Source organism: Denticeps clupeoides, chromosome 1 (assembly GCF_900700375.1).
Source record: "Denticeps clupeoides chromosome 1, fDenClu1.1, whole genome shotgun sequence".
In the NCBI taxonomy this organism is placed as follows: Eukaryota; Metazoa; Chordata; class Actinopteri; order Clupeiformes; family Denticipitidae; genus Denticeps; species Denticeps clupeoides.
In genome coordinates, this window is record NC_041707.1 from 21,703,625 (window position 1) to 21,825,520 (window position 121,896).

Here is a 121,896-nt window from a genome sequence, read left to right on the forward strand (position 1 = left end):
GGCAAAACCAGGATGGCTTTTTCCTTTTTTTAAATTCCCTCTTTCCCTTCAGTCAATGATCTTATAAAGCGCGCCCGCTGACTGGAATATCAATGAGCCCACCCTTGGTGTAACGTCGGTCCGGCGTTAGCCAAGAGTTAGTCCATTCATTCATGGCAGCGTCCACCAATCGCTTCCTCCTCCTCCCAGCCCTCCAGTCCCTCCATTCATCTTTACCGCATTGCATTGTGGGTAAGCTATTACATCATTCTTGACTCATTTCACTGGTTCCATTTTTCTGCTCTGCTTATTCATTTGCATATGCCATGTGGTTGTAGTCCAAAGAAAAAACACAAAGACACTTTTTATGTAATCACACACACACACACACACACACTCATTTAAGTGTAACAGTGGTCACATGCAGCGAAATATCTGCGCTTGTTCTCATCAGTACATCGACCGTCTTCACTTCGATTGTAGCCCAAGGCAGTGAAAGCGAGTGGCTGCAGTGAAGCACTGTCTGCCCTTGCTGTGAAGATCTCCATAACTAGCCCCACTGTCAATCATCTCTGACAGTTGGTAGCAGCTCGTATCGGAGATCGTATAAATTCAACGCAATCCTCTGTTCACTCAAATGGACTATTACCCCGTTCCTTCCGCTCAGCAATTCCTGCCGACGCTGTCCAATCAGAAGAACACTCCAGTCAGCAAGATGCTTGTGTGTGTCTGTGTGTGTCTGTGTGTGTGTAGTGGAGGGGGATACACTGTATTAAGTGTTTGAAGAAAATGAGAGAGAGAGCGAAAAGGAGAGTGGGAAAGAATGCATAAATCACTCATTTCCTCACTCTGATGCCAGTGTGAGGGCAGCACTTCATTTAAAAACAATGCACCTCCAGTTGTGTTGTGTGAACGGTCAACTCGACAATATTCCACACAGTTAATGCTGAACAGGATGAGTAGAAACTTGTCAACCCGCTAATACCAGCACCGTATCAATCATCCAGCTGTCCAACAATGCTACAACCAGCAATTGTCCTGATGTCAGTATAGTTGTTTTTGCCTGCCTGTCTTATTTGCAGTTTTAGTCTAGACTGTCATTTTAGTCTTTATTAGTCTTAGTCACGTCCAGACTCATTTTAGTCTAGTCAAGTTTTAGTCGACATAAAGTCTGAGCGTTCTAGTCATATTTTACTCAGAATTATCCATGATTATTTGTTTAAGTCAGTGAAAAATTTTTTTTTTTTAGTCAAACCCATTTCATAATTATAACAAGATGATCTTTTTATTATATTTTTGTTATGTTATAGACCCATTCCAGACACGGAAGAAGCTCTGGTTTGTTCCATGTTTGATCACACATTCTTTTTCCGTTTCCACTTCATTGAAAAGAAAGCATGTCGAAAGATTGCGTTGTCATTTTCTCCCAACCATCTGCTAAACCATTGCAAGTACCTTGAAATCTAATTATTGGCCTGACTGCGTATTTGCGGAAGTGGCATCATCATCATCAAAACCACAATATAATAATGTGATTAAACAAGAAAAAATAACGTCTCATCAACAATATTTTAGTACAGCTTACATTTTGTAAACTATATTTAGACTCGTTTTTATTAACAGTAATAGTCAACATTATTATAAGATATATTTCGTTATAGTTTGTGACATGACCAGCATTTACATCTTGTCTCATCTTAATCATGTCAAATAGTTTTGTTGAAGATATTCGTAAATTTCATCATCAATAATGTGAAATAATTCTAAAATGTAACCTCACGTAACTATGAACTGAATGTAATCGGGACGAGGTGAGCTTTTTTTGACCAGGTGGGTTCCGGAGAGGGGGGGGGGGGGGGGGGGGGGTTTAGAGAAATCTCCATAGCCCTAGGTCCAGACAGAGAAAGCTCTGTCATGATCTGAAAGGAGTTAAGCGTCAGTCGAGCAGAGACAGGAAGGCATGTGGTTACAGAGCAGACCAGTACGTTAGGAGGGGGTCTGATTATGTGCGGCTTTGTGGGTGATGAGAAGGACTTTGAATCCGTTGTGGGTGCTGGAAGCCAGTGAAGCTTTTGCTGGGCAGTGGTGTGATGTGGTCTCGAGAGCAGGTAAGAAGTCATGCAGCAGATTTCTGTTTGTATTAGACTTTAGAAGATCATTAGTAGAAAATTCCTTTGCTAACGTTGAGCAGCCAGTTTGCCAGTGTTTGGGCGGTTAGACCAATACTGAAGGAGGTGTGTATGATTTATTTTATTTCCTGTATATTTATGTTATACAGGGAAAGCAATAGTACGTGTTACTTAGAGCATATCCTGCTTTTCCAACATTACTTGACATAATAAGTGTAGGACAAGGGCCAAATATAAGCTCCTCCTTGATCTGCTGCTAAATTTGTAAATGAGGTCACTTTAGTCCAAGCTCCTTTATCCTGTTTTTCTTGTACTGAGTGGCTTGTGAGATATATTAAAACATGACAAAAATATTTTAACAAAATGGGAGCAGTGCCTAGTAGACAAAATATTGTTCAAAGTGTAGCTATTTTTCTCAAATATTCATTTGGGAGTTTTTTGGAAAGTTTTGATTTTCAATAGTTTTTACAATTCTTACTCATCACAAGAGGTGCCAATAATTGTCACGGTATCAGTCTATCGGCACTGTCTAATATTTATTTAAGTGGCATGTACCCAACTTTAGATAAATTAGTCATGGCCAAAAGTTTTGAGAAATACACAAATACAGGTTTTCACAAAGTTTGCTGCTTTTTGTCAGTTGTTTCTGTGGTGGATTGAAGTATAATTACAAGCATTTTATGAGTTTCAAAGGCTTTTATTGACAATTACATCAAGTTTATGCAAAGAGTCAATATTTGCAATGTTGGCCCTTTTTTCAAGTCCTCTGCAATTCAATCATGCTGTCAATCAACTTCTGGGCTAAATCCCAACAACCCTTCATAATGGCAACCCATTCCTTCATAATCAGTGCTTGGAATTTGTCAGAATTTGTGGGTTTTTGTTTGTCCACCTGCCTCTTGAAGGTTGATCACAAGTTCTCAATTGGGTTAAGGTCCGAGGAGTTTCCTGGCCATGGACCCAACATCTCAATGTATTGTTCCCCAATCTGCATAGTTCTCACCTTGGCCTTACGGCACGGTAAAAAGTGTGGGCATTTTTTAACTGTATGGTGCATGTTCTCAATGTATTATGGGCTTATGTCTGTTTTCTTCACGGGTGCTGACGACACATCACCTATAATGACTACACATAGTAGTAGCCTAGTGGGTAACACACTCGCCTATGAACCAGAAGATCCCACTTACTACCATTGTGTAGTAACCCTGAGCTGCTCCAGGGGGGGACTGTGCCTGTAACTACTGATTGTAATTCGCTCTGGATATGGGCATCTGATAAATGCTGTAGGTTACCAGTTTCATTTATTCATTTGCTTATTGTTATCCACTCTTTGTATGATTTCAGTCATGTCCTATGTCTTATGAAATGGTAAATTGTGAACGTTATCTTGAAATTTAGAACTCTAGAGCTGACCTGATTATGACCGCCTGCTTTTGGGTCAAGGTCTTCATGTGGGTCAAGGTCAGGTTGATGGTTCAGGGATTGAGGAGCATTAGTGTAACAGCTTGTTGTGAATCTGTATCTTTAGTACATATGTATTTATTGATACCTATAATGGCCAGTTTTAGTTTGTGTTTTTCTACAGTATTTTTTTGTCTGAATTTTTGAGCACTTCCCGCACTGTAAATAAACGTGCACCTTTTTTCCTTCACTACACCTGGTGTTTTTTTTGTGGTGGAAGCGCACAGTGTAGACAGGACATGGACGTTCCTGCCTCACAGGTACCGTACTCCATCATGCTGGAGCACCAAGTTCTTCACCAAACTGTTCTTGGACAGTTGGGAGAAGTTGCTGTCAGAGAATGTTTTGGTTCCAGTCTTTATTCATGGCTGTGTTCCTAGGCAAAGTTGTGAGAGAGCCCACTCTCTTGGATGAGAAGCTTCCCAAAACATGAATGGTCTCAGGATGCTTTACTGTTGGCATGAGATAGGACTGATGGTAGCGCTCACCTTTTCTTCTCTGGACAATAATTTTTCCAGATGACTCAAACAATGGGGCTTCATCACAGAAAATGACTTCACCCCATTTATCTTCAGCAGTCTAATCCCTGCACGTTTTGCAGAATATGAGTCTGTCCTTGATGTTTTTCTTGGAGAGAAGTGACTTCTTTGCTGCCCTTCTTGACACTAGACCACCTATTGAAAGTTTTCACCACACTGTATGTGCAGATGCACTCACACCTGCTTGCTGCCATTCCTGAGCATGCTCTGCACTGATGGCACCCCGATTCCACAGCTGAATCGTCTTAAGGACACAGTCCTGGCAAGAGGGTCACTGAAATGATCTCAGCAGGTCCTTTTGTGGCACGGCTGAAATGCAGTGGAACTGTTTTTTGGTGGGGGATTAAGTTCATTGTCATGGCAAGAAGGGACATTGCAATTCATCTGATCACTCTTCATTACACTCGAAAGTATATGCAAATTGCCATAATAAAATCAGAAGCAGCAAACTTTGTGAAAAACAGTATTTTTGTCATTCTCAATACTTTTGACCACGATAAGCCATATCACTGTAATTTTATACTCCATCACTCACACACTTTCCATCACCACTTCCATCTAGTGATTCCATCCTTCACCAGTGCTCATTACCATAGTGGATGCCAGAGCCCACCCTGTGGTGCACACACACACACACACACACACACACACACACACACACACATACATCAATCACTCACACACTCACACGTGACATTGGATGATAGGAGGAAAATGGAGAACCTGGAGGAAACCAGCGCAACACAGGAAGAGCATGCAAAATCCACCCGCACCGTGTCCAACCTGATTCAAACTGACAGCCTGGAGGTGTGAGGGGACATCACTAACTGCCATGCCACCATGTGGTATTTTTTTTATAAACAGTGCACTATAAGTTACCAAATATCATGAAATTCAGTAGGCCTGGTACAGGCCCAGAATCTCAAGGGGTACCGGTGATTGGTAAACAGATGGGATATGCCAATTAATTGAGCCTCATTCTATGAAAAGGTCATTTGTTATCTCTGCAGACCTTACAGGAAGTCACTTTAAATGATGATTACTACTTTCATTAGCCACACTTTGCTACAAAACCTGACATTTTGATGGTGAGCCATGATTCATGCTGCTTCTTTTTATTTTCTGGATATCATGGGAATATGCACTCAATTTTCAAAGTATCCATGATGTGATGTGAATGTTATCTTTATCCTGGGGCAAGAACTGCAGCAGACCTCATGCTACCCACCCAGTGTGTATTTTCCTCTGCTGACATTCAAATCCATGCTTTTATTAGCTATAGATTAGATTACTGCAGTAGCCTCCTCTGTGGCCTTCCACAACATACTTTATTAGAATTAGGAAAAGCACTTCATAACGGTCACTAACATCACATTAGCCTGAAACATACCACACACTACAGGTTATATCTAGAAGTTAATTAAGACATGGGTCATTTTAAAAATGTTACATGCACTAGAATGCCCATTGGAATGCTTTAATTAAAGAACTGGCAATATTGGTGTTTAGCTTGCAGAGCCTGACCATGCAGAGATCATGTTTGTTGATGTCTAACGATGCCCACCATGGATATGGGATTTTATGAGGTTTACAAAGGAGGAAGAACAAATGAAAAATTTGAAACAGTTGGTTGGGGATTGTGTTCCTTATGGACATTTCAGTTGTGCAGCTTTAATAACAATATTCTTACAGTAATAATGTACCATATCAACATTAAACCAACATAAATAATTGGAAGACACAAGAACTAAAATAATTATTTGAATGGTAAGTATAATAGACAAGATTCGGACTTCTCTTGACAAATCACTGGTGCATTTCCTGTACATGGCATTAGACATACAGCAATGAGTGAGTCCCTGCCCTCCGTGTATTGGGCCACTCTTGTGGAATGTAATCTGGAGCACTGCTCATCAATTAATGCATATATTAAAAGATTATTACAACCCTAGTACGGGCATCCATAAGTGAGTCAATGCTCACTTTCTAAGTGATTAGGCAAGATTTTTATAATATAACCCCAACCCATGGAAAAGACAGATGTGTGATGTTTTCTCATCACATTATGAAAGAGACTACATTTATCTCTGTGACCTCTTTTGCAGCCTGGGAGGTGACATGAGCATTTTGTGTCTGTGTGTGTGTCTATGGGTCCAATTGTCTCCTATGTTATTTATAAATGTCCTCTGTACGACTCTTGGCCTTCTTCATGGATGCAACCTAAAAGAAACACCAATTTCTGGCCTCTGAACTCACAGTGCACTTCTTATCTGTCACGCTGGATTTGATACAGTTTTTGTTTATTTGCAGCATGTCATTGCTCCAGTACCACCATTCCAGACAGTCCAGCAATCATTAATGTTGGATAGTTTACACCCTAATAACACAACAACATTTCTTGAACAGCCCAAAATGGGGCTCTAACGTAACCCTAAATGACCATTTCTGAAAACTTTCTCAAAAACCGTACAGAGGAAAAAGTGGTCAATTCAGAGAGGGATCCTCTCTGATGATTTGGAATTAGACTAGATCAAGGTCATTTAGATCAGGGTCATTTGCCATCCCAGGGTGAGAACTCGTACTGGACACAAGCCCACCAATGACTAGAAAAGGTCTCCTCCCGAATTTGAACATGGGACCAATGGCACCTGAAAAATGAATCATACCCCTAGAGCAGTGCACAGAAGGAATTGGTCATGGAGAGCAAGTCCATGGGGTGGCCAAGAAATTCTACTGTTCCATTTCAGAGGCGGGACATACTGGGAAACAAGATTTATTAACACACAAGGAAAACGGCATGAGGCCCAAAAACAGTTGAAACAAAGGGGAGAACAAAAACTAACCTGCAGGCGTGTGCCGATTGCCCGGAACCGAAAACAGACATAAGGTAAGTAACAGGGTCCACATAAAAATGTTGCAGTCCTGAATGGCTGCTCAGAAATTCCTTATAACCACCCTGCTGTCATGAAGATTGGTGCCAGGTGCGTCTCCAGCTGCACCCAAATGTGACAGAGCAGCAACCACAGGGCTCCTGTCTTGCTGTGTCATCCCACCGGAGGACCCGGACTCTCTGGCTGGCTCCCAGATGTCATCCCGCATGGCGGCCTTGGTCCCTCCAACCTGCACACAAATTTCAGTGCCAAACCTTCTGGGTACTTGCGAGCCCTGTCTCCACACGTCCCCTCTGATGCATCTTGCGTCCTTCCCTGCCCTGAGCAGGGAGGTGGTGCCTTCTGGGCACCTGCAGCCCCTCTTGCTGCACATCACTGCTGGCAGTGTGACCAGCTCCCCTCCCTGCACTGCGCATGGAGGCGGTCCCGGACCCTCCTCCGACCGTTTACTGCACCCCAGGGTGGTGCCTTCTGGGCACGTGCAACCCCTCCTGCTGGACGTCCCTGGTGCCAGAGGCCCCAACCAGTACCGCATCCCCTCCCTAAAAAAAAAAAATTTTAATTGGGGGGGCACCCCCCTGTCTGGACAAAGGGGTATTTTGGGGTTCGTCCACCTTGCCCTGTACTGGCACTGTCGGGTCCTCACTGGGGTTCTGCTCTGCTGCTTGGTCGCCAACTGGTGAAGGCAATGAGGGGAGAATGGGGAAAAACAAACAGACACCAAACCCACCAAACAAAAGAGAGGGTCTTCTGGCTCCCTCTCTGGGCTCTCCGGGACCTCCTCAGAAGGTGCAGCCAGGAACATGGGAAGCGTGACCCTCTCGCCACCCACCAGTGCTGCGTCCTACACTGTGGGGTCTTCCTGCTCTTGATCCTGGCTGGTTCTGATATGGTGGTGGTGGGGCAGGGTTTGATCTGGCCGATCAATCTCCACCCTCAGTAGCTCAAGGAAGTCCTGGTAACCCATTCTGTCTGTCTCTCCTTGTTGCCACAAGGCTGCGCCCCACCCCACGCTGACCTAGTCAGACGCAAGAGTATAGTATTTATTCTGTCTGCATCTGTGAGCGAGGCAAGAGTAGCAAAGTACACACCACAGGATGTTAAGAAGGGTTGGCATATCCCTGCTGTTCCTGAGAAGGGTCCGGGCACCCTGGGCACTTCCCACAGGGGGCTGGGAGCTTTGGAGATGGTGGTGGGTGTGTGGCGAGGAGGGTGGTGTAAATTCTCTGCAGCTGGGTGCTGGTGATGAGCTGCTGTTCTGCTGGGGAACGTCGGGGTAGAGGGTAGGCGTGTCCACGACCAGAACTGGAGAGGCGGATTCCCCGCGAGGCAGTCCCGGCAGTGCAGTTGCTAGTTGGTGACTTCCTGTCACCATCTTCCACCAGCTAACTCCGCATTGCTGTCTTCCTCCTCACTGTACAGCTCTCTCGTCATCCTCACACCACCAGAAGTCACTTGGGTCCCAACAGACCTCTCGATGGTCACGGATGGGCGTGATGGGCGGAGCCATCCCAGCTCCGACCGCCCACCAAATCTAGTCGTCGTCCGTGTCATCCCACCGGAAGTCCTTGAGCCAGGGCACGATCAGCTCCCATGGGCCGAACTCCAGCCATTCTGGACATCAACAGAAATAGTCGTAGTTGTTCTTGCTACAATGTATAGATGGATAAGACTAGAGGAAATAATTTGGGGTGAAGAGATTAGTTCTTAATTACAAGCTAGTCGACCATGTTGTATTGGTTTGGACATCTGTTGAGACAGCGGTGATGTCGGTGATCTTCAGACTAAATCAGAGCTGATCACTGGCTAAGACTTTCATCAGCTGCACAAGTAGGTCTACACACCCGAGGGGGGTCCATCATAGAAAACTGGCATCTGCAGTTGGAGGGTTTCGGCTGCTGACAGCATTGGACATGCTTTAACCCAGATCAGCACTGAACAACAATGGCATGTCTTGTCACATTCAACTTTGCCGTGACAATGATGGCAAAGGGCTGCGCAGGGGAGATCAAAAATAGACAATGCTGTATTATGGGAACAGATGAAGCTGAGGCTGAGAGACAATGGTTTTGTGGATACATAAAAAAGTGAGGGGAGGGGGCACTTGACAAACTTTGACAGGAAATGTAGGACGAGACTGAGATGGAGAAAAGGGCAGATGTGGCCACTCTGTCAACTGCCATCATGTCTTTCAGAAGGAGCTGACACATTCATTTGGAACTGTGAACAATAAAGACTATGTTTTCTTTAGGCTGGTTGAAGTTCAGCACTCATTGAACTAAGTTATCAACCGGCTGATCCATAAAACCATAACTGTGAACCATGAATAATACCATTATTGATTGGACACTGTACCACTCCATAGAGGCTAATCTAAAGAATAATTCAAAATGGGCAGTGGGGGCCTAGCGGGTAAGGAATTGGCCCCATAATCATAAGGTTGCCGGTTAGAATCCCCGAACTGCCAAGATGCCACTGAGGTGCCACTGAGCAAAGTACTGTACCCACACACTGCTCCCCAGGCGTCTGTCATGGCTGCCCACTGTTTACCAAGGGTGATGGGTTAAAAGCAGAGGACACATTTTGTTGAGTCACTGTGCGCTTCCTTTTCTTTCAAAGGAAGTTGCCACACGGTGCTTCAGCGGGTATAACTGTGACCTTACTCCTGCACTGTTCATGGTGTTGACATGGAGTTTACTCCAGGTTCTTTAGCTTAAAAAAACAGCACCCATGACCCAGATGTGGATTAAAGGATTCCTGAAAGCAAGTGAGTTGCTTTAGATTTCACTACATCTTCAAAAAGGGATTGTAAGTAAGAATGAAGGACTGAAATGTAGGGTTGATTTAGCTTTGCATTACTATGCTGTGCTAATGAAAGAACTGAGCTGAGTAGACCATAATGTTTCATGCATAGATTTTGTGGGCGCACTGCAGGTAATATAGTAAAACATATCTTATCTGCACTCCATGTAGTTGCTAGTTGGTGAGACCAACGGACCAATGTCCAAAATAAAATGCACATGTTGGGCTCACCAGTGGTCCTGTTAAAGAAAGTCCATATGTCAATGCAGCAAAAAACTTCAGCCAATGTCGCAGAAAGTAATGTACATTGCTTCCTGTTGATATGGGATGATTCAAGAATGTAAAATGTACTGGGACAATGTGCGCAGCTTATCACACTTAGAAACCCTAAAATTAACACATCCATAAATGTGTTGACTGATCAGTAGTAGGTAGATGCTTGAGGAACACCTGGAAAATGTGTACTGTACACAGTTGACTGGAAAGTTTTCTCTTATGGCTGTATAACAATTTGTCTCTCTGAGATAATAAATTTAGCCTTAACCTTGAGACATATTTCACTGGAAAATTGTTCAGTCTTCTCCCTCTCCCCTTCTGAATTTGGTCCCTAATATGAACATTATTTACTCTCATTACTTCAGTCAAACATGCAGAAAATGTGAGGATATTAACAGTACTACATTGACGTTATAAAAAAGAATATTACAATGTATTTAAACATACACTACCTGATGTACCACTAGATAAAGGCTGAGTACCACAGTTTGAGAACCAAGCCTCATCCTGCATACTTCGTTTTATAGACATTTATAGATACAGATATGTTCATGTGTGATCATTGCAGCCTAGATATATGTTACAGAATCCGCAATAAATGTACAAAAACTGAAATATTGAGAGTGCCTAACAATTAGCGTTTTCGAAGAAAGCTCTTGTTCCGACTCTGAACTGTGGAACAGTGAGAAACAGCCTCGCCTCTGCTTAAGGGTGAAATAAACACCACCCATAAATTGTGCAAAAGCATCCCTCACAGGATGGTTTTATCTAGTTCCGTTTGGTGATCCGGAGGCATAGCTGATTTATTGGTCAAAAAAGGTCAACTGTTTGACCAACCCGTTCGCTAACTTTAACCTAGTCGTGATTTACTCAGTGGGAGTGCTGACGTGGCCCCGGTTTGCAGCGTGGCTCAAAAGATGCACCAGCCCACTCCTGCCTCTGCAGTGGATGCTGGGCGCCGAGCGCGTGGGCGGCGGTCACGTGAACCACAAGGGGCGCTGACGTGCCGTGCCAAGCGTGCAGAGAATGTGCCTGAAGCCGTATTTGGTTATTACTGCTTTTTTTAAATCTAAAAAGGTGCTTAGATCGAGCTTGCACCTATGGATGACAAAAGAGTTGTTTTCTCAGCTTGTTAACGATGAAATACATTTAGTGCAATACATTTATGTATTATATAATTATGGGCAAACGTGTGCACTGATGAATTTGTGGATTCACTCAGTCACCACCACAGACTGTCTGGTGCTACAGAGATTGCCTCAGTATTTCATGATCTACTGATCTGCTCGCTGGTTGTAATCAAAGCCCAATCCACGTGAAACATAGACATGTCCAGACAAGCTGAAAGCAAGCAAAAACAGAATAAGTGAACACTGATTAAAACTAGTGAAGCAATACGGGTTAGACTTACACTGCAGTGACCAGCAGTTCCGCTGGATGGCAGCAATGAGCTACAGTGCCTACAGTGTACTGAGCGCCTACAGTGTATTCAGCGTAAAAGCGGCGCTGTATGTAGAAGTAGGCCTATTATATCCTTTATGTAAGTCTATATTATTTGTTATATTCAATTCTATATATATATATATTCAAATCAGTTATATTCGATTCAATTACACAAGAATTATATTCTATGCCAAGCAACAACAGCCTAGATTTTGTTTAATGGCGATTACTATTAAGCTACAGTGAGATGCATTTATCTTACTTGCTGATTACAGTATATAAACGCCATTATGCAACGCGTATACATTGAACTGGTTCAGCTGGTCTCTCTGCGGGGGATGTGAAGTGGGTGTGAAACCTTTTGAGACAGACATACTTCCTCTGGTTATCCACTGTGCGTTGGAGAACTGGAAAGTGTGGGAGCAAAAAAAAAAAAAAAAAAACACGACGAGGCGGGAGGTAGTGGGTTTCTGAGATTCTGTGGTTTTTGATTTAATTCCCTTTTTCAGACAAACATACACAGATCCTTCAAATGATCGTGGCATCTCTCCTACACAATCTATGCTTTGTATAAATGGCCACAGGAATATGTTTGATAGTGGTGCGCTATTATGATATCAAGAACATACAAATTACACATTGAATGTTTGTACTGGCTGTTGTGAAGCCGGATTTATGAGATGTGTTGGTGAGAGCATGAACCCTGTGGTGGGATGTTGCCCCACCTTGGTCAAGTCCCTTCCCTGCCCCATTATCTCCCAGGATGGGCTCTGGCAGCCACAGAATAAGCAGAAATGGACAATGAGTGAGCAGAACATTAACCACCAAAATATTATTAATATGCAATCTAATGGTAATTGTAGGCTGTGCAGTGACAGGGGACAGAGTAGTGTTATATTATGGTGATAGAATTACTTTTAATACTTTTAACCTTTACTGTCATGCGTTTATCAGCTCAGATTTTAAGTGTGCCTCCTTTTTGTACTTTGTTTGTTTACCTCAGAACACGCACACAGTTACACATATTTTTAATATAATTTCTTCTGTAGTGGTTCTGTGTATTTACCAGGCTTAACCAGTGTAGTATGTACAAAACGAGCAGTTGATGTATGACGACCAATGAAGTTCCAAATATACTCATTCAGTGATCCGCCAGTGGTGCTTTGTGCCACACGTGTGAAACTAAAAATGTGAGACTATTTTTGTGCTATGCCTGTTTGTAACACTCGTGTGCCTGTCCTTAACCCATAAATCCGTACAGGTCCGTGAATTAAATCACTTAATGAATGAATAATAGCGGCATGTCCCCTATCAACCAGCAGGGGGTGCTGTAGCAACCTCTGGACTCCTGCTTGACACGTCCTTGGGATTTATCTAGATATTTACGTTCTAAAGTAGTCAAAATGATGTGGGCACTCTGAATTCAACGTGCTAACAAGTGAACTAGTTATTTTGTATTCCAAATTCTTCACATAACTTGTAAATGTTAATAACGTGTAGCCTAGGCCTAATTGTAAATTCTTCCTAAGCGGGAAAGCAACTTTATCGTTCTATCTAACGGTCTTTGAGCGGTGTGTTTTTGCAGTTTGAGTATGACCATGTACAGTCCATACCTCTCATATCAGTCCACGCTCAGAGGCGCGCGTCCGCGCGCGCGCGCGCCACCCCTCCCGTTCGATCCAGATCCGGTCCGATGCTATGCACGAGCGTGTCTGCGCGATCGCCGGAGACTCGACAGCGTCCAGTCGCGAGGCGGCGGAGACCGAACGGCGACCGGGGGGAGGACCGTGACCTGGAGCCGCAGCCGAGGTGAATAGCAGCCGTTCCGCGGGTCCCCAATTTCCCAATGGGCGAATGAACGCGTGAACGCGGCGGGCAGCCCCGCGTTAAGTTGTGGCCTGGATGCGAAAAGCGTGACTCGGCAACGGCGAGCAGGTGCTGAGTCACCAAAGCGGCGAGAAAAACGGCGCCGTTCTGTATTTCCTCAGTAACAGGTAGCAGCGGGCTGGAGGCGCCGGGGACGGTCGGTCCTGTCACACATGTACATGACATGTCCGCGTCCTGCGTGGTGGCCGCGATGTAAACAGCGACGGGCACGCGCTTTTTTATACCAGTGTAATAAAAAAAAAAAAAAACGATAAAAATGTTTCTGTAGACACGTGTAAAAGAGGAAGTAGCCGCCGCAGAGGAATTACCTTGAACCGGGGAGCACCGCTTTATCAACGCCTTCTCTTCTTTTTTTTTTTGTATTATTATTTTAGAATAGAGTGGGGTTTTTTTGTTCACCTCCGTCCCCTCCTACAACACGGGCAATGGCTTCCAAGTTGAACCCTAACGTCCTCTACGTCCGAGAGTCCCTGTCCTCTCACGAGTCTGACCGACTGGGCCACGCCGAGGCCGGGGACGAGTCGTCGGACAGCGACGGGGAGCAGGAGGGGACGTCGCACAAACTCATCAGGAAGGTGTCCACTTCCGGTCAGATCCGAGCAAAGGTGAGCTGGAGAGGGCCTCGCCTCCTCTTTTTCCTTCCAGGAACGGGTCCGATCGCCCCTTTCTCCAGTTTATCGCTGGACAAGTGCTGAGGAATGGTGCATTGTGGGATGTTCACCCATTTCATGGTCCTAATATTAATCAAAATTCAACAAGTGCTGCCAGCTTACAACAAGTTTACTGTAACCTATTACCAGATGGTTACTGATCCAAAACTAAAGCAGCAGCTCAGCCAGTTACATTTATACTTTGTGTTTTTACTATTTAGTGCACGATTCGCTGGTTAGTTTCACTGCTTATTTCTGGGGTGTATCCCTTTATATGGAACACAGTGGTGGACTGCGTTACAGAGATTGCGGCTCACGTAACCTGATTGGGGGTCACTGATCACATCCTGTCCCCAGTTGTCTCCCATTTCACAGCATGTTTTATTCTGCTGTAATGAATGACGTGTGTTGTGGTGTGGGAAGGGCCCATTGATTTAAAGCCTCTGATGAGAAATTAATTGATTTGTGCGATGGTGCCCATTAGTGTTTTTTTTCTGGAGTGTGCGTGCTTTTTCTTCTGTGTCCTGTTTTTCTCGGATGGGAGGTAAATCGCATCCAGAGTCCCAGTTTTTTTTTTCTGCAGACTGCTGCATGTTCTTCCACCCACACAGGATTTCTGTGCATTTCTCACCTGAGAGGAGTCAGCGTTCCTGAGGAGTTGTGTAACAAGCCAGCTACACTCGCTGGCCTTTTTATTAGAAATCCCCAGCTTGTAGGTACATCCATTGGCCCAGCTGCTGCCGAACTTTACAAACCCAGGACTGCTGGGTATTTTAGGAGGTGGACCGGCCTCTACCCAGGTGAGAAACTGACTTCTCGTGTGGAGAAACGGCCCGTGACTGTAGATGTTTGAGGACGTCTACGAGGTCAGCCTACACGCGAGCTACATTTTTCTTTTTTTTAAATGTTCAAGAACCCAATTTCACTGTGTGAACCTGACACATATTCCCTGCTTGCTGCAGCTATTTTCATCTCAGTGGCCTAAATTCACCCTTCCCTCGCCCCCCCTGCTTTGAATGTGTGGAGTGCGTGTTTAAGACTGTTAAAGTAAATATGGTATCTGACAAAGAAACGGTTAAAGCGACTCTGTTTTTTAAATGAACACAATTGAGCATCAGAACATTTTAATAATGAGGAGTGTCATCTGCGCTCCAGTCGACAGTTTTGTGTTTTATTGGTTTTGTCTCCTGCTGCGTCAGTAATTAATTGTGCTGGGTCGGAATTACCCTCAGCCATCAGTCATCATTACCCGCAGAAGGCTCTTCAGCCCTCAGCACCTCGGCTAGACCGGGACCCGGACCAGCCCAGCTGCTCCGGAGGGGATGTCACCGACAGCTGGAGACTCCGGGAGGCTGGCCAAGTGTTTTACCTCTGGTCATGTGACCCAGATTAACCTGATCAGTGGTGGCGGGATTTGGACCGATATGGGAGAATCCCTCCGCTCTGCCCGTCCTGGAGCTTGTCCTCGTTTTGAGACGGGTTTTTGCTCTGAAGGCTGTTGTGTGAGGTGTGTAATGGTTTATGATTATGCCAGTGAACAAACACAGGAGAGGTGCTAATCTTCTTCCTCCCTCTCCTCCTCCTCCTGTGGCTCATTAACGATTTCCTGTGTGCATTAGCATGCTATTTAAAGGCCTTCGCCAAATGTTTACAAAGTGTGATGTCAATTAAACTTGATTAAATTAATCAATATCCCGGCTTCATAGTAATGAACACACAACACAATACCTCACCAGCCAAGAACTGATGTTCTAGATGACTAGTACATTTTTAAGCAGGTTGTCTAGCGGAGACCAGCAAACTGTCAAACATTTCAGGTATTTATATCTTGGTGGAGATTGTTCCCCCACAAATGTATAAATGCAAAATCCAAATCACATCAGACCCTGTTGTTGTGTGTGTGTGTGTGTGTGTGAGAGAGATTAGCCCAATGCTTGTTTGTGTGTATGTGTGTTCGACCCAATGTATCGAGTAACAGGTTGCCACTCGGGGCTCATTTGTCAGTGTAGTGTGTCGGTGTTCTTTCTTTATTAATCGCCCTTTTCTCTCCCCTCTCCCATCTGATGGAGGTCAGGGTTATGCAATATCTCAGCATCTCAGACAACCTTGTTCTTTTCAGCTTCTTGTTTTTTTCTGTCATTCTTTCAGAAGCCAGACATAAGGCAAAGTTGCTATTCTTGCATTAATAAGCCGCTTACAAGAAAAAGAAATGAGGCTGACAGGTGACCTTAAGCAGTAGTGTGAGAGGTGTCTTCCCAGGCTACGAATGAGGAAAAACATGAATTTTAAAATAGGATTCGCCTTGTGAACATATCCATCTATGTAACGAAATGAGATGAAGGACAAGAACAAGCAAGGCAAGATCTTAAGGTCATTTCTCAATGCTTTTTTTCCCATGGGTGATGACACAAAGCAAAAAAAATAAAAATAATAATTCTCAGTGCTAAACTCAATTCTAAATGAATGAACCTACGGGCTAAATGAAAAAACGAAATGCGTTATCTAAAATAAATAAATGCCTCTCTAACCAGATAATTATGAAATTCATGTTATGAATTTTTTTGTTCTATAGAGTGTAATAATAATTTAGTTTGGCTTATTAATATCCAGTCATTTAAGATAAGTAGGCCTGAGTATAACACAATGCACCGTAGTTATGAAATATGTCGTTTTGTATATACTTCTAGGGTCAGACTGCATATGGGGTGAACGAGGCACAAACCCACAAATGTTGAAAGAGGGTGATTTAAAAGTTCTAAATAAACACGGCACGATGGGCAGAAACATACGGTCAAAGACCGACAGGGGAGTGATTAAATCCACAAATGTAACATACACCTGTTTATTACACCGACAGTGATAGGTGCCACCTGGTGAGAAGAACACCTGGTGGGCATCCTAGCATCACAATGAAAGTGAAAGTGTGATTGTCACGTGTGACACAGCAACCAGTGCACCCAGTGAAATGTGTCCTCTGCTTTTAACCCAACTCCTGAGGCAGCAGTGGGCAGCCATGAAAGGTGCTCGGGGAACCAGTGTGTGGGGGTGGTACCTTGCTTAAGGGGACCTCACCTTGTCGGTTCATGGTTTGAACCTGTAACCTTTTGATCTCGGGTCCACTTCCTTAGCTGCTAGGCAACCATTGCCCCAAAATATACTTGGAAATATTTTCCCATTAAAAACACAAAATGGTTGTCAAATTCAATTGTGATTAAGCAGTTAATTCATGAAAAATGAGGTGTGAAAAATTCAAAGCCATTAGCAGTTCAAAGCCATTAGCAAAAAGTCTCAGAAAGCAAGGTTCTTCTTTCCCAGAATTCAAATTCTTTCCCAGAAATTGGTTCTATCTGCTTGTAATGCCACGTGGGTGAAAGAGTGAGGCACACACACTCAACATTATGAAGGGTTCTAATCACCCAACGAGTGGCAGATGAGGGTGATTAGAACCCATTCACATCTGTGATTAGGTGCCAGAGGAAGTGTAATAGGCATTAGGTGTAAATCAGTCATGGTTTTTAGTGGGGTCATTTAAGCCACGTCTCCTTTTACATGCAAGAAAGCTTTCTTTAAAGCAGAAGGGTTTTTCAATATATAAGAGTCAATACAGTAAGAGAGTGAGAGAGGAAGAGAATAAACGAAAACACTTAAACTCTAGCATCCTTATACTTTTATATGTTTACAGATGTTTCCCTGTGCATCCTCTTCTAGAATGTTTTTTTAAGCAATGAAACTATAGGCACTTATCCAGCATGTTGGTGGGTTTTGATGGCCGGGGAGTAATTAGACAAAGAGGCAGACCACACTCCCGCTGTGTCTGTTGTTTGTTACACAGCTTGGCCAAACCTGCTTTCTATTGACTTTCTGTCCCCATGGAGCCTTAGAGTCTCCATAAGGGGAACTTGACACAGGGGTTTGCTGGGAAGGGTGTGTGTGTGCTCTCTCTCTCTATTTGCCCTTTCTATCTCTAGGCTGAACTTGAAAATCCAATTATACCAGCACCGTCCATCATTGCTTTGACAACGCATTAAGATGAGGGCAGGCAATGGACCACAGAAAAAGAGGAAGAGAGGAGGAATGCAGATAAATATATGAGTGTGTGTATTCTACTGGTTGTCAAAATGTGCCTCTGTAGGTCCAGTGGGGCACTTGTGTGTGTGTGTGTGTGTGTGTGTGTGTGTGTGTGTGTGCGCGTGTCTGTCACTCTGCCAGGCAAGGGAAGCATGCGTAGCTGTCAGACTTATTCTCAATCAGCCATGCCCCTGAGTGCGGGTATTAGTTGACATGCAGTTTCAGGACACCAGGCCTCTGCCATGCTTTGAATGGCAGCTTCCCTTTTCTTCGCTGGCACAAACGTACAGAGGACATGACCCAGTCTACCCTCCAGCAGTAACTTCCTGCTACTTTTTTGAGACATCGTAGTCATAAAGCATTTATAATTGATTACATTTGTCAGACAAGCGCTATCTTTAATCAGCCTGGGACTGACTTGGCTTTTGAGTGTGTGTATGCATGCGTATATTTATGAACCTTGAACAAGAATAAATTAACCCTTTAATATCTCTTGGGTACGGTCAAGGTCTTTGTTCCATACTGCTACTATATTAATAACATTTTGTTACTGAATAATAAAGAGAAGCTGTCTATGCTGATTATTCCTTTGGATTGAATGTGTTAACAGCAGTTAGTGAGTTTAGCAGGTTGACATGCTGCCCGGCCTTTTAGCGTCGCCTGTAGGGCTTAGAGTGTGAAATGGGCCTAATGAATGAACACAGAGCTGGGTGATTTAAACGAGCCAGGCGGCCCGGGCTACACACACATGCGGATGGGATATGTTCCCCAGGGAGGATAGAGAAATGTGTGCATTGGTAGATCTAGACAAATTGAGTGAGAAATTGTCTGTGTGTGTGTGTGTGTGTGTGTGTGTGCACGCATGGGAAAAAGAGCAAGAGATATGCAGCTATACAAAATAGGCATAACTTGGATGTGGAAGTGAGCATGGGGAAGATGAATAGGTCTGACTAGAGATCAGTCCAAATCCTGTGTCTGAGCTAATGGAGACAGATGGGCCCCATTTCATATATGACACAAGTCACAGTGGTGGGACACCACTTCCCAGCCACACACTTTCGTCCTGTCTCAAACTGAATGTCCCCCAGTCATATATTGCACTATCTTTATGATTACTCTCATGCCATGTCAGAATCGTGTGCACACAGAATGAAAGTAGAATGTTAATAATAGTTTCCACCCACCTACTACAGGCTACAGTAATTCTGTAAATTGGTGAGTGGCTTTCATCTTGTTTCTGTCTTTTATTTTTAGAAGAAGTGAAGCCAAACAGGAAGGAACTGATGGTTCACACTTCTTCTCTCTTTATCTCTCCAAATGTGTGTCTAAAAATACCTGCTGTGACACGTAATCATCTTGTTCTTCAAAGTGCTCTTCAAATTTATAATAATCAGGAAACCACACACTGTGTCCTGCCTGTCTTAAGATGGGTCCGGTGTGATGAAATATCCTTATTACTAAATGCGGTAATATTGAGATGCCATTGGGCAACAGAGGAAGTAGGGCATGTTTAAGGCTCTCTTGATGCCCTTTTTACCAATGGCTGATTCATGCAACTGAGGTGGCACCTGAGCTAGCACCCTGTCCTGAGTGAGGTCCCGCTTTGTTTCCTTCGCCCCTCTTCCTGGTATGAACTCTAGCATTCGTGACGCAGCTAAGGATAGGGAGTGAGTGAATGATTCATGCAAGTCTAGCTCAGAAAAGCTTCTCATGGTGAAAATGCTGATGCATGGATGAAGATGACCACAGCATAGGATCCCGCCCAGCTTCAGCTCACTTCCCTTTTCCTTATGGCTTGCGTAAATGCTGTGCATCTTTGTGTCTCAATTGTGCATTTTTCTATATTTATAATAGGGTGAGTGAAACACTCCTTTAGTATTAGTAAAATCATGAGTGTACTTTATGTGATTTATAATCTCCATTAAAACAAACAAATGCATTTTGAATTCTATGCAGACAGTTTTTTAAAATAGTTACGCGTTTCTATTCAGTAAGAAATGATCACGTACGTATAAATTCTATGTCTTCATGTGATAAATGATAATTGTATTGTTTCATTTTACAATCTGGCTGATTGGACTTGGTCCACCATCAGGCAGACCAGTAAACTGCACAGCAGTGTACACATTCTCACATTGATCAGGAAGGTATCGCACATCAGGCAGCCACAAACTACAAGGATTTCTATATTCTGTGGGCATGTGTACAAAGTCCTGTACGTACACAAGAATCTGACGTGGAGACTCAGTGGTCAGGATGTGACATGACTGATTGCTCAGGAAAATAGCGGAAGCAGAGGGAGAGAGGAATTAAAGGGAAAAAGGAGCAAGTCCTTGACACCTCTCTCTCTCTCCTACATCTGAGGCCACAAAGGACCTAACCTGCACACCTCCCGTGAGCTCCATGTGAAAAGAAGGAAAACCAGATAGACAGAGAGAAAATGCTGAATGGAAGGACCGGTGGGGGAAGGTGTGACACCTGGAAAGCTCCCTCCAACTGATGGATGCAATCACATGTCATTGTTCCAGTAGATTGTGGACTGCTGAGTTGCAAACAAGCCATAACAGAGCCCATTCAAGACATGGCTCTGCACATCAGCACGTCCATGGTGGGGGAGCCATAGCCATTTCATTCTGGAATGGATTCCCACTTGGTGTCCATTTACAGTCTAAGCATGGCATAGCAAATGATCATTTTTTTTAATGATTTGTACATTACTATTATTGTTCTGTACAATTGCAGAGTGAAAAAATTGAAAACCATGCAAAACTTTGCACATCAATACATTTGAGTCTCCAGTTGCTGCATAAAGCTTAGTCAAAACTTGGCATTTTGAAGCCCTGTGAACTGGTGACATCAACGTGGCACAATGTAGGACGGTGTGTTAGAATTATTTTATTCTAACTATGCTTCATCTATGCTTTGGGTTTGTGTGGCAGCCAGTGCCACAGAGAAAATTGTAATGGCAGTATAATAATTACCAGGAATTCCTGGACACCAATAGCATACCATCAGTAATAAAGTTGAACGAAGGGTCCTGTATAGGGTGAACAGATGCCCTGCTGCCCAATTAGTGCATATCAAGATGATGTGCCACATTTTTACTAGTCATTTGTCATTGTAATTTGTCATTAATAAAATTACACCCATAGCTGCCTGCACAATTGCAGTATAGCCACTCCAGTAGCTGGGAGGTTTGCAGCAAAGGCACCTATCAAGAGAGTGTGATGGCTGCCAATCAATCTGTGCACACTATTACTCTATTATTGTGTCACAGTAGTCACATTTAGTGCACATATATTTTTTTGGTTTGTAAGCATAAATATAAAACCTACCAGTGCATTGTGCATTTATAATATTGTTATTTTTATTTCAAATGACAAGGCAATTCACTTTCCACAAATCAATCTTTAACCCAGAAATTAACGTGTAATTTTTGAAGTTGTGTTTGAAATAGGTTATTTTACTAAAACATGAAGAAAAAAAAAATCTGGTCAACATCCTATCAAGTCTAATGTAAACTGAATTTGAACTGTTCAAACTGGATATGAATTGCTTAAGCTGAATTCCAATTAAACTGAAACAGCATTTTTATACTCCTAAAACTCCTAATGCAAATTCGCTTCTCCAAATTTAAATTAATTTCTCAAAATTCTATTTCAGTTTATTGCAACACACAATCCAGGTCCTTGATGAAACACAACGGATTGCAAATTCCCAGATTTCACTGAAATTAAATTGTGGGAACTAAAATAGAATTCGAAGAAGCATATTTGTGTTACATTTTTTATGGATAATAAAATGCAGCTTCAATTAATTGGAATTCATATTCAAATTAAAACATTCTGATTCAGTTTGAACAAATCAAATTCAGTGGCACAAATATGAGCCCATACTACTCATCCCACATTTAGTGGGTTTGCCTCTGGTTACCCTAGTCCTTCAAGAGAATGATATAAAGCACACTTCAAAATGGAATACCTCAAGGAGTTTATGCTGAAGGTTTTGCCCTGAACCTCACAGTTCCCCATCCTAAATATCACAACAAATCTGTAGATAAAGCTCAAAAATAAATCTAAATGTAGTAGAAGCATTGTTCAGACTAACAAGAAAAACTCATTTTGATCATGCAGCATTATATCAATTCTATAAAGGAATGAATTTTTTATTGAGTCAAAGTGTTTCAGTGCCTCAACACAGGCGCATGCGTAAGAGCTTTGTGCAGATCAGGCCACAAAATTCAGAACTGCTGACAACTATAGATCAGCGTGTTTGCAAAAGATGTGGTTTGAAGCTCTAGTTATTTTTTTCTTTTTAACCCTGTATAACAGGTTGTCCATTTATAGGGCCTAAAAGATATTTTTGGCAGTGGTTTCTGTCTGAAGCACTTGTTATTTCCTGTCTCTGTTTTTCAGTGTGACAGGCATTGCTACAAATTTAGTTGAAGCATTGTCCAACTTAAACATTAAAGAAAATGAAATTAAAAAGGTGAGCCAGATAAAGGCTGCGAGCAATGCAAATAATGACTTTCACATCATGGTGAGCTTTTGCCAGAGTACCTAGCAAGCGAGCCCACGGCTCTTCTGGCAACCTGCTATATTTTTTAAAGACGGACATCGGTGAAGCATGACTATGGTTGAGACATCTACGCAGGTCTGCTCAGTCAGACAGACTTCGCCTCATTAGCAGACAAAGAGTCGCTCTAGATGAGTGCACGCCGCTGGCTTTCAAGTCTCACACATGAATTGAGGCCATGGTGTCAGCAGAAAAGAAGAAAGTTGGAAAATGTTTCTTCAATCTCATTAGGGCGCGGCATTTTATTTCCCATCCTGCTGCCTGCTCTAATCAGGGATGGAGCTTGCTGGAACAAAGAATCGTATTTCAGTATTTAATCGCTGGCTGCTTTTCAGTTCTGAAGAGCCACCTGTTCCAGGACTCGCTGTTGCCCTTGGCCTTGCTACAGCTTATGTAAGCAATCTTTGAGAGGAGACTTGGAAAGGTGTTTCTAAAACCATTCGTACCTACTTATTCCTGGCTATGAATGTTTTTGTGTGTGTGTGTTTTCCAATAGCTGGAGGATTTATGTATTTATTTATTTTTGCTTCAGATTTAAGCCACAAAAGGACATCTTGAACTGTGGAATAAAAAGTTCTAAATTAAGAACAATTATTTCTAAGCTCATTCAGGAAGTTGCCATGATATATGTAATACATTCATTTCAAAGTGCTTGCGGGTGGAGGTTTTAAAATGAAATCATGCAAGAACATGTTTCCAAACCAGATATTGGGATTTGCAACTGTCACAAATGAATGTATTAAATCTGCGTGCCCATTAGAGCTGGGCGATATGGAAAAAAATTCTCATTTTACTTTCCCATGGCGAGGCGTAATTCACAAAAAAACAGAAACTCAACATCACATAGGTGTAGATCAGACACCCACAAGAGGGTGTACTTAAGTTTTAAAGGCGAAGGATCAGGAGTTGTGCTCCTGATCAGGAGTCCTTAAGTGCATGTGATTTAATGTGTGTGTGTGCATGCGTGTGTGTGTGTGTGTGTGTGTGTAAGTGGTGCAGCAGCCGGCCGCTGCTGGGCATCACATTTAGATTTTTCAATTAATTTTTATCACAATTTTTGAGGCCTAGGTTAACCTTAACTGATACTGAATAATGGCCCCGCAATTTTAGGGTTTTATTAAATAAAATAATTTAACGCTTGACTGTTTGCCCAGTTTGCGTCTTTTCAGTCTATGTTTTACCATTTTCTAGCAGAGTTATGGATACGGTGGCATCGTTGGTAGTGTGCTGAAAGGTGCGCTACAGCCAACTGTAAAACCTTCCACCGTGGCGTACATCCAAAGTGGAAAATTTCCACCCGGAAGACTTGACAGGGGAAGAGTGGTGAGGAGGAGTGTGGGTGGATGAAGGGTTGGGGGGGGTGGGTGGATTTTCTCCCAGACAGACAGGCGAGTGCAGGGAACAATGCAGGTGTCAAATGATGGCAAACACAAAACTGAGGTATACTGCATTACTGTGGGGGTAAAGACCCTCCTCCCCCCACTTCTATAAAAGGAGCAGTGCCTTTTTGTTTGGAGGCTGAGAACTGCGAGAAGCTTCTCTCCTTTTGTTCGCTGTAGGCATTGTGTTACAGCAGCAGAGAAATGATCCTTCTCAGCACAAGATTGTAGACACTATATTTGTATGTGTGTCTGTACTTTGTGAAAGAATTGATGTTGATTCAGTGTCAGTTGTCAGTCATGTAACTCCACCATCATTTTATATTTCAAATTGCAAGGAAGCTGTGATAGATTGCATACCCTACAGTTGGCATAATAGTCCCAAAAAAAATTTTAAGCCTAAAAAATAATTTAGTCTCAAAGTCGAAACATGAGAACTATGAAAAAACATACATATATGCATATTTGGGGCAGTGGGTGGCCTAGCGGTTAAGGAAGTGGCCCCGTAATCCGAAGGTTGCCGCTGAGCAAAGCACACATTTCTCCCAGGGAGCCTGTCATGGCTGCCCACTGCTCACCAAGGGTGATGGGTTAAATGTAGAGAAGCAATTTCCTTCGGGATTAATAAAATATAACTATATATATAACTATATACACACACACACTCACACACACAACTTAATACCTTCATATTTCAGTTAATAAAGTGCAATTGATAGAATTGGTAAATAAATCATTAGGATCAGGCTCCCAATGTTGAGCTGATGAGTGGACCCGGTCTGCGGAGCATCTCAGGTTCCTGAAGGCCAGGTCTACCCACAGGCTGCCAACCACCGGAGTATGTGACTGTGTCCCTTGCCCAAACAGCCCTTCGTGTGCCAGTTATGACCTTCTGTCACACAGCATGGATCAGATGCAGTTGAAAAGAATGCTGAAAGATGCCATTCCTGCAGGTCGTGATTTTTACATGCAGTGACAAGGTGAAGCAAGGACAAGCGGGAATTTACTTCACTGGAGAAGAAATGGTGAAGGGACTGAACATACATGAAGGGTCTTTTTATGGCTCCCCAGTCATATCATCACACCACAGATCATTGATTTAGTAGGTAGGAATATTTAGCTCTAGTAAGGATTACAGTACTGAGGCAAATGTTTCAGAGGACCAGAGGGGTGCGGCAATGGTTACATCATCTTTATTGAATTCTGAAATGGGCAAGTGAAAGAGTAATGGACAACTCACTGACGTTTCCACTATGGATTTTAAAGGATTTTAAATGACATGGGAAGTAGATCAATATTCTCATTTGGCAAAGTAAAAAACGTGTTGTCTGTTGAGCATATTCTTTCATTTAAATCATTCTTAGTTCATGCTAATATGGCACTGTGACATAAGGTGTTCAAACAATAGATGTACACTCAGAGGACACTATTTCAAACTTGCGCTAAGACGAAGTGGGGTTTATTCACTAGATTAGGGTCTAATGCATCTTCAAACTTAAATAATTTGTGCCCCTGTAAATGATCTAGGGTGAGACCTGTGATCCGTTGGGCTACTGCCGTCTCAAACTCGGTTTGTAAAACCATCATTAAAGCTCATAGAAATAATTACTGCAAAAAGCGCAGTTCAAGCTTGTTTTATCAACTTATGTATCTCCTGAGGGTGCCCTTTGACTTACACTATCAACCGAGCACATGCTTAGCATGTAGTACTGCACATAGCACCAGTTTGGCACCCAGGTTGGTCCCATATTGTGCCACACACCCCTTCAAGGCCTCCTGTCTCACCGGCACCCCCATAAGTAGTACTCTGACGGTATTGTTTGTCTTTGTGGAAGTCGCTGTAGCTGAACTTCAAGGCAGTTTACAGTAGCTGCAGCAGCCGGCTCAAAGATACAGAGGGGCGAGGATTACAACTTTGCCGCTATCGTGCTGCTTTTTTTAGACGACCGCAGCCGCTTTTTGCCTTTCGCTGCCTAAGGATGAGGGCACGGGAAGCCGTGCGGAGGGTGCCCTTTGGCGCGAGGTGATGGAGGGGTGTGCAAGTGAGGGCACCTCTAAAGCAGGGATGCGTGCAGGTGCAAAGGGGAACAGAGAACAGGGGTGGGCTCGACAGGAAACTCTGAGAGATAAAGAAGAAGAAAAAAAGCAAAAACAAGTGACTGCAGTGATAAGATTGTTCTGCTTTTGCCACGTTCTTTTCTTTTGTGTGTGAACACACGCAACAAAGCAGATAACCCACACCAAGCGACCACATCCGCGCCCCTCTGCACACACACATACACACACAAGGACAAAACAGGTCAAAAACATGCTCAGTTATTCACGGTTTTCCATTGCCTCAGCTTCTTATTAAAGCACAGTTGAGATTTTCTCCTGTATTATATTAAAGTTATTACAACACACATTTCTCATGATTCACATGGTTGTCTCCATGTTTTACATGCCCTCAGGTCTACACTTGAACTGTCCTAACATTTCATAATCATAATAAAATAATCATAATTAAACTTTATTGCCATGTTCTTTTCAATTCAGTATTTACAGAAATAAACAGAATCTGTAATAAAACATATGTACTTATGTACCACTGCCAAACCCAACATGCAGATGCATAGTCAGATATTTTGTTCAAGAATTCTGACTGATGATATAGTCAATATGACGTTCATGAACATCCCCTATGCACTACCTCTTATATAAATTCCAATAAAAAGTAGACAGCATAATGTAACACTCATGCAGATTAAATACAGTTGTAATTCAAACGTAAACAGACAAACTTCACAGAAATAGATATAAAATGCAAGAATGGCAATGTGCATATGTAGGGAGTGGCTGTGATATGTAAACAGTTCAGTGTGCAGGAGTGCAAAGTATTATTGTATTTTAGGCTGCAAATGCATTGCATTTGTCCAGTTCAGCTCACCCCCAAAAACCCACATTTTCTGGTTACAGATTCCATTTGGACACATTTGTGCTCTAAACCAAAGAAAGTAAATATCGGGCCATATTCGGGCCAAAGTCTTCTTTTGGTCTGAGAGGGTCCCACATCTTTTCCAACAGCTATGGGTTGATATAGTTTGTTTTGGTAATGATGTTGCATACTTTATTTGATGTTCTTTAAGGGAATTCCATCTTACCTGAGATTTTGGTCTCAGTGCTGGTCATATTTAAGATGAAATGTTGAACGTCTCAGCTCCAAACAACTGGTATTCTGTACCAATAATGATTTCAATAATGAAACCCAATTATACACACATGTCAAATATATTATTGCCAGTCATCCAATAGTAAATAATATTCATATAAGGAATAAAAGATGACTACTCAGATATAAATTGATCTAAAATATTTGTATCAATTTCCGTATTAACAGTATCAAGTATGGCTGTATGATTATGGCCAAAATGATTATCACGATTATTTTTATCAATATTTTAATCACGATTATGATTCACGACTATTCAATGTTTTAGGTGAAACACATTTTTATTGTACTTTCTATTTTAAACAACCATTAAGTGAACAAGGTTTTCAAATTTTTGGCAATATAAACCAGCCTGTCAACATTTTCTGACTTAAGAGATGTCTGAAGGCAGGTCACTATGAAAATACTTTTTTATATTTAATATGAAAGATGAACATCGATTTACCTGCTTATTTGGAATATTATCTATTAGCGTTGCCAACTTTTTCCATCCCAAATGAGGGACACATTCTTGCAGGTGATATTACATTTAAATGTAAATATCACGGACCGTCATCTTAATTTGACCGTTGCAGCCAAAATCGCATTCATGATTAAGAGTCGGGACATACTAGAAACAAGAAATCATACTACTACTAAACAGAAATCAAAATGGTGCGATGGCCGAAAACAGGGAAATAAGGGTAAACACAAATTAGCACAAAGGCGTGTGGTGATTGCCAGAACTCAAAAAACTTTAAACAGAATGATTGAAATGTCAAGTTCACGACAGAGTTCACAAAAATGCCGCCGCTCCAGAGGGGCGGAATCACAGGCTTTAAATAGCTGTAGCCTATCCTGACAGTGCCCCCCCTCCAAGGGCTACGTCCTCGGAGCCCCAGCAGTACCATCAGCGGAGGAGGCGGGGCGGGTGGTGTTTAACCACAGGGCTCCTGCACTGCTGTGTCCTCCCAAACTCTGGGGGAGCACCCCCCCCCGGCTGGACTTAGGGGTACCTTGGGGCTCGTCCACCTTGTCCTGGACCAGTGCAGTCAGGTCAGGAGCTTCCTCCCTGGGGTTTCTCGCTGCTGTTGGGTCGCCATCTGGTGGACATAAAGAGGGGAGGTGGGGGAGACATACGGACACAAGAGACACGACCACACACACAGACAGAGACAGACAGAAGAGAGGGTCATCTGGTTCCCTCTCTGGGCTCTCCAGGACCTCCTCAGGGGGCACAGCCAGGATCATGGGAGGCGCGACCCTCTCACCACCCACCAGTGCTGAGTCTTCTTGCACCGGATCCTGACTGGCGCTGGGTGTGGTGGTGGGGCAGGGTCAGATCACTAGCTCTGGCTCTGACTGATCGAACTCCGCCCTCAGTCTCTCCAGGAAGTCCCGAAAACCCATCCTCTCTGTCTCTCCCCGCTGCCAGAGGTCTGTGCCCCAGTCCCATGCTGAACCAGTCAGACGCGTGAGGATGGTGGTTATCTTGTCCGCGTCTGAAAGGGAGGGCAGAGCAGCAAAGTACACACCACAGGATGTTATAAAGGACTGGCATGTACCTGCTGCTCCGCTGAAGGGTCCTGGGGTATGTCCCACACAGGGCTGGAGATGGTGGTGGGTGTGTGACGTGGAGGGTGGTGGACGTCCTCTACAGCAGGTGGGGGCACTTGTGCTGTGCTCGCCCTCTTCCACCAGCTTACCCCCACGTCGCCGTCTTCCTCCTCGCTGTCCTCACACCACTGGAAGTAACGTGGGTCTCCATGGACCTCGCAACGATCCTGGACGGGCGTGAGGGGCGGAGCCATCCCGGCACCGACCGCCCACCAATCCACATCCTCCTCGCTTTCATCGTCCGTGTCCTCCCACTGGTAGTCCCAATGGTCGTTCATCCTGCTGACATCCCGGACCCAGGACGCGATCAGTACCCTGGACATTCCGGCTGGAGCCGGGCCATCTCTCCACTGGCGGAACGCCTCCATTGCCGCTTCCGGGTTTCACAGAATCTCCAGGGGTCGATGTCATCATGCGGCGCCATGCACCATGGCTCGATCCTCACCTCGCTGGGAAGATATCACTCTACCAGTACGTGGTAGTCGTATCCCGGTCCCGGATATCCCCGACCCTATCCATCCAGCGCTCCCTGCTGGCACCCACGCTCACTGCGCCTGGCTGCGTTCTTCTCCTGCGTCTTTTTCCTCTGACTTTTGTCTCTGTGCTTTTGACTGGAGCGGCATTCTGTCATGTCGGAGAGGTGACGGGAAGGAAGCGCAGAGTCGGGATATCCTAGAAACAAGGATTTATTACTAAACAGAAATCAAAAACCAAAAACAGGGATATAAGGGGAAAACACAAGCTAGCCCACAGGTGTGTGGCGATTGCCAGAACTCAAAACACTTTAAACAGAACGGTTACAAGTTCACAACAGAGTTCACAAAAATGCCGCTGCTCCAGAGGGGCGGAATCACAGGCTTTAATACATGGTGAGCAGGACAGGGGAGACATCAAGTAACAACGACCGGACAGTGAACAGACACGAACAGGGCAGCTTTATACAATCTTACCCTGGTGAGAACAATAAGGAAACTTAGCAGCACCAGGACAAATATGAAACTCACCCCGGATCCGGAGTGGCCCCTTCTGGACCGGATCCTGACAAAAAAACAGAAAACATTGCTTGCAGATCTTTTTTTCTGCCTGTTTTATGGAGCCTTATTGAATGGCACTATTGTTGATGTAATTGTAATCAGCATTTGAAATTGAGACATTATTGAGACATTATGCAGCCTCTTCAGCCTGAGATGTTTCTCACACAGGAAAACTGTTGTTGGATTTGTTGTCTGTTTTCTCATTTCTGTTCTAATGCTACTATATTTTTGTCGTGAAATGTGAATTGCATGCTTTTGATGTCCATTTGGGGGCCTCTGCATGTATATCTGGTGCTCGACTACTCTCTCTGTGTGAAAGAAGAATAATAATAGCATTAGAATTATCGGTCCCTCAAAACAACACACCATTCAGCTTCAGGTTCTAATAAACCCCACACCAACACCTGTGGAATTTTTAACAGTGGCTTGACACTTCTTGTTTTGAGGCCTTTTTCCACAATTTACAGTATTTTCATTCTAACTAGCCCCACCTTTGTTCTGACTGCCATTGGTGTTTTGTGGAAGGATATATGATACGACATGGCAGGCAGGAATGAAAATGACCAGGGGTACTCCACGATCTGCGCTGTACTCTACACACTTACCCACACACACACTCACTCACCCACTCACTCTTACACACACAAGTGTTACTGTACCCACATCCATAACTGCAGTTTGGACACTTAACATGCATGTGTGTGTGTGTGTGTGTGTGTGAGAGAGAGAGAGAGCGAGAGAGTGAGTGTTTGTCCATCCGCAGTGTGGTGGTTATGCAATGGCCCAAGCCTGAGGGGGCGGCCAGCATGTGTGATATGCACTGAAACCACACGGTGACCTGAACACTCTGAGGAAGAGCACACACTCTCCCTCCTGTCTTCATCTCTCATCCTCCATACTTGTTTCTTCCCATCCATCCAATTCTATTCCTTCCTCATCTCTCTCCCTCTCCTTTTCCTGCTCCCAGACCTTTCTATATTGTCTTTATGGTATTCCTCTGAAGTAATCAGAATCTCATTTTATTAACGCAGGTCTAGTGACATGGATCCCAGTTTAAGTCGCCTTACTTTTCGGCCAGTCGTTAGATTGTTAACCCCATACTATACAGTATAGAATTAAGTTTTAAAAAATGGTCGTGATTCCTGTACTGTAGATTCAAAGAGTTGCCGGTTGTATAACGTTGCAGATTTAGTGATGTTAACTTGGAAGGCCGAAAATGGATCTTCCCACTCCAGGGTCAGTGAATAACGTCAAGCAGCAACAAGTCACGTGGCCCTGTGCTTTGCAAATATAGTTTAATATGCAATATATGTGACATCTACTCTACATTGATGTCTAGTCCATACAAATATAGTAACAGAAGGCCAGATGGTGCCATGCACAGAATTACATTTGTATGTGTCAACAGACAGTTGTCTCTTCTTTACTCTTTCTCACACAGTTAAAAAGGAATATAAACAATTACCTCTGCCAAAAAACAGAGTGCTTAACAACTCCAGTGCATCATTAGCTAATTTACTCAATAACATTTAATACAGGGGGTTCATTGTTTTGAAATTGTGAAACTGCTGTTTTTCATGTCGTAAGAGGCAGATCAACATGCAAAGAAGATCTTGGAATATATTTGCAAGTCAAATTCCATTCAGGAACACCACAAACAATTGTAGGATTCTAAATGTCATATTAATAATTATTGATTTCTCTGTGCTACAACACTGCATGTCTACATATTTTTATTGATCATTTATCGGTTTATCAGTTCCAGGCCTTACACGTGGAAAAGTGCTATGGATCCTGAAACAATTAAAAAGAGGCAAATGAACAAGGATAGGAAATCTGGAAACACAGCACTGAGCGAAAAGAGTTAGGTTACAAAATAAACTGAGTAAAAATGGAGAGATTTTGAGTCACACATGGAGGGGGAAAATAGGAAGGGCTTGAGAGATGCAGAGCAGAGCATGGATGCAGAAGAGATGGATGGTGTGGGAGGAGTAGGAGTCGAGCAGAGAGCAGAAAGTACAGGGAGAGTTGGAGAGTTGGGCGCTCACCGCCTGATTTGCAATGCGGATGATGCAGAAAGAGAGAGACTCTGACACCTCCACATGGCAGATTTAGCCCCTCCCACGCAACAGCCATGGGCATTCAACCACTGACTTGAAGAGCATGTCCATTTCTGACACGTCCAAGCATTAGCAATGCACCTGTGGGAGCTACTCATCTTCATGCAAATCAACAGGCAAATGAGGTTCATACAGTGCTTATAAAAAGGATTCACCCCTCTTTGGCATTTTTCATGTGTTTTTGCCTCAAATCCTGGAAATAAAATGGTTTGTTTTAGAGCAAACCCTCCCGCCAAAAACGCAGTATTTTGTAAAGCCACCTTTTGCGGCTATTACAGCTGCATTTCACTTTGGATAAGTCTCTATGAGCTTGTCACAAAACTGTTCCAGCTCCTTCATGTTGGAAGGTTTTCACTTTTGAACAGCAAGTCTGATTACAGATCCTCAAGTAGATCGACGTCTGGACTTTGACTAGGTCTTTCCAACACATGCATATGTTTCCCCTGCTTATTGTCCTGTTGGTGAACCATCCACTTAGTCTCAAGTCACAGACAGACTAACCCAAGTCTTGCGCTAGAATATCCCTGTATTTAGTGCCATCCATCATTCCCTCGACTCGGATCAGTTTCCCAGTCCCTGCTGCTGAAAAATATCCCCAACAGCATGATGCTGTTCCACCAAGATGCTGGTGTTGATGGGATGTGTTGGGGTTTTTCAGTTTCACTCTCATCTGACCTGAGCACCTTCCTCCATACTTTTGGCGAGTAATCCACATACCTTGTGGCAACTCAAAATGTGCCAGGCTCCATGGAGTGTAGTGCTTGTAGTGCTCCATGGACAGATCCTCCAGTCTCTGCTATAGAACTCCTTCAGAATTTCTTTTGGTCGCTGTGCTGCCTCTCTGATTAATGCCCTCCTTGCCCGATTTCTGGCAGGTTTGTTGTGGTACCATGTTCTTTACATTTGAAAATTATGGATTTGATCGTGTTTCAGGGATCATCAAAGATTGGATCATTTTTCACTTGTACTTCTCAACAACTTTGTCCCTGACTTGAGGTCCTTCGGCTCAGTTTTCGCCTTTCACTTCACCAATTAGTCTATTTTGTGCAAATCCATCACATACAATAACATTTTAATTACACGTTGGAATGTAACAAAAGACAAAGTGGATTTAAAAAGGGGACGTTTACAGAGAACGGAAATGTGATGAAATGTAATGATATTTTTTATTGTACAGTGTAAGATAAACACATGGTATTTTTGTAAAACAGTAATAGTTTAACCATACTTTACTGGAGTGAAGGTGACATGTAATTTGTGATCATAAAAATGTATTTGAATTTTTTCAAGAACAGAATGGTGGAGATTTATGTATTATTTATTTATTTTGTATATTGGTGTTGTTGGTTATTGATCATGTCTTTCCAATAGCCAACGAAATGAAAGATTCATTGAGAGGTTTTGGATTGTCAAAATATCAGTACTCCAAGGATAACCAGGGACATTTTGGGTTGCTACAGCATCAATTATCATGACGAGCATAGAGTGAGCGGGATTGGAATGATCACTCCATCCATCATATTATGGAAAAAACACTGATGAGGGGAGGAAGGTGAAAATATAGATTTTTTTTTCATGCATTGGTGGGTTAATTACCTCTGCTGATCAATTCTGGAGCTGATCGGTTAACGGGTGCGACTAAGCACTGAGGCAGAGCTCAGGTCAGATTATCGGTTGGTGGGGTTATGGGGGGGGTTGTAGAGTCAGTGGCCATTATTGCAGATCTCAGAGACAAGTGTGTATGTGGAAGTACACACAAATTCTATCTGACAGGTTGAGCATAAAGACTCTGGTCACCATGTCCAGTGGCTGGACCCTGTTATCCTTTTCGAAACCACTCTCGATTTCCTTACCCCCGCTTGCTCAGTGGGTATTACCTCAGGGGTCAGGTGTGCGAGTCTCTCTCACTGTGGGAGGCTAAGTGGATTTTTAATCAGTGCCTGTAATCAGGGGAAGCGGTGCCTGCCAGGGCGCCTTGGGCTGAAATGGAGGGAAGCAGGAATGGACAGAGAAAGTTCTTTTTTTTTTTCCTAGTAAATCCCCAAAGGTGAGATCTTTGTAAGAGAGTGACAGAAAAAAAAGAGGAAGACTCACTCTTAAACTCTGTGGTCCCCAAACAGGGTCCATGTTTTATGTCCAGTGTTCATGTCTTAAATGTTCTCCTGGACTGTGATAGGGAGGCTTTAGGTGTTATACTGCAGACTGACAGTACTCTATTAAAGAGGGTTTAACTCAGTTGACTGTGAAGCACTAAATGTAGGCGCACAGTTTAGAAACTGTGACCTTTGATCTCTCATTGATGAATGAAAGACAGGCGGTTCAGTAAAACTGTGTGTTGCAACAGTGAATGTTGCAATTCTGCATGACTTCATTTTTGTACACAGAGAGGTGGTCGATGTGGGATATAGGACATAGGGGAGCTGTAGCAAGGGCGAAGGAGGGTGGGGCGAGTGAAGGGCCAGAAACAGTGTGAGAAATGATGGCTCGTCCGCTTCACCCTGGCATTTTCTCGATGCGTTAGCAGTCGTCGGAGAATCTGCGTTTAAATCAAGTGATATAGTTTGGTTCTGTTCAGATTTTGGGCTGCAGTGGATAAGGAATGCATCGGTTTTACTATTTGCATCACTTGCTTCACGCAGCAGCTTGAAATATTAAATAGGGTGTACCTGTGTACCTCTAGATTGGGAATCGATATTCTAGACTTCTGGAATTCTTTTTCTGTAAATGTTTTAATTTACTTGTAATAGTGTACTGAACCGCCTGTCTTTCATTCATCAATGAGAGATCAAAGGTCACAGTTTCTAAACTGTGCGCCTACATTTAGTGCTTCACAGTCAACTGAGTTAAACCCTCTTTAATAGAGTACTGTCAGTCTGCAGTATAACACCTAAAGCCTCCCTATCACAGTCCAGGAGAACATTTAAGACATGAACACTCATAAAACTGTCAGAGGTTTGCCTGTTTAATAGACTCTGTATGTGGGTAATTTCAAAAAGAAAGAAATGAGAGTTTACTTGGGGGTCACACAAATGAATAAATAAACCACCACACCGTGTGCTGATTTGTGCTTGTACCCAATCTCTGGCTCAGTGCCACTCCAACTCCTTTCAGCCGGAAAGTCCAGTGCCACAGCCCCGGCTCACACAAGTCTTATGCCTTGCCTTTGGTCAAAAGCCTTCGCCTCAGTCCCAGATCATTGGGTGACGTCACTGCTCAGGGGGGCCTCACTTAGGATGAGCCAAGAGGAGGACAATGGGGAGAACGACAAACATTCCACACACATGACTTCTGGATCAGGCTGGTTTAACTAGGGAGACGATCTGCCTAATTCATCCGAACCTGATGTTCATTACCCAGAGTGTTCATTACTCAGGTGGGCGATAACATGTTCCACGAAATGCAGACCGGGGTACTCCGGGGAGGTGCGCATATCATGGGGGGAGGGGGGTGACAAAAGTTCAAACCAACAACTGACATGTTGATTTTGGGGTAAGAATTACAATCCAACTGGCTTGAAGTGTAGTGAATTTGGCTGCTTGTTACTGTTGGGGTGTCATGTCTCTGTTTTTTTCAAATGTACATACTTGCATGTATTTTTATATCACTTAAAAAAAAACATTAAGGAAGAGCACTTTTTGAAACATTTTGGCCTCTCTTTTGAATCTTTTGCTGCCAGACATTCCCATTATTTGAATCGACACAAAGTAAATAAAGAATATCTCTTCAACTGCATTGTCTACTGGTATAATATTTTATTCTAGAGCATAACTCTCCTGAAATTACTCCAGCGTGTAGGAATCAGGATCGTATCAAGCACAAATCTGGCAAAGGTTACAGAAAAATTTATGGTGCTTTGAAGGTCCCAATGAGCACAGTGGCATCCATCCATAAGTGGAAGAATTTTTTTTGTAGGAAACCAGCCCAGTACCATTCCAACAGTGAAGCATGGTGGTGGCAGCATCATGCAGTGGGGATGTTTTTCAGCTGCAGGAACTGGGAGACATGTTGGAATAGAGGAAAAATGACTGCAGCAATGTACAGAGAAATCCTGGATGAAAACCTGCTCCAGAGCTCTCTTCAACTCAGACTGGGGCGACAGTTCAGCTTTCCTTTTTTTTTTTATAGTTATTTCATTCTGGAATAAGGCTGTATCATAACAAAATCTAATGTCTTTTCCCTTTTGGGGGGTCTCTCGGTGCTCGGCATGGGTGTGGTTTGTAGACTATAACATTTACATTTACATTTACGGCATTTGGCAGACGCCCTTATCCAGAGCAACTTACAACATGCTTAAGTTACCATCGATGAAGAGATCAATTCCGGTTCACTAGGACCCCAACTATGAAAACATCTATTTTATTCACTCTGTTGTAGATTCTGTACGCAAGTGCGACAACAAGAAAATTACAATTTAATCTAAATATTCTTTAAAGAGGAAGGTCTTGAGCTGTCGTTTGAAGGTGCTCAGTGACTGAGCTGTTCTGACCTCGAGGGGAAGTTCATTCCACCACCGAGGGGGCCAAGACAGAGAAGAGTCTAGATGAATGTTTTCCTTTTACCTTCAGAGATGGGGGGGACCAGGCGAGCAGTACTGGAGGCTCGGAGTAAACGAGGTGCAGTTCGAGGTGTAATAAGGGCTGTGAGGTAGGATGGTGCTACTCCATGTTTGGCTTTGTAGGCCAGCATCAGTATTTTGAACCTGATGCGTGCAGCTACTGGGAGCCAATGGAGGGAGTGTAGCAGAGGGGTGGTGTGGGAGAATTTGGAAAGGTTGAAGATTAGTCGTGCTGCTGCATTTTGTATGAGTTGTAGAGGTTGGATGGTACATAGTGGTAGACCAGCTAGAAGGGAGTTACAGTAGTCCAGTTTTGAGATTACTAAGGACTAAACCAGTAGTTGGGTGGCCTGGGTTGACAGATAAGGGCGGATTCGTCTGACATTGTAGAGAAGGAATCTACATGAGCAGGAAAGATTGCTGATGTGAGATGAGAAGGAGAGTTGGTTGTCTATTGTTACGCCCAGGTTGCGGGCTGTAGCAGAAGGAGAGAGCTGCGAGTTGTCTAGGTAAATAGCAAGATCCTGATGTGGTGAAGAATCTGCTGGAATATTAGTTCAGTTTTGGTGGGATTGAGTTGGAGGTGATGGGCTGCCACCCAAGACGAGATGTCGGATAGACATGCAGAGATTTTGGAAGCAGCATGTAGATCAGAGGGAGGAAAGGAGAAGAGGAGTTGTGTGTCGTTAGCATAGCAGTGGTAGGATAATCCATGTGAGGAAATTACCTCACCAAGTGATCTTGTGTAGAGGGAGAAAAGGAGAGGACCTAGCACCGAGCCTTGAGGGACACCAGTGGAGAGTCTACGTGAGGTAGAGGTGGATAAGATCGCTCATCAAGGTAGGAAGCAAACCACTGCCATGCTGAGCCCCGAATTCCAAGCCTCTTCAAGATTGACAAGAGAGTCTTGTGGTTAACGGTGTCAAATGCAGCAGAGAGGTCGAGGAGAATATGGGGCTATAAATAAGGGGCTACCTTTTCTTTTTAATTCACTGTCTGACATGGTCTATTTTTTGGGTGATTTTTGTCTATGTGCATGGCTTTGGAATTGTTTTGTTATGGTTTTTGTGTGCCTTTAATTGAGATTCTCCATGTTTAGACGAAATGCATTTATTATAAATTGGTGCATGTTTATGGGTGTTAATATTGTGTGGGCTGTTCTGCTCCCGAAGCAGGTGCCCTTAGCTTAGATGAGGTTAAGTTGATCTTTCTGTCGGCCTCTGTGCTCCTCATGTTGGGCACCAGAGACCCAGATAGGAACTGTCCTCATTTAAACAGGCTTTAACGGAGCCGTTCTGGTCACTTTGTGGTTGTGAGGCAACAGGAAGGAGGATAATTGTGCTTCCTCCTTTGATGAGGAGACGGGGGTATGGATTGTTTTGGGGGCCACCGAGGTGTCAGGGACATGAGAGAACACAGCCTCTGGAAGTAGATTTCTGCGGCAATGGATGGTTTTCCATGGAGATGTGGTGACTGACAGCTCTCCCAGGGTCACGGAGGCTGTTGTGACTCAGTATCAGTGAGGTGTGTTTAGTGTGTGGCTGTGTGTGTTCTTGTGTTTTGTGTAAAATAGCTTTAGCTTTGGTGACACTTTACTATGGTATAGGATGTTCAGCAGGGAGAGAGACTTCCTTTTGAGGATTTTGGTATGTATAGCTTGTGTGGGTGATTTGTGTGTATTCATTGGCAGTTTCGTTCTTATGTAGGTGAGTCAATGTATAGTCAGTCTTTATTTTCGAGTCAGAGTATTCAGAAGCATATCATCCCCCCTCCAAGCAAAATCACCGCACAGGGACACTGATGGACCCACAGTCTTACATTTTTGAAAGGCCAAGGTTAAATATTTCACTGCTCGACATTCTGGACATTCTGAAAAATTTTTTGAATATAAGAAATGTTATTGTCGTTGTGAAACACTGCATACAACACATGGTGCACTCATCAAAATCTGTCCTCTGCTTTTAACCATCACTCTTGGCAGCCATGACAGGCGCCCGGCGACCTTCTGATTACGCTTCCTTAACCGCTAGGCCACCACTGCCCGAATGGAAATCTTGGACACCATGTACACTATGACAGTATTCATACATTTACATTTACTGCATTTTCAGAGCGACTTACAATTGGCAGTTACAGGGACAGTCCACCCCTGGAGCAACTTAGGGTTAAGTGTCTTGCTCAGGGACACAATTGTAGTAAGTGGGAATTGAACCTGGGTCTTCTGGTTCATACCCACTAGGCTACTACAACCCTATTTATATATTAAACCTGGTCGTCTCTTTTAGTGATAATTATGCATTCACCTCATGTCTGTGCATGTGTGTGTGTGTGTGTGTGTGTGTGTGTGTGTGTGTGTGTGATTTGCACTTGAAAGGCCATCTCAGGTGGGGCAGGGGCACTGCAAGAGCACAGAGATGAACAGATAGGGAGTCTCTCCATCCCTCCCTCCTCCCCTCTCTTCCTCCACCTTCCACTTTACCCACTTTAAAGGGCCTCCTCCCCAGTCTAATCCTCAGGGCAATAAACTCAACCCCATGCTGGCAGAATAAGAGCGATATTTGCAGACTGACAGAGAATGTGAGGAATCGGCGCTTCTTAATTTTTCCATCTTCTCAGTTCAGGTGCCTGCAGGAGAGGAATCAAAACGCAATGTCCCAATGTCCCAATGTCCCTGTTTACTCTAGTTATTTCTCTGTGGCACTGGCACAGTGGTTCCACTGTGTTGACAGCATTGTTGCCGCTTGGTTGTATAAACACAAAATAAATTTCATTTTAAAATGAGTATGAAACTCATGCATGGATAGGGGCATTTCAGTGTAAATGTTGATGCTCAGTACACCAGTGGGGGAACCAGTGGTGTCACACCGTACATTGTCACTGGGCGATGAAGGAGCTGTCTGTGGTGCTGACTTCTGAACTTAAAGGTTTTTCTCTGGAGTTCTGAAAGGTCCATTTATTTAAAGTGTCTTTTAACTTTAAATGTTTCAATTGAATTCAATGCAAACATCACATGTGTCACTGTTTAATATGCTTATTAGCTATTGTAATAGATCCACTGGCTAATCCTTTATCTCTCACAGTCTCTCTCAGAATCTCTCACACACTCTCTCTCACATTTTCTCTGCCTTTGACTGAATCCCTGTCCCCTGCGTTGCCTAGCGTGGAGGAAAGGATTTAGGGGGCATCAAAAGAGGCTTTGCTTCATGCTCTAGAAGCAATCATCCAGCAGGTCTGTTTGAATTTTGACAAGGCTGACCATGAGCACCCAAGTAGCTGGAAAGCATATTGCTTTTGTTCTCACAATCATCTTGCCTGATACATGTGCAGCCAGTTAATGCCAACAACCTGACAGGCCAAGTCATTGACGGGTTCAGAAATGAGCTAAATGTCATATGCCACTTGAGCCTCTAATGTGTCTAATTTGTTGTCAGGTTTTTTTCTTCTTACCATTTCTGTCACCTCTAGCTTTTTCATTCTCTCTTCTCTTTTTCTTTCGCTTTAGTAATGTTAACTGTCCTTCCTGTTTGTTCTATGAATAGCTGCATATAGCCAGTTAAGGAGGATGTGGTGGGTCTAAGTAAGAGATGAGTCAAAGCAAGAGTAAAACAGCAGACAGTGTAACTGGTCAGGAAGAGCTTGGTGCTCCTTTTTAAAATACTACCCCACACCCGTTTAACGTTTCATAATGTGGTATGTGAGATTTACCATTTGTCTGCCATAGAGAAAGCTGTATGTGTTTAAATGGAATTAGATAAAAGGAGCTCCATACTCAATATAACTCGAGAGTGACTTTTTGGAGACAGCTTGCTGATGGCACTGCACATTGGCTTGTTCAGAAGAGCCAAATGCATTGTCAGGTTGTTCTCAATAAGAAGATTATCTGAGCAGGACCCATATGCTACCGAATTGCCTACTGCCAGAAACTCAGGGTGTTTACTTCCTATGCACTCATCAAGTAGCAAACACACTTGACGCCAAACCCACCTTCATAAGAAAAAATGTAAGCATGTAAAAAGGTTTTTATTTTGTATATTTGATATATAAGAAATACTGAAATCAATAGTACAATAGCTCAGTAGGCAAGGACAACTTTAGTTCTTTTAGTGTGTGCCTTGTTCATTAAAAAGTCAGGAGTCATTAAAATTGCATGCTTAATTAGCAGAAGGGATAGCATTTTATTAGACCACTGATGAGGATGCAGTCATGCTGGGTGGAGGGTGAGTTCAAAAAATGTCCGTCACGACAGTCCCCAAGCATTTGGTTACGTTGGGTAAGTTCCTCAGCAGTATAATTAGAAGTGGCCACAGGATACCTGGCCTGGCTTTGCACTGTCGTGTAGACGGTCGTGTAACAGCAGCACAAATGGTCAAAACAAAAAAATTGACAGTGTGAGTGCTGTTTTTAAAATCAACTGGCACTACATCATAAGATATGCCTGCTATGCAGTTCTTAATAAGTGACAGTCTTGTTTCTTCTCTAGTTCTGTCATTTCTATGCATGAATTTTGCTGATATGTGTGTGTGTGTGGTTCCCTGACAGTCACTCTAGCTGAAGGAATAGAGGAATCAGCGCATATCCTCTTGTGTCTATGTTTATTTATTTGCATGTGTGTACACACATCCTTTTTCTTGCGCCCCAGTGGCCAGCCAAAGAGCTGGTGTGTAAGTTCGCCTGTTGCTATGACAACTCTGCATGCCATCTGGTTGTCGTGGGCCTCCGCACACCATCAGCTGCTCCTTATCCATGTGTTAATGACTAAACTGAGTCTCTGCGTATCCATGTCTGCATACTTTTGCATGCATGCACTCATAATTGCAAGGTTTCCAAAATGGATGACCCAGACTTTTTTCTGGAAAAACTGTTCTGTTTACCTGGATGCTCACTTTGGGTTGAGAGCTGGACACCTGTAGGATGGCAGCTGGAGCATGACGCCAATTGAGTGCCAGTCAGACGAATGACTGCAGGCCATGGCATTGTCCTAGAAGTAGCCTGCTGTTGTTGTTGCCATCTAGTGGCATATTGTGGAAATGCAGCATCCTCTGGTCAGACATCACTAATATTTTGTCTTCTTTTTTTCTCAAAAAAGTGCGGTCTGCAGAGTGATCTTATGAGATGGAATATAAACATTAATAGTTGTTTAAAATATTGAGAAGTATAAAAACACATACTGGTCAAGGGGGAAACATGATGTTGCGTTGTGTCTCTTTTGAGGGTCATTTGGTGAGAAGTAGGGGGTGTGTCTAGTGTGGTGTGTGAATGTGTACAGACCTCTGAGTTTTATGACGCTCAAGTTCTCTTTTCTCTATTACCTGACTGAGCTGTGTGTGTGTATACAGTGATGCTCTGTACATTCCCTGTCTCTCCCTATATATTATTCCTCTCACTTCCTAACTTATTTAATCCATCACTGACTTCATTTATTCGCTCACACACAGATTAATCAAAGTGAATAATTTATTTAAAAAATGTATTAATTCAGTGATGTGTAATTGAATTCTGGCTTGGTCTGTGGATACATGTCTTAACGTTGGTAACTGTTGACAATGTGCACTGCTCTGTTGATCGGAGACTAATTAGTGGCTTTCTATTTATTTATTACATTTTTTATTGTTTAGTGATTGAACTGGGAACCAGACAAACACACAGTAGTCGCTTTTTTATCATTAGTGCCACTGCACTGCAGTGTGTCTTCTGCCAGTGGGTGTGTGATGAGTGGATTATGGTCTTTGTTCTTGGGGTGGAAGATCAGGCCTGACTGGTTTACCTGATTCTATTTTTACATCGGTCCTCCCACTTCCCTAGCACCCACACTTCCCTGAATACCCTTCTCACACACACTCAGGTCATTTTTCACCTCCTTACCATTGTAGGTGTGTTCAGAGGGTGGGGCAAATCATGCAGGTTAATCACCTTGAGAGGAAGTACACTCCCTCTCCTCCTCTCCCTTTCTCTCTCTTTGTTGCTTGGTGTGCATGAAGCCAGCATTTGGGCATGAAGAATCTACCTCAGTTATCAGTAGAGTGTGATTTTAGTGTGTGTGTGTGTGTGCGTGTGCATGTACGCATCGGTGTGTATCGTGGTTGAATCGCGGTGGTAGTGGCCACCTGTGCCATGCCCGGGCTTTGTCCGTCCTCCACGTGTTGCTTCCTCTCACCGCTGTTCAGCTGGGGTAATGGGGACGTCGGACCCCTCGGCTCTGAGGACTTCCTGGAGCGTTGCTCTGGCAACACAGCACACCTGGGGCCGGGCAATGGCAGCAATGCGGAGAGTGAAATCCACCACCAGGTCTGTCTATCTACTATGTGTTAATATGCTAATATGATGCTAAAGATTTGAGGACATGTGTTTGTGCTGGCACTGTTTCTTTTTAGCTTTAGGCTCTGAGTAGGAATTAGAATGTCTTGTCCTGTGGGATTTAGTTCTTTGATGTAATTAGTCCCTCGGTAATAATGAACCCACCTGGGGTCGGGGAGGGGTCCTGTTAGTCACGGAACTGGTGCCATTTCACTTTTTGTTTAATCTTGCTGTATAAAGTGAAATGAAGGAAACTTGGCAGGAGGTGAAGGAATTGCCCCATCTTGTATGGACTTGTCAGCTTTCAGAGAATTCTTAGTGGTGTGTGTCATTAGGGTTGATTGCAAGAATTCTTGCAAGACATTCTGTCTCTATTCAAACATATTTTTAACATTCCTACATTTTTAAGTGTGCCTTATTATACTATGGTATGAAGCAGGTCTGAAACATCATGACTGGATAGACAAAATCATTGACCAATGAGAAAGTACAATTGTGGCCTAAAGTTTTGAGAATGAGAAAGTTTTTATTATGGTAATTTGCATATACTCCACAATGTTATGAAGAGTGATCAGATGAATTGCAAAGTCCCTCTTTGCAATGAAAATGAACTTAATCCCCCAAAAACTTTTCCATTGCATTCACAAAAAGGACCTGCTGAGATCATTTCAGTGTTGACCAGCACAAGGCTGGAGATCATGCTGGTTGAGTTACAATAGCAGACTGGATGCTTCAAAAGGAGGGTGATGCTTGAAATCATTGTTCTTCCTCTGTTAACCATGGTTACCTGCAAGGAAACACGTGCAGTCATCATTGCGCTGCATAAAACAGCTTCACAGGCAAGGATATTGCCTGTGGTCGTCCGTCTCCTGAAGATGCTTCAGCTGCAGGATCGGGGTACCATCAGTGCAGAGCTTGCTCAGGAATGGCTGCCGGCAGGTTTGTGTGCATCTGCATGCACAGTGAGGCGAAGACTTTTGGTGGATGGCCTGGTGTCCAGAAGGGCAGCAAAGAAGCCACTTCTCTCCAAGGACAGACTGATATTCTGCAAAAAGTACAGGGATTAGACTGCTAAGATCATTTTCTCTCTAAAGCATCCTGAGACCATTCAAAACATCCTTCGACTGCAACTTCTCCCAAACACCCAAGACCAGTTAAGTGAAGAACAATGCCTTTTCCAGCATGATGGAGCACCGTGTCTTAAGACCAAAGTAGCTCGGGGAACAAAACATTGAATCTTTGAGTCCAGGGCCAAGAAACTCCCCGGACAAAAACCCACAAATTCTGACAAACTCCAAGCACTGATTATGAAGGAATGGGTTCCATTGGTCAGGATTTGACCGAATTGCAGAGATCTTGAGGGGAAAAGGGCCAACACTGCATTAACTTGATGTAATTGTCAATAAAAACCTTTGAAACTTATAAAATGCTTAAATACACCACAGAAACAACTGACAAAAAGACAACTTTTTGAAAGCCAGTATTTGTTTCATACTTTTGGCAAACAACTGTATGTTCTTCTCTACTGGGCGTGTCTGCTGCACTGGCTTTAAAAAGTGTTCTTTAAGGCCATATTCCTTGGTGAGGACTTAATCCTTGAGGACATATTCCTCAAAAAATCTTCAACGGACTGTGGTGGCTTTCCAATGACAGTCCAGCAACCTTCTGGCAATGCTTCCCTACAGGGACTTGGTGAGGGTCCCCTGGGTCGTAGGAACAGGTTTCATGTGTGAAGCCAGGAGGAGGTGAGGAAGATTGTGATACTATGGAAGCCGTCTGGCAAATGTTAATCGTGCAATGACACCTTGGTGCCTACGAACCATAAATCTCACTTTAAGAGCCAAGCGATAATTAAATCGCTAACACACACACACACACACTGTTCATCGCTCGTCCAGCTGGGCCTCAGAACACCCCAGTAGGCTAATTAATCTGTGTTCATATTTCAATTGACGCAAATCACATCTCACAAACCAGACCCCGGCCGTCTCGCCACACTCAGGGGTGGTGAAGGGAAACCGGAGCTCTCAGTTCTGAGGTCACACTAATGCAAATGGGCTGCGATCTGATACATTTAAGCTGTGAAATATCATCTGGTTGCCGCCGGTCTGTATAGTAAGCCCAAACACAGCATCAGGCTAATGAACAATGGCACAAAGCCAATTAACATGAATTACATCATTCTTGATTTGCTGAGAAAACTCATGTAAATTGCAACTACGTTTCCATAAAAGAAAAGAAAAATAAACTATAAAACAGTAGCATGTTTTGTGAAATTATAATGATCTTTTCATAAATCAATGAAACCTAAAGGGATGTGTGACAGTAGCTTACAGGTGAACAGCATTTATCTATGTGGTTTTATTTTCACTTTCGCTGTGACTGAACTGAACGGAACCCAGCCCAGCGCTGTAGTCTGTTCAGAGCGGCTCAGCTCAACCCTCACTGTGAGTCCAACTCACCTTCTCCCGTCCTGCAGTCCGCATCCGATTAATGCCGACATGTTGTGGAATTGGGATAAATGTCGTAGAGTGGGTCTGTAGACATATGAAGCACAGTGTGAAGGCCTTAGGCTGATATTATGAGCCCGTGTCTGGGGTGTTTCTGGATTTATCCAAATAAATCCCCTATAACTAAATTTTACTTATGCAGTAGATACATGGAATGGTTGTCTGTTTCTACCATCCATTTGTAGAGACACAAACTGTAGGGTTGTGAAGGGACTAGAATCAACTTTTTTTGGTTAATTATACTCCTTTATGAATATATGTCCAGGCTTCATATCTGTTTGTGAGATTTGTGAGTGTCAGGGGTCAGACAACATGGGCGAGTTCAATAAATGCATGCTGTGCTGTTTCTGGTGGTTTCCTCGGTTGGACGGAATTGTTTGAGTCGCACCGCTGAAGCCGCTCTGTTCACATGTGACAGGTCATCTGTGTGTTATCAGTTTGTGAACACACCACCGGTTTTTTGCTATCTGCAGATGATTCCATCGCGTTCGGTGGACTTTTGTCGTGTGGTCTATACAAGTTGTGTAAATCTCACTCTGTGTTTACCTCTCACTCATATTGGCATGGCTTCAAGCGAGAGAGCGATAGAGAGAAGGAGATTAGCAGACAGACAGCTGGGGACGCATCACCGTCTCCTTGGTTTCTGCTGATAACAGGTAATATCAGGGGTCTCCTTATGACTTCTGATATCAGGGGTTTCCACACTGTGGTGACTTTTTTTTTGTAAGAGAGGGTCGTGACCTTCATCAGGACCGTCCAGCACACGTTAACAGCATCGTCAGTTCATCTGCACTCTGCAGGCTGTGGGGTGGACATTGTAGAAGGAACTGTAGAAGGTGTAGAAGAAACATTGACTTGGCCTCCGACGTGGTGATGTACAATCGGTAGGCTGGGGCGGTTGGTGTCTGGCTGCCAGTTGTGATCGATAGAACCGTCAGTTTCCGTCTGTTCGCCTTCTGCCGTCTCCTCATCTGTCAACAGAGTGGCGGGGGGACTGTCTGGAGTGTTGTAGCCTGGGGATAAGACTCTCTCTCCCAGTCTAAAATCTGTGTGATATTGTGAGAGTCTAATGGACCCGGAGGTGCGTCAGTGTAACATCTGAACGCTCCCAGTACGTCTCGGACCCTTTCCATGTCTCTGTTGCATGTAGTTTATGCATTTACTGAAAAATGATGATGCTTAGTCTTGTAATTGAAATGGATAATGGAGGGTTGAAACACAACTGGGGATGGAGTTCAGTCCTTTGTTGGTTTTGCCTGAGCGGATGACAGGTTTTTTTTTCTGTTTTGGGATATTTTGAGTCTTTATGTGTATGTTTGTTTGAGCAAAAAATAGAGTCCTTTCATTTGTTTTGAAGTGAATTGCCACAACTTATGGTCAATGGTAGTGACCATGAGGTGTAGAAAAACACATCTTTCAGTGTAATTTAAGTGTATTGTTTGCTAATCATAATTTTGTCATAAGCACAAGAATGTGCGACAGACGTTTTTTAACATCACTGCTGTATATACTGGGCTGGTGTCGAGAGAAATAGTGTTTTTTTTTTATTCTACACGTCTCTCTCAGCCTCCGCAGAACACTGTGTGTGGGTGTGTGCACTGGGGGAAAGCTCTGGTGAGCAGAGGCAATTATAAAGTAATCAGTGACGTTGAAAAGCATTGTGGGATTAGTAGTTTATTGCTGATAAAGGGACGTTGCGCTGCCCTTCAGAAGAGGAGAAAGGGAGCAATGAGGGCGGAGGAGGAGGAGGAGAGAGGGGGAGGAAGGGAAGACACAGACGTCTGCATGCTGCACGTCATCACACATGGGCAGGGGCAGTGGCTCTGAGTCATCACCAGTTTGTCGTTGGGTCTGTGTAATTCCATGTGTGTGTATGATTACATGCCATTGTGTGTGTGCGTTTTTTTGTTATTATAATTTAATGTAATGTATATATGTTTTGTGTTTTATTGTAGTCAGGACGCATGCGTGCTTGTGTGTGTGAGGAACTCTGCATCTGTGTGTAGGGGGAGGTTATTTGTCAGGAATGACAAATGTGTCTGAACAAAGTGCCCAATCTGTTATGCTAATAAAAATGCTTCCTGCCCAATGTGATAGCAGAATATATTAGCAAGAGGATGTCCTTTACAACACACACACACACACATAGACACAAATGCTACAGTATGGTGTGGTGTTTGAATGACCATCTTGCTTTTTCTTGCTTTGCTGAACCACAACAGAAAAACAGTTCTCACCTCCAAACTGTGAAATCAACATCACACACACACACTCAAACACTGCTGCTGGGACAATGGTCTGTAGGGAACAAAGGTAACTGTGAACAGGTGTTATACTTTGAATGTCTTGCAGAACAGGCCTGTGGCCATCTATGCTGGTCAGATACAGACAGAGGGACTGAAGAATATAGGGGAAGACAGTGGGATTAGATTACAGTGGAGAGCTAACAAGGTTACACTGAAACACCCTTCCATCTTCTGCATTCTTCAGGGAGTCTTTTAGCATTTATTCAGTTTGTGTGTGCACTCGTGCTTGTATGGGAGGGCAGCGGACAGAATTTTTATTATGCATTTTGGACGTGTAGTGACTGTGTTCTGGATCAACTTGTCATTTATGACTAGGGCATGATCTTGCTATTCAACCTTATCGGAAAAAAAGACCTAAAACTACCAGAATGGAACTGGATCATCCCATAAAACTAATCCTACCCATAACATTTAGGGGTGGGTACGGAAACAGATTCATGGTTGCCGGTTCAAATCCCGAACTGCACCAAGGCGACAGGTTAAATGTAAAGATGTAAATCTTCAACACACTCACATAATCCCTTGTGTTCTTTTTTATGTCCGTAGAAAAGTGTAAAGGAGGGGATCTTGCTGAAACAGACCAGCTCCTTCCAGAGGTGGAAGAGAAGGTACTTCAAACTCAGAGGCAGAACCCTCTACTATGCCAAAGACTCAAAGGTAAAACTGAGACCCAACTCTTTGCTCACACTGAGCCAATCACAGTATATTCTGTGTTGGTCAACAATACGTCACTTACTAAAAGGAGCATAGATGCTCATAACCTTTTTGTGCCACAGTTTCTTTCAATTATGTTTCCCCATCCAAAATTGCGTCTGTTATGTTCATGTGGGACATGTATTCTAATTTTATATTAAAATTTAATAGAACATTATTAGAATGATAAATTATATTATCATTTATAGTGGGGCAGTGGTGGCCTAGCGGTTAAGGAAGCGGCCTCGTAATCAGAAGGTTGCCGGCTCGAATCCCGATCTGCCAAGGTGCCACTGAGGTGCCACTGAGCAAAGCACCGTCCCCACACACTGCTCATTGGTCACCTGTCATGGCTGCCCACTGCTCGCTAAGGGTGATGGGTTAAAAGCAGAGGACACATTTCGTTTTGTGCACATGTGCTGTGCTGCATTTATTCACAATGACAATCACTTCACTTTCACTTTCATATATACATTAATTAGCACATATCATCAGAAACTTCTAAGCCACATGCTAGGCATTGTTTGCAGTGATGATATGATGTTCTGAAGAACTGTAAGGTGTTTCCCTCTAGTGTTGGAAGCAGTGTTATGACAATCCTGCTGTCATCTATTCTTTCACCTCTCCACATCAATATTTGTTGCCTGTTAAATTCATTACACATGCTAAATTCATAACATAACACATTAATATTTATTGAGTGAACATTACATCTCCCCCCTCCTTGTTTTGAGTTGTACATAATTATCATCCCAGTCAGGAACAGTAGGCCCATCTAGGGGTATGGAGAATACTCACAGTACCTTTTAAATAATATTCAGAAACCTTTTAATTGTTTTTTTTTTAAGTCACTCATTTTTGATGAGGTGGACCTGTCAGACGCAAGCGTGGCAGAGACCAGCACCAAGAACATCAACAACAGCTTCACGGTAAAGACATCTGCAGATGGATAGAGAGATGGTAATTGGTGAAAATATCCATAAATGAATTAACAAACAAATAAGTATGGAGAAATCTGAATGTGTAATGAAAATTCAGCTGTCTTGTTCTCCTCTCGAAACAGTAGTGCACCTCTCCCACACGTTCCTCTCAACGATTAATGAGCCTCAACCTGACCAGTCATTAATAATGAGAAGCCTGAGGGAATTAAAAAAAGAACATCTGTTCTTCTTCGTTCGTCTCCGGCAGGTGATCACTCCGTTTCGTAAGCTGATGCTGTGCGCTGAGAACAGGAAGGAGATGGAGGACTGGATCAGCGCTCTCAAGTCGGTGCAGAAATGGGAGACGTACGAGGTCAGTTCATTTAACCCTTGACCCAGAGCAAACTTTTAAGAATGGATATACAGTCTAACAAATTTTCATTAATGGATTGTTTGTTCTCAGAAAATATGTTTCAAAAACTCTGTATCACTATATATATACAGAGAGAGAGAGAGAGAGAGAGAGAGAGAGAGAGCACTATTATGTTGCTATGTACCTGTACTCCAGATAAATGCCATAAATGTAATTAGATATTTAAACGTAATTAGATGTTTATTTAAACATGAACCCGTATAATATAAAACATTCACAAATTGAGAAACTATTCAGATGTTCAACAGACAAAAAGGTGCTTGATGTAAGGATTGCTGGGATTGATGTGAGTGTTGTCATCTCAGGCCAGTCAGTTTAACATGGAACACTTCTCCGGAATGCATAACTGGTACGCCTGCTCCCACGCCCGACCCACCTTCTGCAACGTCTGCCGCGAGGCGCTGCCTGGCGTCACCTCACATGGCCTCTCCTGCGAAGGTATCCCCAAAATTATTTGTTTTCCTTCCATAATATGGTTCCTTTCGGTGGTTTGTCTCAAGAGCCTTTCTCTTTCTGTTTTGGTGAATTTTAGTCTGCAAGTTTAAAGCCCATAAGCGGTGTGCTGTCAGGTCCACCAACAACTGCAAGTGGACTACCCTTGCATCCATTGGAAATGAAATCATTGAGGATGAGGATGGGGTGGGTAAAACAATGTTCTGGTGAGACTGTTTAGTGGGAGGTGGATGACCACACTGTGGATGACCAGGGTCATTGTCTTGTCGGTGCTCACAAGCTTTTCTAAGTTAGTATGTTAGATAATGATGAAGATGAAAATAACCAGCTCTGCACATAAAGGCTACATTTATAGCTTAATGCCTATTCCAGTTAATAAACTTTTAGGCCCTGTTTGTAACATATTTGTCATTGCAACAAGCCAGGAAATCATGAAGATATAATTTCATTTGAGAATTTATGTTCCTATAACCACTTTCTGTAGTTTTAAGACAGAACTGAGGTTCTAGAATCATTATTTGATAGTGAAGGTGCAACTGAATAGGTCTGTGTTGCTGTGTGTGCACGTTCTCTGTAGGTGTCTATGCCCCATCAGTGGCTGGAGGGGAATTTGCCAGTCAGTGCCAAATGCATGGTCTGTGATCGCAACTGTGGGAGCGTCCGACGGCTGCAGGACTGGCGCTGCCTCTGGTGCAAAGCCATCGTGAGTCAGACACCCAAACTGGCATGCGCACAGACAAACACAAAAATGGATGCACATGAATACACAAGTGCATGCATGCACACATAGAATCAGACATGCATACAGCGTGTGTTTCAGTTCTTCTGTTGGCAACATTTCTCTGTGGCATCCCAGGCAACGTACAAAATCAGTCAGGCGAAAACTGCCACAGCAACAATATCAGATGCGCTCTGGTGGATGCTTATCTGTGTTAATGTATTTGTGTGTGTTTCTGTTTGTGTGTGTGTGTCTATGGGAATATGCCAATTGTAGGTACACAACAGTTGTAAAGAACACATGGGAAAGATCTGCCCTCTGGGCCAGTGCAAAGTGTCGATTATCCCACCGACGGCCCTCAACAGCATTGACTCTGATGGTAAGTCTTGCTCACCATATACATGTGCAGGTCGCTCGGCTTTGTTTCCATAAATAACTTTAATTCAGATTTCTTATGAATGTTTGCGGAATTTTACATTTATGCCATTTATCCTGATCAACTTACAATCAGTAGTTACAAGGACAGTACCCCTGGAGCAACTCAGTGTCTTGCTCAGGGACACAATGGTAGTAAGTGGGGAAGTGGTTGGCCTGGCTGCTAACCCTGTAATCAGAAGGTGTTCATTTCGAATCCCCAACCACCAAGGTGCCTCTGAGGTGCCACTGAGTGTTTCATCCCTGCCCACTGCTCACTAAGGGTGATGTGTTAAATGCAGAGGACACATTTCATTGTGTGCTGTGCTGCAGTGACAATCACTTCACTTTCACGTTCTTTCACTTTAGCCTGTGACTCTGTTGTTGTCTTGTGGTTCATAGGCAAGTATCATTTATGATCACAGTGTAGGGGTTTGCTAATACTGACAGGCCTTTCTGTGCTGCCCTTTCGTTCATACCATCTTCACTCTAACTATTCCCTTCTGTAGGCTTCTGGAAAGCCACCAGCCCATCCTGTTCCAGCCCACTGCTGGTTTTGGTCAATTCAAAGAGTGGCGACAACCAGGGAGTGAAGTTCCTGCGCAAATTCAGGCAGCTCCTGAATCCAGCCCAGGTGTTTGACATCATGAACGGAGGACCACAGTTAGGGTGAGGACATTTCTCTAAGGAATTACAAGATTCAATGATGTGAAATGCTATGATCAGTTGATGACCACGTACTCTGTTTGGTTGCTGCAGTCTTAGGCTTTTCCAGAAGTTCGAAACCTTCCGGATACTGGTGTGCGGTGGTGATGGAAGTGTAGGATGGGTGCTGTCAGAACTGGACAAATTAGGACTCCATAAACAGGTGTGTAACTGTCACATAAATCCTGGGGCTTGGGGGAGAAACAGTAGGAATGTAGGCTGCCGGACGAGGACGCTTGGGGTGATGGAAGGCAGCAGGAGGAGAGGGAGAGTGAGAGCGCTCGCAAGTGTGTTAAATTTGAGATCATTTTGAGTTTGCTTGCCATATTGCCACAGTGCCACAGGGGTGTGGTGAGGTGACTGAACCTGTTCAGGCCACAGACTCCTTTGGGAAATTTCAGTGTGAAATTGATGTGACATGACCAATAAAAGTGAACATTTATGTTTCTGAACACTTCAAAGTTGTTCTTGATATATGTTGTGGTATCCAGGATGTATTAAAACCTATTGTCTCCAACCATATGGTCCCTTTAACAATGGGCTTGTTTTGCTGCTGATGAAAGACTGAGTTGTATGCTGATCACTGCTAATGATAGGACAATGATCTGTAAATGACTAAGCAGGACCACGCACTGCATCATTTTGTAAAAGTGTTTGCTCAAATTGCAGTGCCTGGATACTTATTAGCATACTGTGTCGCTGCCTTTTGTGTAGTTCACTACTGTTGTAAACATTTATTATGTACAGCGCACTGCTCAAATGCCCGTCACTGGCCCAGTGGGAGGTGGTTGCATATATTGTGCTTGTGCCCAATGCACTGAGAACGGAAAGATTTGTTTCACTGCTGTCAGGATGAATGCAACAATTTACCTGTCAAACACTGAATCTGTGGCATGCCATTAAAAAGGCGTTTTGGTAGTTTAACACACCCATGATTCACAGACATATGTTTTTTCACTAAAAAATAACCATGGTCTGGCCATTGTCGGTAATGCAAATTAAACCTAATCTGAGAATTAATTAGTACTGAATTCTGGAAATGAGTTCTGTTTTCATTGGCCTATTAAATTATTTTCTGCAGAAAATCTGCATTAGGTGTATATATGTTTCATTGTATTCATTATAATTATTATTTGGTCAAAATGTTTATTACTTATTTTAATCTGTTTTGGGGTTTTGGTGTGTGTTTGTGTGGCAGTGTCAACTTGGAGTTCTGCCCCTTGGCACAGGGAATGACCTTGCACGAGTGCTGGGTTGGGGGGGTCTTTGTGATGATGATGCCCAGCTGCTGCAGATCCTGGAGAAGCTGGAGAGAGCCACCACCAAAATGCTGGACAGGTAACCCTGGGGAACACTCTCTCAGCTTCTTTAGAAGCTGATCAATCACATGTATAGACTTACTATAGACTTACTTTAATGGATTCAAATCTTTCACTAATTACTGATTAGCCCTATCGGTATGACATTCGGGTTTTTGTAATGGTCTTCTAATGATACTTCACTGTTATCGTGGGATTTCATGAATTTCCTTAATGCTATATTTCATGGTATATATTTCATGGTATAGCATGCATTATTGATTAAGTATGATGCTGCCTGTTGTGCTGAAAATGACAGATAATTGATATAATCTGATAAATGCTGTAAATGTAAGTAATTGATATATGAATGTGCAGTGCATTGCCAGGCAAGGCCTTTCTTTCATTCTTTCTTTACCTCATCTTCTTTATCTATAGATGGAGCGTAATGACATATGAGGTGGCCACCAAAAACACCCCTGTGATTGTGAAGGAAGATGAGCCTCCACTGCAGGTATGAGTCCTTCTGTATGTCAACAGTCATACTCTGTAACACACAATGTGTTTGAATTTTTGTTTTAAAATAGCTTTACATTAAACCGCTAATGGGTTCTGAACTCAGAAATGTTCATGTTTTTATTCTGCACAGTTACAGATGACTCAGTATGCTGACTCTGTGGCCTCCCACCTCACCAAAATCCTAGACTCAGACAAACACAGCGATGTCATATCTTCTGCCAAGTGAGTTCAGTACAATAAGTCAATATCAGGTTGGCTTAGATTGCTCTAAATAGCAAAAAAAAAAAAAAGTATTATTTCACAGACTGTTGGAACATAATATAATCCTACATTCCTTGGCAAATGTTTTAATTCCAAAAACAATTTTGACAAAAGCAGCTCTTACAGAAATAACATGTTATTCTATTTGTTTGAAACATTGATGCACATGCTGGTTTCAGCTGCCAGCAGATTTTCTCAACAGGAGTGCTCATGGACTGTGAAGCTGAGTCTGTATCATCTGCTCATTTTCTCGGTATCATACTCTCACTCTCTCCCACCTTGGGGGCAGGTTTTTGTGTGGGACGGTGAATGACTTTGTGTCGGAGGTTGGAAAAGCGTACGAGAGAGCTGCCGAGAACAGGGAAGAGGCGGATGCCATGGCGAAAAAGGTAAATTTGTGTAAAATGTTGAGTGTGTGTGTACGTGTGTAGTGAGGTTATGTAAAAAACATTGTGTAACAGGTATACTGGCCTTTAGTGGGCTGGAGAGTCGTGGGTGAGACCAGGAAAAAAACAACTACAACAACTGTGCACAAGAAACCTTTTCAGTCTCTTGGTTATACATCAGAAATGGAATACAGTATTAATTTAGAATCGTTTTTCCATAATGTATAAAGCGGTTTTCCTGGGAGAGCTATCATTTAAATGCAAAAGCCAAATAGTTTAATGCTTGTGGAGGTTTTGTAAATGATGTATTACAAAAGAGGAAAAGACGCTCAACATCAGATTGTTTTGCCTAATCCGTTTTACCACATTGTATTACATCCAGGCAGAGAGGAGTCTGATGAGAACTAAGTCACTGCAGGGTTGTTTTCCTGGTATTTTTTCATTTCTATCAATAATATGTATATTTTTTAATATTGAAGTGAATTGTAATGATAAATAAGACTATTTACCGGCTATCAATAATGGGTTTTTCTTTTCTTTTTTATCTGTCTAATTTTGTCTAAAATTGTCTTCACTGTTACTTTTAAAACCGTAGACATGCATTCCATGTGTTTATTCCACATAATTAAGTCATTGTTAAAATGTAATATATGAGTATTAAAAGTGAGCTGCTTATGGTGATGGAATGGTAAGGCATTAATGTAACACCATTCGATAGATCTTCTAGGCTGCAGCCTGGGAAATCTACTGTTGTCTGTGGTCCCATAAATAGCCAAGTTTATAGCTTTTATAACATTTGCATCCCTGCTGATTTCCTCCCTTTGACCATGCAGTGTGCCCTGCTGAACGACAAACTGGACTCTCTGGTGAAGGCTCTGAGTGAGGAGGCTGATGCCCAACTTGTACCTGCAGGCTCACAGTCCCCCAAACCGGAGGGAGAAGATGGGGATACAGAAGCTCCTGGAGTGCCACGGCCCTTCAGGTCCAGAGAGCAGCTAATGCTAAGGGCCAACAGTCTGAAGAAGGCACTGAGACAGATCATCGAGCAGGCAGAGAAAGGTACAAATAGCTAAAAATTATAAACAGTTGAAAACAAATAAATCAAATTCCCATTTTTTTATTTTGTGCTTGTCATGGTACAGAAAGGAGGAGACAGACCCAGGCTCGGATTAGTAACACAACTTTTATTTTTAGAAATCTCAAAATCACACACACACCAACATTCAGCAATCACCTTGGGAAAAAGGAGTGAGGAAACAGGTACACGGAAGGTCAACTCTCACACTGGGATCACACCTCACACCACCAAACATCATATCCAAAACCCTAGAGTGACACCCCTCTGACCATGACCTTGACTGCAATCTCTAAAAGCCAGTGTGACACCAACCCCGACCAGGACTAGAACATAGAGAGCATAGCAGCATCTCCCTTCACCTGTCAGGTTCACAGTTGGAACCCGGATCTCTGATGCAGGTACACTGAAATAGGTGAAGACGTCAGGCCTGGGGAATCAAGGGCATGTGGCCTGCAGTCAGCGCACCGGGAACCATTGTCAGGTGTTTCCTGTCATTCCAGGATCCACCATTACAGTGATATTTGATGGATTCTGTGTATGTCTTTTACTGTATGAAGGGGCTTTATTAGGTTTTTCATTTTATTTTCCAAAAATGACAAGCTTTTGAAAGCAATGTTTTACAGTTACTTTTCATTCAAATGATGAACATTTTACATCTGTCCCTGTCAGTTGTGGATGAGCAGAACAGACACACCCAAGTGCAGCGGATGTCCTCCACCTCCTCCATCAAGAGAGAGAGCAGCATTGAGCTAAAGGAAAATGAACAACGTGAGTTGCAGGATTTCCTCAGATTATCAAGACCATCAAGTTCCTTTCAGCTCTCATCTTAAGTGATGATTGAGAATGACAATGCGTTTGACATTTTCAATCATTCTCCCTCTTCTCTGCTTCTCACCAAGGTCAATCAGGTCCAGGCAGTTTGAGCCCCACTGCCCCCTCACCCATCGTGCTGTCAGAGAGCTTCACCGCTGTACCCCTGTCTGAGGAGTTTGTGTAAGTGGTTACTCCCCGTCTTTAATAATGTACAGTCTTTATCAGACTTAAACATGTCCATTATTACCTCCAAAAAACAATCATACTCATCCATGTCACGCGTACAGACAACATGCTACAGTCAAAATCCATGGTCATGCCAATCTAGAATACAACACCTACCTGACAATTTTGCAAACACATTGTGGGACATGCAAGGTTCCCCAAAGGACAGTTTTAATCCCTGTTCTTTGTTTGGGAAATCAGACTTACACTTTCAACCTCAGCCCAAGATTTCAGCCATGGGTCCCTCAACATGGCTTTCTCACCGTAACCATTAATTCTATTACTTCACTTCCTCCAAAGTGATTTCACTGCAGTGATAGTATACAAGCACAGAGGATGAAGGTTAAAGCGTTTTCAGCTCAGATATTAAATATGATTATTTGGTATGTGGTGAATGAGTGAAAAAAATAGATAAGCATAGGTAAACTACATTTAAGTTGGTAGCTGTTAATAGTCTATTTGTAGAATAAATTTTTGTGTAGCTGTGTAGGTTGCAATAGTGAATTTTTGCATCTTATCAAACGGCGAAGCAGTTGCTCATTGACTAATTGCTATATACATTGAAAACAAAATGTTTCCAAATTAGTGATATTAATTTCTAATCTGCATTTCCGTATATATATAGCCATGTTATGTACCATGTACAGTGGGTACGAAAATTATTCAAACCCCCTTAATCTTTTCACTCTTTGTTATATTGCATAAAATTATTTAATTAATTTTTTTCCTCATTAATGTACACACAACACCCCGTATTGACAGAATTGTTGACATTTTTGCAGATTTATTAACAAAGAAAAACTGAAATATCACATGGTCCTAAGTATTCATACCCTTTGCTCAGTATTTAGTAGAAGCACTGTTTTGATCTAATACAACCATGAGTCTTTTTGGGAATGATGCAAGTTTTTCACACCTGGATTTGGGATCTGCCATTCCTCCTTGCAGATCATCTCCAGTTCTGGTGGGCCATTTTTAGGTCTCTCCAGAGAAGCTCAGTTGGCATCAATATATATGTATATATATATGTATATTCTATGTCAATTATAATATGCCAATAAACATGATCCTGATAATGATATATATAAAATTGACCTAGAACAAAATCATTAGCTGAGGGATCAATTGAAATAAAAAACATAGGGTATGTGTCTTATGACATGTTTTTCTCATGCTTGCAGGCAATGCACAGAGAAGTGCGTAATGAACAACTACTTTGGAATTGGCCTGGATGCCAAAATCTCCCTGGAGTTCAACAACAAGAGGGACGAGCACCCAAAGAAATGCAGGTACCTATCCACTCACCATCCTGGTACCAGCATGATTATGGCAGATTTCCTTATGCTGTCACTGCACGAGTCACTTTAGGGCTTCTGTCCATCTGTTCTGAGGAGCTAATTGAGTCTAAATGAAGGTACTGGCCTTTCACATTCCCTTGCGAGGCTCTAATGGCAGTAATTAGATAAGTGTCTAAGACAACCCCCTCCCAACACACACTTACTTCTACTCTCATTCTTTCTCTCAAAAAAAGGATTAATGGAAGCATTACAGATTCAAAGTCATTACACAGTAGAGTTTTTGACCCTTTACTCCCCTCAATCTCTCTGTTGCTGGGACTCTCTCAGAAGTAGGATTAATAGCAACATTATCAGCTCCTTCTAACTCCCTGCCATCTCTTAACTCCATCCTCCCAAACAAAACCAACAGCAGCCGCACCAAGAACATGATGTGGTATGGTGTGCTGGGGACCAAAGAGCTGGTGCAGAAGACCTATAAGAACCTGGAGCAGCGGGTTCTGCTGGAGGTGAGTGCAACAGCAACATCAAATCACATTTCTTTTATCACATACACTTATACACATCTAAACAGAATGAGTAGTTAAATGCTTAGTCAACTCCAATGACTGTGTCTTAATATGAAGCAAAAATATAGATAAAATATAGCTAATTGTGATTGTAAAGATGTAGATTATGTGACTGATTATAGATTAATTGTACACTGTAGTGTGTTGTCTGCACACTGTAGGGTCATTTGAGTACATATCAATGCATAATACAGTGCTAGTAATGAATTTGGATGAAGTTTACTCAAACAACCAATACAAATGTTTCTCTGGGATTAAAATGTACAAATGAAAAAACTAATGTAAAGCGATTGGTTTGGTATAAAATACAGACCCTAAAGTGAAAGATTTATCTCATTACTTCTGCCATCTGCACAATCTGCAGTCAACATTGGTATGATTGTATTGGCCCTGATGTGGCATCTGGGTATAAATTCCCCACCAGGGATTCTGTTTGCTTATCTTTTTTTTTTTTTGCACCAGTCTGTAACATCCTTGCTATAGGTATGGTATCGCTCATTCGTTTTGAACCAGTACCCTGCAGGTACATCAACTGTGACACTGTGATCATTCCACCCACCTTGCAATGTGGCAGTGGCATAGAATAAGGCTGATACGTGACTGGTGAATTAACTGGAGACTTCTAAGTTGTTTAGGAATGAAAGTAGGACACCAGCAAGCGCTTTGTTGCAATGATGCTGGAAAGGGATCCAGAATCTCTAATGACATCGGCTCCTGTCTGCCTAATAGAATGTGTCCTGACTGGTGTGTGCCGTTTTCTGGCATCGTCGTAACAAATACGCCAAAGACCTAAATGTCAGCGAAATGTCTCCAACAATCGTCAGTGTGTAATTGCATTGCACTGTGGAAGACATTAAATTTAAGCATGACACTTTTCAGTTCTCTCCCTTTGGTAAGATTACAGGGCTAAATAGCTGCCATGCATAGTTAGTTTCACATTGCATGTATACATTTTTTTTATTGCTTTGGGCTCACTGTTATGTGCTCACATTTTTTCATGGCAGTGTGATGGAGTCCCCATGTCGTTGCCCAGTCTTCAGGGCCTGGCGGTGCTCAACATTCCTAGCTATGCAGGAGGCATTAACTTCTGGGGAGGCACCAAAGAAGACAACGTGAGTTTTTAGTTAGACTAGTTGATTAGTGCTCGGATTGCTGACCCAACAGTGCTGGAAGGAGACGTACTTTAGCTATTAGATTTGCCAATGTGATGTATCTTCATTCCTGAAAAGAGAACAAAGACTTATCCTCCAAAGCCAAACCCAAAACCCCAAATTTGGGAACCCAAAATCCTGATCAGACAGAGATTTGCTTACAGAGGAAGTGTGAAAGTTAGGCTATCCAGAGCCTATAGTGTAACTCAATATTGATATGAGTGTTGCTCTAGCAACTTCTGTGTCCCTTTGCATTCTGGCAAATTTGATTTTATCATTTGTGTTTTCCCTGTAGAATTTCGGGGCACCATCATTTGACGATAAGAAGCTGGAAGTGGTGGCGGTGTTCGGCAGCATGCAGATGGCAATGTCACGCGTCATCAACATCCAACATCACCGAATTGCACAGGTCTGACACACAAAACACAGATAAATTACAGCCACATTGTATATCAGATTTGAGGAGCAGAAAAGGAGCATTGTGTGAACAGTCTACGGAATTTAACAAAACAGACTAAGTAGGATTGAAAAATAAGCATTATAAAAACTATAGCAATTTACTGGTTAACAAAGATGGTTTCAAGTACAGCTCATTAAGGCTAAGTAGGATCCAGTGTTCTTAATTTTTGTATGGTATGGCGCCCCCTAGGGCTTGTAGGACATTTTCCATTTCTGCATAGGCTAAATGGATTAAATTTCTTAGTTAGACTGTGTTGGTTATGAAGCTGTTCTCTTTATAGCTCACAGAATAATCTGAAGTCCTTTCAGCTTATGTCATTTCATGTGGTGAGATTTAAGATGGTGCATCTGCAACACACACATTCCTCACACACATTCACACACAATGACCTCAGTTTTTTTTACTGGGAAGTGTCGACAGGTGAAGATCACCATTCTGGGGGATGAAGGGGTTCCTGTTCAGGTGGATGGTGAGGCCTGGATTCAGCCACCTGGCATTGTCAAGATTGTCCACAAGAACCGCGCCCAGATGCTCACCAGAGACAGGGTCAGTGGATCAGTTTTTTTCCTTGGTTACTGACTACTATTAAAAATGTTCAAATTCAGCTGTCAGTGGGCTTTTTTTAATATTTACTAATGTGGGCATTGCTGCGTTAGATTAATTTATGCTTTTTTATGGTGAATTTATGTTTTCATATTTTCATATTTATTTTAGAAAAGAATAGTCTGGTTACCTTTGCTACCATCATCTCTTTGGCAGAACTTTGAGAACACGCTAAAATCATGGGAAGACAAGCGGAAGGGAGACAACTATCGATCTACCAGACCACGGCTCAACTCCCAGCAGTCCATGGAGTATCTGACAGAGGAGGAGTGTGCGCAGGTGCAGCAGCTTGGGCTGGTGGCCGACACACTCATCAACAGGTGTGTAAAAAATCAAAATTGCAGACTGCCTACTTTACTGTGATTGGATGTTTAATAGCAAAATAAACCAATGTCATTTGTCAGCCGTAGTGCGCCCCTACTGCACTGTCCTTTACATTTTTGTACATCAGGCTTTTTGCTTTTTAAGTCATTATGTCAGAGGGTGTGTTGATATAGGAGTGAAGCAGGAAACAAGTGTGGAAAAAGCCCCGTATGAACATTCTGTGTTATTTTGTTGTGATTGTTGTTAGTGACATGCCCTTGCCACAAGAAACTGTCACATTTTTTATAGGTTCTTGGTGTTAGGTTTACTTGCTATTGATTTTTTTGTTTTGAGTTTGGCATCTAGTTTTGTTATCCTTGGTTCCATCACTGGTGGGATCCACATCTAAATAATATATTGTTAGCAAAGGAACAATGTAATGTCTACAGAATGTTGAAAACAGTACAGATGTAATATAGTTGTACCAAGTAAAATGGTAAAGGTATCTGGAACTAAGGAAGTTGCTGATGACCAAGATGTGGCTGATGAAAATATTTTAAATCTCTTTCCCAAGGATAAGAGAGGTGGCAAAAACTCACAAGGTGGTTGAGCAGGAGTTAGCCCATGCTGTGAATGCCTGCTCATTGGTCCTGACGGAGGCTTTCCCATCGAAACCATCCAGTCCTGAGGTCAGCTGCCCATTCTGCATACATTACCTTTAATTGAAATAATTTAATCAGTGTACATTTGTTTAGTTTAGTGAATGTTTAAATGTTAAATGTTAAACTGAAAGAACATTACACCCCATAACACCATAATAAACACATTTTTATTATATTTATATTCATATACTCTTTTATGTAGTGCATTTTTAAAAGCCTTAGTAAGTCAACTTAGTCTCATTGAAATGGTATTATTTGCACAAATAATGAGGGAATCACCAATTGTTGTGTATTCTTTGGCTTCTGTTCATAAAGAGAAATGATACAAATTAGTCCACTGATCAGCCAAGCTCTCTGCAAATGCTGCTCAGCGTACAAGCACTTAAAACATTAATGCCTTAGGGGGCATCTTACAACCTTTTTAGAGGACTTTCAAATCACAAAGGATCGCTAATTATTGTTTTGCTTTTTATCCCAGTTTGCCAGTGAATTGAGAGGGGTGGGAGATGTTTCATTTAGCATTTATAACTCTCTTTAATGGAGTCTGATTCTGTGTGATTAAGGGCACTGGTCTACAGAGGTTTTGCTATGATTATGTGTGTTTATGTGCTTTGTATGCTTTGGATAAATAAATAGATGAATAAATATTACTTTGCTTATCCAGCCGTTTTGATCAGCTCCAATTTTTTAAAGAACTGGGCCAACTATGGGTTCCTTGTGTCTCGTCCTTGCAGTGTCTGAGCCGCAGTACAGCTGTGGAAATCGTCAATACCAGCAAGGTGCTACAACAGGAGACCAAAGTGTTGCTGGAGGGGAAGTTACTGGTATGAGGGTGGATCTGTCAAGCAAATGTCTCAGTTCATCATCTAACTAATGTCCTTTTAGAACATCCATCATTATTTATTATAGATTTGCTGTCAATACAGCAGTCAAACACACAGCAGCTGTGACTATTAACAGTAATCTCAGTAACAGTATTCTCAGAGACTATTGATGTACCACTAGACAGAGACCACGTACCACAGGGTACATGTCCCAACAGCTGGAAGTTATTTGTGTGCATTATTAGTCAATAATTGTTATTATTACTACTTTGGAATATTTAGAAAGTGTAAAAATATCTCCTGTTTCTACTGTAGCAACTGGAATCACCTCAGGAGGAGGAACTTCAGTCCACACTAAACTGCCTTGGAGCAGAGCTACTGAAACTAGAGGACATCCACTGGATCTGTCCCAGCATGCACTGTTCTGAAGAGGTATGCATGCACATGGATTTCACAAATGTCAAATGCAATAAAATATGCCAATACGTAATGTGACTCCATTACAGCAAGTTTTTATACCACTTTAAACTTGAAGCTTCTATTCTTTATCTAGCAGCATACAGCTAAATACTCCCAATCTCCCAATCAGATTTCCGTCTCACAATTTTCAATTCTCTCCATTTGTGAAGGAGTCCTCCAAGGGATCTGGCAAGAGCAGCATGAAGCTGAAGATAATCCCCAAAGTGAAGAAGGAGCGGGAGAAACTGCACAAGCAGAAATCTAACAGTTCCTTATCAGGTACTGAGCAGAGTATGCTTTTATGTAATGTTAATGCTAACTGAGAGTTTTCTTAAAATCATTGATATACTTGAACAATGGATAAACAATAATGTAATAACACCCTTAGCATCAGAAACTAGTATTAAATAAAGATTTTTATTTTGAATAAATGTCCACCACAGTCTCTAACATTTTCTAGCTGCATTTTTTTTACCACTCTTCCTTGCAAAAGTCTATGCAAGATGTTAATGTACGTCCTATATTCTATAACCCATATTCCATAACATTCTTTGAAAGTGATTGTGAAACACTGCAGCTCAGCACGCTGTGCACACAAAGAAATGTGTCCTCTGCATCACCTTGGTAAGCAGTGGGCAGTCATGAAAGACACCCGGAGAGCAGTGTGTCGGGATGGTGCCTTGCTCACTGACACCACCACTGACCCCACAATCTGGCTTTGATAAAATGCAGACTACATCTTATCAAATGATGAGATGATGATATGCAATGACCATGAGCTGACATTTCTGCCAAGATAATTACAGATTTGGTGTGTTCTTATGAAAAGCTGTATTTGATATTGTTGCTGTGTCCAGACACCTTCACATTTCATTAACCCTGAGCACATCAAACCAGTCTAGTTACATGTTCTTCTGTTTTGTTGTAATATTCATTTTTATGCTACACCTCACATGCATGCAATCTCTTACTGATTGTGGACCAATGTGCAAACCGTCTGTTCCATTGGTGTAGTACATAAAAAAAAAACAAAGAATAGAGTTAAACTGTTTGGTTTCTGTATTTAGTACCAAATGTTGTAAAACAGGAATGTAAAATTTCCTTTCATGCCAGGTTTTCATAAATGCTGACAGAGTTGATAAATTCAGATATATTTAAAATATATGTGCAGTGGTGTGAAAAAAGTGTTTGCTCTGATTTCTTACTCCATGTTAGTTACATTCAAATGTTTCAGATCATCAAAAAATAATGAATATTAGTTAAATATTACACAAATAAACACAATTTTTAAAAAGATTTTATTATTTAAGCAGAAATAAAAAATTCTAACTTTCATGGCCCTTTGTAACAAATTGATAGCACAACTTTGAGTTCAATATCTCTATATACACACAGGATAAATAAGACATGCCTGACAAAGTAATGTATACCAAAAGATCCTGAAAGGTTAGACATCATGCTGAGATTCAGAGAAATTCAGGAATAAATGAGAATGAAAGTAATTATAATACATCAGTTTGGAAAAGGTTATAGAGCCATTTCTAAAGCTTTGGCACTCACAGTGAAAGCCATTATCTACAAATGGCAAAAACAGCCAACAACTTCCCAGGAGTGGCAGGTCAACCAAAATTACCCCAAGAGTGCAGCTACGACTCATCCAAGAAGTCACAAAAGACCCCACAACATCATCCAAAGAACTGAGGCAGGCCTCAGTTAAGCACAGAGTTCATGGTTCCACCATAAGAGATTGGACAAGACCATGGCTGAGCAAAAATAACATTAAGGCATGTCTCAATCTTGCCACAAAACATCTTGAAGATCCCCAAGACCAAGATACTCTGTGGACTGATGAGCCAAAGTTGAACTTTTTGGAAGGTGTTTGTCCCATTATATCTGGTGTAAAAGTAACACCACATTTTAGAAAAAGAACATCATACCAACAGTAAAATACGGTTGTGGTAGTGTAATTGTCTGGGACTGTTTTGCTGCTTCAGGACCTTGAAGAGTTGCTGTGATAAATGGAACCATGAATTCTACTGTCTACCAAAAAATCTTGGAGTGGCCTAGTCAACGTCCTGACCACAATCCTATGGAGATGCTGTGGCATGACCTTAAAAAGGCAGTTCATGCTGTTTCCTTGTGGTGTCTTTGGTAAAAACATGGAAAAAAATAAGGAATCAGAGAGGGGGCAAACACATTTTCACACCGCTATATACATATATGTGTAGTAGAGACTTAAGCTGTGAGTTGGTAACTAGCAAGTTCTCTTTGCAACACCAAAGGGAATGATTTGCTGCAGTCCTGGCCCATGGACCGGAAAAGCTGGCCTAATGCTTTTCCCAAGCATCCCTGCACACCTGCTAGCTTTTTGCACACAAAATTGTCCACCCCAACCTTTAGATCTCCAAGGTACCTACACCCTGAGTACAGTGTATAACATGCATAACTTCTTCACTGGGTATAATTATCTTGTTTCTAATAGTGCCCACTGAGTGTAAGTGGGTTTGCAGTGATGCCTGCGGTCAAATTTGTTTTTCCCCTTCACTGATCTCGCCACCCTCTTTCGTCCTTTAGTCATTTTCTCCCCAGTTGATGTCTTGTCCTGTAAAGTGTCTGTGTTTGTGCATTGTCTGGTATTTTTGTTTTTGTCTGTTTCCTGTGCCTTTCTTGTTTTTGGGGGGCATGCTGTGGCAGAGAGGTGGGACTCAGAGGAGGTAGCTGCTTGGCTGGACTCGCTGGGGTTAGGGGAGTACAGAGAGAGTTTTCAGGACATCCAGGGCTGGCAGCTGATTCAGCTCCAGAGGCAAGATCTGAAGGTACAGCAGGGTCAACACACACAGCCACAGCCAGCATCTTTGGCATGTGTTTCTTTGTGCTATGGATATTATGCCACAACGCAGTTTGCAAAGTCAGCTATAAAATACACCAATCAGCCATAACATTGAGTACATCTCCCTTTTACTTTACTCTAGACCATGTTGAGTTAACTGGTATCAAGCTGTCAGAAGCAGATTGTTTCATTGAACAAGACAACCAACTCTCCTTCTCAACTCACATCAGCAATCTTTCCCGCTCATGTAGATTCCTTCTCTACAATATCAGACGAATCCGCCCTTATCTGTCAACCCAGGCCACCCAGATACTGGTTCAGTCCTTAGTAATCTCACGACTGGACTACTGTAACTCCCTTCTAGCTGGTCTACCACTATGTACCATCCCACCTCTACAACTCATACAAAATGCAGCAGCACGACTGATCTTCAACCTTCTAAAATTCTTCCACACCACCCCTCTGCTACGTTCCCTCCACTGGCTCCCAGTAGCTGCACGCATCAGGTTCAAAATACTGATGCTGGCCTACAAAGCCAAACATGGAGTAGCACCATCCTACCTCACAGCCCTTATTACACCTCGCACTGCACATTGTATACTCCGAGCCTCCAGTACTGCTCGCCTGGTCCCTAAAGGTAAAAAGAAGACATTCATCTAGACTCTTCTCTGTCTTAACCCCTCGGTGGTTAAGAATGAACTTCCCCTTGAGGTCAGAACAGCTCAGTCACTGAGTATTTTCAAATGGCAGCTCAAGATCTTCCTCTTTAGAGAATATTTAGATTAACTTGTAACCTTCTTATTGTCTAACTTATGTATAGAAACTACAACATAGTGAATTAAAAGATTGTATTCATAGTTGGGAGTCCTAGTAAACGAGAATTGATCAGTTCATCGATGGTAACATGAAAGCACGTTGTAAATCGCTCTGGATAAGGGCATCTGCCAAATGCCTTAAATGTAAATGTAAACAATGTTTACAGTATGCAGGCTACCTTATCCTACTGAAGGATAGCACTGCCATCAGGGAATTCCGTTTGGTCAGCTACAATATCATAAAGTACCACCCTTTTCTCGTAGTGCATGCTGGTGCATCAGATTTTTACGTACACTATAGCATACAGATAACACAAGGCAGCCTGTGCTCCCCAAAGGCATCAGTAAGTCTTGGCTGCCCCCAGTGTCATACTGCTTCGCTGGTTAAAGGATGAAATGTTCTCTCCCTGCATAATATATTCCAGGTGCCACTGTAAAAAGGTCAGCAATCATATTCAGTTCACATGTGGTGATAATGTTATGGCTCATTGGTATATGTATTTGATCTCATTCATCAGTTTGGAATGCAGGCAGAATTATACTTGTGGAATGATTGCCCATTCCACAAGTATAAATGGAAAAAAGAAGAACGGCTACATTACAGGCTCAAACGTTAAGTAATACACCTCTACCATCACATCTTATGCTGCTTGTCTGCTTTCTGCTTTGTGTCCACAGGATCTTGGGATATCAAAGGTGGGCCATGTGAAACGGATCCTGCAGGCAATTAAAGATCTCGGGGAGCTGATGTGACTCTGGGTGCTGTTAGGCTTCCCTCCATGAGGTGGCACTGTTGCCAGATGGTGGGGTTTTGGGACAGAATGGATCCAGCATCTTAGCCATTACCCACCAACCGCCTTCACCATCAGCCAGGGAAGCGATGCTTTGAAGGGCACGGCCTTGTGTTGCATTAGCATCAAGCTCATATTGTTTTACTTTTTGTTCTTCTTTATTTTATTTTATTTTATTTTTTACTGTTGACAGAACAGCGGTGCCAAAGGAGATCAAAGTTACTATTCACCAGAGGCTTGAACTCACCTTGCAATTTCTCTAGAACAGTTTACCTGGAACGCATGACTCAAACTTCGCCACCTACTTCTTTATTTGTACATCCGCCATTCAAAGCCATGAGATTTCAAAGACTCAAGGACTTGGTCCTTTGCCATGAGATCAAAATGACAAAGGAACGAGTTAAAAGCTTACTGAATAATCTACTGAAATGAAGCTTAGAAATATGGGCAAAAAATACACACACACACGAATGTAATTTTTCGAACATGTGCTGCAGCCAGGCAATGGCGGCACCCTGTATGTATCTGTTTAAACCCCTCTCCCCCAGCGAAGATCGATGTCTCCTGCATGCCTTACATATCTGCTTCCTTCAAAGAGAAAATGCTGTGAGATTTTATTTTTCCGTCTGTCAAGTTGTGATATCGTACCACTAGTGTGCCAGACAAGCTCTCGTTTTAGAAGCTTCAGTACTGTAACGTACCATCCTTTTTTTTTGTGCCAAGTTCGCCGTGAGTGCAGTGGTTTTAAAAGTGAGATGTTTTTAACTGAGGAATTTGTGTGCATAAAGATGCTGTGTGTCGTGCATTTCAAAAAGATTTTATCTTGCCTTGCACTTTAAGGAGAAAAGAGAAGCAACATGAAAAAAATGAAGTTTTGAACCATGTGTGTTGTAAAGTAGCCTCAAAATTAATTACAAATGGAACCACCTTACTATTTATGGAAAGTGTGAAACACATATATCTAACATAAAAGAACAAACACACAGATACATATATTGATACATGAGCAGTGTTTATTTATTATAGAGTAATTTTGGGGAAACTGCCATTGAAATTGCATTTGTACCACTGGCAGCCATGTATGGAATATTGTTATATTCACATGGACACCATTTAAAGTTTTATTTTTCTGGTCTGAAATAGAAAAGCCATTGTGAACTTTGACGACAGGGAATCAAAATATATTCGCCATTGAGGTCTAAATTCATATGTTGAAGAATGGGTGGATTATACCTTTATCTGCATTAAGACAGGTAGAACAGGTAGAATTGTCTAATCACGCTCTGGGTGAAAAATCAGTGGCTTTTCTAACCAAGAAAATCCACTCCACGGTGTGTGTTAAAGGATTTGAGTAGGATTTGATTCTGAGTAGATATCTTGCCTACCCTTTAAATGAAGTTCTTAAAAACCCCTCCGTTACCAAGACATCAATGTAGACCCCACTTTGTTTAAAAGAGGGCTTTTTGGATTCTTACTGGGCTTGGCTTTCTTCAAACAAGACATATTGAATTGTTGCACCCATATGGACTCCACTAAGGATCCTGTCATGTATGGGTTCTTCATGTCACTGATGGCCAAAAAATACACTCACCCCATTTCAACATATGGGCCCCCACATAAAGGTGATGAAGGTGATGATGAACAATTTAGGGAGCATTTCACACCCAAACTTTGAGTTATCAATCTGTTTCACATTCATTTCTTTGATACCAGACGTGCCACAAATACATGAATGTAAGTTACGATAGGACCTGAAATGTTAAATATGGTATTTCAATCCAGGTTTTTAATCCACCAACCAATGTCCCTTCTGCTGTATCAACATCCAATATACAATAATGATCAGTTGTATATATGCTTTTTTGCATTTTCAAATCATTAAGTTGAAATGATGGGTATGGGTAAAATGCTTACTTAGTCGTGTTACATTCGAACGAGATCTTAGCTGTAATTGTTAGTTTTTTAAGGGCTATAGCTGCAATAGTCTGCTATCATAGACATGTGACATATCATCACTCTATAATGTGCTTTTAACCGAAACAAAATTAAACAATGGGGGCACAGCGGTTTGAAGGAAATGCTACCAGTGTTATATACATTTTTGGTGCTTTACGTTAGGCAGCTATTTTATCCAGCACATTAAGAGGTTCGTTTTCAGGGGCGGGTTTCATGATTGCTTATGTGTGGTGTACAGATTCGAAGTAGGCTTAGAAATTTCTGTTTCAATGTACTTCCCAGTTCCAACTTTTATTTGCTAATGCCTTTAAGATTTTTATATTAATGTAACACGTATTCTTTTGGGGATGAAATGCTCCCAGCATGCAACCATAGCATGTATTCAGAACAATCATGTTTTCAAACGAAAACCCAAAAACGTCACTAATGTCATGTTGTGTGAACCCCTCTGACCCATAACCTGGTTGATTATTCATCTACCAAACCTATGATGCAGGATTGTTGCTGTTGAACATTAAAGCAAACATAAAAAGTGTCATTGATGTTGGACTGAAGTCTCCTGTGATTCTGCTTTATAACCCTTGTCCTTTCAGCTATAGTGTGACTGCTAATAAAATATTATTAACACTGGGTTTATGTTTTAATCCCACTGATGTATCAAAACATATCATATCATATAACATATCCAGGATATGATGCTATAAACTAACAATCATAAGAACTACTTTTGAAGAAAAGAACGTAAGACGTCATGATGAGAAGTAAGATGTCATCCTAAAATCAGTTTAGTGGCAGCCCACTAGCTGCAGTCAGAAGTTTCACAAAACACATTCACATTCTAAATAAAAATGACAAAAAATTAACAATTTATTTGATCCAAATTTCAAACTCTTCAGCTGTCATGTCATTTCATTTCAGGAGTTTCTGTGACCTGTTCCAGTTCAGGGGGACCATCTAAATCTTCTTCCTTTTTCTGCACCTTCTGATCCTCCTCATCCTCTTCCCAGTCTGAGTCGCTAATATCGTCATCGTCAATGTCCCAGTCGGGTCTCTGCTGCTCTGTTTCAGTGAAAATGACGTCATCCTGCAGTTCAGGCTCGTGTTTGGCTTTAGGGTCCTCTAGTTTACCCCAGGCCACTGGGTCAGCCTTGCGCAGGGTTACCTCCACCTTGGATGGCACCATGCTGACAAAACTGCAGGCAACATCGGCCACCTTGAGGACGGAGCAGTACGCACAGCATGACGTGACATTGCAGATGCTGTGTGTGACACCAACAGCTAGTACAATATGCAGCTCAACAGAGAGGCGTATTATAAGAGTATTCAATAATGCAGAAGACAGTACATTCTACTGCCTGGAATGGATTTATATTGATCTGTTGAGTTTGCAATTTGCTATTGGATTATTAATATTTAACATTATTAATATTATTATAACAGAATCTAACAGCAAGGAGACAGGACCAGACCTCACTGAAATGGAGCAAACATGTTTGTGAAGGTGGAAACTCACCCCCCAAAGGTGGAACTCCTGGTGAAAAACCTTGTCGTTCTCAAACTGGATGTGACATGTGAGCTACAGGGACCCACAGGCAGAGAAAAGAGGACATGTTTATCCCTCCTATTTCAACCTATTTTCACTGTTGAATGTTATTGTTGCATTTTTTAATAAACTAAATTGTTGTTTAGCAGAATTGTAAGACTACTGTATTTTTCGGAAGCTCAACTTACCGCAGTGCGATTGGCCTCCACGTAGGAATGATCTGGAGTTGCATTCTTGGCATATATTGTCACCACCACCTGATTACCTGTTTGGTGCCAATCATGGCGACATGCCACCTTCTTTTTATCCTAAAAGAACACATATCAGGATCTATTAGGCATTACTGTAACATATTATTTATCAAAATGTACACATATGTCCATGGGTGGTTTCTTGTTTTCTCACTGTACTGCTATGGCTTTAGATATAATGGAAGATCAGGCAGACAGTGTGGAGTCGTTGTTCTGACATCTGCCATCAGCGCTGTGAATGCGTACCTGTTTGGGGATCCAGCGATGCTTGCCTATCGTGCATCCTTTCTGGTCCAGGAAGGCATTGAAATCGATCGTCTTGATACAGCAACAGCTCCAGTATTTGTAGCTGGTGGAATAATCCACACAGGATTATGAGAATCTGTCAAAACGTATAAAAATATTTATTTTATATATAGAACGCCGTACCCCTCATGGAAGACAGGCGCGCCGGGGTGGTGGGTGCAGGTTTCTGCATTTGTTTCTGGTCCCTGATAGAACTGAGAACAGAATACACACGTTTATGCAGCAACTCCAACACTGATATGACAACAGCCAGGAAGTTTCAGAGACAAAGCCATCCTCAAAATTTAGATAAAACAAGAAAGGAAAAAAAAATATGGTGTTTCAGGGGTGACTTTAAATCATCCAGAATGAAGACGATGAATGAATGACAGCTGTCAGTCATCGCTACAGTCTCCCGTTCACCATCATTAATGATAATATTGCAGTTAGTTTCTTGACTTTTAGATACAGAATTAATTCCCTGTCTATTTTTCTCTGGTGAACAAGCTCCACACTTAGTAAATACCTACTGTTTTGCAGCTTATGTTCTTGCACTTTGTCCCAAGCATGACTGCTTCACTCTCTGTAAGAGGAGTAAGAAAATATCATGAAGTGAGATAAATGCCATTCTTCTTCAGGCAATTGCTGTTCTTGAAAAATGAGTTTACTTGAAAAAATAATTATTAGGACAACTTATTGATTCTAATTAATTCAATAGTTTCAGCACGTTGCAGCCAATTGTCACGCAACAAAATTCAAGAATTCTTTTCCTTGCATCAGATATTCTGAGCAGCTTAGCAAAAAAAGAAAGGCATGTTCCAAACCACTTCAGGTAGAAATCAATGTTTCAGGCCAACAGATTGGTGGTTCTTATTACAATGAAGAGTTATCTGTGGAACCTGACCTTCTAAGGAGCTCTAACACCATTAGCTAATTAAGCCATTATAACATTCTCATTTCTGTGAATAGATTTTCATCAGCAGAACAGTGTTCGATGCAATTTGATTGAGATGATTCTTCCCACAGAGGAAGCTGCCATCATTTTGCACATCCAAGTCAATTTCATATATACTTAAGAGTGAATTCTTTCAAAATATGTTGTTATATTGATTTATTGTTCCAAGAAGTTGATTACTTCAGCTCCCTCTGAGGACAGATGGTGAATTTCCTGAATAACAGGAAACAGATTTAATGATGCTATGATTGGTTCCCTCAGTCCCTGACTGGTCATAAATCACATAAATGTCACCTTTCTTCCTTTCTGCCTCTTTTTGAGTGATCTCCATATTCTGCAGGATCTGGCTCAGGGAGGGTGACACCTTCAATGGTAATTTGGACTTGGGTTCATCTGGACTGAGGAGGAGAGAAGAGTGACTGAAACTGGCCTCTTTATAAGGAACAACTGCTTCACAGCAACACTCTTCATACTTATGTGTGTGTGTGTGTGTGTGTGTGTGTGTGTGTGTGTGTGTAGTCCATCCATACCTGGGTCTTTCTCTCTCCAGGGCTTCAGCAGACTTCGGCCCTTGAAAGATGATCTCATCTCCGCTCTGCAGCTTCAGGTCTCCCTTGTCGGTCGACACCTCTGGCCTCAGGGGCTCTTGTGGCTTCTCATTACTGTGTTTCCCATGGGTGCAGCCCTGTCAGACAAATAAACATGGGTCTGTCTGTGTTCCACTGGATTCAGTGCGACTCTGCTCAACATTGAGTTACACAGGAACACACAAGCCCACAATAAGAGTAAGTAATGGAGGGTGGTAGTATCCAACACACTTGCCCAGAAGTCACAGGTTAAAACCCCACTCACTACCATTGTGTCCCTGAGCAAGACACTTAACCCTGATTGTCTCCAGAGGGACTGTCCCTGTAGCTAATGTAAGTATTGTAAGTTGCTTAAGATAAGGGCGTCTTAAAAATGCTGTAAATGTAGATGGCAAATGATTATGGTGATTGTGTCACTCACTACGATAGACAGGAACTCAGAGAAGTCTGTTGTTCTCTTCTTACAGCAAGACCAACCCTGGAGGGGAAAAAGCAGCAATTTCGTTACACAAACAGAAGCTGATGGGCAGACAGTCCTTGTTGCTATAGAGATCATAAGAGCACTCAAAACCACAGAGGACCTGAGCCACCAATGCCTGCACACATTTGAAAAGATGTGTAACTAACAGCATGTGAGTAAGTGACTCACTCGCATCATGCCAGTTCATAGAGGTGAAAAAACAAAATGTTGTAAATGCTGGCACATCTACTCACTTGGACTACTAAAACCAAATAAAACCAAAAAATTCCATTTTAAAAATGGATCTAGAATAGATTCTGAAGGCTGAGACAACTTTTTTTTCCAGCAAATCTCTGAACATCACAAAGGGTTCCTTACACATGTAGTTAGACATATGAAACACAGCAGGGGGCAAAATTGAAGAGTTTCTCAGAAGCACATTGACTGCAAAATAGCACCTGAAAGATGATTTCGGTGACAAGAAAACATCACCAAAATAAATTTGATTTATTTGAGGGTTTTTTCAATCTACATAAATCATGTCTTTTTTTGTCATTTGTCGGTGTCAAGAAACTTAAAATATGTTGCACTTATTCCACAAAAAATCATCTACACAATGGGCATGAGATGATTTGTAATTTCAATGCATAAACCTGGCCATTATTGGGTCTGTCAGGAAGACAGACCATTTATTATTGTGCTATGAATGGCAAAAAAGAACATGTCTTACGTTAAAGACCGCCACGCGAAGACCGTCAACCGTAAAGAAACAACGGATTTGTAAAATAAAACTTCTTTGAAGTGATACTGCAGTACCACAGTAAAGAAGCCCCATTTTACAAATCCCATGCCCGCAGCTGTGACCAATGCCTGGACAGACCCATCAAAATTTCCCCTGGAATTTTGGCTTCTAGTTATTGCAATTATTATTACTCTCTAGAATCATGCTCAGTGACAACTTCCTCCTCACCTTCAGGGCATCATGGAAGATAGGCACGCCAGGGTGGAAGAGACAGGCATCTGTAGGTTTAAAAAAAAAAAAAGTGAAGTGCTAACTTTAACAGCACCCATGGGTGGAAAAGGGGGGTACATCCACTTGACCCCATATATAACCCCCCCCCCCCTTCCCCCACATCAGACTGGTTACTCAGCTGTCCTAAGGTGACAGCCAATTGGAGGCTGCCATATTAGGGGGCTGCCATATTAGGAAATCATGAGCAGTTGTCATTGTTCAACCACGGGGTGAAACTAACCCTCTTTATAATAAAAAAGAATTAAGTGTGAAAGACTCCAATCAAAAAATGATTTCAGTTAAATGAATGAACAAACTTGTTCAAGTCATTAATTCTGTCTTCCTTATGTGCTTACAGAGAATCACCATTTCATATAAAACTAATTGTTAAATTTTTTTTTTGCTTTCAACAATATTTCACCATATTCTATAGATGCACATAAAATAAGTACAAAAAACGAAAAGAAAAACCCACATTCTTACCTTCTGAATTCTTATCAAGATCAAATCTGTTGCCGCAGCCTCTGTTGTAGCACAGAAGAGTCATGTTGGCCTGTAACAGTTTCAGTCCTTGCTTGTGTTCTGTTCACTGAGAAGGGTTCAAATTTGCTATCCTCTGGATCCACAGGGTACTTGTACCCTTGGCTGGGCCTAGTTAAACTTCCAGAACTCTCTGTCGTCTTGGGAAAGAAGATCAGTCTAGAAGGAAGGTCCAGAGAGTGAGGGAGAGGAGGAGAAGGGTCTGCCTGGCTGGAAGAGAACCTGAATGAAAGATATAAATAGACGAGAAGAATCTGTCCCCCGCTCAGCCACTCGACACAGCTGTCAGGTTTTATCTTAAGGTCGTCGCATTGGCTCCCTCCCTCCCTATCTGTCAGTCCTGCTGACCTCACGGAAAATAAGTTTGAAATGTTTTAGAGATCCACTCAAGATGTTAACTGTTAATTAACTCTACAGTTGTACAGACAGAATCCTAAAGTATTCTACCTAGAACATTCAAGAATTAAAGCAAGAATTTGATATCAGATTGACTCGCCTTCATCATCAGACCCCAGATATTTAACAAGGCCTGTAATTGAAGTTAGTTATGAAAAGCAAAGAAAAGGATAAGCTGTTTTAATTCATTCATTCAACACCTTTAAACAGGACTACACAATGGGGCACACCGTTGGACTGTCTGCGGTGGAAATGGACATTCAGATGGAAGCCAATTTGATGAATCTGTTTTTGTTACCTTCGTGCCTTCTTTGTTCATTATTGTCATCATCAAAAGCAGCTTCATTTGTGAATGATAAGAAGGTGTTCAGTATAAACCTCCAGGACGGTTGGAAACCATCCCTGTTGCCACCACTTAAGGTGGTGGAGAGAAGAAAGAGTGTGAAATGCTGCCATCAAAGCAAAATCTCCTGCTTTGGAGACTCAAATATTAAACGTTTTTATTTTTACATAACCTCTTGTGATATTTTAGAGTCCTGTGTCTTCAGTTAAAATGTTAAAAAATGCAAAATCCATAAATGAGTAGGTGCATCCAAACCTTTGTAAAGGGTGAGCTGCTGCTAGATGGTTAGAAGTTTAGGAAATGTCTCAAACACAACACACACTTGGATGCCACTTAATATATTTAGTTGGCATCCCTGGAAGACGAGCAGAGTACCATGCTGATTGTGATCATGTAAGTGAGTAAATCATGCATATGCCTTCATCAACTTCAGAAACCGAAGAGTTAGTTTGTCTGTTTAAATTCGATCTAATATAGGCTTGAGTAAAAACGTACTGATGAAACGTAAATGCACCAAATGTTGAAATCTGTATCTCAGTGCATATTAATCTAGACTGGTGGTAGTAATGAGGATCTGACTGGGGAAAAACTTCATCAATAGTTCAATAGTTCATTAACATTCTCCTGGTGTAGTTGCTTTGCCTGATCCACACACACAGAACCCAGCATCAAGTGAAACGGAGGCTAACGGCTATTTAACGCTAGAAATATGTTTATTAATAAGAAAAGTAGTGAAAATATGGGAGAAATACATTTATTCATGTGGTATTCACTCACTGTTCATATTTAGAGCTTGCAACCATAAAGATTTCTACACAAATACAGACCACAGAACAAACATGAACTACTCACCAAAAATTGGGCTGATGCATACAAATAACGAAACTAACAAAATGCATATTTAAAAATAATTATTATTGGCACAACCATACACCAAAAACATAAAAAAAAGGGAAAAAAAATCTCCCGTTGAGCAGTTCATGAGAAAAGCACCAGATTTAACCTTAGCAAAGATACACAACGTTCTCAAACATCCATTACAAGCATGTGGGTATAAAGAAAGGCTCCATGCAAAAACTTGGTTTCAATAAAAATAAAAATAAAGAAAAAATTAAAGCACAGAATTTCCAAACTTCTTGGTCCAGACCAAGCAATCTGGTCAAGCAGATGCCAGGTGGAAAAACAACAGACTGGAGAGAAAATTCAAGTCATAATGGTAATTCATCATCATTGGGACTAGATGTCTAGAAGACTGAATATCTGCTTTAATAATGCAGATAACAACACAAATGGGAGAGAGAGAGAAAAAAAAGGTTTGCTACATGCACCAATGAGCCCCAAAGGGTCAACCCCAGGAGCAAGGTCAACCTCAGGTCAGTAATTACTGTGATCTAGGTAGGTTTCCTGTTAAAAATGATGAGGAATGATGGCAGCATCACAAGCTGCTGTGTTGAGTTCTTGTTGTATTATTGGACCGATCTAAGAAAATCCCCATATGTCTGTGGCAATTTCACCTTTCTTTTACCATCCATTGCATCCATTAGTGCTGCCAACATCATGCCACAGATCCTACCAACCACAAGGACTTCACTGAACCACGGGTGCCAAAAAGTGCCAAGATTCACTTTAAACACTAGCCTCACACTCACTGCGTCTGCCTGCTGTAAGACTTCGGCTTACCATCTTATAGCCCTTAACAGAAACTAATGCACAGCAATTACGCTGCACACTAGAAAATAAAAAACTGGCTTGACAGAACACAGAAGAGGCAAAGCATAGGGCTCACTCTACCCTCCTCTCTGTGGGAATCTGTGGGACTAACTCAACAATGTGAGGACAACTTGCCCAAGAATTCCAGAAAGTAAATTAAAAAAAAAAAGCAGCCAAGGAGCACAGCACCCTCTTCCCAAGGCTACTTTGGAGATGAGAAGATCTAGACAGGACCCAGCATGAGTTGGGGAAAACCCCTCTCATTCTCTGCATGCAACTGACAATTTAATAAACCCAAAGGTAAACCTCACAGCCTCATCGTCAATATCACTGTGGCAACATTTAAACATTCAGAAAGTACAGAAATGCTAGACTAAAAAAAAAATTAAAGCAACAGTAACAAGCGTGCATCATCTGGTCTCACAACAATCTCACAATCTGTACAATAAGGCAGGGGTATGTGAAGTGCAATCTTCAACTGGGACAATAAGCAGATGCCTATGGGGATGCAATTCCCACAAAATAGTCCCCAGTGGATCACCTGGGGTGAGTTACCTCCTGCGTGAGTTGCTGGAGGGGTTCTCCTTTCTTTATGGACAGAAACAATTATCAGTAACAATGATCAAATTGTGGAAAAGTTCAGAAAAGCAGCAGTGAAATCTGAAAGAATGGTAATGAATGGAAACTAAGTGTAGTGGAACTGGAAGCAACTAAAAAAAAAAAACTGAAATATGAAACATAAACAAGCATTTTTTGTAAATGGAAAATTGTTTATTTCTTGGGAAAATAAAATGAAACAAAAGCTGATGATTTTATGTTTTTCCTATTTTTTTGTTTAAACCCTCATTTAGCATAAATAAATAAATGTACAACGGGGACAAATCAACATTAAACATTTGGAAAGTGTGATCTTCAATTCTCTCTGTCTTATTTGGCATTAATAAAGGAGAAACAAAAAAATGCAGCTTTCCTCTACCTCCCAAAATCAGACAACAGTGATTATATAGTCTATAATTTCTATACATAATGCAAAATATCTTATTTAAAAAAAAAATACAACAAAAATAATAATAAATTGCAGAACAAGGTTATACACACAATACATGAGGCAGTACAATAGTCAAAAACAAGAAAGAAAGAAAAGAAAAAAAAAAAAAAAGACAGAAAAAAGCCACTGGGGGGGAAAAAGAACATGGATCTGCCTTTGTAATTCCCTGATGGCTGAAAGATGGGAAGGACTCGTTCTCTCACATACACACTCATACACGCATGTCGATATGAATCATCCCTCAGAGACAAGTCCTGCAGTAATGTGCGTGGATGGTTTGAATGTGGTCAGGCTGACAGCCTGCAGGAGGAAAGACAGGGCGGATCTCATTGCCCAGTTTCAGTGCAAAATGTGGCATTCAGGATTTAAAGACCCTGTGTGTGGATAAATATGAGTGGTGAACTTCACACACAAAAAAAAACAACACCTTGCAAGCCCCTCAGGACAAGAAAATCCCTGCAGCCACTATTCAGAGCATCTTTGCTACAGTCATAGAACAGTGAATGTACAGGCTAACTGCAAATAAAAAAACAAATGATTGGCGCAATACCATCAGGTAAATTCTTTGATATGGATACAATCGGATTACATGGCCACTTGTGTTGAATGACATCATTTCATTTGATTGGCTAGTTGGTTCACAGATGGCGGTCCACCTCCCCTCCACTAATAAAGTTTCATACAGTCAACTGAATTATTTAGAGGGGTCATCTGAAGAAAACAGACATTAATTGATGACAAAACCAACAAAAAAAAAAAAAAAAAAGAGAGATCATGCTTTGAAGTTAAGGTTAGAAGAACACCACAACATAGACCATGCACTCAAAAACACCGGAGGTGACAAGCCTAGCCATCCACAAATTACCTTTCTCAGGGAAACCAGTTCAAGACACATAAAATCCTCCACTACACAGGCAGGTCTGGTAGCCATGCAAAGGTTCAACAGATAGAAATAAACATACAGACCAAAACCAAACCATAAGGAGACAAAAAGAAGATCATTTTTAATACAGGACACAGGACATGAGAAAATCTGTGCTAATCAAACTGTGCCAAACTTTTTGGAAAACAAATCTCTTTAAAAACTATAATTTTTAAAGTGTGTGTACCACACACACTGTTCACATCCTTTCTAATCTCTTTATTTCTACTAGTAACTCACAAGCACCTCTGCAGGAGCTCCTTCCAAGACAGTCGCAGGAAAGGAACCTCGAATGACCTGTGGTTTGACCAACAGCAATTATATTACCCTCTAACCCTACTGTCATCACTCACCCTCGCTCTGATGCCCCGGACTGAGAGGGACTGGACTAAGTGAAGCACAGGGCACCAAAAAAACCCTCTTCATAAAAACACAAGATTGACACAGAGAGGCGTCTGGAATGGAGGTACACTCACAGTACAGATGCATATACGCACACATACAGAACAAACACGGAACCTCTGGTCTAGGAAACACGTGACGCCGTCGACAAGATGAGGGTTGGGGGCAGGGGGGGGTTCTAAAACTAGCTAGGGCCTAGTGACGGCAGGTGACACCACAGCACTGGACTTGGACTACTTACTTTGTAAACTAGGGAAGGGCCAACAGCATGGTGAACGTGGACAGGGGAACACGTGAGGGTGGCGGGGGGAGACAGATACCCTGTTTTTGCTTGTTACATTTTTTCCCCATCTGTGCATCTGACCTACTCTCTTAAAGACACAAAACGGATACTTTTAAGCCTCCTCTTTTTGGCTGTTACTGATCATTTACTGATCATTTACTTAAGGATGGGGATGTGTCATTCAGGATTTTCTTATTGATTAGTAAACCCAACAATCAAGTGTAACTATTCCTTCCTGAAGAAGCATGATAAAAAAAATTACCAAAAAACACAGAAATCCCAAATGCAACCATTTACAAAAACTCAAAACCACCACACTTTCATTCAGCGTGGCATCACAGACACCTCAAATTACTATAATAAACTGTACCGCTGCTGATTTTGGCCCAACACTTCAAACCCATACCAGTTTTACACATTTTCTGAAGTCGCTATGGTAACACCTCATCTGCCTGGCATCTGGATTCATTGAGTCTGACTTCTGGCAAACAGAGAAGAGTAAAAGAACGTGAAAAGGGAGAACAAAATATGTTAAACCTGCAAAAGCCTGGTGTAGAACGTGTGGCGAGAACTGGTTGAACCCTACCCTTGACTCTACTAATTCCAGGTTAAGTAGCACTCTGGGTATAGAGAGAGGTGGGCAGAGTGCGATTGTGTTGCACAGAGACAACAAGAAAAAGAAACAAAAGGGATTCACAACAGTTCGTTTGCCTATCGAGAGAATAATGAAGGTGAGGCGAGTGAAGGAGGAGGTGGGGCAGGCAGTTGTGAGCGGCCTCAGATCCAGTCTGATGCCGGCCAGTGAGTCCAGTTGTGTGGGTGTGGATGTGCGTGGCTGAGTGACCTTCACAGTGTCTGAAACAGCAACACTTGGGTGTTCACTTATAGTGAAATGGCTCCTTGTGACACACACACAAACACCCCAAATAATAGTGGTAATTGAGTGAATAGAGAGAGAATTGGACAGAAAGCAGGACACCAGGTCAAATGGGCAGAGCATTATGGGTAATGTGTGTGGTTTTTTAAAAAAAATTTACAAAATAAAAAGAGCAATCAAAACAGATGGTGTCAAGCTGACGTGTTAAAAGAAAAGAAAGAAAGCTTAGGGCACAAATATAATTATGTCTACATTAGCACCATTCCTGTGGCGGTACACTTTTGTCCTGATGCCCTCAGTCCTAAATGAAAGTTAGGGAATTAAGGACTAAAATTATTAATAAGAGAGCAGCTATTTGTGTATGTGTGTGTGTGTGTGGACAGGGGTGAGCTGTTTCAGACCACATGAGCAGTCACACACACTTCTACACACATCGTCCACCTCCTGGCTTCACGCTCTCCTTCTCTTGGATCAAGCTGTCCTACATGTCTCGTTCTGTATTTGGTGTTCAGATTTCCTCTTCTTCTCTCTCTCTTGTACTCGTGCTGTGATTTTTTGCCATCCCATTTGGCACACATGTTCCCTTGCTGGTTCTACATGAACTGCATCTGGAAATTAGAAAGGGGGAACAGAGAGTGGCTTAAGATGTTTTGCTCTAATAAAGTGAAATAAATTAAAGGGCACATAGTCCATTGTGACCAGAAGCAACCAATCAGTGAGACTAAATCCATGTTGGTTGTGAACATTTACTCACAGAGAGACAGAATTTCAAACTGCAACCATAGATGCATGTCAGGTCAAGTGCTTACAAGATATCTGTATTTTGAAGAAAAATTCTTCAAAAAAGCACAAACATTTGTTCCAAATTTGAATTCCATGTAGATTTTGCTCCATTTGATCTGCTTGATAAAACAATTGTGTCTTTTGGCTTGACAACCTTTTCAATCTATTAAAAAATTCAAACACTGTGGATAGCTGTGCACCCCATAGCTGTGCTGCAACCCAGAGATGTGGATGCAGCAGAGTTCAGGTGAGGAAAGATGAAAAGCTTACAGGAATCCATTCATCCGATCAGCTGCAGAGACGCACTCCTTAACCTAAGCCAGCATTCAGATTGTGAATGGGGCAGCTGCCAGGCCAGGCCAGCTGGTGGCACTGTGGCATAAAGCTCTGCAGCTCTCATTTCCCCACTAACTCAGGATGAAAGAAACACTTCCCTATCTGTTAAACAGGAGAATTATCAGACCAATTTTGCAGCCCACTTTTCACCTCCAGCCCCCAAAATTTCAAAGCACAACTAACAGCTCAACAAAATAAAACCCTCAAATCTGAACACTAAAATGACCTTTAAATAAAAATCTGGCAATTATTTCTTTCTTTTGACTTTCTTTCTGATCTCTAATTCTTTTAACTCCAAAAATTAAGAGATTGAATAAGTCTAGGCTGAACATAAAACAAACGTTTTTAATTGGATCAATTTTGCACAATTTATGTGCACAATCTGTTAGTAGGAGCCATTATAGTCAGGGGAAAACATTTCGTTGTGTCACCTTGTGCTATGCTGCAGTGTTCCACAATGACAATCACTTCACTTTCACTTTACTGAAATCTATTGTTTAAATAAATAGTTTTGGTAAATTGTACATGACTAATAATGGGGATAGAGGTTTTATGGTAACAGTACCAAATAACTACACTCATACACTCATAAACCGCTCAGGGTCATGGCTGCTGGAGACGCTGCCAGGACACTGGGTGCAGGGTTGAATCTCACCCAGGGCAGGGGGCGCTAGCACCACAGTGTTTGTAACATTTATGGGCTAGGAGAGTTGGGGCACAGCAGGCGGTGTTATGTGGAGCATGTGCAGGGTTATATTTCACTCATTTATCTGGGAAAAGGTCCTGAAGGCTCTTATCCACAGAGGCAGAGAAGCATCAGTTAAGTTTTAATCAAGCGAAATGGGTGAAAAATGTCTTGAACTGAAAGAGAGAGAGAGAGAAGAGAGGTGTCAAGAGGTTCTTTACCTGGGCTCCCGGTATTGGGGCAAAAGGGTTGGTTGGTCTGAGGACAGGCTGGTTGTACATCATGGGCTGGGGTGTCATTACAGGAACCCCACCCATCTGACCCATCTGTGGGGGAACCTAGAGGACAGAACACAATATATTGACAATCAATATTTAAACTATTTGGCTGTTAAGTGACTCAATCAGGTTCCTAAATATACACTGTGTAATGAGGAGATAAAATATTGTCTGAATATGATCCTATGCTGAAAAATGACAGAACCTGTGGAGGGTGTAACAAATGCTATTGCACTTTCTTCTTTTTAAATGTCACTGTTTCATTCAAACATGAAATACAGCCAAAAGCATTCCAAAGCATTCAGGCACACAGTGTCTATCTGTTGCAACTTTTGCTTCCTTTCCACTGCATAAATTGTAAAGATCTTGGATGTTATAATAAGAGTTTTGATCATGTATCTGATGAGAGCATCGGGGACGCATACTAACATGATTATCTGCTTTCTCTGTAGAGAGCGCCCTGGCTGTTTTAAACTCAGCCTTATTCCAAAATATATGTTTTTTCCCTGAGAATTCTACACATATCGATTCATGACACAAGTTTTTTTTTTATAAAATGTATTTAAAATAAAAAAACTGAGAACTGATGTATATACAGTATTGTTCAAAATAATAGCAGTGCAATGTGACTAACCAGAATAATCCAGGTTTTTAGTATATTTTTTATTGTTACATAATCCTGTGAATCACTAAACTAATATTTTGTTGTATGACCAACGTTTTATAACTGCTTCACATCTGTGTGGCATTAGGTCAACCAATTTTTGGCACCTTGCAGCTGTTATTCCACTCCATGATTCTTTAACAACATTCCACAATTAATTTACATTTCTTGTTTTTGCTTCAGAAACAGCATTTTTGATATCACCCCACAAGATCTCAATAGGATTAAGGTCCGGAGATTGGGCTGGCCACTCCATAACATTAATTTTGTTGGTTTGGAACCAAGACTTTGCACGTTTACTAGTGGGTTTGGGGTCATTGTCTTGTGAAACACCCATTTCAAGGGCATGTCCTCTTCAGCATAAGGCAACATGACCTCTTCAAGTATTTTGACATATGCAAACTGATCCATGATCTCTGGTATGCGATAAATAGGCCTAACACCATAGTTGGAGAAACATGCCCATATCATGATGCTTGCACCACCATGCTTCACTGTCTTCACTGTGTACTGTGGCTTGAATTCAGAGTTTGGGGGTCGTCTCACAAACTGTCTGAGGCCCTTAGACCCAAAAAGAACAATTTTTCTTTCATCAGTCCACAAAATGTTCCTCCATTTGATGTGGCCAGTTGATGTGTTCTTTGGCAATTTATAACCTCTTCTGCACATGCCTTTTTTTTTTAACAGAGGGACTTTGCGGGGGAATTCTTGAAAATAGATTAGCTTCACACAGACGTCTTCTAAGTGTCACAGTAATTACAGGTAACTCCAGACTGTCTTTGATCATCCTGGAGCTGATCAATGGCTGAGCCTTTGCCATTCTGGTTATTCTTCGATCCATTTTGAAGGTTGTCTTCCATTTTCTTCCTCGTCTCTGGTTTTTCTCTCCATTTTAAGGCATTGGAGATCATTTTATGTCCTGAACAACCCATATTCCTCAGGCTTTCAAATGCATGTTCAACAAGTGCTGGCTTCATCCTTAAATAGGGGCCACCTGATTCATACATGTTTTTCACTAAATTGATGACCTCACTGATTAAATGCCACACAGGTATTTTTTTTAACACGCCCCTTTTAATTACCCGATTGCACAGCCTTAAGAGTGTGCATATCATGAATGCTGGGTCTTGTTTGCTGTTTGAAAATCTACTGCACCTACTGGTAACGTTTTTGCCATGTAGCAATAAAAAAATATACTAAAAAACCTGGATTATTCTGGTTAGTCACATTGCACTGCTATTATTTTGAACAATACTGCAAGTATTCACAGCCTTTACTCAATACTTTGCTGATATACCTTTGTCAGCAATTACAGCGCCAAGCCTTTTTGAATATGATGCCACAAGCTTGGTACACCTTTGCAGCACCTCTCAAGGTTGGATGGGAAGAATTGAAGCCATTTAAGATCTCTCCATAGATTTTCAATCGGATTCAAGTCTGGGCTGGGTCACTAAAAGACATTGACAGATTTGTCCTGAAGCCACTCCTTTGATATCTTGACTGTGTGCTTAGGGTTGTTGTCCTGCTAAAAGATGAACCGTCGCCCCAGTCAAGTTCAACAGTGCTCCGGAGCAGCTTTTCATCCAGGATGTCTTTGTACATTGTTGCAGTTGTCGTTCCTTCTATTCTGAGCAATTACCGGTTTCCTCCAAACGTGACACACCAAAGAGTTCAATCTTTGCCTCATCAGACCATAGAATTTTGTTAATCATGGTCTGAGAGTCCTTCAGGTGCCTTTTGGCAAACTTTTAATAATGAGTGGCTTCCAATTTACCGGTACAGGCCTGATTGGTGGATTGCTGCAGAGATGTTTGTCCTTCTAGAAGGTTTACCTTTGCCCACATAGGACCTCTGGAGCTCTGACAGTGTGACTATCATGTTCTCAATCACCTCCCTGACTAAGGCCATTCTCCCCTGACCACTCAGTTTATGTGGCCGGCCAACTCTAGGAAGAGTCCTGGTGGTTTTTAACTTCTTCCAGTTATGGATGATGGAGGCCACTGTTCTAATTAGGACCTTCAAAAGAGCTGAAATTTTCCTGTAACCTTCCCCAGATGCCTTAAGACAATCCTGTCTTGGAGGTCTACAGACAATTCCTTTGACTTCATGCTTGGTTTGTGTTTACATTTACATTTACAGCATTTATCAGACACCCTTATCCAGAGCGACTTACAATCAGTAGTTACAGGGACAGTCTCCCTGGAGCAACTTAGGGTTAAGTGTCTTGCTCAGGGACACAATGGTAGTAAGTGGGATTCGAACCCAGGTCTTCTGGTTCATAGGCGAGTGTGTTACCCACTAGGCTACTACCACCCATGTTCTGACATGAACTGTCTATTGTAGGACTTTATATAGACAGGTGTGTGTCTTTTCAAATCAAGTCCAATCAACTGTTTTGTCCACAATTAAGCTGCAGAAACATCTCAAGGAAGATCAGGGGAAACCGGAGGCTCCTGAGCTCAAATTGTTTCATGGCAAATGCTGTAAATACTTGTTTTTGTTTTAAAGTTTTTTTTTTAATAAATTAAGACATGCTCAAATGAACTTTTCTTACATTGTCATTTTGGGGTGTTGTGTGTCAAATTTAATCCATTTTGAAATAAGGTTGCAGCATAAAATGGAAAAAAGTGATTAGTTGAGAATACTTCGGATACACTGTATCTTGGCAATAATAACTACAGCATATATGTGCTTAATCATGCTGCACAACAGTACACACTTTTTTTATTTCGTTATTCAATACAGCTAGAGAACTCCGGCGGGAGCCACATGAACAGACAAAGCCCACAATAAGTACCCACCATTCCATACACAGGCACTTGAGGTGTCGTCATGGGAAATGCCATCGGAGCAGGAGCCTGTAAGGAGGTAGAAAGAAAACATAAGTGAACATGTTATACAGCAGACTGTGTAAGACACCCATGAGCCGGGCACTGCAAAATCTACAACACGCCAAATACATGCAATCTGAACAGTGTGTGTGTGTGTGTGTGTGTGTGTGTGTGTGTGTGTGTGTGTGTGTGTGTGTGTGTGTGTGTGAAAATAGTTATTTTTAGATTAAACTAAACAGTGATGTAGACAGGAAATTGTTTCATTTGAATAAACTGCATTGAAGACTCATGTCATCCACAAGATTGAGGTTGCAATGGTTTCATTTTCACAGCACTGATCACCATCCTGCAGGGCCACCAAGGGACAAACACTGACATGTACATAACAGCAAAATAACATAACCTATTGCTACAATGTGTGGGGTGGAGGAAAACAGACATCACCAAAAGACCAGAATGGGAAGACAAGGCACAGCCTTCACTTTAAAAAATAATAACAATAACCTGCCTAATATTGAGTAGATCCCAATTTTGTAGCCAAAATAGCCATAAACCATGGAGGTAAACCACTAGACCTTCTGAAGATATGCTGTGGTATCTGACACCAAGCAGGTCAGTAGCAGTAAGTTCCTTTAAGTTCGGTAAATTGTTAGTTGGTGCCTCCATGAATCAAACTAGTTTTCTCAGCACATCCCACTGATGTCCTACAGGATTGAGATATGAAATATGTCAACACCTCAGATAAAATGTTGTTTTCCCCCCCAAACCATTCTGGAAACATTTTTGCACTGTGGCAATGCAGATTATCCTGCTGAAAGGGAATGGAATCAGGGAATCAAATTTCCATTAAGGGAATGTTTAGGTATGGTATATGTGGGACATCAAAATGAATGAAGGACCCAAGGCTTCCGAGCCTAACTCTGCCTCTGCTAGCTTGCCTTCTTCCCATAGTGCAACCTGATGCCATGTCAGGTAAAACACACACGCACACACACACACACACACACACACACACACACACACACACACACATCAAACCAGGTCACTTTTCCATTGCTCTAGGGTCCATTCTGATGCTCAGGTCCTAACCACTCCAGACCCACAAGAGCTGCCCTGGCCAAATCCTTATGGCATTAAGCGTTTTCATCAGCTTCACTTGATGCCCAACATATCCCATATTAATAAGTACTTACAGCCAAATGAAATTATCAATGCTGTTCACTTCACTTGCAGTGGCAGCCTAGCAGGTAAAAAAGGGAACTCTGTCAGGTTAAAATCCTGAACTGTCAAAGTGACTCTGTCGTCTCCTTGAGCAAGGTACAGTCCCAACAAACACTGCTGCCTTGGCTGCCAACAGCTCACCAAGGGTGATGTGCTTGCTGTGCATCACAATGACAAAAACAAGTACTTTCACTTTTTCATAATGTTATGGCTCATCGGCTCATTTTTTTCATTAAAAGGCATGCAATCATTATCAGTTATGAAGTGTGAAAGTGAAGTGATTGTCGTTGTGATACACAGCAGCACAGCACACGGTGCACACACTGAAATTTGTCCTCTGCATTTAACCCATCACCCTTGGTGAGCAGTGGGCAGCCATGACAGGCGCCCGGGGAGCAGTGTGTGGGGACGATGCTTTGCTCAGTGGCACTTTGGCAGATTGGGATTCGAACCGGCAACATTCTGGTTACGGGGCCGCTTCCTTAACCACTGGGCCACCACTTCCCCTGTGTACAGTGCCATTTTGCAACTGTAAGACCAATTTTATTATTTAACGCTGTCATGCTTTGCATTGCCAAAGAGTCTCTATACGATAACACCAAACTAGAAATGATATTCTATGCATATTATTTTAACTAAGAAATAACTAATTCAATATTTCATATTTTATTTAGATTGTTTTGCCGCAGGAGGCGAACCAAGGTCACATAAATCTTGGAGAATGCTTTGATTTGTTTGCCAAGAGCAACCAGGTTACTGTGTCAAGCCATGAAAGAACTGCAATGTTATCTCATTTATTATTCCTTGTTTTTTGTTGTATGTCCCATCTCATCAAAGCAGTGTTAACTAAAACAAGGAAATAAGATCTGTTTGTTCAGAAAACTGCAGTGTATGGCTTTGCTTTTCTGTCCATGAGTACTTACATAACCAGTATAGAACATTCCATTCTGCAGGGTTAGGCACAGAGACAGAGAGATTGGGGTTGAGAAGATAGAAACAATAACAGAGAAAGGGTAGAGATGGGCGAGAACATGAGACACCAGCAAAACAGGATGAGAGGGTGACAACCGCAGAGGAAGTTGAGCAAGAAGAAATAAAAGAAGAAAAAAAAATTGAACAGAAGAAGAGGTGGTGAGACAGAGGAGAAGAAGAGAGGGAGAAAAGGGGAATCAGGAGGTTAGTGGCAGTGTCATAGCAGGCAGGAATTATTATTTTTTTAAGACATATAGCTTCATACAATGTTATGTAGCCCGCTTACCTTCCCTTGTTTCATGGTTATTCAGTCGTTTAAGACATATTTCTCAAATTTATGAATGGAGCACATAAAAAGTTTACCCGATGACGGTCGGGTAAACATGCATAACACAAACAGTCCACTGCAAGGTAGGATGTGGGTCCTTTGCAGGGGGGTCAAACCTGCACAGACTTCATAAGACCACATCCTCCTAAGAAAATGGCCCTGAATTTAGCCATGCCCAACACCAAAAAGACAGGATGGGCACATGCTGATACCTGTGCTCCTACAACCAGACTGTGCAAGATTCATTTGTTACTGTTCACTGGTAAAATGAATTTAATTTCTTTTCTCTAATTTCACTTACTTCAAAAAATTTCAGCATTCAGTAAAATTCAAGGGTTGCAATATGAACATAATATGAATGCTCTCTCACCACATGTTGCACTGGCATGGGTGCAGGGGGCATGGGTGCTGGGCTCCACGCCGTAGTGCTGCTCATGGTCTTTGACTGCCAGTTTGTGCCACCTGTCAGCTTCTTCTCACCTGGCTGAGTCCACTGCATATCAGGCCTGAGAACACATACATTCTGATGTCTATCCTTAATCAGTCAACTTTAAACAGATTTTCTAAAAACAAAGAATAGAAAAAGGAAATTAAAGAGAAGCAATACCCTAAAACTAACTTTTTGGCTGGTGTTCCTCCAAACTGAAGATCTGAGAAATGGAAAAGAAGAAGAAATGTATATAAGATCAAGCAACCAAGTCAGATGGTCATCACAAAAAAAGGAAACAGTGGAAAATTCAGGATAAGAAAAAAAAAAAAATCAACATTTTATTCCAACTAGAGAGGCAATTAACTGGATGAAGAACTGAACACATTGATCTGTGTGTGTGTTTGTGTGTATAGACTCACTGCCCACGAGGTTGGCCAGAGAGGAGTCCAGGTCATTAGCCAGCAGCTTGCACTCTGTGTGCAGGGGCATGGCGGGTGCCTGAGTATGGGCAGGCACAGTGGGCTTTAACAGGTCCCCTAGAGAGTCAAATCCTGTGAGAAAGAATGAGAATATTTATGAATGAGAATATTTATGCAGAGAATTTTAATGATAAAATGTTGCATTAAGAGCCAGATCAGAGAAGGTTCAGTGCCAAAAGGAGGATTTATTAAGTGTTAACTTGTACCCTAACATAAGGGATAGTCAGGTGAAGCAAGCAGCATGTTACTGCAGGGCAGCCAGTCGAAGTAGAAAGCCAGAAACACAGCAGGAGTTTCTCACAAACCAATTCTCCTTAACACCAAAGCTGTTCTCTTGTCGACCATGCTTGCCTGCACTGTCTCACGAAGTGCTGCCAACACACAGCCTTAAACCTGATCCTCTCACGGCTGCCCACGGAGCTGACTGCAGGAGAAAGACACCCAGTACCTCCGCCACCATAATCAGACACACAGTCACAGCTCACAGGCGCGTCTCTCAGAGACATCAGCGAGACCGAGAGGGGTGACAGGGAACAAATGAGACTAAAAGGATAATGACGCAGGGGAGAATAGGGGACAAGGTGGGGGGGGCACGCAGAACTGACAATACAGGTCAACAAAATGGATGGCGGACGGTGGTGCTGGAAAAGGATTTGTGCCAAAAAGGTGAAAAGAAAACAAAAAGAAAGAATAGAATACAAAGGCTGGAAGAGGAGGAGGTAAAAAAAACAGATGAAAACCAGACATGGAGAAAGATAAAACACAAATAGTCAGCATAGTTTGGGTCCAGTTTTTTTCCACCCACTGAAGGGCGCATATGCAAGGGGATGGGATAATATTTATCTTTGAAGACTCTGTCTGGCCGCTGCACTGACCGCTCTGCTGACGTCAGCCACATTCACGAAGTGTGTCTTCTTGCTCTACCAGCAGGAATTCCAAAGGAAGGGGGGTGCGGTGGGATTAATGGGTAAGAAACACAAGCCCACTCACCGGTTTGGCCCGCAGAGTAGCAGCAAGGAAGTGAAGGAGAGAGGGGAGAGGATCAGACACATAAAAGGGTGGGGGATGGATGGATCGCTGTGGTAAAGAGTGAGGTGCCATGTAACGTGATGGATTAGAGACACCACCGCATGACATTAAAGCAGACTGTTTCATTGCTGTGTATGGGAATGTGGGATGTTGCAAAGACAACACATACATTTTCATAAGAGCAGGTGAATTCCAGCAGGTGGAGAGCAGTGTGTGTGTGTGTGTGTGTCTCTAAAAGCGTTAGTACACAGCAAACAGAGAAAGCTATTCTGGTGCAGCGTGCCGAGTCGACTGCACACTCGGTCAGACTCAGAGCCCTGTTAGAGGTGTTCAAGGTTATTTTTACCAGCTGCAGGCTTGGCATCACTATTGGCAGTTTTTGTCCCGAAAACAGCATCAAAATCTACACTCAAGGCAGACATGGGAGCGCTCTGCTGCCCAGGACTGTTATCCATACCTGAAGGACACACATACACAGAAGATAATAGCGTATGAACCATTCAAGTCAAAACGACAAACTGACTGGTTCTCTCGACCAATCTTACAAGCCATCTCACACCTCTAACTTTTATACACTGCATAAGATAAGATTGATTGTAACTAACTCCACACATGCTTATGTCTAGCTGCCCCAGAAGTGCATTGGGAATACAGCTGACTTTAATTTAAAACACAGCAGGACAGTGGTGGAGCCCACAGTGAGACAGCATATCTTTATGAATGTACAGAGCTCCTTCTGATCTACATACAGCCAGCAGCCTTTTATTGTCTGTCATCTCATCCTACAGCACACATACGTACATGCAAAATGTGTAGAACGATGACGACAATGCAACATACAAATAAAAACATGCACACTTAAGCTTAAGAATGAATTAATGTGGGATGTTCTATGAATGAATGAAGAACAAACTAGTGGATATTAACTGTTCACTAGGTTACCAGGTTTGATGATTTGTTGCCCTAGGAATAGTTTCACAGCTTCCCAGGTCTGGTGAAAGCTTTGCATCAAGCACTCTGGGCTGCTTGCTAAAACATTCTGTGATGCCAGAGGGAGTGTCAGGGTGCAGTCTCACCTCCCCAGGCACTGTTAGCATTGGAGATGGCTGGAGTGCTCTGCACTGCAGGGATGAAGGCAGGTTGGAGGTCAAACAGGTCGCTGGTGAGGTTTGGCATGCTGAGAGAGAGAGCGAGAGAAATAAATAAATAAATACATACATACATACAAACAGAGAGAGAGCGAGAGAGAGCGAGCGAGAAAATTAATAAGACAAAGAGATACAAACGAACAGTCATAAAAGAAGTCAACAAAAGGATTTAGTCGCTGTTCAAAAGCAATGATACAGCAATAGTTGTTCCTGTATGGTACAGAAAGGAGTGTAGTATCAGAGGAGCAGATGTGTGTGGTACTGGTACAGACTGGCAAGGTAGGAGGAAGCCTGGCTATGCAGTATGACTTTCACAAACTCTGGGTAAAACAAGCATGTATGCAGCAGAGTACTGTATTTATGTACTGGAGTTTACGTTGCCACTGCTGTCATTTTTACAGTGATGAAGGAACGAATCAGAATGTCCGAGGAGGACAATGATTGGTGCAATGTTACTGCTTTGAAAATTAAGATTATCATTTTTATCAGCCTGCAATGGGAATGAACTTTCATTAAAAAGAAAGGCAAACAAGACTTAGAATGTTTAATGACAGTTTTCAATTTAAATAATATGACATTATAATGTAACATTTTGTAAAGTCAACAGTGGCAAGGCTGACCTATTGGTAGAGGGTGTTGTGGTGGTAAAGAGGTCCATGCCAGAGCTGTGGTTGTTGGTACTGCCCATGGACTGCGTGCTTGGAGAGGCAGAGGGGGTCTGCATGCCAATCTCCTTCAGACGCTGGTCCTAGAGATAAACATGGACAATACAAACATGTATTTATACACTATACATCTTAAAATTACCCAGCTAGATACTTTAGTTTGTAAAGAAAGACTACAATGTGGGTGGAGAGGCAGAGCATACATCAATCATAATTACAGAGAAAGGGCTTAGTTTCAGGACATCAAAAAATATTTAGAATTCTCTTTCACTTGAACAGCCCCTTTGCACAGGCAGGCTCTGAAAAATGTAGCTACCCTTTCAGTTCTTTAATGTAGTTTAATGTGCTCAAACTAGCCTCAAAATAAAGCTTATCCAAAACCCCAAAATAACATTGGAAAAGTGGGAAACATAAAAACTTATTTTTAAGCACTGTGTGCACCTGTGATTAGTTAAATAAACACAATTTAACTAAAGAACTTAAAATAGGAAAAACAGCATATACAGTTAAAAACAACTAGGAAGAACCACTAGGAAGTCTCTGTCTCATTTGACCACTACCCTTCATCCAGAACTTTATGTCATCTGAAGTAATTTTGAATAGATCATTTGTGAGCCTTATCTGGTTTAAAGGAGAAATAAAGATGAATATAAACAGTCTACAATGTCCCCACATATTGAGAAGAATAAAATGGGTCCCAAAACAGATCCCTGCAGAAAGCAGTTCAACCGTAATAGGGAAAAAGGGGAGGAGGAAAAAAAAATCCATCAGCAAGGTAAAAAGAAAATCAATGAGGAATTGAGTGCTGGCACAAAAATGGTTGGTTAAGCCTATTTGAAAATTCCGTTATGATGTCTTTTTCGTGATTGTTTTTACTGTTTTCGGTATTAGACTGCAGTGATAAGTGCTGTGTAGTATGATAGATACAGTGTTGACAGTAATAGCAATAGGGGAGTTTATGTGAAATGTTTAAGGCAAAAAATGCTAATTATTTAGCACTTATTTGATTGTGAAAGTGATCCTAGATCCAGGAGCAACATTATCAAACAGAGAAACAGTGCTTAAAACTGGATTAAAACTTCTAGATCACCACACTTAAATACATAATTAGCAACAAACAATTCAGCCATATTTCTGATTGAGTGAGATGTTTAGAAGCTAGAAGATTCCCATAGATGAAAGGCAAAACAAACACATATAGGTACTAAGAATAAAATTTTATATGTGTGTGTGTGTGTGTGTGTGTGTGTGTGTGTGTGTGTGTGTGTGTGTGTTAGTGTGTGTGTGTGTGTATGGCCATTAAAAATATGTCCAGATGTGTGACTATGAACTCCAGAAGTACATAGCACCAATTTGAGGGTTAAAATCACCCAAACATAAAGCCAGAATGAGTCTGCCAGTGCTCTGGAGCATAGCTCAAAGTTATGGATCCCCTGAAGTCTCATTTGTTTAAAACGGAAGCAGAGTAAATTTGGCTGACACTGCGTCTGCATGGCAAAAGGTAGAGAAGAAAATCCAAACCTGGAGATGTTTCAGCTGGCCAGACTACTTCAGTAGCCAGCTCAGCACTCATGTCAAACAAAAGGGACCTCTCACTCTTCCAAAAACAAAACTCTACACAGATGTTCTCTACAATCTCCAGTCTTAATACTACCTTGGGATTCCTGGTCTGAGTAAAGAACAGGGTCACAATTATAATGTGCATTGCTCCAAAGATCAATATAGTCCATTTCAAGCAAATGCTCCATTAATATTCAAACAAACTAATTTGCCATTGGTCAGACTGGGGAGAGAAAAATTGTAAACATTCATGTGGACAACTACTACACAGGGGTTAGTAGCTGCTGTGTGCTGCTGTGTATCACATGTGACAATCACTTCACTTTGTAGTAGTGCAACTCAGGATACAGGCTTCACTGTCATAGAAGAGAATGAGTGGAGCAGAGAATTTGAATGGATTAAAAGAGGCTGGGACAGTGAAACAGAAACAGGGGTGTCTTTCCAGATATTAAAGAAGGGTTTGAAGAGGAGGAAGAGGGAAGTCTAAAACAGAATGAGAATGTTTAAAATACAATTTGGCCTAAAATGAATGCAGTCTCAGGGGAAAAATAAACAATGAAAACAGTGAGAAAATTGTACAAAATTGTGATCATGGGGAATCACAATGCCCCCAAACACTTGCACTCGCAGGAAGAATAATCACAAAATGTTTGTGATATAATAAACAGTTTATTATAAAACTATCGCTACCCTCGCTTTCACTCTTCGCTATCTTAACACAGTGAACCATGATGCTGGAATACAGAAGCAACGCACGCAGTGTCTCAGCAGTCCAGACATCCCTGTAGTCTGAAGTGAAATGCTTTATTCAAGCAATTGTGTAATATTGCCTGTGCCACACTCTCTTCAGTGCTATATATTAGTGATGCTGCTTGCATCAGAAAACAGGGTCATGGATGATAAATGGACAGCTAGAATACGGTATTATGTGCAATGATCTGTGATCAGCTTTCCGTCATTAGAGTGCATCACAATGGAAAGAAATATAACAGATAGATGGACTGCATTCTAAAATCCCATAAAAACTGCATTTCTCATTTTGCTGAAATAAGAATTATGTATAGTCTGGCACACAGTGAGAGGAATTTAAGGGATCAAAGAGGATGGTTGTGAGGGTTCTAGCAACCTTGTGTATAACAGCCAGATAATCTGGATGCAAGTCATATTCTTTGCGATGATCAGTGTATACATTGTGTTTTTGATATGAGTTCCAGGACACCTATGCATTTGTATTATTTGTTGGAATCCTGCTTTATGACCCTGGATGCATCTCAGTCTCAACCCACCTTGAGAGCCTGCAGTCTGGCCTGCTCTTCCTCTAGCGCCTGCTGTTTCTCCTTCTCGTCCATTCGACTGAAAGACATGCCTGTACTGGAGAGTGAGGACACTGCACTGGATAGGGTGTTGGCTCTGCAGGGGACGGGGGTAGGACAGGGTTGGGACGGGTGAACGAAATAAAAACAATGAACACTATGTACATACAGAGATAATATAGATTCATGTAATCTAACTCAATAAGATAAGGAGAGAGACACTACCTGCTGTCTGCAGAGAACTCTTTGCCCTTCTTTCCCTCCAAGGAGGCCAGGTGCTGCTCCAAAGCTTCCAGTAGGCTGCTGGGGGCCTGAGTTAGGAACAGGGCAGGTAAGACACCAATACATGTCATTCTCATTTATACTCCCAATACTGACACACTGTTAAGCTACCACTACATTTTAAAATCCATAAAGCTTCAGACATCATCTACAGTGTCTTAGACACATACATATGGACACATACATACTGGCCACTTTATTAGAAACCTGTACCCTTGGGTATGTCTAGAGTTAGAGACTATAGCTCAACTGCTGCCATGAACTGTTTGTGTTCAGCATATTCATGTCCTTGTCAGCCTCTGTTTTAGGGATCCACACCTAAATCATATCTGGTGGCCCATTGGTCAAAAACGATGCCTAATGAATAAGTGAAGTAGAGGGTGGCTGATCTTCTGTGTACAGCAGCACAAGGGCCAGAGCCTGCAACTGGACACCTTTAAAGGCAATGTAGGAGAAACTAATGAAGTGGAGAGTGAGTGCAAACATTCTATCTAACACACACAAAAATAAGTAGCAACTCTGTACATTCATCATCAAAAGACAACACAAAAAAGTAACACCAAAATATATGAAAAGTTCACATGCCAGGCACACGGACAACTTCAGGGTTGTTCACAAGCTTCTAATAGGATGTAACAGAACAGATAGAAAAGAAACTGAGGAGGAACAAGTGTGCACAGGAGAGGAGGTTGAGGATGAGTAACACACTCTAGCCAGTGCCTTTTCTCATGCCAAAACACACACAAGTCTCAACAATTTCAAATCCCACAGCAGGCAAGGGACATTCCCAAACACTGTCTAATACATTGGGTTGTTTACTACACCTCCCATTTCAGTTTAGAGTGGCACCTTCCAACTTATTTCATTATTATCTCATTGGCCGTGTGTCTTACAGCTGCAGCTGGTGAATCTGAAGCCTTACAGATGCTCCTCTTGGCATCGCGTAGCTTAAAAAACCTGCGGCAGTGCTGCTACATTTAAACCCAAGTCAATGTTAGCACAAGCAGAACATTCATCTTCGTCTGAAAGATGTGCATAGTGGTGCCAATTTTCCACTGCAAACAGGATCTGGTATTTAAAGAGAGTTTTAAAGCAAACTGGTGAAAAACTCTTTTGTTTTTGGACATTTGCTCTGCCAGTATCTGGCAAAGCTCCATTGGACAGCTGAGAAACTGTCACATTGCTGCCACAAGAAGGGAGGAAGGAAGGCATTCCTAAAGAACTTCACCTATTCCTTGAGACATCTGCCATTATCCAGCATAGCGAATTAAATGTACAATTTACAGGCCCATAGGTATTAGGGACACAATGTTATTACTTGGAAATTGGGACTACACTTAACAGAGAAGGTTTAGTTTTCGCAATATAATGTCTTCACTACAAACAGTCAATAAAACTAGGATTGGGTCAACTAGGGGATTTTCATTACAGATCTTAATATTTTCTACATTCCTGTCCTGAAATCAAGTTTCATCATTCCCCCCTTAATAAAATGGTGTAATGAAAATATTCTTTATCTTTATTCAATTTATCACTATCAGATTAAAAAAATATTCTTTGATAATACTGTTAACCTGCCCATCCCAAGTCCTCAAATTTATCTGGATAACTCAACTTCATCAGCAAGCTTATATTTGCATCACTTAACCAGTGCAACATGCAAACTGAGGAAGAAAGCGAGAGAGCCGTTTGGCAATTATAGGGTCAGCAGCCAACATTACTCCACATTATTGGCAGCAACAGGCCATGTCAATCATTAGCAGTGTGTAACCCACCACCTACAATGTATGATCCTTTGGTAGTCTGCAAGGAACAATAACAATGCTATTACTGTCAACACTGTATCTATCATGCTACACAGCACTTATCAATGCAGTCTAATACCGAAAACAGTAAAATACCGAACAGAGATAACTTAGACTTCAAAGAGCCCATATATGAGATCTGGAAAAACATTATGGTTGTGGCAGTAGTAAGCATTCAAATAAGCCACACAAGACACACATTTGAAGAGGAAATGAGGTCAAACTTCAGCTGAGCAGAGGTGGGGAACCACGGGTCAGAGAAAATTATATCAAATACAAAAAATCAAAGAGACGTCCATAGACAGATGAGTATAGTACAGAGAAAAGTGACAGAGAAAAAGTGAGACCATGAAGAGAGGCAGGGGAGGAGAGAACTGCAGATGAGATGTACACTGACCTGAGTTAGATCTGGGATGTCTCCCTGATCAATCCCAACTTGCTGTGTCATAAATCCAAAAATAAATTAAAAAAAAAAGGCGAAATCAAACATGATAAAAAAGGAGGGCAGAAGGGGTAAAAAAAAAAAAAAAAAAAAAAGACAACAAGAAATAAAAACAAAGGGTCATTACTCCATGCAGTGATTGCAAAATGAAAAACAACAGAAAAAAGGGAGCTGTTGCATGCACACAATGAACACTGATGATCAGATGGAAATGATGCTGGGGACTGAGAATGTCTTGGACAATGGAAACACAGTGATGTGGAACTTTACATAAAAAGCAATGCAACAAAAATGTTGCAATCCAATTTTTAAGCCTCTAGTGCATTTTTAGAGGCTCTAGTTTTATTTAACATATCTTTTTAAAGGGCAGGACAGCACCCATTTCTACACCTATTATGAAGAACTGTTGAAAGGAGAACAAAGCACTGTAAGAACTAGAGAAGAAGTCTAAATAAATGTTAGCATATGTAGGAATATGTCTGAGAAGCTGTTCAATTGGAACACCAGACAGACTCTTCCATCTGAGCTGAGTGGGAGGACAACCACATTAGGGACATGAAACTCTGGGAATGTAATTGTCCCTAAAGGAGGCAAAAATGACCTATATAGGGCCAGTTTAGTGTGTGCTCACACACCTACAAAACATGAATAATTTGTGTCTTTAAAAATAAGAAAATTTCCTTTAAGATGCCATCATTATGTATTAAAAAATTTGAATAAGTTAGGGGAAAAAACACATAGACTTAACACATATATTGTAAATTCATATTCAGTATACACATAAACCATACACAAAACAATGAGAGGGGTGTGTGATCTATTTCAAAGACTTTAAGGGAGTGGTCTAAAAATGTAATTAGTCATGTTGGTTCCTTTTCTTTTGACTTTGTTCTGAAGTGATACCCTTGATTACCCTCAGAGAGCTACATAAATCATACAGTGGAAGCTGAACAAGAGCACAGTGGAAACGAGCTAACATTAGATGCACTTAAAAGTAGACTTACTTCTACCGGGTCATCAAGGCTTTTTATGTACTTAAAATGATTGCAAATTGATGTTGAGTATACTGAACATGTAAGCATCTTTTGGCTAAAAATATACATAGCAGTTTGTTTCTTCGATGGATTTACAGTTTTATCTTATAAACTCCAATGTGCGTATTGAAATATTTCAAAATTATATGAAAGAAAAAAAAAAAAGATTGATACATTTTGAAGGTGGTTTCTTCCTCCCTCATTATGAGTTAAAAATATGATAATCAATAACAAGAAAAATCCTTTCTCCACACTGTCTCCTAAGGTCATCTACTAGAAAGTGGGCACTGTTTCTATGGTTACACAGCTTGGTTGGCTACTTGTGTAAGTGTGATTTAATTTCAGAGGATACCTTATTTTAATGCTGTGACAAAGCCCCCAAATAACCAATATTACCAGCTCTGTAAAGAAAAAATGAAGTGACACACTTTACCTCAGCTACTTTGAGAAACTCAGACAGCTTGGTCATCCTGTACAGAAACTTCTTGTAAATGTCTAGAGCGTCTTTGCACTGGTTCTTCTTCATGTCAAAATATTTCTCTGCGGAGTCAAGATGTTATACACAATTATACGCAATCATATATCTATCATCATATGGCAATGGCTGATTGAGCACAACAAACTGCACTTCCAAAGACAGAACATTAAACCACCCAAAGCAATCTGTCTATACTTACATTTACCCTTCTGTCAATTATCAGACGTCCTTATCTACAGTGACTTATAATCAGTCACTCTGGATACAGGGACAGCCCCCCTGGAGAAACCTGGAGTTAAGTGTCTTGCTCACAGACACAATGGTATTAAATGGGGTTTGAATCTATGGTCTTCTGGTTCATAGGTTTTACCCACTAGGATACTACTGCATATTTTTCATTTGAATTCTGTCCCAGTATTCCTAGAACATGTATATCTTTATATATGTTTATCGACACGTCTGGTCAGGAAGCAACAAACCAGGATTAGTGCTCCATTAGGAATAGAGTGTAGTGAACAGTGTCTGTACAGACGAGGAAACAGAAGAGGCGTTTTTACCCAACAGGTTAATGACTCCCTCATTATAGGCCGCAAACAGCCGGATGGAGTCTTTAAAAAGCAGCATGAAGGCAGCATTGATGACACCATTGGTCAGCTCGTTGGGGTTGGCCTGGACACACCAAACAAACATCACCCAGCCCAAAAAAAGGTTTAATCACAATCTATTAGTGTTCAGCAGGCTCAGTCAAGAACATCTGAAGAGCAATCTACCTCCCAGACTGCTCACCAAGACTTAAGCTCTTAAGCCTTCTACAACTCTAGTTGCTCTACCCTGCTGTTACTCAACTTATGAATGGCTAGATAATTAGCTGATTAGTCAAACCTGGGATTTTGATAATAAATTGAGCAAGGCACAGCACTATAGGACTCAAATGAAATGTGCATAATCAAATCATTAGCAGCACGGATTCAGTCAGGAAACGAAAATAGTTCTCTGAATCTGTGCAGTTCATTCAAACAAAGCCCAATCAGAATGTTCTTCATCCACTCAAAAGACAGAAGAAGGGAAACTGACTGACCTGGAAGTCGAGCAGTGCATCCAGCTGGTTCTGAATGATGGGGAGGGTTTTGATAAGTTTCTCTGTGTTCATGGTGCGCATCACTCCGTCAATTCTGCCACAAGACAAAAAACAACAATGTCCTAATGTCCTCACAAACACATTGTGACTGTCAGTTCCACCATGTTAATGTTCACAGAGGAATGTGGTGGACAGACTGCAATTAAGATGACCAATTCTAAAAGTCTGTAACAGTATTTTGGTTGAGAGGGACAAAAACTGAAATCCAAGAAGGATGACTGGTAAGCCTGTTACCCTCTCTTCATTTTGGTGAAGTCCACAGCCACTAGACGATAGGACAGGGCCTTTTCGTTCAGGTACCGACTATAGCGCCTTATGAAAGTTGACATGTCATACCCTAGGAGAGACAGACATGGACAAATTAAGTAATAATCAAGGCTGGATGCATAAAATAAGACAGTAAAAGAGTGAGAAGTGAACTGACTGAATAAGCCCACCTTGCAATGCACCTTTATCCAGGAAGTTGTTTAAGTTGAAGAGGGTATTTCTAGATGCAAGATACTGGGTGAAACGCTAAAGAGGAGGGAAAAAAGAAAGTAAGAGTGGTCAGAATGGCAGGTGGAACAACTGGAATAAATAAAGAAGGGTGATAGTATCCCATTACTCACCCAGCTAAACCCCACTCTTATAAACTCTGACTGCCACTGTCCCTGAACATGACTAGACATTGAAACTGTAATTTGGGTAACTGGCTGATACCTCTGCTTGAAAAGTACCCTCCTCACCACCAAGGCCATGTGGTTCAGAAAACCAACAATGAGCTCAGTACATTTATAAAAAATGATAGTTAAATACCACCACCAGTACAACTGGCCAATTAGTTGCTGGGGGGGGGGGTATATCCCACAGATACACACCATACCCAAAGTATGGAGCAAGGAAGCTGTTATAGATTAAAATGGGTGGCAAACATACTGATGGATTTAGAATCCACATGACCCTATTGCAGGTCAGATTTAGAATGGAACATTCTAAAAAAATTCTGCTCGCCAGGTCACATTACTTGTCCATAAAGTGTATATCTGGACTCAAGAGGTTTGAAAACAAGGCAAAAGGTATTGCTTTATTCAGTGAAAGTACACACTTAAGAGCACACGTTCTGTAAATGCATGTTTTACCTTCTCTTCCTGCAGGGGGACTATAAGATAACTGAGCAAAATCACTCATTATACTTTTATTCTTACCAGAACACGCTTTATTTTTTTAATAAATATCACAAAAACTCAGAACAAACATAGCAAGTTTTAGGAAAAGTTGGCGTGATATCGGGCATTTTAAACCCACAAAAATGCTTAAAGAGGCATGCAAAAAAGTGGTGGGTGCGTGCAAGCAAGGGGAATTCCTCTTTCACTGGATCCAAACTAAAGCTTCAACACCTCAATGAGACATTTCTCTGCTCCTGATTTGGACAGGATAATCCCCAGATGCCTCCTCATGGTCTCTAATTTGGCTTGAATGCTCACCCCAGTAAGGAAAAATAAGCCGATACGGGGATTCCCAGAACACAGACACTTAAGGGGTTCACTGACAGAAGAATCCTATACCAGACAGCAGAACGTGAAGGAATTTGAACACAAACAGGTCCTGACTATGGGAGTGTGAAGGAACCAAACTGCAGCAGCTGCTTCACTGGCATATGTCAGAATTCTTCATGCATGTGAAGATGCTCTATTTGCCATTTTATGCTGTTCTGGGAGAAGCCTGCCACTTACAGAGCTAGCAAATTCTTAACTGTTTGTTAATTGATACTTTAGTAGTGCAGAGATAACCCTCACAGCAATGGTGAACACAGGTTAAGCAGTGAAACATTCTGCCCTTGAAATACATGTATGCGCGCAACACAAAAACCCATGGCAACAAATTTTAATTCAATGTTTCCTTTCAGGCAAACACACCATATTTCTAAACTATACAAGTCCATTTTCAGGAAAGTACACTTTGGACACTGACCTTTCAGCAGCCCTGACTGCAGCCCCAGAGACCGCTCATGTGATTGTACTTTAAATAAGGGTCGACATTCTCTTCTGACAAGGACAACTCAACACTTAAAGACTACTGAATGGCCTGTAATGCTGACATAGGGTAAGCTTACTCAACCCCTTTAAGCTCAGCCATTAGACAAAAAACACAGAGACAAAGACCCTCTGCTGACAGTAATAATCAATAACAATCTTATTGATCATAATGGGACACACAATGTTTTTTTTTTTTTATTGCCACAAAGTTTCTCACAAAGATATAAAAAAAAAAAAATTCCCATCGGACAATATTCTTACGGAAAGTGAACCTTCCGCAAGATGCTAAAACAAGATACAAATACACTGCCTGTCCAAAAATAAAAGTGTCACCCTCTGGATATAACAAAGCAAACAGATGGCTCTTAACTATTTGCTTTGTTAATGATCCCAATGGATAATTACTGTATGCAAAACGTTATTTAACCCTAACTGATGCAGTGAGTAGCTTCTCCTCTAGGAAGATCTTGGAAATATGTTAATCGGTTTCAGAAGGGCCAGATTATTGCCATGTGTCAAAGAAAACATCTACGGGGATTGCTGGAAGTATTCAAATTAGATTTAAAAAAAACTCATCGTGATCGGCGGTCACTTAACTAAGGGTTATATTCAACAGTGACGGTACAAGCATACGCACAATGCAAAAAGAACACGAGAAATTGGAATAAACACCTGAAGAAAAACAATCATCAGAGAAGATCAAGATTTACCCGGTTGCAGAGTGATAGGTGCCTCAGGGTAGGAAGAGAGGTGCATGAAGTAATGCAGCCATCATGACTACCCTACAAGCCTCTGAGGTCTGTGCTATGATCTGGGTTTGCAGCGGTTGGCTCAGGTCAAGGTGGGTGACAGGGAGGGGGTTCACCCACTGTTATTTCCCCAAAGAATGCTGACTACCTAAATATACTGAATGACCAGGTTATTCCAACAGGGGATGATTTCTTCTTCTCTGGTGGCATGGGCATATTACTAGATGACAGTGACAGAATTCATTGGGATCAAATTATGAAGGAGGATGAGACATCATTTTCAAACATGGATTGGCCACCAGACTTTAACGCCGCTGAGAATCTTTGGAGAACAAGAATTTGTGGAGCCGTTCAACTGTTTCATCATCTCTACAAGATCTTTGTAAAAAATGTATACAACTATAGACTAGTGTAGCGGCAATAAGAAATGTTGGTGGTATGATTACAATGAGACAAATAATCCCTGTTTCATGATTATCTTGATTATTTTACTTGAATGTATTTCACAACTTTATTAACATATATAAGTCACAAACACATTATTACTCCACAAGCTATTTATTGCAGTTTTTTTAAGACAGTTAGGAAATTGTGTAAAGAAATCTCTGCACACATCTACAGGTAGCACAGCTCATTTGTTGCTGCCAAAATCCTTAACTTCAATGCAGTGACCTGTCTAGCAGTTCATAAAGCAGTTCAAATTGAAGTGCAAAAAAGGTGACTTGTTCGTGTAGCAATTCACAGAGGCTACAAAAAATTATTTTAAACATGGCTAAATGATTTTTTTGCAGATTTTTTTCTGCTGGCATCTTGAACAGCGCCTTTTATTACTTTTTATTGTTTCAGAAAACGTGCCTCTTAAGTGGTGAATTGTGGCAGTTTTAGCACTCTGTAACACCTACCCCCCACCCTGTCACCCACGTAGAATCTGCAATGCCCTTTTGGCCACAACATTTTTCCGGCAAGCTCTGCAGATGGGTGACCTGTGGTCCAGGATTTCTTCTTTAGCATATTTTGGGTATCCAAAATATTCACAAGGGTTGGTTGTCCTTCTGCCATGATCCGATTAAGGTGTTTTGCGTGTTTTACTTTGTCTGTGCGGGTCAGGCTATTCTGTGGATTTTTTTGCGATGTTGGGGAAGTCGACCAGTTTCAATATGTTTGATTTTTAGGTTGTGTAAATCTGAAAATATGATTCAGACAACTCAACTGAACCCATGGGGGCATAGTATTTGTCAATGGGTAGTTGTACAGGGGCAGTGGTGGCCTAGCGGGTAAGAAAATAGACCCTTAATCGAATCCCGAACCGCCAAGCTGCCACTGAGGTGTTGCTGAGCAAGGTACCGTCCCTACACACTGCTCCCCAGGACACATTCCGTTGTGTCACCATGTGCTGTGCTGCAATGTTTCACAATGACAATCATATATTGGTTTTTAATTAAACATCATGAAATGTTTCTTTACAACCTTAGGGAACTGTGTTAATGTATTTAAAATGTGTTGGTCAAAAATCAATAATTTTGATTTTTTGTAAGGTTGTGTGGTCCACACTTTAAGACCATATTGAAACTATAGACACCTGAACTGAATAAATCAGGCCAAGTACAATGCTTAAACATATTTTCTAAAATAATATTGAAAACTGAATACTGCTTTGACAGATACAATTAAATTTTGCATAAAAGAAAAATCTCCCCTTTTACCAGAGTGTAACTGACATGCTGAATACTAGCTTAGGTTTGGCATAAATACATACATAACAACATGGATATGTATCAGAGAATTGTTTGTATTCAGTGTCATTCATATTTCTCTTCTCATACCTCGACAATGAACAAAGAACTCATTAAAAAAACATTGGGCATGGATCCAGCCATAGACAGCATTTCCGTTTCAGTCAAGTGCAGGAAATACACAATTAAAATCTTTTGAACATCATCTCAGTCTCCAACAGCAGCTGGATCTTCACTACTTTTTCCCTGCTAAATAGCATCTAATTCCCAACCAATCCACCACTGGCAATACTCTCCTTTGTATACCCTTTACACCCCTGAGGACAAAATGTGGTTAAAATTCACACAGAATGGCTTTAAATAATTTATGCAAATCAAGTAGTGGCTATGATTCAGGGCTATGTGTGGGTGACCAACACCTTTGCCTTGTTACCACAAAACACTATTGTTTCAATCACCAGTGCTCACTTGAAGCAAACAGAATGTAATTGAGGGACCCTGAGCTAGATATGAAAAAAAATCTAAGCACAGTGTAGTAATATAAAGTTAAAATAAGCTTCTAGTGCTGCACGATTAATCTAATCGCAATTGTAATCGCGATGTCAGTCTGTGCGATTACATGAACGCAAAAAGCTGCGATTTAAATGATTAGTACATGGATTGAATCGGCAACATATCACTCATTCTCTCAAAGTTTGCGAGCTGACTGAAGTCTCACTTCAGTCGAATGTGATGTGTTTGGTCACATGACTTTCGATTCGGTTCAATGGAGACCTCAGATTCGTGACTCGCATAGACATATGGGTAGACGCCGCATGACGAGCTGTATCGTACTTCAACGTCGCCGCCATATTGCGATAGGCTCTGCTGTGGAGAGAAGTGCATGAAAATGCCTCACTCTTGTGCTGCTTGGGGCTGTACAAACTGCTGTACGCTCCAAACCAGATCCCGGGGGATTACATTTCATAGGTAAGGCTGGACAATTGTTTTGAATATATTTGGCCATTATAAAATTTTATAAATCTTAACCTTAGCTAAGCTAGGCTAAGCTAGCGAAGCTATGCATTCCTGTGTTCAAGTCAGCCTCCAAACAACGTTTTGGCTAAACGTAGGCATTAACTATTTAGACTGTTCTTAGCTGTTTAAACTTTGAAGGTTTCCTAAAGAAACTCACCTCAGTTTACAAATCTTAACCTTAGCTAAGCTAACAAAGCTATGCATCCCTGTGTTCAAGTCAGCCTCCAAACAACGTTTTGGTTAAATGTAAGAACTATAATACAGGATTTTATAATGTCCAAATATAATTAAAACAGTTGTTTAGCCTCACCAGGGTTTGTCGTTCGACAGTAATGTAAAGAGTTTTTTGTGATTATTTAATTTTGTAGAATTTTGTATTTTTAAAGCACTGGGCATTTCAAGTTGTTATAAGTAGTTTGTATGTTTCACTTTGAAATTAAACATTTCACTATTAGTAATTTGTATGCGACTTTTCATTGATATACAAGCAAGTGTCCTTTATCATATCGCAATCGCAATATTGATCTCAATAATTGCAATATGTCTTTTCCCTACTTCTAACCTCTATAGTTCTTGACTGAAGAACTGCCTATGCCAGAAAGAACAAAACTAAAAAAATAACCTCTGCAACAGAGTGCCAGAAAGCCAATTAAGTGAAGTCAAAGTGATTAGTTGTCACATGTGAAACACAAAAGCACAGCATCCAGTGCACACAGTGAAATGTGGTCTCTGCATTTACCCTTCCCCTGAGGGAGCAGTGGGCAGCCATGGCAGGCGCCCGGGGAGCAGTGTGTGGGCACGGTGCTTTGCTCGATGTCACCTTGGCGGGTTGGGATTCGAATCAGCAACCTTCTGATTATGGACCTGTTTCCTCACCATTTAGGCCACTACTGCCCCAATTAAGCAATTTCAATTGTGGAAGGAACTTCAGTACAGCAAATTTCATGAATGCTACTTTGAAAACAAAGGAAAATCAGCTCCCTGACATATGATTGAGACCGAGACCATCAACAAATGTTCCATGATATATTACAAATAATATATTCCTAAAAATCTGGATTTGGATTTCTAAGACTTAATATACATTTTGCTACATTATTAAAAAAATATGATACAATTTTGTACCTCTCCGATTACCATTTCTACTACAGAGCAATACATTTAAACATACCTTTTTCTTCTTCATCTTAATTTAAGCATTTCCCACAATCACCTGCCCTGCTTCACCACTGTCTCCTGAATTAATATATATGACAGTTTTCAAACTCTGTCATTAACTTAACATTAGCCACCTTCAAAGAAAGGAATTAGGAGAAGCCACTCACTAATGTAAAGGCACAGATCAAAACACAGTCAACACAAGCAGACTTATTTGAGAGTAAACAAGAATGAGGGGGAGCGCTGAAGCTTCTCCTCGGCAAATAATTAATGTGAGAATAAACCTCAGCAGTGACAGTGTGAAATCACATTTATTATTGATTGCTGTGCTGTTTGAATGGCCTGGCAAGCACTGCTGAAGTATTCACCTACAAATGCGTATACAGAGAACACCCAGGCACACACAGATTGATACACAAAGAGATTGATGGCACATTATAGAGAGGGTTTGCTGCTTGAATGTCCAGTCCACACATTTGTTTTAGTTTCTATGGATATGCTCCAGTGATAAACAGAGATTTTACAAAATAAAAAAAGGGGGGGAATATATATATATATATATACACACACACACACACACACACACACACACACACACACACACACACACACATACATATACATATATATCTTTTTTGTGTGAGTGAGAGAGAGAGAAAGAGAGATAACCAGCATAATCCTTGATGCAGATGATTCCATACTGTAAGGAATGTTTGTAGTTTACCTTACTCAACTTTACCCCGATGTAGAACACATTTAAAGGCAGGCCTGAGAGGGAACAAAAATCAATGCTAGTGAATCTAAACTGACTTATGATCACTATGCTACAGTGCTGTGAAAAGCGTAGCACTGCTGCAGCCACCACCCTGTCCTAAAACTCATTATCTAGTCATTATTATACAAATTATTGATGAGACATTTTTCACCCTGAAGAGGCACCTTGAAAAAAAAGTTAATTATTTCCTAAGCTGGTGTTATTTTAACATTGTGCAAATAAAGCCATCTGAAAGGGTGAATGTGACTACAGAGATGTACCAGAACACCAGTGCTGCAAACAATCAGCACTCACATCATTGTGTCGCTTTAAATGGCCACCCTGCCAAACAAGTACAGCACTAAAAGTGTTAAATCATACAAATGACGTTTGGCTCATCCAATGGCATGGTGACATTGATTCCGAGTGAATGCACCCTTTTATAATGAAGCTACTGAGAGGAGCTCTTAAATGGTTATTGACTGAAAAACCAACAACCTCTGGCTAAAAGCATGTGGGCTTTTCACCCATACCGTGTATGAGAGTGCGTATTATTCTTGGTAGGGCAGAAGTCAGCCTTAAACACTGTTATCAGCACTGGGTTATTTATCGCTGAGGCACTTTATCTGAAAGTCTTCTTTCGAGGACCAGCCCTTTGGTGGGGTCCATGCTGGCTCAACCAAAAAAGGGTGGACTCTGCAGAGCAAGACTTAAGATAAAATTTACAGGGTGTTAGTAAAGATTAAACTAAAATTTGGGTTCCTAGAGCTCTTATCCAAATAGCACCAATTACCAAAAGCATGGTTTTAAATTTATTGTAATGCCAATTCAAACCAGAATCTGAACGAGTGCCCAAGACATACAAAAACAGAATTTGAATAAGTCTGTGGAGAAAAAAAATCTATTTAACTTTTTTTTTTTTAATAGCCAAATGCACAACTCTTACATGTGCTCATTTTTAACACCATGTTACGAACAACATACATTTTTGATTGCCAGCTTATTTTTAATTGTTAAACGGATTTTGCACTGTCCTGCAGTTCACACTTGCTGTATTGTTTAGTGTGACTCAAACATCCTTGTTGCATCCTATTATGAAGCACTCCTGCTTCACATACATTGCATTCAGTGAGTTTTGTGTATGTATGTTTTCAGACAATACCAGTAGGTCGTTATGACCAGCAGTCACATTACAGAGAGGTTATTTTGCCGTGCACAGAAATATATGTTGCATTTTCTGAGAGTGCAGATGATGGATCAAAGAATCCTTAAAAACTAAGCAATCAAAATTCAGTTCTGAAACATACAGGTGTTCCAGGAGGCCTTTAAAGGAACAAATCTTATAAACTGTCAGAATCATAAAGGAGGGTGATCACATAAAACATCCCTCATCACAAATTTCAGTACTGCCAAGGTCTCTCAGTGACAACAATAGCACAGAGTTATTGTAGCTTTAGTCCCTTTTACTCGTATAAACTCACTGGTCTCAGCCTTGTCAAAAGTTGCCTAAAGGAGACCAATGGAGAAGGTGCAGAGTGCCGGAGGCCAGTTTAAGAGTTTCTCATTCCTCATAGTGAGTGAGTCATTATTTCAAAAATAAAAAAGGTCAATAGCAAGAGGGTGCATGCACTTCTGTTTGACACCATTGTTTGTCAAATGGTAATATTACCACAGCAAGAAAGATATTTGAAAGATATTTAAGTAAGAACACATAAGAGGAAGTGATGCAGAGGGAGTTCTGGTGTAATCAGCTAGGAGCATCACTAAGATGGTGAGAAGATTGTTCTAACTTGCTGTACCTATTTAAACACTGTACCATGCCACACAAGTACATAGGCCGCAAATTTTACTTTTATGTATGTAATTACTTAGTCACACTCTTTCACTGTGAAACTACAGGGAAAGCAAAAGTCATTGATCAATATTGCAATCGTCCTCCTGTGCACTCAAGCTTACATGCAGCAGCTGTATTTCCTTCTTCGACAGCCAGACTGATCACTTTTAACTTGAAAGTTGCACCATATGCATTTCTGGGTATCTTTTCCATGAGTAGGGTCTGTGCACGAAGTGCAAAATGGCTGATCTGAAGAATTAAGTGGCAGTGAGTTTGCCAAAACAGTTTTATTGGTCCACTGTGACCTATTATGTAATTTCATTGGTTTGATATGACAGACCAATGTTGGCGTCAGGAACCTAATCCACAAATTAGCTGCATTGCTGTAAAATAGCAGTTCTCAAAGCGTGTGAATTTACGGAAAGATAAATAGGCAACGTGTAATACAGTGTGGGTGACCTACAGCCAATCACAATGGAAGCTTGACACTGGTAAAATCCAGAATGCAGTCAATACCTTACATTTCAAGCATTACACACCTACAAACAAGACAAAAACTCTATTTCAGTCCCATTTCAGAATTTATCACCCTTACAAGCTAACGCAGAAGCAACAGGGTCATAGTTAGGGGTGTGCATGGGCAAGGATCTCATTATACGATAGGTATCATGATTCATGGGTCACGGTTAAATTATATCACGATATATTGTAATACTGTACATATTGCGATATTCTACAGTTCACTGAAAATGTAAAAATCGGAGCTAAAATACAAGACGATTGGTCTGTTATGTTTTGCCGTTTCACTCGGTCTGAAATGTCAAGCAGTAATTCAAAGTACCCAGCTGTACAGCACCATCAACCATAGTGGAAGTTGTAGTCACACGCTGATTCTCAACTCGGCTGACCTAAAATGCTCGACAGCACCACCCAGTCGAATAAATTTGTACACAAAAATATCAATATTTGATGTCCCTGTATCAATACAATATCACCACATAAAATATTGCAATATATTGCTCAATTGATATTTTCTAACACCCTTAGTCATTGTCCAAAGATAACATGGTTAAAGAAGGTGGTTAAGCCCAATTGGCTTAATCTCAACTAGACAAAGGGCCATACTGGTTTAGACCATGACAGCAGGCGTCTATCAAATTACCCAATGTCACCAATCTGCCTTTAGTTAAGATTCTTTAAGTCAGCCTGAATCCTCTGTCATCCCATTGTCAGCAGTTCACAGCACCCCCACACTCCCACTCCTCTCCTCTAGTTCTGACGAAAAAAAAGCCACCCCAGTGGCGTCACAAGAGCCAATGCTACACCCAGTATCTGGGACATCAGTGGGAGTGACTCATATAGCACGCCCCACCCTTACAATTCTTACTCTCTCTCTGAGCCGGTCCTCATAATCAGCACTTTAACAGCGGTCTCCTTCTGCCTCCATGGAAGTCTAGCTGATTCTTACAGTTGTCTGGAGACGTCCTCTAACTGTCTCATATGCACTGCGATAGCAGCAATATAAAGCGAGTGTTACACATGTTAAAGAGAGTAAAAAGTGTCAAAATAAATGATGCATATGCAGTGCTCTTTACTCTGTATTGTGACAGTCAATAGCCATGACACATGGCATCAACTTTATTAGAATGAATTGAGATTGCTTTAATTGTAAATAAAGAGAGTGTAAAATACAATTATTACATTTTAACTCTTCCTGAGCTAATGAATAAATAAATAAAAATGTTTAGGGTTAATCTAAGACTCAAATCATGAGTTTGTTAGCAGACCTGGCATGGGTGATGGTGATGGCAGAGCGATGAAAGTGGGAGTGAGCAGCTCACCTCATTGCCGTACATCATTAGATGGTGTGTGGTGATAAGGGCTTTGAACACCACCACCCAGCTGCTGTTGGCCGTCCTCTCAAACAGTGTGTCGGCCAGCTGAGGCACGCTCACATTCATCTCATTGGTGCAGTGGATCAGGTCTGGGTATGAGACACATGGATAAATGTCAGTATATTCCCCAAACACACATGCATGCATGCAAATTGGGCAAAAACAATGCAGTCGTTTATGGCGCAGACTGGAAAATGCTAAATGACCTCAGGGAACAAAACCCGGGTGGCAGGAAAATGTCTAATGTGATTGCTGCATTTTTCAACTACCTTCATTTGTCAAAAAAAGAGGAGCTGGGAGTTTTTAAAAGGATTGTCAAACACAATTTGAAACAGCGATAACAAGGATAAAATCTCTTAAATGCAGCGTTCTGTCATAAACAGAATTCTAAAATTGCCCATAAAAACAATGATTGGCAGAATGATACAGTTCATTGATCATTAACTGATGCTGATTGCTAAATTACAAGGTGCGTTATAAAAAGACAAAAAAAAAAAAAAAAAAAAAAGTCTGCATATAACTTTGGAATATCTATATGTTACAACACCTAGCCAGACAAAATGAAACCGTGCCCCATTTCCTGTGAATGAGCTGAGCCTCTTCCGCACAAACCTCAACCCCACTGCATCTTCAGGGCTTTATAAATACGACTTGGCTCAATATAGAAGCACATCTTTTGTTACGAAAATATCAGTCTTTGTCTCATGTGCTCGAACAGCAGGTATGAAGGTGAAGGCACATTTGTTACGTTTGTGGCCGGGGTCCCATGAGCGCGTCCATTCTTCCAACTAGCAGCCGGCACCTGGCTCGAATGCCGTTTGAGACGTGACTAATCTGTTATCGCCAGAACAGTGCACACCGTTTTTGTGTAAAGGCTACTGATGTGTTTGAGTGTGCTGACGTATGAAGCAGGTCACTGGCCCTCAGCTTATTAATAGCAAAAAGATACAGAATATAATGAGTTATATCCACAAGGAAAAGAATGCAAATTCTTCCATAAAAGCCAATCTAATCTATTGAACATATTAAAAGCCCTGACTGGCTGTTGCTGTACAATCCTCTTCAGATACAAACAGCAAAGATTTTTTTCCTTCTCTCTCCACTAATTCAATTTAAAATGCAGTTTCTCTTGCCAACACCACTGCTAGGCACTGCTTCCCTGGTCTTTTTCCCCCCTCTCTCTCTCTTCTGACGGTCTGGAGAAGAGTCTGTGAGCTGATTGGGTCCTCAGGGACGCTGAGGGAAGAAAGGGAAGAAAGGCAAGAAAGGGAGGGAGGGAGGTGGGGAGAGACGAGAGGAATGCACGATGCTTTAATTTGGGATATATGCTGACTTAATCAGAGGAAGTGGAGCACACTGGGCTGTTGCTGTTCACACACATCAGTTGGAGGTGGTTGTCTTAAACAGCGAGAGAACATGCAGGAGGCAAGAGGGGTAGGTGGGGGAGAGAGAGAGAGCGAGAGAGAGAAACGCATAGAAAAATCATCAAGGCATTACTGAGCCCCCTTGTGCTAAAACATGCCAGCCTGCACCCAGCGGCTATTAACTTTCTCTGTCAAGGACAAGCTGTAAGACTTAAATTTTAATCACATAAAAAAAAAAAAAAAAATCACCCAAACTAGTTATGCCATGGAGAGCGCCACTCAGACAACACACTAATAAAAGTCATACAAGCTCTTCAAATGTCACGGCAAGGTGCGGGGTCTTCAGTGGTGCGTGTAATGAGTGCCAATGACGAGGAGGCAAACAAAAGGAAAATGCCAGGAGCGCATGTGATGCGCTGCAACACTATGGTGTGTGGGAACAACTGGAGGATGAAGAGCGAGGTCAGGGATGGCTCTATCTCTCAATAGCCTTCAGTCTGATCGATGTCAAAGGGGCTTCTGTCCAACCTGCTGGTACTGGTGTGTTCCTGATACAACTGAGCACAGGACTCCCTGCTGAAAAGGCAGGACTATGACAGAGGGCGAATCAGACAGGAAACAAATCTAAACACGAAATACGACCATCCCTCATCATATGCATTATTATTACAGACAATAGGCTTTATGAGTGTTCATGCATCACACTTATATCAGCTTCCCGATTATGAAATTTTCACTTTGTGATAGCTCAGACGATCGGATCTGGAATTTCTCCCGTTATGTCATCATAAGATGAAAGGTTAGTTAGAAAGGTCCAGTTTCTCATGCTTTGTCCACCCAGAGAATTTCCCACCCCGCCCCTAAAAAGGAACTACACTGACAGTCATGGCTTCCAAATATGCAAAGCAGTCCTATTGCTTGGTGATTGGATGTATTTTTTTTAGTTCAGTCATGCAAGACACTGTAGAAACAGCAGATTCATTAATTTTTTTTCTTCCTGGAAAAACACAGACATGACTTCCTACACCAAACATTGTGGTTGGTGAATGGTGTTGATGATGTCATTTTTGTTTGTGCCTGCTCTCTCCTCCTCAATTGCATTTAAAGCTACACACAGCGAAAAGCCGCGTCCTGGCGAAATCTCATTGTGGTTGTAATTCTGTGCCAAGGTTGAATTTCAGAAAGAGACTTAGGATACAGATGCAGTTCAGGCACCACTAAGATTTATATAAAAGCAAAAAAATAAAAATACATGTACTTGAATCAGAGTATCAAAAATACTCTGCACTTAGCGATACAGGAGCATGTAATGCATAAAATGCAATTAAAGATTGTAATGTTTGGCAGGGACAATATCTTGGTTTTTAAGGTCACTTGCATTTTAGTGACAATCGCACTGTGATTCCAGAAGCTCGCCACCATGGTCACCATGCAGACCACCCCTGATGTTTACCTGCACTGACTCAAGTGGTATTTTTGGATTAGGACACATTTGATCATTTTTCCAACGTGTCAATTTTTGGTCCACAAATTCAAACACTAATAACACTATGCAGTCCTGATGACTAATTACATCCCTGTCTTCACCACACATCATTCAGCGCCCCAAAATCTCTTACGCTGTCAGGGCTTTAAACGTGCACGCACCTCCAGCGAAGTCCTTGACATCCTAATCAATTTTTAAAAAATACTATTTTGTTTATCAGTATGTGTGTTTACTAAAAATGCTGCTTTAGATTTTAATAAGTCTTCCATGTCTGAGCTTCCATAGGCTAAGTGCTTCACAGAGACAAGAACAAAATATAGAATTTAAAAACGTGCACAAAAATAGTTTTAATTGCATTTTCATTTAAACATGTTGTTTTTGATGAGTTTGATGAAAAATGTCTAGCAGCACCAAGATGACATTCCTTGGGAATGGGTTCATCCCACACAGCTTTGGGAAATACCACATTCAGGGCCAAAACTTCCCACACTGTCTCCTCAAGCCAAACTGAAACTTGAATGTGAACAAGCAGCAGCACTGTGGCATGAAGTGAAACATCTAACATTAGTCATAATAACAGTCACAGCATCTACAGCTACAACAGAGTTCTCCGAGTTCAGGATAAGGGCTGACTTGCTGGACCAGTGGGAAAACCAGGAAGGCACTTAGAGGTTAAAAAAAGGCACAAAACAGATAAAAATATCCTTGTATTTTGAGAAAGCGAGCAAGTACAGGAGCACTGGATGTTCCTCAGACCAAGGTTATTATAGTTAACGAAAACGAACGATAAAACTAAAACTAGAATTGAAAAACCATTTTCGTTAACTGAAATAAAGAGTTAAAAAAAAACGAAAACTAACTGAAACTGTTTTGTGTGTATACAAAACGAACTTAAACGAACTAATATTATAGCAAAAACGTCCTTCGTTTTCGTCTTTGTAATAAGCCTTTTGGGTTGAATTAAAATCTATTTACTTCACGCTGCCAGTTTTAAGCCAGGTTTTTGACCATTATGGTAACACGTGGTCTGTGACATCACGTGTCCATAGTCTGTCCGTGACGCCGCCGGCTAGCGTGATGGCTTCGGAAGAAAGTGGAAGAAAGTCCTATTTGGGATTTCTTTGATTATGACAGTGGCAAAAATAAAAGTAAGTGCCTTGTTGTAGAAGCAGGTGATACAATATGTGGAATACTTCTCAAGGGGAAAAACCCCACGAATCTGAAAGTCCATTTGAAAAGCTCACACAAAAAGGCGAACCAAGAGTACCTGAACAAGCTAGCCTCTCGCCCGCCCTCCCCCGAAAGAGAAGCGGTAGCCAGGCCAGGTAACATGGGAAAGGAACGTGATACTACAGCATCCATAATGGACTGCTTCCACCGCCGACCAAGTAGCTGCTGGCTAGTAAATACGCAGGAACACCACAAATGAGAAGAAGCATTGGTAAATATGTTTATTAAGACTGGAATGTCTACACGACTGTGTGACTCGATTACCTTCAAAAAGTTCACCACTTCACTTGAACCAAAATTAAAAACACCCGGAGCTGCAAGAGTCAATAACCTTATCGGAGCTAAGATGGATAAGGCTATTCTGGTGATTTTGATTCATGCACCTGACAAATATCTTAATTTACAAAAAAAAACCTAAAACTAACACTGTAACTAATAAAAACTAAACTAAAACTAAGCAATTTCAAAATATCAAAACTAATAAAAACTAGTAAATCTGCCTGTAAAAACTAATTAAAACTAACTGTATTTGAAAAAAAAAAAAAATCTAAACGAAATAAAAACTAAAACTAATGAAAAATCCAAAACTATTATAACTGTGCCTCAGACGTAAAATCTTGTAGCTGTAGCCATGGCACAGTGGCTCACAGTGAGTTAAATATCAATTCTGTTCCCAATGTGATTACTGAAGAAAACCAAAAATGCTGTTCGGACCACAACTAAGACTCCCTTATAGAACTTAACTGAAAAAGGGTAGAAAATAAAAAAAAAAAAAAAACATGAATTCTATTTCTTTTGTAGTGTCTACATGCTCAATTCTGTGGAACAGTAAACATTGGTCAATCCATCAGAATTTTTCGGTCAGGTCAGGGTCACAGGAGAAAACGCAAATGCATTATGCCTGCGGCAATATTCAAATTAACATTCATAGGACCTGAACCATGATACATTGCCATTTTGAAGTACTTGTGACTGTAAATATTAACATTTTGACATTATCATGTCATTCATGACAGGATTATTATTTATCCATATAGCTACTGTACAGCCAATACACATTTCTCTGAGTTACTTCCAAAAGAAACTGAAGTGCCTATTGACTTGTTTATTTAGGCTCACTGTATTTATTTCACTATTGTCTACATTAAGCAAAATTTTCTTGCACAATATGTACAATTGAAAATTTGAGATCACAATAAAAATCCCTTTGACTTCGATGTGCACCTTGGTGTCTAGCTCACTTTGGTGCCCCTTTTGGAGGTGAACATGGGGCATTCCTTTACTGTGTGGCCGATGAATTTGCATTGACATTTTCTTTTTGACATAAACCTAGGTCTTGTGGTCAGAGGTGAGAATTAATTATGAATGACGATACAATTTCAGACCCCACTCCTTGGCCCCTATTCTCCAACAAGTACACGGTTCTTGAAGAGCATAAAAAAAGAATTTCATCTAAACGTGTGATCCTTTAGAACCCATACTTGCTGTGAACAGTTCTATACAAGGGTTCCTAACCCTGAGGCCAACCTGCAATCTTCATTCCAATTTCTCTTTAACAAGGTTCATATAACCATGATACATTTGGGACAGATTTGGGGGAAATGGTCAATGATGGGGAATACCAAGGAATACCAATCATACAAATATAGTTTCATTATCTGGGGTTGATAACCTTTTTGATCATTCCTAGTTTCCTCGTCATCATGATGCACCGTTTTGCATGAACCACAGCAGTGGCTGTGGTCAATTCATCCTCCATTTGTTTGTAGTAAAGGTTAGTGGTTCCTTGATAAGATCTAGGATGTTCTTCCATCCTCTTTGGAGCAGTCAAATGACATGCTACCAGAACGAGGAAACCATTTACATTATACTGCTATAATGTATGATGTGCATTTTGCCATTGTGAAAAGCTGAGTCTAGTTCACTAACCGGTGGGAGACTGTTTTTGTGGTAGTTCCCATTCTTGTTGCCACATCAACGTCTAATTGTCAAACGCTGAGCTCTCAGGCTTAACTGGTGTCGACACTTTTCAGAAACCAGGCACGAGTGCAGCTACAAGCAGGCATTCGAAAAAGGGACGAAGGCTCCGATTAAATCCCGGGAAGAATCTTTTACTAGATGGTGCCACACACAGCCAAATAATCTGTGACTGCAGTCAGGAGGCTCTAACTTGAGACACAGTCGTTAGATAAAACGACAAGAGCGTGTCACAGCAGCTCACTACAAGGAAACCTGCTGATTCATTATTTCTTTTAATACTGTGAGCCTACAGGTCTAATAGATGTTTATATGCACTTTATATTTTCTATCACACAAATCGTGCTGTTGAAAAAACAGCATGGCACAGAAGAGCAGCCACTTCCACATGTTTCGGCAACGCATCTAAAGATCAAATGTCAGATCCACAGTGCTGGAATTAACATGCATTTTACATTTTCGGCTAAATTATAACATCTAATTGTGCCCTTTTGTCGTCACGGTCGACTCTCCGATAGCAAGCGAGATTGGATCTCTCTCTCTCACACAATCTGTAACAGGACTGTTCGTGTGACCCTCATCAAGGCTGTTTCAGAACAAAGAAGTTCTGAATGAATGTCATTCATGAAACTGGTTCTGTGTCGAGCTCAGGAATGCATTATTGGTCTCTATTAATCTCTCGTCCTGCAACCTTCTGCAAATAATTCTGGCGTGAAGATCGCGACCTCTGTATACTAATGTGCATCGTGTCCAACCCGGTCCACGCACACGCGGCTCATTGGCGAGCGTGGACACCATGTTCTGGAACATCTGCTGGGTGGATGAAACTGTGCAGAAGGTGCCCGAATGACTCAGTTCCTTCCTGAAACCACCATTCCCACGGCGACGTCGGCGCAGCTCGGTCGAAACGGGCCACAGTGAAAAAATCGTGAACGATTAATTGGCCTTCCTAATGACACCCATAAAAAAAGAACGACTGGCGCCCGTCTGACGTACGACCAGGACTTTATTGCCGCCATTGTGAGACGACGACACAGGTTGTCGGAAGACGAGTGAAGGTTCCACGCGAACCAGGGCAGAATACTCACAGTCAAGGTGTTTCTTTTTGGGTCCGCTGACTTCGTGTGTCGTCGCTTTGCAGACAGCTTTACTTATCGACGATCCGGTCATGCTGTGCTGAGCCGCCGCGATCCGATCCGTGATCGATTGCCCTGACATTTTACTAACCTCCGCTACCGAGACGACGATTATGAAGATATTCGGCTCCTTTGCACGAACAATTGAAAAATGCCCCTGGTGCCGAGAGGAGCGACTACGCTGTTGTCCCAGACGCCAAAGAGGTTTAGAAGGAAGCGTGAATAGTGAGGAAACAGCTTTTCTTTAGGAAGACAAGTACCGGCCAAAAAAATAAAATAAAAAAAAATCTGAAACAGCTGACAGGCCCGGTGGGATTTTTCTAACCAGTTATTAAAACCAGCTAACCCGTTTCTCACAACGAAAATAAACGTGTGAGACAATTATTACAAAAAAAAACCCCACGGGTTCAGCTAGCCTGGTAACCGGCTAAGTGTTCTAACGCAATTTTAACCCAGCAAAACGAAACTAGCGTGACCGGTTTCTGGTGAGCGCAGCTTGCCTGGCTTCTCTGGGGCAAAATGTTAAAACGCTTCCTACAGAATGACAACTGAAGTTGAGCTAGCTCCTGTTAGCTAATGTTAGCATCGCAGCACTCGCCCCAAGAACAAGTCCGGCAGACGAAGACGGAGGGAACACCTTGCTGGGTGCTAACGGTCATAGCTATTCAGCAGAATACAGTCGCTGAAACGTGCGTCCTCGATTCGACAAGGCTGTTGTTGGGTTTTTTTTTTTTGTTTGTTTGTTTAACCCGCTCCAGGGAAAAATCCACGTCCGTCTCAGTCTTCGGCAGAGATTAAATCGGCTAACGGCGGCTAGCTCTCTGCATAGGTGAGGTCTCGACTACTAGCTGCCCAGCTAAACCGCACAAAATGTAGGCCCCGGCATCAATCCCCATTAACGACGAACTGCTCTGGCCGTTCGCGTGGCTAGAGAAGACGACAGCTGGGCTGCAGTGCAAAACGTTCCCCTCCACAAAAAAATAAAATAAAAATCTCAGTATTTCCACGGCGCCGAAGTTGTCTCCGCGTTCGCCGCCGGTTCTCGTTAACTTTCGGTTCCACCTTAAGATTCTCGTCGGTGGCGCCTTTTCGCCGCTAGAGGGCGTGAGATGCTGAATTCTCCAAACCAAACGTAACACCTTAATTTACAAAGTATTCGTTATACATGATCATTGATTTACGGCAAATAATCTTTATAAGTAGCTACAACTAAATAACCACATTAATAATGGCACTGTATTCTGAAATATATAATGCAAAAAGAAATTATATAATTGTATTGCAAAAACAAAAAAAAAATTATTATAGGAGGTATTATACATGGATGGTAGCCTAGTGGGTAACACACTCGCTTATGAACCAGAAGACCCAGGTTCAAACCCCACTTACTACCATTGTGTCCCTGAGCAAGACACTTAACCCTAAGTTGCTCCAAAGGGACTGTCTCTGTAAATACTGATTGTAAATCGCTCTGGATAAATGCTGTAAATGTATTATGTTAAACAACTTGTTAGAAATATAATTCAACTCCATTTAATATAAACATTTGCATTAGAGGTCTTTTTTTGGGAGTATTAATCTGCCATTGCACAGTCATGTGCGTATGTGTAGGACATGTTCATGGAGATATTTATTGCTGCTGCAGATATGCCTGATGCCACTTGTTGCAAGTCCCTCACGGGACTTGTCTTGTCACTTATCTTGACCGTGACCACTACAACTAATTGGTCATAAAACCCATGTGCTGATGTGAACACTTACAAGGGATCCGTTGCTGTTTAAATGCACAAATGCAGTCAATAATAAATCATATTCATGTTGATATTTTATTCATGTTGATGCTTAAGTGCAAAATAAAGCACTTCAATCAAGAAATAATCAATCAAATACACACAAATCACCATGGAGACACAGGTAGTGCCAAGCAATGGATTGATGTATGGCATGCTACATATTTATCCATGTATAAATAAGGCCACGGGGCACTCATCACACTCCTGGGGGGCATCTGTTGGGATTAGAAATGATTGGGCCATGTCTACTGCAGGGTCCACGCTCGCACAGGTCCTCTCCACGCGGACTCATCTGTGGCGTTTTAAAGGGCCCCCTGGCGGCGACGACACGCTACTGTCCGCTGTTTTTAAGGTGGATCCGACACAGAGCCGGTGACGGGCGTGGAGACAACTTCAGTGTCGGATTTCACCGAAGTGTTCGTCAAATAAAGCCGCTACAATCTCAGCCTCCGTGTCAGAATACAGATACTGTTACAGTAGAGCCTCTTACCTACGTGAATACCTCACATGTTAGGTATCGACTGTTTCTTTTTATTTTAATGCAAGTCCAGGCCGGATCTGTTGGCTCGATCCAGAGTCTGGAGACGTCGGGTTACATATAAAAAAAAAGCCCTGCGCGCCATTCCGCTTCGCTATTATGAATAATAAATATAGTAATACCTCCGCCCTTAGCTACAGCGTGGGTTTTTAATGCGGCAGCTAGTACACCCATAACAAAATGGCTGAGCTGATATCAGGTGATTGGACAGTTCCGCCATCGTGTACAAAAATGAAGGTAGACATTAAAACAAAAGTGTTCGATCAGATCCCTTCGATCCAGGCCGGACTGAACGAGGCGTTGTCTCTGTAGTTCATGCGTGGTGCTGTGGTTGGACGCAGGTAAGGTCGTACCGGAACACGCTTT

The 121,896-nt window shown here is 41.7% G+C and overlaps 3 protein-coding genes across 21 annotated transcripts; 1 reads left to right on the plus strand and 2 right to left on the minus strand.

Moving 5' to 3' along the window:
* Window positions 1–2,054: 2,054 nt before the first annotated feature.
* On the plus strand, window positions 2,055–69,966 carry LOC114787823 (diacylglycerol kinase delta). Of its 6 annotated transcripts, none has more exons than XM_028975723.1 (30): window positions 9,672–9,766; window positions 13,782–14,012; window positions 48,249–48,359; window positions 49,244–49,324; window positions 49,584–49,688; window positions 50,054–50,186; window positions 50,281–50,387; window positions 50,779–50,904; window positions 51,196–51,298; window positions 51,843–52,002; window positions 52,093–52,201; window positions 53,237–53,376; window positions 53,775–53,850; window positions 53,986–54,077; window positions 54,406–54,505; window positions 55,336–55,561; window positions 56,250–56,348; window positions 56,480–56,573; window positions 57,800–57,907; window positions 58,326–58,422; window positions 59,487–59,594; window positions 59,929–60,042; window positions 60,505–60,639; window positions 60,853–61,016; window positions 61,574–61,688; window positions 62,396–62,485; window positions 62,801–62,917; window positions 63,115–63,223; window positions 65,639–65,760; window positions 67,268–69,966. In XM_028975723.1, exons 2-30 carry the CDS (start codon window positions 13,833–13,835, stop codon window positions 67,340–67,342), a joined length of 3,396 nt encoding a protein of 1,131 aa, XP_028831556.1. In that variant the 5' UTR covers window positions 9,672–9,766; window positions 13,782–13,832; the 3' UTR covers window positions 67,343–69,966. The 6 variants fall into 6 exon arrangements, with proteins under 6 accessions (XP_028831576.1, XP_028831556.1, XP_028831584.1 ...); XM_028975716.1 differs by lacking the exon at window positions 9,672–9,766 and adding an exon at window positions 13,121–13,329; XM_028975743.1 differs by lacking the exons at window positions 9,672–9,766; window positions 13,782–14,012 and adding an exon at window positions 2,055–2,087.
* On the minus strand, window positions 69,964–75,531 carry LOC114787925 (cysteine and histidine-rich domain-containing protein 1). Its single transcript, XM_028975880.1, has 11 exons — window positions 74,913–75,531; window positions 74,388–74,437; window positions 73,379–73,435; window positions 72,901–73,055; window positions 72,665–72,768; window positions 71,946–71,998; window positions 71,560–71,630; window positions 71,377–71,479; window positions 71,068–71,187; window positions 70,850–70,912; window positions 69,964–70,549 (listed from the first exon to the last, which is right to left on the minus strand). The coding sequence occupies exons 1-11, from the start codon at window positions 74,974–74,976 to the stop codon at window positions 70,241–70,243; spliced, it is 1,149 nt and encodes a 382-aa protein (XP_028831713.1). The 5' UTR covers window positions 74,977–75,531; the 3' UTR covers window positions 69,964–70,240.
* An 871-nt stretch (window positions 75,532–76,402) lies between these two features.
* Window positions 76,403–120,272, minus strand: LOC114787857 (phosphatidylinositol-binding clathrin assembly protein). 14 transcript variants are annotated; one of them, XM_028975770.1, is made up of 21 exons: window positions 119,152–120,272; window positions 111,953–112,095; window positions 101,289–101,364; window positions 101,086–101,188; window positions 100,792–100,885; window positions 100,271–100,382; window positions 99,669–99,775; window positions 98,157–98,198; window positions 97,737–97,757; window positions 95,898–95,983; window positions 95,646–95,769; window positions 92,755–92,882; window positions 92,063–92,163; window positions 91,333–91,443; window positions 89,898–90,029; window positions 89,668–89,698; window positions 89,419–89,554; window positions 88,672–88,695; window positions 86,498–86,554; window positions 82,976–83,092; window positions 76,403–81,558 (listed from the first exon to the last, which is right to left on the minus strand). In XM_028975770.1, the coding sequence occupies exons 1-21, from the start codon at window positions 119,279–119,281 to the stop codon at window positions 81,544–81,546; spliced, it is 1,890 nt and encodes a 629-aa protein (XP_028831603.1). In that variant the 5' UTR covers window positions 119,282–120,272; the 3' UTR covers window positions 76,403–81,543. The 14 variants fall into 14 exon arrangements, with proteins under 14 accessions (XP_028831603.1, XP_028831612.1, XP_028831596.1 ...); XM_028975779.1 differs by having other exon boundaries at window positions 82,976–83,080; window positions 89,656–89,698; XM_028975763.1 differs by having other exon boundaries at window positions 89,656–89,698.
* Between the last annotated feature and the right edge of the window lie 1,624 nt (window positions 120,273–121,896).

Bases quoted from the DNA above. Each gene is read 5' to 3' on its own strand.
- LOC114787823 (XM_028975723.1), top strand. From the start codon at position 13,833: ATGGCTTCCAAGTTGAACCCTAACGTCCTCTACGTCCGAGAGTCCCTG. The intron at 50,388-50,778 runs GTGGGTAAAACA...CGTTCTCTGTAG, and splicing joins TCATTGAGGATGAGGATGGG to GTGTCTATGCCCCATCAGTG. The intron at 56,574-57,799 runs GTAAGTGGTTAC...TCATGCTTGCAG, and splicing joins CCCCTGTCTGAGGAGTTTGT to GCAATGCACAGAGAAGTGCG.
- LOC114787857 (XM_028975763.1), bottom strand. From the start codon at position 119,281: ATGTCAGGGCAATCGATCACGGATCGGATCGCGGCGGCTCAGCACAGC. The intron at 92,164-92,754 runs GTCAGCCTTGCC...TCTCTCTCTCAG, and splicing joins ACAACACCCTCTACCAATAG to CATGCCAAACCTCACCAGCG. The intron at 90,030-91,332 runs GTAAAAATAACC...TCTTTCTCACAG, and splicing joins TGATGCCAAGCCTGCAGCTG to GATTTGACTCTCTAGGGGAC.
- LOC114787925 (XM_028975880.1), bottom strand. From the start codon at position 74,976: ATGACTCTTCTGTGCTACAACAGAGGCTGCGGCAACAGATTTGATCTT. The intron at 71,631-71,945 runs GTAGGTATTTAC...TTCTGTTCTCAG, and splicing joins AGAACATAAGCTGCAAAACA to TTCTATCAGGGACCAGAAAC. The intron at 70,913-71,067 runs GTAAGTTGAGCT...GGGTCCCTGTAG, and splicing joins TGGAGGCCAATCGCACTGCG to CTCACATGTCACATCCAGTT.